Source organism: Papaver somniferum, chromosome 7, assembly GCF_003573695.1.
Source record: "Papaver somniferum cultivar HN1 chromosome 7, ASM357369v1, whole genome shotgun sequence".
Taxonomy (NCBI): domain Eukaryota; kingdom Viridiplantae; phylum Streptophyta; class Magnoliopsida; order Ranunculales; family Papaveraceae; genus Papaver; species Papaver somniferum.
In genome coordinates this window covers 102139749-102283927 of record NC_039364.1, presented here as the reverse complement: position 1 = coordinate 102283927, position 144179 = coordinate 102139749, and positions in this window count along the sequence as shown.

Below are 144179 nucleotides of genomic sequence, written 5' to 3'. Positions count from 1 at the left end.
ATGCATGATATATTGAAGATATGAATCCTCTTTTCCCTATCTGCAACAATCAAGAAGAATCAAGTACTCAACTTCTGTTGCAATGCAAATATTATCAAACTACATATCTCTTATCTTACATCACTCTTTATGGCAACACAACATCATTCAAGATTGGATTATTTCCTAGTTCAGCAGCAATAACAACAATAAGAACTTTTAACCTCTATCTAATGATCATATAAGTCTTGCAGTTATAACTGTTTGGCTCATCTGGAAATCTAGATGTGAAAACGTCTTTGAAAACAAAAACCAAACAGTTAGAGGAACAATCTGCAGGATACATCATTTTAGAAATAGTTTACCTGATATCATAATCCCTAATCAGATCCATAATAAACCCTTGATAGAAAAATGGTAAAAAAAACTCATGTAGATTGGTTAAAAACTAATGTTGATGCTTCAATTATACAGGATAATTCGATTTTTAGGTTTGCTCTAATAATTCAATATTTTTCAGGTGGCTTTGTGGGGACAATAACATACTTTACAAGATATAAGCCAAGTTGTTAGAGCATAGCTCGGTTGAACCCACCAAGCGTTATGTCAAGTTTGGTTGTCATATTTTAGTGAATTAAAACTCATTTAAAGAGTCGCTTGATTATGTACTAGAGTCAACTTCGTATAGGTTAGCTTGAATGTATTAGAATATGAGACATTACAAGTATTGCGAAGACTTGAAGAAGTAAAGAAGTAAGAAGCTACAACGACAACATCATCCTTCCACTTGATGTTAGTGATATTTGACTTGAACTGTTCCATTCCCTAACGTATCTTTCGAGTCGTACATATTGAAAAAAAACTGCGAAGCATGAACACTCTAGATAGATATAGTATTAAGGAATACAATACGATGTTTATTGATTAACTATTAAACTTTGTAAATAAGATATCAACATAATCGTTTAAATGCTATTGTGATTATGTATGAGTATGAGGTGAGGATTTCATCCTAGGAAACAATGTTTCACATGTGTTTTAAGGAAGTAAATTCATGAACTTGTTTTGTGAATCGAAAAGAAAATTGCCAGGCGTTATTGGTATTGTTATTCATTGCATATCTTGTGAACAACCAATATGTGTGATTAGTATAACCACTCATGACTTGTTTGTGTTCTTGGTAAAACTATTCACAAAGTCCTGACTTTTGTATTGGTATAACTTTTATTAGTGAAACCTATCTTAAGTAATCACCTGAGATGGTATGATCGAGTTTGTGATTTTGTAAGACCGACTCTGGGTAAAGGGGAACCGATCCTAGTAAGAGGTGCAACACATCACAAAGGGGAATCGATCCTTGTATGAGGTGCAACATGTTTTAGCAGAAAGGGGAACCGATCCTATGGACATGTGTAACACATTCAAGTTAGATACCATATATATGTGGGGAACCGATCCTATTACCTAGTCAACCGAATTTTGGAAAGCTAGTTTGACTATGAACAGTACTCACATGGAGGTAGAACCAAAACTTGTTTTGGTAGAACCGTTAAACCCATGATTGGTGATTGAGTGTTCTTGATCAATCACATAGTTCTTGAAAGTCAGATGAACCAATTCTAAACTTGTTTGGAAGTGTGGCAAATCGGTTTCAAGATTGTAAGTATGAAAGAGGACTTACAGAGTAAGGATGTCGACATACTTTGAACATGTGCAGTAACGCTTATCTTTAATTGTTCAAAGTTATTCCTTAATAGCTAAAGGAAGAGAATCCCAGTATTGAAACATAAATAAGTTAACAATCTTTTATTTAAGGTTTTTAATTTTATTTTAGGAAAATGAGAATTAGTATTGTGCATTTACTAGTTGAAGATTTTCCAAAGAGATTTTCGGTCATTATTTTGGACAGAGCATTTCCAGGAATTATGGAAACCGAATTTGGAATATATTGCATATCTTGAGAATATTTTTGGTTTTGGAAATTCCTTGGTGTCCAAAATTCCTTCTCTATAAATACTTGAATTTTGCATTTCTAGCAAACTAATCCTTCGTGACAGCAAACTTCCTCGTTTGTGTTGTTACTAGTGAAGCCGCCTATTCGGAGATGAGAGTAACCTAATTAGACGAAATCTCTTACGGCCGCGCAGTTTAAGGTCTTCTTTGGGATTGAGAAGCTCTATTAGTACCGTTGGTGGGAAACTAGATAATTGCGGTTTATCTTGAGTTTTCGATTGATTTGATTGACTAACGATAGTTGAACTTTGATTGCACCTAGTTTTTTTATGTTTGAGAATCTTCTCTTCTGATATAAGATTCACTCAAACTAGATCGAAGTTTCGACAGGGATCCGTAGACTGTTTGTAGATCTAAAGACGTCTTGTGATAATCCATCGTTAACATACTCCGTTCAGTGCGTGATTGATCACAAGAGATTCAAGTTGTTGTGTGCAGGCGTTTATTGAAGATCTAAGAAGATTTGAAGACAAATAAGATATTGAAGATTTCTTGTTAGAGCATTGCTCGGTTGAACCCACCAAGCGTTGGTATGTCAAGTTTGGTTCTCATATTTTAGTGAATCAAAACTGATGTTAAGAGTCGCTTGATTATGTACTAGAGTCAACTTCGTATAGGTTTGCTTGAAAGTATTACGATATGAGACATTACAAGTATTGCGAAGTCTTGAAGATGTGAAGAAGCAAGGAGCTACAACGACAACAATCATCCTTCCACTTGAGGTTAGTGATATTTGACTTGAACTGTTTCATTCCCTAACGTATCTTTCAAGTCGTGCATATTGAAAACAAAACTGCGAAGCATATTTGAACTCTAGATAGACATAGTATTAAGGAATACAATACGAGGTTTACTGCTTAACCATTAAACTTTGTAGATAAGACATCGCCTTAATCATTTGAATGCTATTGTGATTATGTATGGGTATGAGGTGAGGATTTTATCCTAGGGAACAATGTTTTACATGTGTTCTAAGGAAGTAAGTTCATAAACTTGTTTGTGAACCGAAAAGGAAATTGCCATGCGTTATTGGTTTTATTGTTCATTGCATATCTTATGAATAACCAATATGTGTGATTGAGTATAACCGTTCACGACTTGTTTGTGTTCTTGGTAGAACTATTCACAAAGGCCTGACTTATGTATCGGTATGACTTTTATTAGTGAAACCGATCTTAAGTAATCATCTGAGATGGTATGATCAGGTTTGTGATTTTATGTCTGACCAAATATGGGAGAGGGGAACCGATCCTAGTAAGAGATGCAGTGCATCACAAAGTGGAACCGATCCTTATATGAGATATAGCAGAAAGGAGAACCGATCCTATGAACATGTGCAACACGTTTTTAGGCAAAGGGGAACCGATCCTATGGACATGTGCAACACATATAAGTTAGATACCATATATATATGGGGAACCGATCCTAGTACCTAGTCAACCGAATTTTGGAAAGCTAGTGTGACTATGCACAATACTCATATGGAAGGTAGAACCGATCCTAGTAATGGTAGAACCGATAAACCCATGATTGTGATTGAATGTTATTTGATCAATCGCATAGTTCTTGAAAGTCGGATGAACCAATTCTAAACTTGTTTGGAAGTGTGGTAAATCGGTTTCAAGGTTCTGAGTGTGAAAGAAAACTTACAAAGTAAGTTAAGAATGTTAATTATTTAATTGTTCAAAATTATTCCTTCATAGCTAAGGGAAGAGAATCCAAGGATCGAAACATAAATAAGTTAAGAATCTTTTAATTAAGGTATTTAACTTCATTTTGTAGGGAAATAAGAATTAGCAATGTGCATTTACTAATTAGAGATTTTCCGAGAGATTTCGATCATTATTTTTGGACAAAGCATTTCCAGGAATTATGAAAACCGAATTTGTGCTTTAATGAATATCTTGAGAATATTTTCGGTTTTGGAAATTCCTTGGTGTCCAAACTTCCTTCTCTATAAATACTTGAAGTTTGCCTTTCTAGAAAACTAATCCTTCGTAACAACAAGCTTCCTCTTTGTTGTGTTGTTACTGGTGTAGCCGCCTATTCGGATAAGAGAGTAACCGAATTAGGCGAAATCTCTTACGACCGCTCAGTTTAAAGTCTTATTTGGGATTGAGAATCTCTAGCGTGTACCGTTGGTGGGAAACTAGATAATTGCGGTTTATCTTTTTTTTTTCATTGATTTTATTGACTAACGGTGGTTGAAATTTGATTGCACCTAGTTTGTTTATGCTTGAGAATCTTCTCTTCTGATATAAGATTCACTCAAACTAGTTCAGAGTTTCGACAGGGATCTTTAGATTGTTGTTAATTCTAAAGACGATCTTGTGATAATCCATTGTTAACAGACTCCGTTCTGTGCGTGATTTATCACAAGAGATTCAAGTGATTGTGTGCAGGTTATTATTGAAGATCTAAGAAGATTTGAAGACGAAGAAGATATTGAAGATTTTTGATTTGTGGGTTCATAATCTTTGATGTGCACAATACTTGTTTCGGTAAAAGAGGATCCAATTAATAATCGGTTTATCCTTGTGATATATTGGATTGATTAATTGAGTAGATCGGCATCAACACAATTCTTTGGATTAATAGTGTTGTTGGCTTAATCTTAAACGATTACTTCGGTAATTGAATATAAGATAGATCTAAGAACCTGACGAAGGATTTTATGTTAAAATAAACAAAAGAGCCTTTGTCCAACTCATATCACTTGGTTGAATAGAGTTGATACCAAACAGATTTGATGTTCCTTTACTGTTTGGAATAAGAACCAAGGGAATTTTTCCAAGTACGTGACTAAGGCCGGAGGCGTGGGAATACAGACAGAACTAGGTGAACTATAGGTTTAGTTGCTTGGTCTCAACTATGCGAAGTTAGGTGTAATTTTGTGTAGCGGCTTAATCCTGAGAGTATTCAATTATGGACAAGGTCTCGGGGTTTTTATGCATTTGCGGTTTCCTCGTTAACAAAATCTTGCTATGTCATTTACTTTATATTTCCGCATTATAATTGTTTTATTATAATTAAAGTAAATTACAAAAATGTTAATTCCTATTTACTTGATAAGTGAATCCTATTGTGTTTGGTTAAGTACGAACCTTTTTATCAAGTAACATACTTCGTTGTTGTATTGTCTCGATCTCGTATCCATAGACGATCACACGAAGTGTGAACCGATTAGTTGTATTGTATGACTAAGTCCATATACAATCACTTTCGTAGAAAGAACTTATAGGTAGGAAGTTTTAGCTTGAGGTATATTTGGGTACCCCTCGCCTTTTCAATTGGTATCAGAGCAGGCAAACACAAAAAGATCTAAAAATCTTTGTTTGGTGCGATCCAACCTATAAGAAATTGAATTCATGTTCGATTCGATTAACGTTTCAAGATCCTCATGAATATATATCAGGCCTTGTCAAAATGTTAGATAAATGGATTGGACAAAACCGGTTATTTACTGATGAAATCAGTAATATCATGAGTGATAGAAAGATGGAAAAATTTTTAGATGACTCGAAAGATTCTCTAAATTGTTCAATTCCGACATCTAGATGTTGTAAACAGACTAAGAAGACTCAGTCCAGGAATTTCTTTCAAGAAGGATGGAGACACTTATGTCAGAAAATTTGTTTTGCAAAACTTCTGATCAATCGTGTTAAGGATCTTTATAAAAACTTAACAATCTATCCTAAACCTGGTGAACAATGTCTAGGAGACTTTGCACTTAAAACAACTTCACCATTCCAGTGGTTCCTAGATAGTGGTTGTAGTAGACATATGACAGGTGATCTCTCTTGGTTTACAAGGACAGAAGACTATAAGGGAGGTTCAGTAACATTCGGAGATGGAAGAAGCTGTCTTATTAGCAAGAAAGGTACTATCAAACTTCCTGGTATTCCCCAAATTCATGATGTTGTGTATGTTAAAGGAATGAAAGCAAATCTTCTGTCTGTAAGTAAAATTTGTGATAAAGGTAACAAAGTTATCTTCAATATAAAAGGTTGTGATATTGAAGACAAGTCCGGAAAAATATTTTTTCGAGGACGAAGAAGTATGAATAATTGTTACCTTCTTGATATACAGTCCAATCTGTACTGTAACTTGACTAAGGTCGAGTCAACCCATTTGTGGCATGAACGGTTTGGTCATATCAACTATCAAATGCTTGGAAAGCTCATTAATTGTGAACTGATCAAAGGTGTTCCAAAAATTAACACTAAAATAGAAGGTGTTTGTGGGGCATGCCAAAAAGGTAAGCAAGGAAAAATTCCACACAAACTTTCTCGAGACATAGCCACTCGTGCTCCTCTCGATCTTATTCATATGGATCTTTTTGGTCCAATCCAACAAGCATCCGTTGGAGGAAATAAGTATGCTTTAGTGATGGTAGATGACTATACGCGTTTTACATGGGTTGCTTTTCTGAAGCACAAGAATGACACTCTTGATGAATTCAAGATTATCGTGAACAGAATACAAAATGAACAAGGTCGCAAACTTAAGAAGATAAGAAGCGATCGTGGTACAGAATTCAAGGATACAAAAGTATACGAATACTGTAATGATCTTGGGATTTACCATCAATTCTCTGCTCCTATTACACCTCAAACCAATGGTCTAGCTGAGAGAAAGAATAGAAATATTCAAGAAATGGCAAGAGTAATGTTTCATAATAAAAACCTACCTTTAAACTTCTGGGGGGAAGCTGTTTTTACATCCTGTTATCTAATAAACAAAGTTTATTTAAGATCCAAAACCCTGAATACTCCATATGAATTATGGTATGGAATAAAACCTAATCTGAGTTATTTAAGGGTTTTCGGAAGCAAATGCTATATTCTCAAAGATAGGGAACATAGAGGAAAATTCGATTCCAAAAGTGATGAAGGAATTTTTCTTAGCTATGCCTCTGATAGTCGTGCCTTCCGAATATACAATCACAGAACCAAGGTTATGATGGAATCAATTAACGTGGTTATTGATGACATTAGTGACTTTAGTCAAGACAACCACACTGCAGCAGAGCTTCCTCCCTCTGAAACTGTTGTTAAATAAAAACAGACTAAAGAAGAACCAACTGTGGTTCCTCTAATTAGTGACATTGATGACAAAGATGATACTGAAAGTATTGTTGAACAACCCAATGATACTGAAATTATTGTCCAAAAACCTGCCAAGTGGGTACATCAAAGACACTCTACTGAAGATATTATTGGAGATGCCAATGCCAGAGTGATGACTCGAAGAGAACTTCAGAATGTATGTCACTATACATGTTTTTTATCTTCAATAGAACCAAAAAACATTGAGGAAGCACTCAGTGAACCATCCTGGGTAAACTCTATGCATGATGAACTCAATCAGTTTAAAAGACAAGAAGTGTGGGAACTTGTTCCAAAACCAGCAGGAGTAAACATTGTTAGAACTAAGTAGATCTACAAGAACAAATAAGACGAATTTGGAACAATTGTCTGAAACAAAGCCAGGCTTGTTGCTCAAGGATATTCTCAAATTGAAGGTATTGATTTTGATGAAACTTTTTCTCTTGTTGCTCGTTTAGAATCAATTAGAATTTTACTTGCTTATGCCTGCTATCTTAAGATAAAACTGTTTCAAATGGATATCAAGTCTGCTTTTTTAAATGGGGATATAAAAGAAGAAGTTTTTGTAGCTCAACCAAAAGGATTTGAAGATCCACTGATCCCAGACTATGTCTTTAAACTTAAAAAGGCCTTGTATGGTCTAAAACAAGCTCCAAGAGCTTGGTATGACAAGTTGACATCCTTTCTACTTCGAAAGGGATTCTCTAGAGGTGGTGCTGATAAAACACTTTTCACCAAGTGGAGTGGTAAAAATGTTCTCATAGCACAAATATATGTAGATGACATCATATATGGATCCACCTCAAAATGCCTCTGATCCCAGCAGGATAATGCACACTTGATTCCCTTAGATGATCTCACCCACAACTAAGAGTTGCTACGACCCAAAATTGCAGGCTTTAACAATAAACAAATCTGTCTCACATAGACAAGTCTATCAAAGGATCAATCTGTCTCCCATAGAAAAACCCTAAAGTTTTTGTTCTGTCTTTTGATAATAATCAAGGTGAACAGGAACCAATTGATAATCCGGTCTTATATTCCCGAAGAACAGCGTAGATTAATCAGTCACCTCACAACAATCTTAATCGTATGGTAGCGAAACAAGATGTCGTGGAATCACAAAAAATGAGACGAAGGTGTTTGTGATTACTTTTTATATCTTTCCTATCGGAGAAATCAAACAATCTCTATCCAATCAATATGATTGTACTATTACGATAGAAGATGTAAGATCAGATCACACAACTACGATAAAAGTAGTATCGGTCTGGCTTCACAATCCCAATGAAGTCTTCAAGTCGTTAACCTGGTTTTAGAAGAAGAAAACCAAAGGTTAAAGGAGAACCGACTCTAGCACGCAAACTAGTAGCACACGTAAGGTGTGGGGATTAGTTTTGCAGAGTTGCTAGATGTCCCCTTATATAGTCTTTCAAATTAGGGTTTTACCTTAGTTACAAAGCAATCAATATCCACCGTTAGATGAAAACCTGATTTAGATTCAAGCTAATATTTCTCAACCGTTAGATCAAAAACTTAGCTTTTCATACACAAATGACTGTACGCTTCTAGGCTTGTTAACCGCACCCAAACGTGTACATCGTTGGTTCAACAATAGTCTAACCAAAAAGGTTAACCATAAGAGCATTCCATACCAACCATGTTCTTCTTCACCATAACTAGTTCAAATGACTCAAATGAACTAGTTAAGAGAGTTGTTCAATTGCAAGGAAACCTTATGTAACTACACAAGACACAGTTGAAGCAAAGATGATTTGATTCATAAGAATCGGTTCATGAACTTTAATAGCCACAATTTTCAAAAGCATTCCTTAGTCTTTTAAAATTAAGTTCATAGATCATCTTTAGATATATAACCTTCTCAAGTTCGCAGACTAGGTTCGCGGACTTAAGACACCGGACAAAGTTTACAAACTCCAGCAGAAATTCTCGGGTTTGAGAACTTCGCCTGTTCGCGAACTTGGCGACGCAATTAGTTTGTCAACTCCAGAAGAAATTCTCGGGTTTGAGAACTTCGACAGTTCACGGACTGAGTTCGCGGAGTTGGCACTTGCCATACTTCCGGTTCTCTTGATCAACAAAGTTCGAGAACTTCAGTTCAAGGAATATATTGGTTATGTAATCTAAACTCTCATTCCAATTATTGAAACATTCTTAGAGGACGTTATATAGTTGTTACACCATTTCTCGTCAAAGCAATTTTCAAAGTGATTGAAACATTCATGACATTTGTCACTAGGTAAAGATAAACTTGGTCAAAGCGAAAAACTTACAAACATATATTTCGAGATATAGATAGGCGAGGTATACTCGGCTCTAAATACCAAATGTGTATAATCTAGTCTATATATATAGCATACGAATTTTGTCTCAAAGAGTAAGAGATAGAATAGATAGACTTTTGAGTGACAGATAATTTCAAGTCTCCACATACCTTTTTGTCGAGAAGTTCCACCGGTTCCTTGAGTAGTCCTTCTACTTGTATGATGAATGGCCATGAAGTACTTGATCTCAACTATACTTACTATCCTAGTCCGAGACTTAGCTATAAGAGACTAGAAATCAAAACTTATAGTTTTGATCACTAACATTGACAAACATGTTTGAGATAGCAACGCATGCGAGTTTGACCGAGCAGTACTCTAACAGATGACAAGATGATGATATTTCGATATCAATTCTCCTTGGAAGAAGATGCAATCATATTGGAGAAGTGGATACGAAATTTGAGGTAACAATCTTGTTAGTTAATTGTCTTCATGTTTAAGAACAGCCTGAGTTTATATCATATATATTTATTGCTTTTGCTTAACAAAATTTCGGTTCAATTGATGTTTATTCCATGATGTGTGTGTGGATGTGTGTGATTCAATTGGTTCCGGATAAGAAAAATTATTGTTATCTTGCTTTGTTGTGTGGTATCAATTGTTTAGGCTTACAAAATTTCGGTGCAATTGTGGTGTTTTAATGCTTATGTTGTTTCCGTTAGAGCATAGCTCGGTCAACCTCGCATGCGTTGCTATCTCAAGCATGTTTGTCAATGTTAGTGATCAAAACTATAAGTCTTGATTTCTAGCCTACATAGCTAAGTCTCGGACTAGGATAGAAAAGTGTAGTTAAGCTCAAGGACTTCATGGCATTTCATCATACAACGACGAAGATCTATACAAGGAACCGCGAAACTTCATCAACAAAAAGGTATGTGGAGACTTGAAATTATCTATCACTCAAAAGTCTATCTTTTCTATCTCCTAATTCTTATGAGACAAAAGTCGTATGCTATATAGACTAGATCATACACATTTGACATTTCGAGTTGAGCATTCATTACTTTTATTTTATCTCGAAATCGTGTGTTGGTAAAGCATTTCGCTTTGATCAAGTTTATCTTCACCTAGTGACGAAAGTCATGAAAAGTTTCAATCACTTTGAGAATTGCTCTGACGTGAATCGGTCTGTGAATAACAGCTACATAGCGTCCTCTGAGAATGTCTCAATGATTGAAATAAGAGTTTAGATTACATAACCATGTATTCCTTGAACCGAAGTTTTCGAACTTTGTTGATCAAGAGAAATGGGGAGGATTGTGGAATTGGCTTGCCAAGTCCGCGAACTGTCGGAAGTTCTCGACCGAGAATTTCTGCTGGATTTTCCAAAACTCGTTTGTGTGCTAAGTCCGCGAACTGACGGAAGTTCTCTTTCCGAGAATTTCTGCTGAGTTTGGAAAACTCAACCGATTAACTTAAGTCCGCGAACTTGTTTGTGAACTTAAGAGGTTATGATCTAAAGATGTGCTCTGAACATGAAACATTAAATTACTAAGGAATGCTTTATGAAAACCGTGGCTATAATGTTCATGAGCCGATTCAATCGAATCGAATCATCTTTGTTTCAATTGTGTCTTGTGTAGTTACATAAGATCTCATAGCAATTGAACAACTCTTTAACTAGTTCATTTGAGTCAATTTAACTAGTTATGGTGAAGAAGAACAAGGTTAATATGAAATTCTCATATGGTTAACCTTTTGGGTTACTATGTTGAACCAACATACACGTACACGTTTGGGCATGGTTTTCACGAACCCAGTAAACGTCTACCCAAGTGTGTGTGACAAGATAATTTTTCGATCCAACGGTTGAGAAATATTAGCTTAAATCTAAATCAGGTTTTCATCTAACGGTGAATAAGGATTGCTTTGTAACTAAGGAAAAACCCTGATTTGAAGGCTATATAAAGGAGACATCTAGCATTATGCAAAATTAATCCCCACATGTCTGTGTGCTACTAGTGCGCTCGCTAGAGTCGATCTCCATTAACCTTTGATTTTCTTCTCTAAAATCAGGTTAACGACTTAAGGATTTCATTGAGATTGTGAAGCCAGACCGATACTACTTTATCGTAGTTGTGTGATCTGATCTTTCATCTTCTATCATACGAGTACAATCGATTGATTGGCTTGAGATCGTGAGAGTTATCCGATAGGCAAGACAAAGAAGTCACAAACATCTTCGTCTCACTGTTTGTGATTCCTCGACAATCCGCTTGTGTAGTCAGGAAGGATTGTAGAGAGGTGATTGATTAATCTAGGCTGTTCTTCGGGAATATAAGACCGGATTATCAATTGGTTGCTGTTCACCTTGATTTTATATCAAAAGACGGAACAAAACCTAGGATTTATCTATGGGAGACAAATATATCCGTTGATAGACTTTGCTGCGTGAGACAGATCTTTTTATTATCAAGTCTGTGATTTTGGGTTACAACAACTCTTGGTTGTGGGTGAGATCATCTAAGGGAATCAAGTGCGCAGTATCCTGCTGGGATCATAGGCGTAGGAGTACAACTGTACCTTGGATCGGTGGGAGACTGATTGGGGTTCAACTATAGTCCAGTCCGAAGTTAGTTTGCAGTAGGCTAGTGTTTGTAGCGGCTTAATACAGTGTGTATTCAATCAGGACTAGGTCCCGGGGTTTTTCTGCATTTGCGGTTTCCTCGTTAACAAAATTTCTGGTGTCTGTGTTATTTCTTTTCCGCATTATATTTTATATAATTGAAATAATACAGGTTGTGCGTTCGTGATCATCAATTGGAAATCCAACCTTTGGTTGTTGATTAATATTGATTGATCCTTGGACATTGGTCTTTGGTACCGTCCAAGTATTCCTTGTATTTGATAAAGACTCGTTGTTGTTTTTAGCTTGAGTAAAAATCAAATCAAGAGAGAGATATTAACTCCTTGAGATACTTTTATCTAGATTGAGTCTGACTGTCTAGTTGATTCTCTAGCAAAGTATTTCGGAGTTAGTCCATACAGATTGCTAAGCGAAATATTGGGTGGTGTTGTTAGCAGGCAAACACGTTCAAGACCTAACAAGTGTGCGTTTGTAGCGATCTGACTCTATGGACAGAAGTTCTATCTCTATTAACGTACCTCCAGTCCTCGATGGCTCAAACTATCTATGGTGTAAAGTTGGTATGCGCACTTTTCTTCAGTCGCGTGACTTCCAATCATGGATATGTGTTGTGAATGGCTATGAGACTCCCATTGTTATGGAAAGAGATGTTGTTGTACCAAAATATTTATGTATGTACAATACTGCCGAGTTAGTTGTTGCAAGGCAAAACTCTGACGGGTTGAACGCCATCCTACATGTTGTTTCCCCAAACCTTAGACATCATGTGATCTCATGCACTACGTTTAAAGAAGCTCGGGATACTTTAGAAAGCGTATTTGAAGGTAACCCCAGTGAAAAGGAAGCTAGGCTTCAAAACCTTAATTCCGAATGGGAAGACCTTTCTATGGCAGAAGAAGATTCGTTCGACGATTTTTATCACAAACTGTCTGAAATTGTTAATGCATCATGTGCATTGGGTAGGACAATTCCTGAAAAGGAAATTGTGATGAAAATCCTTCGATCGCTGCCATCCAGATACGAATCTAAAAGACATGCCATCGTTGAAGGAAATAACCTTAATACTCTTTCAAGAAACACACTGGTCGGAAAAATAAGAATTTTCGATCGCGAATATATGGCAAGAGACGATCATCATTTGCTTGGCAACCGTGTCACCTCTCCTGATCATAAATCTTGTCATCCAAAATTGAAGAAAGAGAAAAGTGATAATTGCTTTATTTCTACGTTGTCTTTGTTTATACAAAAACTTAAGAAGATCCTCAGACGTAGTAAAAGAAAGTCTCAAAAGGAAACTTCGTTAGTCAATATAAAGGATAAGAATACCAAGAAGAGCCGTACTAATGAAACTGGTCTTATGTGTGTTCAAGCCTCTTCGAAAAATCCTAGAACAAAGATAAGAGAGATAACTAAAGCATGGATGAATACTTTTGATTATTGTCCTGAGGAAATCTATGATTGCTCTCTCAGTCTTTTTGCTGAAAATCATTCTCATGATTCCTTCGTGACATGTCCGCCTGTGTTGGACCAGCAAACCTCTCCTGATTTTGTGTTGAACTCCAGGAGTTTATCAGAAAAGAGTCTATCAAATCACTCAGTTCAGTTGAGTTCACCTCAGGATCATCTTAGCACGTCAAATCAAAAACAGTCCTTCCTGGCTAACCGTAGTATGCTGAAAACAAAAAGGAAGTCTACCTTTCATCAAAAGGTGTTTTCAAAAACGGTGCAGAATTTGCAAAGATCTGCAGTCAAGTTTCTTAAAACTCTGATCACAATGGATAAGCGGAAACCTAGTGAAATGGGTGGTTTCTCTCTTTGAAAAGATTATCCCACTCCAATCTTGGATTGGAGGCCTTATGCTCAGTAATCTTGTTGAAAAATGATTCTTGTGTTCTCTTCCTCTTATACAAGAATCATAATATACAAGGGGACTGTAACATATTTTTTTTGTGCTTTTTCAGGTCTTGTTCGTGAACGGCTTCAGCTTTTTTGATAACCAACTTCTGTTAGGATTTGGTAAAAAGGGTGTTTCTGGGAATTCTACACCTGTATTCCTTTTAAAAGGCTCTACCTCTTCAACACTCTCATTTCATCCTCTCTATCATGTCCTCCTCTAGTCTTTCAAGTAAAGAAAGTGATGTATGGACAGTTCTATTTCCCTCAAAGAAGATTCGTTTCGATTCTTCTGACAATGAGATGTGCTATGACAAACATGTCTCTTCTTCTGATGAGAACCCTTCTGTCTCTCAGTTTGACAAGCTCTCTCTAACCATGATTCTCGTTTAGGAACAAGTTCGTGCTCTGAAAAATGAATTGAAGTGTCTTCCAAAAAATTTGAGGAGAAAATGGATAGCCTTGAATCAAGGATTGACTTAATCGAAGATGAGCTTGAAGAATATAGGGAATACGAGGAGAATATTCAAGGTAAGTGAAATGATTGATAAGAGGTATAGATACCTAGTATGTCTTCTTTTTGGATTAGTTGGAAGAATAATTAGTGCTTTGAATAGCAATTATTGTGACTACACATAGCTATTTTTGTTTTCATTTCTTATGTTATTTTTTTAGGTTTATTGGTATTAAATTCTAAAAAATTTTGGAGGGTGATGTTTATTGCAGTATTTTAATAGGTTTGTGATATTGCAATATTTTTATGGGATATGTATTGTTTACGTCCGTGAACTTGAAGGTCCCATATTGCAGTCAAAAGTAAAGTCGTTCATGAATCAGTATTCATATTGATGAAAGGACGAATGGACTTTTGACAGATACAAAAGTTATGCCTATGTAGTCATGTATTTGATGGAAAATAGGATAAAATCTTTTGTTCAACAAGGATAAAGTCTATTATGTCTTTATGATGGAAAATAGAATAGATCCTTGTATGTTATCCACGGTATTGATCTTCATTGATCCATTTTACTATGTTTTACCGTGAACGCTCCATTGTGTGTCTTATGTTGAGCACCTTACAACTAAGTCGATTTACCTTGGCTTTGTTGGTTGTTCCATAAGATGATATACGTCGAGCATTAGGAACTAAATTAATCAACTAGTTTGGTTATTTAGTTTGTACTCCATAAGTTTTCCTTCTTATGTTGAGTACATGTACGGTCAAGGTTGTCATATTCTATGATGAACTTAGTCGGGGTTCCATAAGTTCTTTTATGTTGAGCCCAAAATAATTAAATTGATTACTTCAGTGATTAGTTTGATTGTTTGTATTCCAGTTAGATTAATTATAGGTTCTCTTGTAATTAATCTAGTTGAGTTTTCATATATTCCACAATTTCTTGTGTTGAGTATATGAAAGGCTACACTATCGTGTTCTATTGGTTAATGTAGTCATATATTCCGTAAGGTTTTCCTTATGTTGAGTATTTGAACGGTCAAGTTAGTCATCCCCGTGTGATTGACTTAGTCATAGCTCCGTGAGTTTACTTATGTTGAGCACTTTCAATTAAATTGATCACTTTTGTGGTTTGATTTAGTTGCGTATTCCAATTGAATTAATCATGGGTTTACTTGTGGTTAATTTGGTTGAGCTTTGGATATAGAAAATCATTCTCATGGTTTTTGGTGTCCAATAAAAAATCCTTCTTTTCTTTCGAAATTAAGTTCGCTCTTGTTGTTCTTTCGGGAATGACATCAAATGGGGGAGATTTCTTTTGAGCTTGTGCTTAATGGTAATATCTTGAGGGGAGTGCGGCTATGGAATTTTATAGGGGTTATCTTGTATCTTAAAACTCCTTGATGAATGTTGTTAGCTTCGGCTATTAGATTGCATCTAAATTAAGTTGGTATGTATTTTTCTTTTGGTCATGAAATGTCTCTTGTGGAAATTTCATTATGATCCCATTCTTGTACCTTTGCATATTTTATTGAAAAAAAGGGGGAAAAATATTGTAGTTCACACTACAAATACATATGGTTTTCGGATCATTGTGTAAGGGGGAGTGGTTTCCATGATCGAGATGGAGTATTGACTAAGGGGGAGTGATACATATCACCGTAGTATTATTGTTAAAGTCGTGATACAATTGGACTTTGATGTTATATAATAATACTATGACACTGTATAATAATGATCGAGAATCTCGATTTCTCTCATTGTTATAGCTACGGATCTTCAACAACGATGGTGCTAAACTTACAACCTTTGGGATCATTGGAGTACTTGGAAGCACGAAGATTTCAAGGAACGTTGAAGATTAGACTATGGAATAGGAGCCAATAAAGTTTATCTTTTTTGTATTCCATATGTATTAATAGTTTTGTCACTAAAATTGACAAAGGGGGAGATTGTTAGAGCATAGCTCGGTCAACCTCGCATGCGTTGCTATCTCAAGCATGTTTGTCAATGTTAGTGATCAAAACTATAAGTCTTGATTTCTAGCCTACATAGCTAAGTCTCGGACTAGGATAGAAAAGTGTAGTTAAGCTCAAGGACTTCATGGCGATTCATCATACAACGACGAAGATCTATACAAGGAACCGCAGAACTTCATCAACAAAAAGGTATGTGGAGACTTGAACTTATTTATCACTCAAAAGTCTATCTCTTCTATCTCCTACTTCTTATGAGACAAAAGTCGTATGCTATATAGACTAGATCATACACATTTGACATTTCGATCTGAGCATTCATTGCTTATCTTTTATCTCGAAATCGTGTGTTGGTAAAGCGTTTCTCTTTGATCAAGTTTATCTTCACCTAGTGACGAAAGTCATGAAAAGTTTCAATCACTTTGAGAATTGCTCTGACGTGAATCGATCTGTGAATAACGGCTACATAACGTCCTCTGAGAATGTCTCAATGATTGAAATAAGAGTTTATATTACATAACCATGTATTCCTTGAACCGAAGCTTTAGAACTTTGTTGATCAAGAGAAATCGGGAGGATTGTGGAATTGGCTTGCCAAGTCCCCGAACGGTCGGAAGTTTTCGGCCGAGAATTTCTGCTGGATTTTCCAAAACTCGTTTGTGTGCTAAGCCCGCGAACCCAGTCCGAGAACTGGCGGAAGTTCTGTTTCCGAGAATTTCTGCTGAGTTTGGAAAACTCAACCGATTAACTTAAGTCCACGAACTTTTTTGTGAACTTAAGAGGTTATGATCTAAAGATGTGCTCTGAACATGAAACATTAAATTACTAAGGAATGCTTTATGAAAACCGTGGCTATAATGTTCATGAGACGATTCAATCCAACCGAATCATCTTTTTTTCAATTGTGGCTTGTGTAATTACACAAGATCTCATAGCAATTGAACAACTCTTTAACTAGTTCAATTGAGTCAATTGAATTAGTTATGGTGAATAAGAACAAGGTTAATATGAAATGCTCATATGGTTAACCTTTTGGGTTACTATGTTGAACCAACATACACGTACACGTTTGGGCATGGTTTTCACGAACCCAGTAAACGTCTACCCAAGTGTGTGTGACAAGATAATTTTTCGATCCAACGGTTGAGAAATATTAGCTTAAATCTAAATCAGGTTTTCATCTAACGGTGAATAAGGATTGCTTTGTAACTAAGGAAAAACCCTGATTTGAAGGCTATATAAAGGAGACATCTAGCATTATGCAAAATTAATCCCCACATGTCTGTGTGCTACTAGTGCGCCCGCTAGAGTCGATCTCCATTAACCTTTGATTTTCTTCTCTAAAATCAGGTTAACGACTTAAGGATTTCATTGAGATTGTGAAGCCAGACCGATACTACTTTATCGTAGTTGTGTGATCTGATCTTTCATCTTCTATCATACGAGTACAATCGATTGATTGGCTTGAGATCGTGAGAGTTATCCGATAGGCAAGACAAAGAAGTCACAAACATCTTCGTCTCACTGTTTGTGATTCCTCGACAATCCGCTTGTGTAGTCAGGAAGGATTGTAGAGAGGTGATTGATTAATCTAGGCTGTTCTTCGGGAATATAAGACCGGATTATCAATTGGTTCATGTTCACCTTGATTTTATATCAAAAGACGGGACAAAACCTAGGGTTTATCTGTGGGAGACAAATTTATCCTTTGATAGACTTTTCTGTGTGAGACATATATGTTTATTATCAAGTCTGTGATTTTGGGTTACAACAACTCTTGGTTGTGGGTGAGATCGGCTAAGGGAATCAAGTGCGCAGTATCCTGCTGGGATCAGAGGCGTATGAGTACAACTGTACCTTGGATCGGTGGGAGACTGATTGGGGTTCAAATATAGTCCAGTCCGAAGTTAGTTTACAATAGGCTAGTGTCTGTAGCGGCTTAATACAATGTGTATTCAATCTGGACTAGGTCCCGGGGTTTTTCTACATTTGCAGTTTCCTCGTTAACAAAATTTCTGGTGTCTGTGTTATTTGTTTTCTGTATTATATTTTATATAATTGAAATAATACAGGTTGTGCGTTCGTGATCATCAATTGGAAATCCAACCTTTGGTTGTTGATTGATATTGATTGCTCCTTGGATATTGGTCTTTGGTACCGTCCAAGTATTCCTTGTATTTGATAAAGACTCGCTATTGTTTTTAGCTTGAGTAAAAATCAAATCAAGAGAGAGATATTAACTCCTTGAGATACTTTTATCTAGATTGAGTCTGACTGTCTAGTTGATTCTCTAGCAAAGTATTTCGGAGTTAGTCCATACAGATTGCTAAGCGAAATATTGGGTGGTGTTGTTAGACTCCCGCTTTTTCAGTTTCAATTGCTTCCGGTTGAGGTGAACAATTATGCAAGTTGATTTATTTGGTTTGTATGAATTATTTATGGCTTAACGAAATAAAAGGATTACAGGATGAGTTGTTTAGTCCAATTCGATTCCAGATAAGAGAAACTAAGTTAATTTTGATCTTAGTTAGACTTATCGAAGTGAGGTTTCGGTTATTCAAGTCTAATCGAATGCCTTAACAAGAAATGCTAGTTAACTAACCTAGTACTTGTCTTGTTTAAAATTGAAAGGTCTAAGTTTATGGATAATTAGAACCTCATGAGAAAAATAGAGTTATCTTTATTTTGGTCTTATCGAATTAAGCGGTAGTTTTTGAACAATCGGTTTAGCAAATGGACTAAGGTGCTTAGTTGATTTTTGTTTTGCTAAACTAAATTGGAAAAATTGTTTCGGACAATTGTTTCCTTGGTAACATATCAAAATAAAACTACTTGTAGTTTCGGTTTTGATATTGGTTATTAGAACATGATGTCTGGAACCCTCGTGCCTAACTCTACAGATTGCAAGTGTATTTTGAGATTTGTAAGATTCTTTTCGTGTTGTCCTTTATTTTTTTCGTCTCTTTGTCATTTTGTGACAAAAATGGGGAGAAATATATGGAGTAAACAAGTGATATTGCCATTGATTTTATATTGATTGGTATCGCTAAGGAAAAGAACATTGGTGCTTAAGAGTTTCATCTAAACGAAAGAGTGAAAGAACATACTAAGGGGGAGTAACATGTCATATGAAAACAAAGACGCGCGGATTGAATATCTACATATCTTCCTTAGGGGGAGTATTTGCTTTGTTATTATAATGTCAACATCGACATTTTCAAGGATTGAATGTAAGCAGTTTACTGTGTTGTTGAATTCGGGAATCCAGCGTATGTGTAATGAATTCTTGTAATTTGTTTATCCGTATGATGTAAAAGTTTTTTCACTAAAATTGACAAAGGGGGGGTTTGTTAGAGCATTGCTCGGTTGAACCCACCAAGCGTTGGTATGTCAACTTTGGTTGTCGTATTTTAGTGAATCAAAAATCATGTTAAGAGTCGCTTGATTATGTACTAGAGTCAACTTCGTATAGGTTAGCTTGAAAGTATTACGATATGAGACATTGCAAGTATTGTGAAGTCTTTAAGATGTGAAGAAGCAAGGAGCTACAACGACAACAATCATCCTTCCACTTGAGGTTAGTGATATTTGACTTGAACTGTTTCATTCCCTAACGTATCTTTCAAGTCGTGCATATTGAAAACAAAACTGCGAAGCATATTTGAACTCTAGATAGACATAGTATTAAAGAATACATTACGAGGTTTATTGCTTAACCATTAAACTTTGTAGATAAGACACCTCCATAATCATTTGAATGCTATTGTGATTATGTATGGGTATGAGGTGAGGATTTCATCCTAGGGAAAAATGTTTTACATGTGTTCTAAGGAAGTAAGTTCATAAACTTGTTTGTGAACCGAAAAGGAAATTTCCAGGCGTTATTGGTTTTGTTATTCATTGCATATCTTATGAACAACCAATATGTGTAATTGAGTATAACCGTTCACGACTTGTTTGTGTTCTTGGTAGAACTATTCACAAAGACCTGACTTATGTATTGGTATGACTTTTATTAGTGAAACCGAACTTAAGTAATCATATGAGATGGTATGATTTAAGAAGATTTGAAGACGAAGATTTGAAGATCTAAGAAGACCCGATCATACCATCTCAGGTGATTACTTAAGATCGGTTTCACTAATAAAAGTCATACCAATACAAAAGTCAGGCCTTGTGAATAGTTTTACCAAGAACATAAGCAAGTCATGAGCGGTTATACTGAACACACATATTGGTAATTCAAAAAGATTTTCAATGAATAACAATACCAATAATCCTAACGATTTCCCTTTCGATTCATAAAACAAGTTTATGAATTGTACTTCCTTTAAACGAATGTAAACACATTGTTTCCTAGGAGAAATATTCACCTCATACCCGTACATAATCACAATAGCATTCATACGATTATGTCGATAACTTATATACGAAGTTCAAAAGATAAGCTTTATACTTCGTATTGTATTCCTTAATACTATTTCTAACTAGAGTATAATCATTCACATCTTCGCAGTTATTTTTTCAATATGCACGACTTGAAAGATACGTTAGGGAATGAAACAGTTCAAGTCAAATATTGCTAACCTCAAGTGGAAGGATGATGTCGTCGTTGTAGCTCCTTAATTCTTCGTTTTCTTCAAGTCTTCACGTAATAATTGTAATGTCTCATATGACGTGAAGTATAGATTCTCTGACAGAAACATGTGATAAAGTTGGTCAATTTCTGGCAGAAACTATGGCCAGAAATTCTCTATCAACAACCAAGCACATATGCTCTGACAGAAACTATTGTCCATTGCAAGCATGGCAGACCCCATATTGGTGGTGGCAAAAGGTATAAAAAATGGATTCATTTTCTTATACGACAACCTATAACTTTGTCCTCTTCTTTGCCATGTTAAGTAAATCTTTGTCAGTTCTTTGTGAAAACTCAACAACATACACCACTCCAGTCTATTAGAGATACTCAAAAGTCAGAACATATGGTTTCTGGAATTTACAATACTGAACTAGAAAAAATATCTCATTTACCTGTCCAACAAGGTCGGAGACATGAGAGACAGTAGTGCCTTAAGCTGCACCAAGATATAACCCTAGATCCTGGAACCTGTAAAATCAGTTTCAATATTAATAAAGGATAAAGCAAGGGAAAATCCAATCGACAACAAAAACTTGACCGAAAATCACAGAGAGAAGAAAACATGCACTCACAAATCCATGACTATTAAGAATAGCAGCAAGATTAGATCTGAAAGGATTCCAGACTTTGTTTTTAGTCTTCGTTCCATCTTCATTCTGAATTGTATACAATCAAAACTTAGAACAACAAATATTCATTTTTGAAACTTTTAACCCAAATATCAGTACATCTCATAGTTTGCGGTAATATTCTAACTAAAAAATCAATGAGCTTCAATAAACTATCATATGACCATATTTCAAATAACATTACATAGACAAATATTTATTTCATATTTCATATAAGTTCAAAGAGAGATAGTCACCTGAACTGAAACCCTCTTTTCACCATATACAACTTCCCCAGGAACCATATTCTTAGTAACAAGAGCATCTTCTTTACTCTTGGCAATAAAAACACCCTCATGTCTATGGGGTTCTACAATAACTTCACTTCGACCTTTTACCTCATCAACACCACGATATCCTCCTCTAACACGGTCACCACCCCTTCCTCTATCTCCACGGCGACCTCCATCACAAAAACTTCTTCCTATACCTCCTCCATCACTTCTACCTATAAATCCACCACCACCACCATCATCGAGAAAAACAACCACCACGCCAATCAGTAACTGCTGCATCAATGAATATGCTTGTCATAGCCGTTGCAGGTACATGCAGTAGTACTCTTTTTCATATGCAGAAACTTCCAACGATCTGCATACATTAACACCAATGTGGCAGTAACCATAAATACTTAAACAAGGGAAAACAAGATCAGGAACTTCATAAGAGGGTATAAGTCGAAACCTTCGTAGATATCTGCTCGCCCTGCAAGTGACTTTCAAGTTACAGCTTGCAGGCAACATCAGTCACAACCGATGTTCTTGTAGGATGGTGAGAGGGGACATCCCTGACGCATACCCTTTCTATTTTTGAAATGTCCGTATGGAGAACCATTCAGAAGAATCGAGAAAGTAGGGGTAGAGACACACTGCATGATTAATTTATGAGAATGATCACGTATACCCAACTGATGAAGCATGAATTCTATAAAAGACCAGGAGACACGATCATATGCTTTTGTCATGTCTAGTTTTAGAGAAAATATACGTTGTTTCGATTTCGACTTGTTCATGTCGAATCTTAACGAAACCATTTTGGCACCAGGATATGAATTTACTCATAAAAGGTCTAAGTCTGTTAGCAATTATTTTTGCTACAAACTTATACAACACGTTGCATAAAGCAATGGGTCTAAATTCCATGGCTGTAGTTGGGTTCTTAACCTTGGGATTTAGACTGACATGGGTATGATTTAACTTACCAGGTAATTCTCCCGAGTTGAAGACCTGCTAAACAAAATTAATCGTATCTTCACCCACAATGTTCCAACATTTCTTGTAGAATAATACAGGGAAACCGTCGAATCCTGGAGAAGTACACGATTTCATTTTCTGTATCACTTTCCAAATTTCATCACCTGTTGGTATAGCTGAAGTGGAGTTATTAGAAGCAGGATCCAAAGAGAAGGAAGTATGTTATAGATTACATGGTGACTAAATAGACATATCTTCTTGAAATAAATCATGTCTTCTCTGTTGAACTGAAAGGTGAAATTGTTTAGAATTTTTATCCTCAGTTTTCAACCAAATTTCAACCAATATGTGGCCTCCATAATGATATATTCATTGAGTTGAGAAGCAACATTTCTTTCTTTTCGAATGATGTCAACAAAATGGAACTCTAACTTGAAGTTGAGTTAACTTTTTATTCAATGTTTTTATTTTGTTCTTGATACACCCAATTTTGTTTTTACTCCAATCTTTAAGAAAAGTCCCCAGTAAAGAAAGTTTAGAAATCAGGTCACTGGACAGACTAATATTCCAACTTTCTAAAACAGCTTTAAGAAAGTCCGGGTGGTTACACCAAATAAGGTTCAAATCTATAACTTGGTGGCTTCCTCGGAATAGTTCTGCAGGAAAGCTTAGAAGAATCGGGGAATGATTACTAGAAATTCTTGGCAGATGAAGAACACCAGAATTCTCAAAATTTAAACACCAATCTGGAGAAGCCACTACCCTGTCTAATCTTTGTCTAATGAGACTTCGGAATTGCCTACCATTACACCAGGTGTAAGCAGGACCTGAAAACCCAAAGTCCAACAGATGATTTTCACGGATAAAGCTGTTAAAATGAGTGATTGTACTGTTAAGTGATTGATCACCTCCAAAAATTTCTCTGATTGAAGAAAGAGCATTAAAGTCACCAATAAAACATTTCGGACCATTTACGTGTTAAGAATAATTTTAGAGACTTTTCCAAAAGTTAGCTCTGTCGTTTCTTCCCGGAGGGCCATAGATACAGAATAATTCCCATTTTGGGCAAGGGCCTACCTTTTTCACTTGTAAATGAATTAGATTTTTTGAGAAAGAAACAACTTTCGCATCTATGTTACTTTGCTTGAGAAGCCAAAGACCACCATTACGGCCAACAACTGGAACCACACAATGATTTGACTACCAAAATTATTGATAATTGCATTCGAAGAAGCTTCTGATAGTTTTGTTTCCGACAGAAAAATAATATCTGGTTTGGAACTTCTTAGGAAAGATTTAAGAATTTGAATTGTTGGGTCATTCCCTAACCCCCAACAATTCCAAGCAAAGACTAACATAGACGGTGCGGCCTATTAGGGATAGCCACCACCTCCCGTTGATCACATGAATCCTTGTTGATTCTTGTAACCAGCTCTGATTGTAAGGTTCCAATATGTACGCATGATCCATCCTGCATTCGTTTAACACCTTTAGAATCACTTAAGGGAGTTGATTCTGGAATAATGGCATTGCCAGAACACAGAGCCATCGATTTCTATTCCCTCATGTTGGTAGGCTTGCTTGGTTGTTTGAAATTCCATAGAAGCCGTCCACTGTGATAATCCTGTGTTGAGTTGTGGGCCCTGGATAGAAGTTGATGAAGGTTCTCATTGACAAAAGTGTTTGAGAGTTGAGTGATTGAAGATTTTAACTTCTATGTGACAAACTTGAAAGATTCCAAGACTTGTAAGGATTGGAAGTCGTTGTACTGCAAATTTGTCGAGGTAGATTGCTGAGCAGAAGATACAAATTTTCCTTTATCCAATGGTGAAGTTAGATGCTCCGGATAAGGATAAGGATTTTGTTCAGTTACTTGTGAACCAAATTAGATATTTTCATTGGAAGTTGGAGATTGATTCTGATTTGAGTTTCTAACCGTGAAAATATTGTTTTCAGGGAGAGTCGCAGACTTTGGTAACGGTCTGTATAAGTTATCTACTTGGAAATTAATTGTGCCTGCCGATGATGTGGAACTAGTTACTCTATCTGACTCCGATCTGACATAATGATTCATCATCACTGTAGTTTCTGTCAGGTTTGTTCGTCGGTTACGGATAATTTCAACATCCTCTTCCTCCTGAAAATTTGACTCCTTAAACGTCTCCAAGTCATTGAAGTAATTCTTCACTGAAGTATTGATGGATTGATTTTATTTCGGAATAATGAGATCATATGCATGTTGTTGTAGTTCAGGTGGGAAATCCTGATGTACCTTATCTTTTAACTGATGAACTTTAGGACATATCTTCATTGAGTGGCCAAGAAAACCACAGAAGTAACAGAATCTTGGTAATCTTTCGTACCGTATCTCCGTCGTGATTGCAGTGTTATCCAACAGGGGAAATGTGATAGAATCTCTTAACGGTTTTTTATGTCCACAGGAATTTTAACTCTAGCAAATTTACCCCAATGTCTAGATTCTTTTAGAGTAATTGTTCTATGACTTCATGCGAAAGAAACCAGATGCTGGATAAATTTCTTGTCTAGATAATTAACCGTTAATCCATGAAGTTATACCCAAAACTCCACACTATCAAAAGTATATTCATGTGGTAATTTATTGAGAATAAAACGTTCTAAAGTCATAAGATCATCTCTGACCACCCATGGAGACAATTCCATAATGAACTCCGAGTCAGAGTGAGAATCGAATTTAATGAGAAAAGTGTCAGAAGTAAACTCAGAGACATGAAATTTATGATTAAAGGATTTCCATGTTTTGTATAGTAAATTCCTTACGGAGTTGAGTTGAAAATTTCTAGGAGAAACAATCAGAAGCACCAAGCAATTCTGATAATCCCTGAAGGTATTCAGTAATGGGGTATTTATGAAAATTTGTTTTTGGGGTGTAGCCTGATACAAAAGATTGGCAAACTGATTGAACATCTCCGAGTTTTGGTTAGATTGTAGTGTATATGATTTATTTGTTTGAGACATGATGATGAAATTTGTGAATATATTGAAAGTGCCAAAGGCTATAAAGAATAATCAATAAAGGAAAACTTCGTTGATGAAACGAAAAATTCCAAAAATTAATTGATTAACAGAAATTAGAGAGATTGAGGAGGCAAAGGTGATTGTGTTTGTGATGAAAAAATTGATAAAAAATTAAGTTGTTTTTGGAGAATTGATGATGATTTCAGAAAGGGAGTTGCAGAGAGGAGAGAGAAAAAAAAGGCTCAAAATTCAAGGTTTTTCTTTTCCCATTTGATATGGTATATTCTGGAAACTTTAAATCTAAGATCTATGCAAATATTATATGCGGTAATATCGAGGGGTGGATGGCTATTGTTAGCAATAAATCTAAGATCTATGCAACCCACCCACCCAATGCCAACAAGAGAGCATTATCCTTTATAACCGTTAGATCCTTTTATACTAATTCTTAGCCATTAGATTTATGAATATTCCAAAAAAACATTTCCGTTACAACAAAATTCTCAGTCGTTTGATCATTAGATTTCCATTTTCTATCACCCGTTATATTTTAAGGGAGTGGTATAAAGAATGTTTACAAGGACTTAAAGATAAAAATTGATTAAAAATTTGTATTTACGAAAATGTTATTTTTATAAAATAAAGATAAATATTTAGAAACTCCATATCTTCCAAACCGTATGTCGGATTTTTGTGGACTTTATATATTTGGAAAACCCTTTGAAATATCTACGCAACGAGCATAAATAACAATATCAATTTTTTGTTTTTCAAATTATTTTATGCTTCTCCAAATTTTTGTATGTTTTCCTTTTCAAAATTAGACATGGTTTAAAAATAAATTGAAAAAATTTATAAAGAAAATTGATCGATTCAAAAGTACACAAATAACAATCAATTTCAGATGAAAAATATAACATATGGTGTCAAAGAACCACCAAATTATTTGCAAAGTAGAAAAAAATAGTATTACCGACATACAACGCACGTGCTCACTATTTGTGGTAGTAATGGGTATTTTTGTATTTGGATGTTACAGGAAAGAAGGTGAGTTATTATTACTTACTCTTTTTTTTTGAAGCAATATTACTTACTCTTAGTTAGGTCTACAACTTACTCTTGGTTAGGGGTACAACTATTATATTTTTAGTTCTTGAGTGGTATTTAGGGAAAGTGTGATGCGGTATTTAGGTAAAACCAAATCTGGTTCAAATTTAATTTTGTGGTTAAGGGCAAGTACATAGCTAAATGAGAACATTCTACTAAATGAGAACATCTTATATATGGTCGATATAGCTACAGCCAGTAAACTACTAGCGGATATAATCAATAAAAAAAGTGATGAAACTCGGTGGAAAGCATAAAACACAATTTAAATAATAATTTTTGTTAAAGGGAGAGCAAAAACGGATTCGAGGAGAGCGAAAATCATAATTGACTCGCTGATTTGAACCTATTCAATATATATTTTTAACTTAGACCAAATTATCCTTAATACACACACCCGCTAACCACAGAAAATCTACACCCATTCCTAGAACAACTTCACTACGAACTATCTACTCGCCAGGACGACCAAAAAAGGAAGGAAAAAAAAACTTATGCTAATGATATCTAGATATTCCTGTAATTGAATGATGAAAATGATCCTAACTAAATCATCATCATACATCCGAAGCTTTTGCACTCTTGAAAAATAAAATAGACATCAAAGGAAGAATAAATAACAAACCCCACTTAATCGTTAGAGAAAAACAATAAAAGAAACACACAACAAAGAAGATCAACAATTTCAATAGGAAGACCGACTAACAAATCGATACCCTGTTTTGGTTTTATAAATAAAACATATCTCTAATAAGAAGACCAACCAACACATCCATACCATGTTTCATCGAGATATTCTTAACTTGTATGTCATAATTTTCTTGAATAGCAGTTGATTTATTATAATATTTTTGTATTTTTTCTTATAGATTTTTCCTGATTTTGATTTTGATGAAAATATAACTAAAATCGACTACTAATTAATTAGGCAAAAGTTATGGAAGAGGAGATTCTTTTAAATTTGGGGAAAGACCACTCTTTGTCGCATATCTTCACACGGATGTTCATGGTGGTGATGATATACATATGACGGTGGTGGGGTAAAGGATGGTAGATCGGTGGTAGAGTGATGATGGTGGACCTGTTTGGAAAAAGGGGTTGGGTTTTCCGTGGTGGGTGTATTTAGTAAGGGGTAGTTTTGGCCGAGCTAGAAAAATATATTGACTAGGTCCGAGTTAGCGAGTCGAGTACGATTTTTGCTCTCCTCAGATTTGTAGATAGGGAAAAACGATTCGCTGGTTTTTTTAGGCAAGTGAAGAGACGAGCGAGTTTCCGAGACTCCTCAACCAAGCAAACTGCTTAACCTCACACAGATGCACTGCAAAATGAGTGCTTAGATTCGATAGATCAATCTGTAGGACTCCGGCCTAAACCAAGTCAATGGTCGTTCCAGAGTCAATTCGTTCGTAAAGAGAGAGATAGGTTGATATGTAGGAGGGAAACTGAGAATTGTGTGGATCAGTGATGACTAAGGATTGCGGATGTGTTGAAGGTTTCTGCAATTTTTGGTGAACTGATGAGTTCGAATAAGTTATGATAGATTGATGAATTCATGAGAGTAGTTACTCGAGAAATTCGACAATTGTTGATAGCTAGTGATCCTTCGTTGTTTTCAATCATGGATTCAGAGACTTCTTTAGATTTTCAGAGTCGTGAACACCTTGATCCATGTAAGTGTGACGGTTTCTTGAGTGAAAGAGTGGGAAAGTGGGAGATCGTGTTAAAGTCAGTTCCATGTTGTGTGGAGACTTGACTGATCGTGCACCCACTACTTTGATAACTCCTTCAACCGTTTGCACGACTTACGCACATTTTTCATCGTGGATGAATCCACGTTCCTAGACCGCCAGACCAAAACCCTAAGTGATATCCCCCCATTTGTGACGTGATTGATGTCTCACGAATCGTGGAGTTTGTATGACAAACGTGTCTTAGTTAGTCAGTTGTTGACTGATTAGATTGTGAGTCCAGATTTTGTTGAATCGAGCATGATTGACAAATGCTCGGCGATTCATGAATATTAATATTGCTCATCTGAGCAAATATTGTAAATTCGACGAGTTGTTGAATATTGATGAGTTACTGAATACATGTGGATTATTCGAGCAAACTACTGAATATTGATAGTGGGATCAATATTCGAGCAACTGAGCAAGTATTGCTCAATTTGACGAATTACTGATAAGTTACTGAATATTGATAGTGAGATCAATATTCGAGCAACTGAGCAAGTATTGCTCAATTCGACGAATTATTTATTGGTGACGTGACCCAATAAAATATTAATTAAAATATTGGTAAATTACCGAATATTGTATAATTAATCTAGATGTTGCTCGCTGGATCAACATAATTTAGTGTTTGAACTTGCTCAGAATGGTGATTCGTGGAGCGTTTGTTCGAAACCCTAATTTTTTGATTATTCCTTCATCAATTGACGAATTGCTGAAAATTGGTCATGAGTGAATAAGAACCGACCACATGGGATGATGGACGACCGTGTGGTTCCTGAATGCTCAAGTGAGCGTGCACCAGGGTCTTGAGTTGACCAGTCGGTGAAGGAATGATGATTAATGCTGATTTCATCATTTACTGAAATATTGCTGGGTTCATCATTAGGTGATAAAACCTAGGTATGAAAGATGGGGACCGACCAAGAGAGCATGGGACCGGCTCTTGGTGGTCACAGGACCAGTTTTCGGCCGTTTGAGCAATCCCCGGGTTGGTTGGAGAGAGTTTGGCCCCAATATGAGCAATTGAGCAAATTAGGTCAGAATTATGAAAACGTGTGGGACCGGCTTTGTGCAAGCCCTACGAATGACTATGGTCGGTCATGAAGGCATGCACGTGTTTCCATGGTGTCCGTGTCTCCGTACTGAGAGTTTCAGTATTTTCTGATGTGCGTTCGAGAAACATTGTGAATTTTCAGAAGAGTTTCATCTTGACTGAAATTCTTGATTTTTGTTGGAATGAGCATGTATGCTCAATTGATCAATATTTTGTAAATATTAAAGTAAGAGTATTCTAACATTTAAAATTGCCATGAGAGGCTAGCCGGTCGTGTGACCATGTTGGCTTTTGGTTTTTCATGATTCGAGCAAAATTTGAGAAGTTATGACGAAATCATGATTTTTTCTCAAACCAAGGAGTTTCATGAATTGAGGAAAATAATAATTATAAAAGACTAGGGATTGCAAGGTATGGGACCGGCCACGGCTAGGGCATGGCCGGCTTGCTATGTTGCCCGGTCCCGCACACCTTTTCCTACTTTTTAATATTATTTTTCATGAACCCGTGAAGTTATGGAGAATCCATGAGTTTTTGTTGAAACAAAGGAGTTTCATGAGATTAGGGAATAATAATTATAAAAAGCTAGGGATTGTGAGGTGTGGGACCGGCCACGGCTCGGGCATGGCCGGCTAGGTTGCCTGGTCCCACACACCTTTTCCTATTTTATAATAATATTTTCATGAATCCACGAAGTTATAGGGAATTCATGAGTTTTGCACAAACAAGGAAAGTTGCTAAATTGTATGAGTTTTTCATGAGTTCATGAAAATAAAAAAAATAGGGAAAAATAATGGAAGAGGCATGGGACCGGCCCCATGGGCGCCTCTTATTATTTTATTATTATTTGTTGTTTTCTCCTGTTTTGCGTAGGATTCCTCATCTATCCATATATTTGGATGCTCGTTTGTGCACCCGGGTGCTCAGTCGTGCATCATTGTCGAGTACACTTGCACCATTTTTGTGGGGCTTACTCAGTGATGATCCAGATGCCTAGTTGTTGAGTATTTATTGCTAATTCATGAAATTCAGTGGAGAATAATTCATGAAACGGAACAATAAAAATGAGTAGTTATTTATTATCAATTCATAGGATCGGCTGCGGATTCGACCATGAATTCGGAATAATAAAACAAGCATTACCATCCCATGGAATCGTGGATTCGACCATAGAATCGGAGTAATAAAATTATCTATTACCATTCCATGAGATTAGTCGTGAATTCGATCATGAAATCAGAATAATGAGATAATATAGTAGTTTATTTCCATTCCGTAAGATCAAGTCGTGGATTCGATCATGGAATCGGAGCAATTGTTATTGCCATTCCATGGGATCGGACCGTGGATTCGACCATGGAATAGGAGCAATTTTTATTGCCATTCCATGGGATCAGGCCGTGGATTCGACCATGGAATAGGAGCAATAATAGATCATTCTGGGAATTCAGTGGTGAATGTCATGGAAGAATTAATCTATTGCAGAAAAGATATTAGCCAGTTAAAGCGTCACGTTCATTCTGAATGGTGCATAGTCAGGGAGTCACGGGTGTTGTTTACGACCTGAAGGCGTTATTGCTCTCAATATACGGAGAACCGCCTGAATATATACACGGTCTCTCCACATAGTCAGGGAACAATGAGTGTCACCGACGTCCTGAAGGCGTTAATGCTCTCAATCTACGGAGAACCGCCTAATCGTTCTTCTATGTGAAGGTGGGTCTCTCTCCTGCAGTCAGGGAACAGTGAGTGTTACCGACGTCCTGAAGGCGTTAAGCTCTCAATCTACGGAGAACCTCCCAATTATGTTATTCTGCATAGAGGTCATGATGAAATGCTAGGGATCGAATCGCTCAGCTAGTGGGGCTTTTCGAAAACATATTCATCATGGCTTTGTAAAATATGAATCGTTGCATGCCTGAAAGCCGTGTCAAAAACATGCCTCATGATTTTACGGTTTTGCCCTTTGTTGAAAATCCACCATCAACATTAATTATGACAATTTTGACAGTTTTGAGAAATCTTCCTCGGGATCAAGTTAGATTTATAAGCAGATAGCATAATACAGCCGCGGACAAATGACAAAAGAAGCGAGGATTAAAAATCTCCAACATAAGTCGACCCAATTACAACAAAAATTCCGAAATTTTATTATTTTATCTAATATTTTGTTAAATATTGTGAAATAGAGAAAGGGGAGAAGAAGACACAAAGTAGATAGAAGAAGAGTGGAGAAATTCTATTCATGTGTGTAGAATTACAATGGGTTAAGCCTCTATTTATATAGATAGAATACTTGGTTCCCAAGATATGTAAACCATACTCCTAGACAGGAAGGACATCTTAGTAAATAAACTTGGTTTATAACACTCCCCCTGATGACCACTGTGGCCAAGTCATTACAAAGATAGCAGCAAAACTCAAAAGAGAAAAACCTGAAATTGCATAAGCATGTAAAACTCAGACAGTATTGGACACGCATATGTAGCCTCGTTAAAACCTTGACAAGGAAAACCCAGTGCGACAAAACCTAGGTGAAGTAAAAATAGTACAACGCGATAAGTCCAGTAAATGCACCTTTGATGATGGCGCTCCCCTGATGAGTACTTCAATTAAATCTTGGCGTGTGAATCTTTGAGTTGTGACTTCCTATTTACTTAAATGCAGAAGATTCTTGTTCTTTCGTGGAGAAAATTGCTACTTGATGAAGTCTTCTTTTGTGTTAGTCTTTTAATGGTATTTTCTGGAGTCTCCATCTTCTTTAAATACATTGACGACTTGTGTCTTGGATTGCTAGATTCACAGAGATGATTTGAAGAAATAGTTGATGTAGTTTCTTCAACGAAGTGCCAAGATATAGATACATTAGTATAAATGAACAAAACTGTATTTATTAAAACACCGTGTGGGGTTCATAAGGACATCCAAATTTCTAGGATATGGTTATGTTGTTTTGGTATAACAAAATGACCTAGTTAATGGTGGGAATCCACCAAATACCAAAAATTTATACAACTCCCCCTTGGATGACCACCATGTTGAAATAAATTGCCTCACTAAAACCTTGCCAGTAAAACCCAATGGGAAAAAATATGGACGAAGGAAAAAGAGCACAATATCAACATTTTGAAAGAAAATTAAACGTCAATGAGATGTTGCCTCGTTAAAACCTTGTCAGGAAAACTACATGAGACAAAACCTGAGACGGATCAAAAAAAAAAGGTACAACTTTTGATGTAAATATGGATGCTAACTCAACTATATGAGTTTTACAGAAAACAAGCATCAAAATAATAACTCTAGTTTATCTCAAAGACGAGTTTAAGCTAGCATAATTCTAACTGCAGATTTAAGAAAGAACGAAAGAAAATAGAATCTATGTTGCTAAAGCGTGTTTTTAAGGACTCTTCTAGAGACCAATAAAGTTGATAACATCAAATAATCCGGATTTTTGTACTTTGCAAAACTTTTTAGAAAAACACTTAAAGGATTGTAAACCTGATATAATCGAGTCAGGTGGATGCCTGGATATAATTTGAATCCTACAAGGATTACAAATTAGAATATATTCTCTGAATGCAATACGAGTCATTGAAAGACTAGCACGCCAAATGCATTGTTCAGGGAGAAAAGAATATTATTGAATCAATCATGGGGTTTGAGTAAAAAAACAAAAACCCTTAAATTGTTTTAGAACGATAACATTTCTCGTAGAACACATTATGACAACACCAACCTGTAATTAACCGTGAAAAAGTGGGGGTACAACAACCACACCCAATATTTCGCTTAGCAATATGTATGGACAAACTCCAATATACTTTCTAGAGAATCAACAAGACAGTCAGACTCAATCTAGATAAAAAGTATATCAAAGAGTTTATATCTCAATCTCTCGATTTAATATATACTCAAGCAAATAGAAATCTGCGAGTCTTTATCAAATACTAGAGAGATAACTTGGATGGTACCAAAGACCAATATCCAAGTGTCAATCAATTTAAAACAACAACCAAAAGGTCGGAAATTCTAATTGGTTGAACAATGCACAACCTGTGATATTTCAATTATATAACAAAGCGGAAAAGAAATAACACAAAATTTTTTAACGAAGAAACCGCAAATGCAGAAAAACCCCGGGACCTAGTCCAGATTGAACACACACTGTACTAAGCCGCTACAGAAACTCGCCTACTCCAAATTAACTTCGGTCTGGACTTTAGTTGAACCCCAATCAATCTCACACTGATCCAAGGTACAGTTATGCTCCTACGCCTCTGATCCCAACAGGATGCTACGTACTTGATTCCCTTAGTTGATCTCACCCACAACTAAGAGTTGCTACGACCCAAAGTCGAAGACTTTAATAAACAAATCGGTATCACACAGAAAAGTCTATGGTAATAGATAAATCCGTCTCCCACGAATATACCTACGAGTTTTGTTCCGTCTTTTGATAAATCAAGGTGAACAGGAACCAATCAAGAAACCGGTCTTATATTCCAGAAGAATAGCATAGTATTATTGATCACCTCACAATAATCTTAATCGATGCAGCGAAAAAAGATATTGTGGAATCACAAACGATGAGACGAAGTGTTTGTGATTACTTTTTTATCTTTCCTATCGGAGATATAACATCTCAAGCAAATTATTTCAATTCTACTCGTACGATAGGAACAGTAAGATCAGATCACACAATTACAAGCAAAGTAGTATCGGTATGGCTTCACAATCCCAATGAAGTCTTTAAGTCGTTAACCTGGTTTAGAAGAAGAAACTAAAGGTTAAAGGAGAATCGACTCTAGCTATACAACTAGTATCACACGTAAGGTATGGGGATTAGTTTTCCCAGTTGCTAGAGTTCTCCCTTATATAGTTTTCAAATCAGGGTTTGCAATCAATGTTAGCTTGGTAACACAACATTCAATATTCACCGTTAGATGAAAACCTGATTAGATTGAAGCTAATATTTCTCAACCGTGGGATCAAAAACTTAGCTTGTTACACACAAATGAAACGTCCAATTTTGGGTTTACGAACCGTTCCCAAACACTAACATTTGTTGGTTCAACAATAGTTAACCAAATGGTTAGCCATATGATTACTTGCATATCAACCATATTCTTCTTCACCATAACTAGTTCAAATGACTCAAATGAACTAGTTAGAGAGTTGTTCAATTGCTTAGATCTTATGTAACTACACAAGACACAATCGAAGCAAAAACGGTTTGATTCACTCGAATCGGTTCATGAACTTTATAGCCACGGTTTGCAAAAGCATTCCTTAGTTTAAATAAACATGAGTTCAAGAACAACCGGTTTTAGATATAACCTGCTCAAGTTCGCGGACTGGGTTCGCGGACTTAAGCTCATGGAAGGAGTTCACAAACTCCAGCAGAAATTCTCGGGACGAGAACTTCCGCCAGTTCGCGGACTGAGTTCACGGACTTAGTTCGCGGACTTGGCTCACGCTACTTCCATTTCTCTTGATCAACAAAGTTCGCAAACTTTGGTTCAAGGAATAAGGACTTATAAATATATGTGTTTCCACAACAATGCTTATATCCTACCAATGGTTATGTAATCTAAACTTTCATTTCAATCATTGAAACATTCTCAGAGGACGGATATAGACGTTATTCACAGACCGTTTTTCGTCAGAGCAATTTTCAAAGTGATTGAAACATAACATGACTTTTGTCACTAGGTAAATATGCATTCGGCTAAAGCGAAAGCTTACCAACACATATTTCGAGAAATAGATAGGCGAGATAAACTCGGCTCGAAATAGCAAATGTGCATAATGAAAGTCTATGTATCAAAACGACTTTTGTCTTAAGAGTAGGAGATAAAATAGATAGACTTTTGAGTGACAGATAAGTTCAAGTCTCCACATACCTTTTAGTCGATGAAGATCCACCGGTTCCTTGAGTAGTCCTTCGTCTTGTATGATGATTGCCATGGAGTTCTTGAGCTCAACTACACTTTTTATCCTAGTCCGAGACCTTTAGCTATGTAGGCTAGAAATCAAGACTTATAGTTTTGATCACTAACATTGACAAACATGCTTGAGATAGCAACGCATGCGAGTTCGACCGAGCAATGCTCTAACAATCTCCCCCTTTGTCAATTTTAGTGGAAAAACTATTAATACATATGGAATACAAAAAATAAATTAATTAACTTTTGTAGCTCCTATTCCACATGCCTAATCTTCAACATTACTCGAAATCTTCGTCACTTCCAAGTACTCCAATGATCCCAAAGGTTGTAAGTTTAGCATCATCGTTGTTGAAAATCCGTAGTTATAACAATAAGAAAACAATAGTTCTCAATCAATGTTATACAGTGTCATAGTATCATTACACAGCGTCAAAGTTCAATTGTATCACAACTTCAACAAAAATACTGTGGTGATATGTATCACTCCCCCTAATCAATACTCCATCTCACATGGAAACCACTCCCCCTTACATAATGATCCGAAAACCATATGTATTTGTAGTGTGAACTACATATTAATTCTCCCCCTTTTTGTCAATAAAATTGGCAAAGGTACAAGAACGAGATCCTAATGAAATTTCCGAAAGAGACATTTCTTGACCAAAAGAAAGCAAAAATATCAACGTGTTCTTTAGATGCAATCATAAATCCGAAGCTAAATGCATTCATCGAGGAGTTTATAAAGATACAAGATAACCCCTATAATATTTCACAACCCCACTCCCCACAAAGATATGGCAATTAAGCGCAAGTTCAAAAGAACTCTCCCCCATTAAATTTCATTCCCGAAAGAACAACAAGAGCGACCTTAATTTCGAAAGAAAAGAAGGATTTCTTTGGACATAAAAAATCACATACAAGTATGAATTTGAATCCAAAAAGTTCAATTAAATTAACCACAAGAGAACCCATGATTAATTTAATCGACAAATGGTCAAACATAAGTGAACTTATGGAGACTTAAAAAATACAATTAGATTAATCACAAGAGAACCCATAATTAATCTAATTGAAATACACAACCAAATTAATCACAAAAGTAATCAATTTAATTGGTCAGGCTCGACATAAGAAAACTTACGGAGCAACAACTAAATAACCAAACAAGATGATTAACTTAGTTGAAAATGCTCGACATAAAGTACCTTACGGAACAACAACATAGCTAATCAAAAATAATCAACTTGGTTGTTTAATTCTCAACATAAGACACTTTACGGAGCCTCACAATAATACATAAAATATGGATCAGGGAAGATCAATTACTGCGGAATACACAAGGATTCATTCTATTTTCCATCACTATTTGCACAATGACATACAATAGACATAATCCTTGCAAACAAAAGATTTTAACCTATCTTCCATCGATAATTGACAATATAGGCTTAAATTTTTTATTTGTCAAAAGTCCATTCATTATTTTATCAATACATGCATATCGACGTACGAAAGACTTTACTTTTGACAAGATATGGGATGGTCAAGTTCACGGACGTAAACACACAAATCCCATAACAATATTGCAATATATAAAACCATAAAGATTAATACTGCAAAAATCATCTTCCAAACAAATTTAGAATTTAAACCAATAAATCTAAAAATATGAAGATGAAAACGTTGGAATACCTATGTGTAATCACAATAACGGCTATTCCAAACTCTAGTTATTCTTCTAATAAAAACAAGAAAAATAGAAGATTTACTAGGCAAACTCCTATAAAGCATTTCACTTACATTCAATACTCTTCTCAACCTCTCTGTATTCATCAATCTCATCTTCAATCAAATCAATCCTCGATTCCAGATGATCCATCTTTTCTTCGAGTTTCTTGGAAGAAGCTTCAAGTTCACTTTTAAGGGCACAAACTTGTTCTAAGACTAGATTCATGGTTAAAGAGAGCTTATCAAACTGAGAGACAGAGATGTTCCCATCCAGAGAGGAACCGCGAGTGTCAGGGATCATCACATTATCAGAAGAATCGAATCATATCTTCTTAGAAGGAAAGAGAACAGTACAAACATCATCTTGTTTACTAGAAAGACTTGAAGAAGACATGATAGAGAAGGTAGAAGAAATTTTTATGCTAAGGAGATAAACTTCATTTTAAAAGCAACTGAGGATGGGATATAAATATCCAAAATGACCTTTGACCAAAACCTTAAAAAAATATCCTTAGAAGAGATCCTTAACTGAAAACGTTTGAACAAAAATCTTGGCTAAGTAACAGAAAACTTTCATCACAACCCTCTTGAAGATTAAGATTTTTGTCTACGAGGGATAAACAAAAATCATCAATACAGTATTACAAACTGTAGTTGTTCCAATTCTCCAAAGAATCGGTTAGATTCTTTTGAGGGTATGCAGTATGCGATGTACCTTGTTTCTGTTTTACTTTTAAGAAAGAAGAGTTATCTTCATCATTCTTTCTTTATTTTAGCACAGATTTGAATACCTTGATTGCTGATTTTCGTAAACTGTGCATTCTGTTGGAAATCTCTTTTAGAATGGATGAGGGTTTTGTATGAGATTTCTTTTTGTTCTTCTGCAAACACCGTTTGACAGAGGAATGCTTTTCCTGTTTCATGGTGCCACATGTTTTAAGGTGAACCTGATTATCATGTAAGGAAATCGCAGGAATATATAAATTCTTGTGATTTTCTAAATTTTCCTTGTCGTCACGGTGACTCAAAGATCAGGTAGAATCAGGAGGAATTTGCTGACAATTCATAGTCGAAGAGGTTCGATATGTTTTGTACGAATCACGATTGATCAACTCCAATTTTAAAATAGTCAGTTGGTATTCCAGATTTTCAATCCTTTTTAAGACTTCCTTTACAGGATGAAGAATTTCAGAGGAAGTAAGATTGTTTATCATGGAATACTCAGAACTATTGGGAGGACAGGTGTGATTATCATCAAAAAGATTAATAGAACCATCATAGATATCGTCCTCAGGACAGTAGTCAAGAGTGGCCATCCATGCTTTAGTTATCTCACTCGTCTTCGTATCAGGACATTTAGAAGTAGAGTGAATACTCCTATAGCACTTGAAACTGGAATTGTTATCATAGTTTTTCTGAACCTTTTTATTGATTGACTAAGCTTTCTTTTGAGACTTTCTTTTCCCCTGTCTAAGAGATTTCTTAAGTTGTTGTATGAACAGTGACAAACTCGAATTAAAGCAATTCTCATCACTTTTATCAGTCAATTTAGAACGTCGAGACTTACGGTCAGATGCAGCAACATGATTGCTAAACTGATGACTTTTCTCTCTTCGTACAAGTTCAAGATCGAAAATTTTCAACTTTCCAGCAAGAGTATTTCTGGATAGTATATCAAGGTTATTTCCTTCAACGAGGGCATGCTTCTTAAAATCGTATCTAGATGGCAGCGATCTGAGAATTTTCATCACAATGTCCTTTTCAGGAATGGTCTTACCTTATGCAAAGGATGCATTAACAATTTCAAACACTTTGTGATTAAATTCATCAAATGTTTCTTCATATGCCATACGAAGGTTTTCCCAATCGGAATTAAGGTTTTGAAGCCTAGCTTCCTTTTCACTGGAGTTACCTTCGAATACGATTTCCAAGATATCTCAAGCTTCTTGCGACTTAGTGCAATTAGTCACATGGTGCTGAAGATTTGGGGTAATGGCATGTATAATGGCATTCAAACCGTCTGATTTTTGCTTTGCAGCATTTATCTCGGCAGGGGTATATTCACCAATAGGTTTGGGAACGTTTGCATCTCCAACTGCCACAACGGGAGGATTATAGCCATTAACAACATATACCCATGATTGAAAATCACGCGCTTGAAGAAAACTCGCATAACAATTTTTCACCATAAGTAATTTGAGCCATCGAAGACTGGTGGTACGTTAATAGAGATAACACCTCTGTCCATAGAGTCAGATCGCTACAAACACAGACTTGTTAGGTCTTAAACGTGTTTACCGGCTCTGATACCAATTGAAAAAGTGGGGGTACAACAAACACACCCAATATTTCGCTTAACAATCTGTATGGACAAACTCCAATATACTTTCTAGAGAATCAACTAGACAGATAGACTCAATCTAGATCTAAAGTATATCAAAGAGTTTATATCTCAATCTCTCGATTTGATATATACTCAAGCAAATATAAATCTACGAGTATTTATCAAATACTAGAGAGATAACTTGGATGGTACCAAAGACCAATATCCATGTCAATCAATTTAAATCAACAACCAAAAGGTCAGATATTCTAGTTGATTGAACAACGCGCAACCTGTGATATTTAAATTATATAACAAAATATAATGCGGAAAAGAAATAACACAGACACCAGAATTTTGTTAACGAGGAAACCACAAATGCAGAAAAACCCTGGGACCTAGTCCAGATTGAAAACACACTATATTAAGCCGCTATAGACACTAGCCTACTCCAAATTAACTTCGGTCTGGACTGTAGTTCAACCCCAATTAATCTCACACTGATCCAAGGTACAGTTATTCTCCTACGCCTCTGATCCCAACATGATGCTACGTACTTGATTCCCTTAGTTGATCTCACCCACAACTAAGAGTTTCTACGACACAAAGTCGAAGACTTTAATAAACAAATCTGTATCATACAGAAAAGTCTACGGTAATAGATAAATCCATCTCCCACGAATATACCTAAGAGTTTTGTTCCGTCTTTTGATAAATCAAGGTGAACAAGAACCAATCATTAAACTGGTCTTATATTCCAGAAGAACAACCTAGTATTATTGATCACCCCACAATAATATTAATCGACGCAGCGAAAAAAGATATTGTGGAATCACAAACGATGAGACGAAGTGTTTGTGATTACTTTTTTATCTTTCCTATCGGAGATATAACATCTCAAGCAAATTATTTCAATTCTACTCGTACGATAGGAACAGTAAGATCAGATCACATAATTACAAGCAAAGTAGTATCAGTATGGCTTCACAATCCCAATGAAGTCTTTAAGTCGTTAACCTGGTTTAGAAGAAGAAACTAAAGGTTAAAGGAGAATTGACTCTAGCTATACAACTAGTATCACACGTAAGGTATGGGGATTAGTTTTCCCAGTTGCTAGAGTTCTCCCTTATATAGTTTTCAAATCAGGGTTTGCAATCAATGTTAGCTTGGTAACACAACATTCAATATTCACCGTTAGATGAAAACCTGATTAGATTGAAGCTAATATTTCTCAACCGTGGGATCAAAAACTTAGCTTGTTACACACAAATGAAACGTCCAATTTTGGGTTTACGAACCGTTCCCAAACACTAACATTTGTTGGTTCAACAATAGTTAACCAAATGGTTAGCCATATGATTACTTGCATATCAACCATATTCTTCTTCACCATAACTAGTTCAAATGACTCAAATGAACTAGTTAGAGAGTTGTTCAATTGCTTTGATCTTATGTAACTACACAAGACACAATCAAAGCAAAAACGGTTTGATTCACTCGAATCGGTTCATGAACTTTATAGCCACGGTTTGCAAAAGCATTCCTTAGTTTAAATAAACATGAGTTCAAGAACAACCGGTTTTAGATATAACCTGCTCAAGTTCGCGGACTGGATTCGCGGACTTAAGCTCATGGAAGGAGTTCACAAACTCCAGCAGAAATTCTCGGGTCGAGAACTTCCGCCAGTTCGCGAACTGAGTTCACGGACTTGGATGACGCCACTTCCATTTCTCTTGATCAACAAAGTTCGCAAACTTTGGTTCAAGGAATAAGGACTTATACATATATGTGTTTCCACAATAATGCTTATATCCTACCCATGGTTATGTAACCTAAACTCTCATTTCAATCACTGAAACATTCTCAGAGGACGGATATAGTCGTTATTCACAGACCATTTTTCGTCAGAGCAATTTTCAAAGTGATTGAAACATAACATGACTTTCGTCACTAGGTAAAGATGAATTCGGCTAAAGTGAAAGCTTACCAACACATATTTCGAGAAATAGATAGGCGAGATAAACTCGGCTCGAAAAAGCAAATGTGCATAATGAAAGTCTATATATCAAAACGACTTTTGTCTCAAGAGTAGGAGATAGAATATATAGACTTTTGAGTGATAGATAAGTTCAAGTCTCCACATACCTTTTAGTCGATGAAGATCCACCAGTTCCTTGAATAGTCCTTCGTCTTGTATGATGATTGCCATGGAGTTCTTGAGCTCAACTACACTTTTTATCCTAATCCGAGACCTTTAGCTATGTAGGCTAGAAATCAAGACTTATAGTTTTGATCACTAACATTGACAAACATGCTTGAGATAGCAACGCATGCGAGTTCGACCGAGCAATTCTCTAACAAACCGGCTTGGCAATTTTAATGTGTTAAGTCTTGGATCCAAAATTGCGTCAATCGAGAAATTAACCAAACCTAATTTGGATTATATGCCAACCAATCACATATGTCGATATTTCCCTGTAGAGGGTTCAAAACCACCATCATTTATTTCAGTAGCTACTTTAAATGAATATTCGACAATATATTAACTAATTACTGTTAGAGCATTGCTCGGTCGAACTCGCATGCGTTGCTATCTCAAGCATGTTTGTCAATGTTAGTGATCAAAACTATAAGTCTTGATTTCTAGCCTATATAGCTAAAGGTCTCGGACTAGGATAGAAAGTGTAGTTGAGATCAAGACTCCATGGAAATCATCATACAAGACGAAGGACTACTCAATGAACTGGTGGATCTTCATCGACTAAAAGGTATGTAGAGACTTGAACTTATCTATCACTCAAAAGTCTATCTACTCTATCTCCTATTCTTGAGACAAAAGTCGTTTTGATATATAGACTTTCATTATACACATTTTCTATTTCGAGCCGAGTTTAATTCACCTATCTATTTCTCGAAATATTTGTTGGTAAGCTTTCGCTTTAGCCAAATTCATCTTTACCTAGTGACGAATATCATGTTTTCAATCACTTTGTAAATTGCTCTGACGAAAAATGGTCTGTGAATAACGGCTATATAACGTCCTCTGAGAATGTTTCAATGATTGAAATGAGAGTTTAGATTACATAACCATTGGTAGGATATAAGCATTGTTGTGGAAACATATATAAGCATAAGTCCTTATTCCTCGAACCAAAGTTTGCGAACTTTGTTGATCAAGAGAAACGGAATGTGGCGTGAGCCAAGTCCACGAACTAAGTCCTCGAACTCAGTCTGCGAACTGGCGGAAGTTCTCGACCCGAGAATTTCTGCTGGAGTTTGTGAACTCCTTCCATGAGCTTAAGTCCGCGAACCCAGTCCGCGAACTTTAGCAGGTTATATCTAAAACCGGTTGTTCTTGAACTCATGTATATTTAAACTAAGGAATGCTTTTGGAAACCGTGGATATAAAGTTCATATTTATTTGTTGGTTAACTATTGTTGAACCAACAAATGTTAATGTTTGGGAACGGCTACATAAACCCAAAATTGGACATTTCATTTGTGTGTAACAAGCTAAGTTTTCGATCCAACAGTTGAGAAATACTAGCTTGAATCTAATCAGGTTTTCATCTAACGGTGAATATTGAATGCTTTGTTACCAAGATAACATTGATTGCAAACCCTGATTTGAAAGACTATATAAAGGAGAACTCTAGCAACTGGGAAACCTAATCTCCACACCTTACGGTGATACTAGTTGCATAGCTAGAGTCGATTCTCCTTTAACCTTTGGTTTCTTCTTCTAAACCAGGTTAACGACTTAAAGACTTCATTGGGATTGTGAATCCAGACTGATACTACTTTTCTTGTAGTTGTGTGATCTGATCTTGCATCTTCTATCGTTACGAGTACAATTGTAATAATTGGCTTGAGAGTCATATCTCCGATAGGCAAGATAGAAAAGTAATCACAAACACTTTGTCTCATCGTTTGTGATTCCACAATATCTTTTTTCGCTGCGTCGATTAGGATTATTATGAGGTGATTGATAATACTCGGCTGTTCTTCGGGAATATAAGTCTGGTTTATCAATTAGTTCCTGTTCACCTTGATTTATCAAAAGAAGGAACAAAACTCGTACGTATATTCGTGGGAGACGAATTTATCTATTACCGTAGACTTTTCTGTGTGATACAGATTTGTTTATTAAAGTCTTCGACTTTGGGTCGTAGCAAATCTTAGTTGTGGGTGAGATCAGATAAGGGAATCAAGTACGTAGCATCCAGCTGGGATCATAGGCGTAGAGCATAACTGTACCTTGGATCAGTGTGAGATTGATTGGGGTTCAACTACAGTCCAGACCGAAGTTAGTTTGGAGTAGGCTAGTGTCGGTAGCGACTTAATACAGTGTGTGTTCAATCTGGACTAGGTCCCGGGGTTTTTCTGCATTTGCGGTGTCCTCGTTAACAAAATTCTGGTGTCTGTGTTATTTCTTTTCCACATTATATTTTTTTATATAATTAAAATATCACAGGTTGTGCGTTGTTCAATCAATTAGAATTCCGACCTTTTGGTTGTTGATTTAAATTGATTGACACTTGGATATTGGTCTTTGGTACCATCCAAGATATCTCTCTTTGATAAAGACTCGCAGATTTCTATTTGCTTGAGTAAAGATCAAATCAAGAGATTGAGATATAAACTCTTTGATATACTTTTTATCTAGATTAAGTCTGACTGTCTAGTTGATTCTCTAGAAAGTATATTGGAGTTTGTCCATATAGATTGCTAAGCGAAATATTGGGTGTGGTTGTTGTACCCCCACTTTTTCAATTGGTATCAGAGCAGGCAATCACGTTCAAGACCTCACAAGTCTGTGTTTGTAGCGATCTGACTCTATGGACAGAGGTGCTATCTCAATAAACGTACCACCAGTCTTTGATGGCTCAAACTACCCAGGGTGGAAAGTTGCTATGTGTGCTTATCTTCAAGCTCGTTATTTTCAAACCTGGGTACGTGTAGTTATAGGCTATGATCCTATGGTTAATACAAAAGTCGATGTATCTATACCTAAGGATGTTGGTAGTTATAGTCCTGAAGAATCTCTTGCTGCAATGCAAAACTATGACGGACTAAATGCTATCAGACAAGCCGTTACCCCAGACCTTCAGCACTATGTGTCTACTTGCACTAAGCTTAAAGATTCCTGGGATATCTTAGAAACTATATTTGAAGACAATAGATATGTTTCTAATAAGTATTCCATCGATGGAGGAAATAACCTCAACACCCTCTCCAAAAATACCTCTCTTGGAAAGGTAAAAATTCTTGATCCAAATTCTGTTCAAACCCTTGCATTCAATGTTTTTTCCAACACAAGTGAGTCCTCTAACTTGTCTTGGGCTGATGAATGTTGTTCAAATTGATATTGGTTTGATAAACCATTGATAACAGAAAGGATCAAGGATTTTGTAAAAAGAAGCATTAGATGTGACAAACATCTTCTGTCAGCTCTTGCTGCTAATGATTCTGTGAAAGAAAAATCTTTAAGTGTCGACATTTTGAATGCGTATGATGGATGTGATGAACCCGCAGCTCTTGCAGCAGAAACATCCACATACTCAAGGTCTGATTCAGAAATTGAGTCTGACACAGATATTTTTGATTTCTTGAACAGAGAGGTTCTTCAAGAAAATCTTCAATTAAAAGCTTCATTAAAGAAACTAGAATCATTAATCCAGGTGAAAGATCTTGAAATAGACTGTCTTAATGATAAACTCTCCAGAACCATTGCTCTAAAGGAAAAAGAGACTAATAGTCTCAAGGATGATCTACAAAGATTATCTGGAAGTTCTGACAAAATCTCAGCAATGTTATTTGGTCAGAAATCCTTTGGAAACACAAATAGTTTAGGATTTAAAAGCAAGACTGCATATATTTTCAACCCCATTGTTTCTATTCATGAAAAAATAAAGGTTGACGGTTGTGATAAACAAAAGGCACTTCAACAAGACAAAGGATCCTTGATTTGTTCGTTTGGTGGAAATGCGAATCATGTTCAAAGCACGTATTGGAGGTTCAAGAGGAACAACAAAAGAATTTCCAGACTGTAAAATAAAATGCAAAAGATGAATCTGGATAATCAACATGGGTCTCATAAAACCAATGCTTCCAGAATCAGAAGAGGTAGGAAATCTGTTTATACAACAAACCTTGGTAAACAAGGGGAGCGTCTGGCTTACAACGTCTCTGTCTAATTCCAGAGACGTTCGCATCCTCATCTTTAACTTGATAAAATGAGGTTTTGCGTCTTTGTGACTCAAGTAGTGTATTTATTTTTGTTAAAGAAAAATTCTCCTAACAATATAGATATTGAATCTTTAAACTATGGAAGACTTATTCTTCTAGGGTTTAGACATTTCACAAGTCTATTTAATATTTTTGTAGACTTCCTTTTTTTTTCTCCATAAAAAGATACAGTTTCATGGCTCCTGTAACTAGAGGCACCACAAGCAGAGATGCAGTCGAAGCAATTAATGTGTATCTGTGTAAAGGAATCTCTTCCTCAAGGGTAAAGAAAGTGAAGACTACAAAGTGTGGAGAAGGTTCTTCCTCTAACTGCCTCTTGTCTTTTTATCAGCTTGATAATAACTTCAGAGGTTTGGTGAAAAATTTCATCAACAAAAGAAACAATTTAAAATCTGAAATTGTTTCGTCTTTAGAATAGATAGCTCACTATGAACAAATGTTGTCTCTTTCAAAGAACACCTTGCGAGAACTAAAAAGAGAACTTAGTGAGTTAACTGATATTTCTGAAGATTTGGAGGAATTGAACGATCCCATAATCAATGGGTTTTTCAATAATGAGAAGGAATTCTCAGTAGAGGCTTTGAGAAAGATCTACAACGACTAGTAAGTCTTCGGATGAGAATTCTATTTCTTCTTGTATTGTTTAGAAGAATAACTAGAGTTTGGAATAGCCATTATTGTGATTACACATAGATATGTCCAACGTATTCATCTTCTTGCTTTTAGATTTATTTTTATTTTATTTTTTTTGAAGCATGAAATTTATTAGATTAGACTGAAATTATACGGGGGTACGTAATACCCATAGAGTCTGCTATTACAATAAAACCTATAGACTGCGGAATTGCGTGTTCCCATATGGTGTTTGTGAGCCTCCCTATGGAACAGTCATCCGCTGCTCGATTTGCTAAACCGTCCGCCGCTTGATTTCCTTCTCTATAGACGTGTCTAATGGTGTATTGCTGGATTTGGGTGAGCCTTTGTTTGATCTCTACAACCAGATTAGATATATACCATGGGGCGTCGGTATCCGAGGTTAGAAATCTCATTAAACTTTCCGAATCCGTTTCAAATTGAACCTTTGGCCATCCTCGTTCAGTCGACGTTTTAGAAGCGATGTGCATGGTTTAGATTTATTGGTTTAAATTCTAAATTTGTTTGGAAGATGGTTTTTGCAGTATTAATCTTTATGATTTTATATATTGCAATATTGTTATCGGATTTTTGTGTTTACATCCGTGAACTTGATTGTCCCATATCTTGTCAAAAGTAAAGTCTTTCGTATGTCGATATGCATATATTGATAAAAGAATGAATAGACTTTTGACAAATACAAAGGTTAAGCCTATATTGCTAATTATTGGTGGAAGATAGGTTAAAATATTTTGTTTTCAAGGATTATGTCTATTGTATGTCATTGTGCAAATGGTGATGGAAAAATAGAATGAATCCTTGTGTATTCCGCAGTATTGATCTCCCTGATCCATATTTTATGTATTACTGTGAGGCTCCGTAAAGTGTCTTATGTTGAGCATTGAACGACCAAGTTGATTATTCTTATGATTAGATATGTTGTTGTTCCGTAAGGTACTTTATGTCGAGCATTTTGAACTAAATTAATCATCTTGTTTGGTTATTTAGTTGTTGTTCCGTAAGTTTTCTTATGTCGAGCATGACCAATTAAATTGATTACTTTTGTGATTAGTTTGGTTGTGTATTTCGATTAGATTAATTATGGGTTCTCTTGTGATTAATCTAATTGTATATTTTGAGTCTCCATAAGTTCACTTATATTGAGCATTTGTCGATTAAATTAATCATGGGTTCTCTTGTGGTTAGTTTAATTGAATATTTTGGACTCAAATTCATACTTGTATGTGATTTGTTATGTCCAAAGAAATCCTTCTTTTCCTTCGAAATTAAGGTCGCTCTTGTTGTTCTTTCGGGAATGACATTTAATGGGGGAGAGTTCTTTTGAACTTGCGCTTAATTGCCAAATCTTTGTGGGGAGTGCGGCTGTGGAATATTCTAGGGGTTATCTTGTATATTTAAACTCCTTGATGAATGCATTTAGCTTCGGCTTTATGATTGCATCTAAATAAGATGATATATTTTTGCTTTCTTTTGGTCAAGAAATGTCTCTTTAGGAAATTTCATTAGGATCCCGTTCTTGTACCTTTGCCAATTTTATTGACAAAAAGGGGGAGAATTAATATGTAGTTCACACTACAAATACATATGATTTTCGGATCATTATGTAAGGGGGAGTGGTTTCCATGTGAGATGGAGTATTGACTAAGGGGGAGTGATACATATCACTATAGTATTGTTATTGAAGTTGTGATACAATCGAACTTTGACGTTGCGTAATGATACTATGACACTATATAACAATGATTGAGAACTATTGTTTTCTTGTTGTTATAGCTACGGATTTTCAACAACTATGATGCTAAACTTGCCACCTTTGGGATCATTGGAGTACTTGGAAGTGATGAAGATTTCGAGTAATGTTGAAGATTAGGCATGTGGAATAGGAGCTACAAAAGTTAATTTATTTATTTTTTTTGTTCCATATGTATTAATAGTTTTGTCACTAAAATTGATAAATGGGGGAGATTGTTAGATCATTGCTCGGTCGAACTCGCATGCGTTGCTATCTCAAACATGTTTGTCAATGTTAGTGATCAAAACTATAAGTGTTGATTTCTAGCCTATATAGCTAAAGGTATCAGACTAGGATAGAAAGTGTAGTTGAGCTCAAGACTCCATGGCAATCATCATACAAGACGAAGGACTACTCAAGGAACTGGTGGATCTTCATCGACTAAAAGGTATGTGGAGACTTGAACTTATCTGTCACTCAAAAGTCCATCTACTCTATCTCCTATTCTTGAGACAAAAGTCGTTTTGATATATAGACTTTCATTATACACAATGTCTATCTATTTCTCGAAATATGTGTTGGTAAGCTTTCGCTTTAGCCAAATTCATCTTTACCTAGTGACGAATGTCATGTTATGTTTCAATCACTTTGGAAATTGCTCTGACGAAAAATGGTCTGTGAATAACGGCTATATAACGTCCTCTGAGAATGTTTCAATGATTGAAATGAGAGTTTAGATTACATAACCATTGGTAGGATATAAGCATTGTTGTGGAAACATATATATGCATAAACCCTTATTCCTTCAACCAAATTTTGCGAACTTTGTTGATCAAGAGAAACGGAATGTGGCGTGAGCCAAGTCCGCGAACTGGCGGAAGTTCTTGACCCGAGAATTTCTGCTGGAGTTTGTGAAATCCTTCCGTGAGCTTAAGTCCGCGAACCCAGTCCGCGAACTTGAGCATGTTATATCTTAAATCGGTTGTTCTTGAACTCATGTTTATATAAACTAAGGAATGCTTTTGAAAACCGTGGATATAAAGTTCATGAACCGATTCGAGTGAATCAAACCGTTTTTGCTTCGATTGTGTCTTGTGTAGTTACATAAGATCAAAGCAATTGAACAACTCTCTAACTAGTTCATTTGAGTCATTTGAACTAGTTATGGTGAAGAAGAATATGGTGGATATGAAAGTGATCATATGGCTAACCATTTGGTTAACTATTGTTGAACCAACAAATTTTAATGTTTGGGAACGGCTACATAAACCCAAAATTGGACATTTCATTTGTGTGTAACAAGCTAAGTTTTCGATCCAACAGTTGAGAAATATTAGCTTGAATCTAATCAGGTTTTCATCTAACGGTGAATATTGAATGCTTTGTTACCAAGATAACATTGATTGCAAACCCTGATTTGAAAGACTATATAAAGGAGAACTCTAGCAACTGGGAAACCTAATCCCCACACCTTACAGTGATACTAGTTGCATAGCTAGAGTCGATTCTCCTTTAACCTTTGGTTTCTTCTTCTAAACCAGGTTAACGACTTAAAGACTTCATTGGGATTGTGAAGCCAGACTGATACTAATTTTCTTGTAGTTGTGTGATCTGATCTTGCATCTTCTATCGTTACGAGTACAATTGTAATAATTGGCTTGAGAGTTATATCTCCGATAGGCAAGATAGAAAAGTAATCACAAACTTCGTCGCATCGTTTGTGATTCTACAATATCTTTTTTCATTGCGTTGATTAAGATTATTGCGAGGTGATCAATAATACTAGGATGTTCTTCGGGAATATAAGACCGGTTTATTGATTGGTTCCTGTTCACATTGATTTATCAAAAGACGGAACAAAACTCGTAGGTATATTCGTGGGAGACGAATTTATCTATTACCTTAGACTTTTATGTGTGATACGGATTTGTTTATTAAAGTCTTCCACTTTGTGTCGTAGAAACTCTTAGTTGTGGGTGAGATCAGCTAAGGGAATCAAATACGTAGCATCCTGCTGGGATCAGAGACGTAGGAGCATAATTGTACCTTGGATCAGTGTGAGATTGATTGGGGTTCAACTACAGTCCAGACCGTAGTTAATTTGGAGTAGGCTAGTGTCTGTAGCGGCTTAATACAGTGTGTGTTCAATCTGGACTAGGTCCCGGGGTTTTTCTGCATATGTGGTTTCCTCGTTAACAAAAATATGGTGTCTGTGTTATTTCTTTTCCGCATTATATTTGTTTATATAATTGAAATATCACAGGTTGTGCGTTGTTCAATCAATTAGAATATCCGACCTTTTGGTTGTTGATTTAAATTGATTGACGCTTGAATATTGGTCTTTGGTATCATCCAAGTTATATCTCTTTGATAAAGACTAGTAGATTTCTATTTGCTTGAGTAAAGATCAAATCGAGAGATTTAGATATAAACTCTTTGATATACTTTTTATCTAGATTGAGTCTGACTGTCTAGTTGATTCTCTAGAAAGTATATTGGAGTTTTTCCATATAGATTGCTAAGCGAAATATTGGGTGTGGTTGTTGTTGTTAGAGCATAGCTCGATCGACCTCGCATGCGTTGCTATATCAAGCATGTTTGTCAATGTTAGTGATCAAAACTATGAGTCTTGATTTCTAGTCTATTATAGATAAGTCTCGGACTAGGATAGAAAAGTGTAGTTGAGCTCAAGGACTTCATGGCGATTCATCATACAATGACGAAGATCTACTCAAGGAACCGTGGAACTTCATCAAAAAAAAGGTATGTGAAGACTTGAACTTATCTATCACTCAAAAGTCTATCTATTCTATCTCCTACTTCTAATGAGACAAAAAGTCGTATATTATATAGACTGGATCATACACATTTGACATTTCGAGCTGAGTACTCACTACTTATCTTTTTCTCGAAATCGTGTGTTGGTTAAGCGTTTCGCTTTGATCAAGTTTATCTTCACCTAGTGACGAAAGTCATGAACAGTTTCAATTACTTTGAGAATTGCTCTGACGTGAAACGGTCTGTGAATAAGGGCTATATAACGTCCTCTGAGAATGTCTCAATGATTGGAATGAGAGTTTAGATTACATAACCATGTATTCCTTAATCCGAAGTTTTCGAATATTGTTGATTGAGAGAAACCGGAGGAATTGGCTTTGCCAAGTCCGCGAACTCAGTCTGCGAACTGACGGAAGTTCTCTTTCCAAGAATTTCTGCTGGGATTTTCCAAAAACTCGTTTGCGTGTTTAGTCCGCGAACTCAGTCCGCGAACTTGTTTGTGAGCTTAAGTGGTTATGATCTAAAGATATGCTCTGAACATGAAACTTAAATTATTAAGGAATGCTTTATGCAAACCGTGGCTATAAAGTTCATGAGCCGATTCATCGAGTCGAATCATCTTTGTTTCAATTGTGTCTTGTGTTGTTACATAAGATCTCGTAGCAATAGAACAACTCTCTAACTAGTTCATTTGAGTCAATTGAACTAGCTATGGTGAAGAAGAACTAGGTTAATATGAATTGCTCATATGGTTAACCTTTTGGGTTACTATGTTGAACCAACATACACATACACGTTTGGGCATGGTTTCACAAACCCAGTAAACGTCTACCCAAGTGTGTGTGACAAGCTAAGTTTTCGATCTAAGGGTTATGAAATATTAGCTTGAATCTAAATCAGGTTTTCATCTAACGGTGAATATGGATTGCTTTGTAACTAAGGAAAAACCCTAATTTGAAGGCTATATGAAGGAGACATCTAGCATTGTGCAAAACTAATCCCCACACGTCTGTGTGATACTAGTGCGCTCGCTAGAGTCGATTCTCCTTTAACCTTTGGTTTTCTTCTCTAAAACCAGGTTAACGACTTAAAGACTTCATTGGGATTGTGAAGCCAGACCGATACTACTTTTATTGTAGTTGTGTGATCTGATCTTGCATCTTCTATCGTCCGAGTACAATCTTTGATTGGATTGAGATCGTGAGAGTTCTCCGATAGGAAAGATAAAGAAGTCACAAACATCTTCGTCTCACTGTTTGTGATTCTTCGACAAACCGCTTGTGTAGTCAAGAAGGAATGTTGAGAGGTGATTGATTAATCTAGGTTGTTCTTCGGGAATATAAGACCGGATTATCCATTGGTTCTTGTTCACCTTGATTCTATATCTTAAGACGGAACAAAACCTAGGGTTTTTCTGTGGGAGACAGATTTATCCTTTAATAGACTTTTCTGTGTGAGACAGATTTGTTTATTATCAAGTTTGCGATTTAGGGTTGCAGCAACTCTTAGTTGTGGGTGAGATCAGCTAAGGGAATCAAGTGCGAAGTATCCTGCTGGGATCAGAGGCGTAGGAGTATAACTGTACCTTGAATTAGTGGGAGAATGATTGGGGTTCAACTATAGTCCAGTCCGAAGTTAGCTTGGAGTAGGCTAGTGTCTGTAGCGTCTTAATACAATGTGTATTCAATCTGGACTAGGTCCCGGGGTTTTTCTGCATTTGCGATTTCCTCGTTAACAAAACTTCTGGTGTCTATGTTATTTCTTTTCCGCATTATATTTTATATAATTTAAATAATACAGGTTGTGCGTTAAAGATCATCAATTGGAAATCCAACCTTGGTTTTTGATTGATATTGATTGATTCTTGGATATTGGTCTTTGGTACCGTCCAAGTTATTCCTTGTGTTTGATTAAAGACTCGCTATTGTTTTAGCTTGAGTAAATCAAAACAAGTGAGAGATATTGACTCCTTGAGATACTTTAATCTAGATTGATTCTGACTGTCTAGTTGATTCTGTAGCAAAGTATTTCGGAGTTTGTCCATACAGATTGCTAATCGAATTATTGGGTGGTGTTGTTAGATCCCCACTTTTTCAATTGGTATCAGAGTAGGCAAACACTTTTAAAGACCTCAAAAGTATGTGTTTGTGGCGATCTGACTATATGGACCATAAAGTCTCAACCGGCGCTTCATCAGGTTTAAAAAACAACCGTAGGAAAAGGTCTGATAAACTGGTTACTCTTCAAAAGAGATTGGAAGAACAAATCCGGATCTATTCTGGTCTTGTTGCAGAAATTGAAACTCTTAAGGATTTGATATCTAGTAAGAGTCTCTCATTAAATTTGAGAGAATCCAGTTGTTCCTTTCTAAAGATTTGTTACCATTCAGATAATGTTCAACAATCGCCTGTTGAGAAAACTGATGTGACTGGGAACCACTCAGATAAATGTCAGGAGTCTGGATTATATGGATGCTCATCTGATCATCCTCAACAAGCCTGTATGTTTTCTTTAAGGAGTCTGGAGGATGAAAGTAATCCTTACAAGAATACTTTGCAACCTTGTGTTACTCAAAAAGGACATACAATTCTGTCAGGAAATTCCAAACAGAAAAGTACTGATAATATGAGTAATCTTGCCTTGTGCTCTACCTCTTCCCTTCAATGGTATAGTGACAGTCGTTGTGGTCTTTTTCTACATGTGCTAGGTGATTCTCCACTGTGTGTGTGGTCTATCGTTTCTAAAAGAGGAGTAGACTCTACAATCAGAACAAGAGGAGAACTTCCGATTGGTTGTTATTCTTCTCAATTAGAACCAGAAAATATTGATACAATTCTAAAAAACCTCTCTTGGAAAAAGACAATGGATTATGAGTTAGATCAACTTCATAGACAAGTTGTGTGGAATCTTGTATCGAACAAGTCCAAAGTTTATAATATTGGTTGTAAATATGTTTCCAGGAATAAGGGAGATTATTTAGACAGCTTCAGAGATAATCTCAGGCTCATTCCTCAAGGACACTCACAATTTGAAGAATTTGAGTCTAAAGAGACGTTTGTTACTACAGAATGCTCCTTGTCCTTTCAACCTTCTTATATCGGTAGCAATTCCTATGTGACAAGCACTTCCAGGAACAAAAGAAGAAGAACCTATGCTCATGTGTCTTACCTTAGAAAGTCACTGTGGGATAAACAAGGGGAGCCTTTTGGTCCCATCGTTTCTACCTAACCTTAGACGTTCGCGTCCCCATGTTTGTCTTGAGAAAATGGGGATTTGCGTCTTTTTGGCTCAAGGAGTGTATTTTTGATTATTGTGTTGTTTTTATCTATATATATCTCTAAAAATACAAAAGCTTTTGTTTGTCCAGGGTTATAGTCGTTCGCAAACGGAGAATCTCAAAAATTTCTATTCCATGGCACCTGTTACTAGATGCAGCACAAGCAGGAACGTAACTTTGGCAGCTAACGTACGTAGGTGTACTGGGATTCCCTCCACAAGTTTGAAGAAAGTGAAGATTACAATTAATGGTAAAAATACTTCCTTAAACTGGTTCTTGTCTTCTTATCAAAGTGATGAAAATTTCAGGAATCTGGTAAAAGATTTCATCAGGAAAAGAAACAGCTTAAAATCTCGGATCGCTGCATCCTTAGATGATATAATTCACTATGAATGAATGTTGTCTCAATCTACAAACGTTGTACGAAAACTAGAAAATGAACTAAGTAAATTGACAGTGTTTTCAAAATATTTGGAGGAGTTGAATGATCCCTTTGTCAATGGACTTTTTAATAACAAGAAGGAGTTCTCTGAAGAAACTTTGGAAAAGTTCATTAATGCCTAGTACGTCTTCTTTTTAGTTTAGTTGGAAGAATAACTAGTGCTTTGAATAGCGAAGATTGTGACTACACATAGCCATTTTTGTTTTCATCTTCTTATGTTTATTTTTTAGGTTTATTGGTTTTTAAATTCTAAAGATATTTGAAGGATGATATTATTGCAGTATTAATCTATTTTGAAGTATTGCAATATTTTTATGGGATATGTATTGTTTGCGTCCGTGAGCTTGAAGGTCCCATATTGTGTCAAAAGTAAAGTCGTTCATAAATTAATATTCGTATTGATAAAAGGACGAATGGACTTTTAACAATTACAAAAGTTATGCCTATGCAGTCATTTATTTGATGGAAAATAGGATGGAATCTTTTGTTTGACAAGGATAAAGTCTATTATGTCGTTATGCAAATAGTGATGGAAAATAGAATAGATCCTTGTATGTTATCCACGGTATTGATCTTCATTGATCCATTTTGTTATGTTTTACCGTGAAGGCTCCATTGTGTATCTTATGTTGAGCACCTTACAATTATGTCGATTAATATTGGCCTTGTTGGTTGTTCCATGCAATGCTATATTTTGAGCATTCTTGAACTAAATTAATCATCTTGATTGATTATTTAGTTATTTGCTCTGAAAGTCTTCTTTTGTCGAGGAAAATCTTTTGACAATTAAATTGATTGCTTCAGTGATTAGTTTGGTTGTGTATTCCAATTAGATTAATTATAGGTTCTCTTGTAATTAATCTAGTTGAGTTTTTCATATATTCCACAAGTTCTTGTGTTGAGTATATGAACGGTTATACTAATCATGTTCTATTGGTTGATGTGTCTTATATTCCGTAAGGTTTTCCTTATGTTGAGTATTTGAACGTTTAAGGTAGTCATCTCCGTGTAATTATCTTAGTCGTAGGTCCGTGAGTTTTCTTATGTTGAGCACAATCAATTAAATTTATCACTTTTGTGGTTTGATTTAGTTGCGTATTCCGACTAAATTAATCATGGGTTTACTTATGATTAATTTGGTTGAGTTTTGGATATAAAAAATCATTTCCACGGTTTTTGGTATCCAATTAAAAAATCCTTCTTTTCTTTCGAAATTAAGGTCGCTCTTGTTGTTCTTTTGGGAATGGCATCAAATGGGGGAGAGTTCTTTTGAACTTGTGCTTAATGGTATTATCTTGCGGGGTGTGCGGCTGTGGAATTTTATAGGGGTTATCTTGTATATTAAAACTCCTTGATGAATGCATTTAGCTTCGGCTTTATGATTGCATCTAAATTAAGTTGGTATGTATTTTTCTTTTAGTCTATGAAATGTCTCTTGTGGAAATTTCATTATGATCCCGTTCTTTTACCTTTGCCAATTTTATTGACAAAAACGGGGAGAAATAATGTAGTTCACACTACAAATACATATGGTTTTCGGATCATTGTGTAAGGGGGAGTGGTTTCAATGATCGAGATGAAGTATTGACTAAGGGGGAGTGATACATATCACCATAGTATTGTTGTTAAAGTTGTGATGCAATTGGACTTTGATGTTACATAATGATACTATGACACTATATAATAATGATCGAGAATCTCGATTTCTCTCATTGTTATAGATACGGATCTTCAACAACGGTGGTGCTAAACTTACAACCTTTGGGATCATTGGAGTACTTGGAAGGACGAAGATTTCAAGGAACGTTGAAGATTAGACTATGGAATAGGAGCCACTAAAGTTTATCTTTTTTGTATTCCATATGTATTAATAATTTTATCACTAAAATTGACAAAGGGGGAGATTGTTAGGGCGTAGCTCGGTCGACCTCGCATGCGTTGCTATATCAAGCATGTTTGTCAATGTTAGTGATCAAAACTATGAGTCTTGATTTCTAGTCTATCATAGCTAAGTCTCGGACTAGGATAGAAAAGTGTAGTTGAGCTCAAGGACTTCATGGCGATTCATCATACAACGACGAAGATCTACTCAAGGAACCGTGAAACTTCATCAACAAAAAGGTATGTGGAGACTTGAACTTATCTATCACTCAAAAGTCTATCTATTCTATCCCCTACTTCTTATGAAACAAAAAGTCATATGTTATATAGGGTGGATCATACACATTTGACATTTCGAGCTGAGTATTCACTACTTATTTTTTTCTCGAAATCGTGTGTTGGTAAAGCGTTTCGCTTTGATCAAGTTTATCTTTACCTAGTGACGAAAGTCATGAAAAGTTTCAATTACTTTGAGAATTTCTCTGGCGTGAAACGGTCTGTGAATAACGGCTATATAACGTCCTCTGAGAATGTCTCAATGATTGGAATGAGAGTTTAGATTACATAACCATGTATTCCTTAATCCGAAGTTTTCGAACTTTGTTGATTGAGAGAAACCGGAGGAATTGGCTTATCCAAGTCCGCGAACTGACGGAAGTTCTCTTGCCGAGAATTTCTGCTGGGATTTTCCAAAAACTCGTTTGCGTGTTTAGTCCGAATTCAGTACGCGAACCTAGTCCGCGAACTGACGGAAGTCTCTTTGCCGAGATTTTCTGCTGAGTTTGGAAAACTTTGCCGGTTTCCTTAAGTCTGCGAACTTGTTTGTGAGCTTAAGTGGTTATGATCTAAAGATGTGCTCTGAACATGAAACTTAAATTATTAAGGAATGCTTTATGCAAACCGTGGCTATAAAGTTCATGAGCCGGTTCAACCGAACCGAATCATCTTTGTTTCAATTATGTCTTGTGTAGTTACACAAGATCTCATAGAAATTGAACAACTCTTTAACTAGTTCATTTGAGTCAATTGAATTAGTTATGGTGAAGAAGAACAAGGTTAATATGAAATGCTCATATGGTTAACCTTTTGGGTTACTATGTTGAACCAACATACACGTACATGTTTGGGCATGGTTTTCACGAACCCAGTAAACGTCTACCCAAGTGTGTGTGACAAGCTAAGTTTTCGATCTAACAGTTGAGAAATATTACCTTGACTAAATCAGGTTTTCATCTAACGGTGAACATGGATTGCTTTGTAACTGAGGCAAAACCCTAATTTGAAGGCTATATAAAGGAGACATCTAGCATTGTGCAAATCTAATCCCCACACGTCTGTGTGATACTAGTGCGCTCGCTAGAGTCGATTCTCCTTTAACCTTTGTTTTTCTTCTCTAAAACCAGGTTAACGACTTAAATACTTCATTGGGATTGTGAAGCCAGACCGATACTACTTTTATTGTAGTTGTGTGGTCTGATCTTGCATCTTCTATCGTACGAGTACAATATTTGATTGGCTTGAGATCTTGAGAGTTCTCCGATAGGAAAGATAAAGAAGTCACAAACATCTTCGTCTCACTGTTTGTGATTCCTCGACAAACCGCCTGTGTAGTCAAGAAGGATTGTTGAGTGGTGATTGATTAATCTAGGTTGTTCTTCGGGAATATAAGACCAGATTATCAACTGGTTCCTGTTCACCTTGATTCTATATCTTAAGACGGAACAAAACCTAGGGTTTTTCTGTGGGAGACATATTTATCCTTTGATAGACTTTTCTGTGTGAGACAGATTTTTTTATTATCAAGTCTGCGATTTTGGGTTGTAGCAACTCTTAGTTGTGGGTGAGATCAGCTAAGGGAATCAAGTGCGCAGTATCCTGCTGGGATTAGAGGTGTAGGAGTATAACTGTACCTTGAATTAGTGGGAGACTGATTGGGGTTCAACTATAGTCCAGTCCGAAGTTAGCTTGGAGTAGGCTAGTGTCTGTAGCGGCTTAATACAGTATGTATTCAATCTGGACTAGGTCCCGGGGTTTTTATGCATTTGCGGTTTCCTCGTTAACAAAACTTCTGGTGTCTGTGTTATTTCTTTTTCGCATTATATTTTATATAACTGAAATAATACAGGTTGTGCGTTAAATATCATCAATTGGAAATCCAACCTTTGGTTGTTGATTGATATTGATTGATCCTTGGATATTGGTCTTTGGTACCGTCCAAGTTATTCCTTGTGTTTGATTAAAGACTCGCTATTGTTAAACAAGTGAGAGATATTGACTCCTTGAGATACTTTAATCTAGATTGAGTCTGACTGTCTAGTTGATTCTCTAGCAAAGTATTTCGGAGTTTGTCCATACAGATTGCTAATCGAATTATTGAGTGGTGTTGTTAGACCCCTCTTTTTCAATTACGATTCCACACAATTCTCAAGTATATGCATATCTTGAAAAAAATCACAGTATTACTGGTACCAACGCCCACATGCATTATAATCTCCTTATCTTCCAGTAAGGATATATGAATTATGAGAATGTGGATCTTGTTTTGATAGACTCAATTGGAGCACTATCTGTAGCCTCTTATAAAATGCTACGAATTTTATAAATGTGACTAAATTTTCCTTACCAAGAACCATAAGCTTATTAAAAGAAAAATGAAATATTTCTACGCCTATTTGAGATGGCAACCTTTTTCAATTTGATCAAGATGGGAGAGAAACGTATAGTGTATAGTCTTCCCTTGTTTATGGCGGAAATATTATCATCTCATATACGAAATAAGTTTTGTATTATCCGATTAATTCGAGACATATAGTTATTATGAAATATGTCTTTCGACATAAAAAAATGTAGTCTTAATAGACATACATATATACCATCAATTATGGATTGCTTTTGGAACAAAAATAAAAATTATATGTCAAAACCTTATTGGAAATATGCAAACAAATTTCCGATAATTTCGTGATCTCAAGGGTCAATGAGATATTGAGAATGAAATTATGGACACTTTCTTTTTCAAAATAAAATAAATTCAAGATCAATTTATTCACTACAAGGACTAATAATATAGGCTAACAAACCGGGTGCGCACCCTTTGATCTTTTGTGTCCTATCAGATTCCAACTTCAAGTGGAACGATCAAGATTAATTAAATTATACCACGAGGAAAATAAAATAAAAATTTCTTAATATCCTTCAGGAATGCAGCAATTCCTCGTTTACTGGTATTTGCAATTAGTTTAAACCAAAATAACAATATCATATTTATGGGAACGATAGAAAAATCCAATTCTAATTCGGTTTAAATGATTCTTTTGAGAAAAATAAAGAATCTATTATCGTTATTCCTTGTAGAGAAAAATCTACTTTTTGGTTGATGAAGATTTCTTTAAAAGAATAGAAATTGATAACCATAAATGGCTAAGAGGTCTTAGAATGCTAATTCACATTCCGCAGAATTTACATAAGTAAAAGAAAAATAATCCATAGGTTCGATGATTTTCGAAATCTTACTGACAAATAGAATTTTTTTTTGTTGATCATCGTGTAAGGAAAAAAAATCCTCTTTAGTCTGGCTCTAATGGGGAGGTAAGATTCAACTTTCTTGGGTAGTACACGTCACTAAAAATCAATGTCCAAGCGTAGCGGTGGTTCAACATTCACATATAAAACGCCGTAAGGAAAAATGCCCGACGCCATAACAAATAGTGTCTCCCCGAATTAGACGTAGACGACATCCAGGAGGGCGTCTTAATATAGTCAAACGGTCCAAACGCCAACCATCATGGCGTCCGATACCAAGCCAATTTCTGATAGACGCATTTATGTGTCTAATTTGTCCTCAATGTTTCGTATTGTTAGTACTTGTTTTCGTCCTTATTATGGTGTTTTGTGTGTTTGTAGGTATTTTTTTGGAAATAAATATTGATGGAAAATTCAGCTCAAAAGGTTGTTAAAGGCACCCCGGAGGACATATGTTATTCGGACTCCAGCAACGGATAAGGGGCGACCACTGGATAAGGGGTGACCTTCTTTAACAAATTCAGAATTTCAGTTTTGGCGGGAAGACATGGAAGCAAGCTGAGAAATTTTGTTCAAGATTTTGGTGATGTTTTAGAGAGATTCAATGGCTGAAACTCTTTGGGATGACGTGATTGGGCTTATCAGGCTTGGTAAAGGTCTTTCGTTCGATCCAAATTGGCTGGATATTCCGCGAGAAGCAAAACAGGGAGCACGTCATTGAATGGAGATATTCACGGGATTTGCATTAGTTGGAATGAGTTTGCGTATGCTAGGATGACTCTAACAACCATCTGGAGTGTGAAGGAGATAAATATGTTAATTTGGCAGCTTCAGAACTCGTGGAGAAATCAAATATCTAAATTATTTCCTAAAACAGACAGTGAAGAATAATGCCGAGTAATGGAAGATTATATGAAGTTATGGCGAGATATTTTGGTCATGTTGAGTATATATAGGGTGCTGGGAACTCAGAGAGGGATTACGGAGAGTTTGGTATAGGAATAGAGCACCACATAGTCAAAAAATCAAGCTGCAGAAACTCCATTTTTGATGCTGCAAAAATGAAGAACACGAAGAAAAGACCAGCAAAGACAGTCGTTTTTCTACAGTGATAACGACTCACAGCCGAGGGTCGTACATCAGAGGCAGACTTATTTGCTACAGTATCAGTGACACATATTGTGGGTCGTTCTGGTTTGTAACACATATAACTGTTACAAACCCGGTTTTCATTATATTTCTCCCTTTTCATCATTTGTAAACCATTTTTGAGCAATAATAATGAATTTCGAGCGTGTTTCCAACATGATGATGTGCTAATTCTCTCACAACCAAGGCAATGAGGAAGCTCTTTACACATGAATAATTTGGTAACTATTATATTTTCTCTAATATTTAATTATAATTCACTCAATCACTTCCTTTGCAGAGTTTTTAATTGTTTGCATAATTTTCTTCATTAGTTGTGATTCAAGTAGATAGGTTATGCTTTGATTAGATAATCTATGCTTAGGGGATACAATTAATTTTTGAGAATTTGCCTGATTATTTGTGAGTTAAGAAAATAAGGGACTTAAAAGATAATTAGAGTTTTGGGTTATTTACCATCATTCATTCATGTGTAATAGTGGAATCAGTGTTTTGGTTATTTTCTCATATCTTGAAATCAAATTTTGAGTTAAGTTTTCTTTAATTTTTAAGTCTAAATTCTTTTGCTTTCACAAGTCTCAAAGAACCTTTTTACTACAACTCAATTGAAAATCACATCAATTTCCGCCCCATGTTTGCTTAAAAAGAAAACGCGAAGTAATCTTCCTTATTCCCTTTTCTATTTTCTTTCTTTTTTCTTCCACAGACGAACAACATGAACTTGTATGGCCAGATTGATGGGGTTTAAGGAAGTTTTGGTGGGAGATTTTTAAAGGGTTTGTACTAGTTGTTGTGGAGATTCTAACGGTGGTATTTTGGGAGATTTGCATCAACATACTAAGGCTAGGTATGAAAAAATAATTTTTGATTGATTTTATTGATGTTATGATTTCGATTTTTGTTTTAAAAGTTTGATTTCGATTTAATTGAATGTATTAAGTTGAATATGATGTCTTATAACAGTTGTTCAAGGTTTAAATTGAGTTGATTGAGTAGAAAATTTGTATTATGAAGTTAGGGTTTATGAAGTTAGGGTTTAATTTGGTCACTTGACTGCTAAATTAGTTATGAAACTTGATTGATGGTTATGCTATGACACCTAATTTTCGAAATTGGTATTAGTGATATGTGATTTGTAATGATTTATGTATTTGTAATCTGATGTATAAAACGTAATTTATTGGGCATTTTGGGTGTATTTTTTCATGAGTTTGAAGATTAACTCTATTTAAGTTGATGTGCTACTGATTATGTATGTGAAATTTATGTTGTTAATACTCCCTCCGTCCCACTATTAAGTGACCTAGTTCAAGTTTGCGCAATTTTTAAGGCAAGCAAGGGGGAAAGTATTTTTAAGCACTTTTTACAATTATACCCTTATGGATAATAAATAGTGAAATTTTGAAATGATTTATCTCTAAACTACACCATGGATGTTCGCAAACTTCGTATCATTTAAAAGCATTTTAAAACACCTACGTAACGAATATAAACATGACTATCAAATTATGCATATTTCTTATATTTCTTATAATCAATTAAAAGGATAATTTTAGAAATATCTCCTTGTTTAGTGATATAGGTCACTTAATGGTGGGACAAAATCTAAAAGTAACTAGGTCACTTATTAGTGGGACGGAGGGAGTATGATTTTGTTTGAGGGTTTTCAGAGGAGCATCGTGCAAAACTTATTGTGATCTTGTTTGTGGTTATTCATATTTTGATTGTGTATGCCTTAATGTAATTTTTTGAGTTGGTTTTTTCATATGTTTATTGTACTTCCATTAATGTTTTCTTGAATAGAAAATGGAGGAAATCGATTTGTCTAGGTTTGAGACGTTATCTCAAAGAAACGGGCCGATAGAACATAAATGTGAGAACCTAGGTTTAAGAAAGTTTAAATTTAGGAGTAGTTGGTCTATGGTGAATGAGTTATGCAAAATAGTGGTTAATAACAACCCTCAAGCAATGGTCCTTCTTTAGATTTGCGGTTTTTCTTCCGTATTACAATTTAATTTCAAGCATGGGGATCAAGGATTAATTGAAGCTATCTGTGAGGGGTAGTGGAAGAAAACTAAAACTTTTCATTTCCATGAGTTTGAGACAGGTTTGACCCCTCTATATTTCTTTAGATTGACTGGTATTCCCATCGGAGGAGGTAAGCGAATCCCAAAACTTCCCAATGACACATTCACGTCTTCAGATTATGTAGCTCTGGTTGATAGGTATTCCGGGGTGTGTTAGATCATTTGGAATTTGGAAAGAGAGAATGATTGGATCATGGAGTTTATGAATCAAAGACAAGTATCATATGTATCTCTTACCTGGATAATTACATACAAAGTAGGAAATCGTCTGAAGAAAATCCAATTGACAACACGGGGATTAGCGAGGAATTGACTAGAATGTTCTTGCTTTGGTGTGTCGGCACTTTTTTGTTTGCAGACCTTAGTGGAAAAGTTGATAAACGTTGGTGTATAGTGTTGGATAATTAGGATTTGGTTGGGACTTATGATTGGGGTACTTTGGGTAATTTCTACAAACGTCTGGATGAGTGCAGTTTGTGCGCGAAATCAGATATGGATGGGATGTGGATGATCTTAGAATTCTGGTATTATTTTTATTTCCGTAATTGTCAGCCGGTGTTGAGGGAGAAATTAAGAGATGATGAGATAGATTTTCATCCTGATATTTGTGTATTTGATGAGTCAAGCATTCGAGGTAGGGGGAAGATAGATCTTCACAAACATGCAGTAACTGATGATCGATTCCGTATTGACATGAGGATGGGAGGTGTAGTTATTTGGGACCCCTGGTTCAAAGACAGTGTACACCAACACACTGAAGAATTTCAGTTTGCACTTCAGCTTTCTAAAAGGAGAATTGTTTTCAAGGATGTAGTTAAGGGAACAAGAGTTTCTGATTATGTTGCTGATAGATGTATGTGAAAACGTAAGGGTATAACAACCACAACCAATATTTCGTTCGGAAATTTGCATGGACTAAACTCCAATATAATTCTGAGAGCACCAACTTAAAAGTGAGACTCAATCAAGAAAGACATCAAAGAGCTTTATCTTTTTCTCAATACAATCAGTAAATCAATTAGATACAAATCCATGAGACTGATTGATATGAGAATAACTCGGATAGTACCAAAGACCAATGGCCGATTGTCAATCAAGTTCTATCCAACAATCAAGGTCGGATTTATCAACTGATTGAACTACGCAAAACCTGTGATATTTCAATTATATAAACAAATATTATGCGAAAAAGAAATAACACATACACCAGAAATTTTGTTAATGAGGAAACCGCAAATGCAAAAAAACCTCGGGACCTAGTACAGATTTGAACACCACATTGTATTAAGACGCTACAGACACTAGCCTACTACAAGTTAACTTCAGACTGGAATGTAGTTGAGCCCTAACCAAGTCTCACACCGATTAAGGTACAGTCGCGTTCCTTACGCCTCTTGAATCCCAGCAGGACTCTGCGCACTTGATTCCCTTAGATGATCTCAACCACAACTAAGAGTTGCTACGACCCAGAGTCGAGGACTTATAAACAAATCTGTCTTCCACATATATTTTATCCTTTATTATTTTTGTTCTGTCTTTTGATACAAAGATCAAGGTGAACATGAACCAACTAATAATCCGGTCTTATACTCCCGAAGAGCAGCATAAAAATATTAGTCACCTCACAGTAACCTAACTGATTAACAGAAGAAGTTATTGCGAAATCACAAGAGTCTGAGACGAAAAACTGTTATGATTACTTTTTATATCTTACCTATCGAAGATAATTCTCGAGTAAATCTTAGAAAAGATAAAACTCAATACGACAGAACAAGTAAGATCAGTGAAAAAGCGGGGGTCTAACAACCACACCCAATATTTCTCTTAGCAATCTGTATGGACTAACTCCAATATACTTTCAAGAAAATCAACTACACAATCAGACTCAATCTTAAGAAAAGTATATTCAACAGTTATATCTCTATTCCTCAATTCAATCTGCAATCAAACAAATAGGAATTTGCGAGCTCGATTGAATATAAGAAATAACTTGGACGGTATCAAAAACCAATATCCAAGTGTCAATCAATATAATCAATAACCAAAGGTTGGATTCACAATTGATTGAACTTACGCACAACATGTGATATTTCAATTATATAAACAAATATAATGCGGAAAAGAAATAACACGGACACCAGAAATTTTGTAAACGAGGAAACCGCAAATGGAGAAAAACCCGGGACCTAGTCCAGATTTGAACACCACGTTGTATTAAGCCGCTACAGACACTAGCCTACTCCAAGTTAACTTCGGACTATAATGTAGTTGAGCCCTAACCAATCTAACACGGATCAAGGTACAGTCGTGTTCCTTACGCCTCTAGAACCACGCCGGATTATGCGCACTTGATTCCCTTAGCTGATGTCATCCACAACTAAGAGTTGCTATGACCCAAAGTCGAAGACTTGATAAACCAATCTGTCTCACACAGAAAAGTCTATTGAATAGATAAAACTGTCTCCCACAGATATACCTATGAGTTTTGTTCCGTCTTTTGATAAATCAAGGTGAACATGAACCAATTAATACACCAGACTTATATTCTAGAAGAACAACCTAGTAATATCAATCACCTCACAATAATCTTAATCGTATGGTAGCGAAACAAGATATTGTGGAATCACAAACGATGAGACGAAGATGTTTGTGACTACTTTTTAATCTTGCCTATCGGAAAATAAATCTCGAGCAAATCTTAGAGAAGATAGTACTAAACACGATAGAAAACAAAAAGATCAGAACAGGCAACTACAAAGAAAATAGTTGGGTCTGGCTTCACAATCCCAATGAAGTCTTCAAGTTATTAACCTACTGGGTTTTGGAAAAAACCTAATCGACTCTAGTTGCAACTAGTATCACACAGGAGGTGTGGGGATTAGGTTTCCCAGTTGCTAGAGTTCTCCCTTATATAGTCTTCAAATCAGGGTTTGAAATCAATGCTACCTTGGTAACAAAGCATTCAATATTCACCGTTAGATGAATACCTGATTAGACTCAAACTAATATCTTTCAACCGTTAGATCGAACTTAGCTTGTTACACACAAATGAAAAGTGACTTCATTTAGATGTGAGTAACCGTACTTGAAAAAGCGGGGGTCTAGCAACACCACCCAATATTTCTCTTAGCAATCTGTATGGACTAACTCCGAAGTACTTTCTAGAGAATCAGCTAGACAGTCAGACTCAATCTAGGTAAAAGTATCTCAAGGAGTTAATATATCTCTCTTGTTTTGATTTACTCAAGCTAATAGAAATCAGCGAGTCCTAATCAAACACAAGGAATAACTTGGACGGTACCAAAGACCAATGTCCAAGGATCAATCAATGACAATCAAACAACCAAAGGTTGATTATACCGATTGATGATCTACACGCACAACCTGTATTATTTCAATTATAAAGATAAACAATATAATGCGGAAACTGAAATAACACAGAGACCAGAAATTTTGTTAACGAGGAAACCGCAAATGCAGAAAAACCCCGGGACCTAGTCCAGATTGAATACACACTGTATAAAGCCGCTACAGACACTAGCCTACTCCAAGCTAACTTCGGACTGGACTATAGTTGAACCCCAATCAGTCTCTCACTGATCCAAGGTACAGTTGTGTAGATGGTTGATTTTCGACAAAGGCTAAAATCATAAACTCATAATTATACGAAGCTCTGATTCAACAATCAGACGTGAGTATCGAGACACGGATCTCTCATCGAATTCTCAACGGAGAGTACTTTCTCTCAGAGTACATGTAGATATGTAGTCTCACGACTGGACAACGGCATATCTCATGAATACTGAATACTTTCAGTGATTATTTCTATATAGTATCACGAGATGGACGGCTCCTAGACAACTTTCTCTGCTAGTATAGAGCGATAACGTCTTCAGGAACAAACAAAAAGTTTACCCTGACTATATAAAGGATATGACTTACCGACAAGCTCATATCGGGATAATTAATGCTCCTAGACAGCTTGCTCTGCTAGTGTAGAGCCACAAAGTTAATTATTCCTAATTAAGATTAATTCTGCCGTGACATTCACTACTGAATTCCCAGAATAATCTATTATCGCTCCTATTCCATGGTCGAATCCACGACTGGTCCCATGGAATGGCAATAAACAATTGTTCTGATTCTATGATCGAATCCACAACTTGATCTCATAGAATAGCAGTAACTATATTATCTCATTACTCCGATTTCATGATCGAATCCACAACTGGTCTCATAAATGGTAATAGATAAATCTTAATTAATCTTATTCTATGGTCGAATCTACGATCCCATGGAATGGTAATGCTCACTTTATTATTCTGAATTCGTAGTCGAATCCTCAGCTGATCTTACGAATTAATAATAAACATCTTATTGCTCAGTTTTGTGAATTTTCTCCACCGAATTCCACAATTAGTAATAAATAATCAACAACCGGGCGTCTGAGCTACCTCTAAGTAAGCCCCGATTCAAATGGTGAAGGTGTATTCAACGACGATACACTAACAGTCACCGCACGAACGAGTATTTCAAAAATACAACGAAACGATGAACCTATACAAAATAGAGAAGTAAATAATAAATAATTAAAAATATTGACTAGGGTGCTGGGAGCACGGACACACGACCGACCGACCGTGTCGTGGTCAATCCCACTCCAGTTTTATATTTTTAATGCATTTTTATTATTTTCCATGATTTGATGAAAATTCTCTCATTTTATCAAATCTCCTTCGTCTCGAGGAAACTCCTCGGTTTCATGGTACTTCCATAAATCCATAAAAAATAATATAAAATTAAGGAAAGGAGTGTGGGGCGTGACCATTGTCCAACCGGCCATGCCTTGGTCCCAACCGGCCCCACACCCCACGGTTCCTTATTATTTTATTATTATTATTATTATAACTTTAAACTTATTATTATTATTATTATTATTATTATAAAAGGGAGCCACTAAGGCATTTATTAATCAAAATCAATATTACAAGAGATGGTGGGTAGCCTAGCAACAAGTTGGGCACCAACACCTTTTTGAATAACGATTCCTAGCCTATGAAAAAGAGAATTGCCTATCTTAAAGTTGACATCATGTCCTAACATGCAATTCCTCAATCTCTTCAGGAAAGTTAATAAATCCGTACTAAGCTCGCCAAAAGTGGAGAAAGCCAAAACACCGAACCCATATCCGAGAGAAGTGCAAACATCTAAGTATTTATTGTTCTTGCGAGTAATTGCTGCAGAAATGGCATGACCTGGTATGAAGTGGCGTGTCTTAGCACTGGTAAACGGAGAGACCCCAGTGACGTCGAGACAAACATCCTTCCCATCTACCCAATTATAAACCATGATGTCCGCTGGCCGAAAAACCTTATTATTGATGACGCCCAAAGAAACCTCTTTTCTAGCCACAACCCCAGCTCTGTAACACATGTCTGCCAGAATATCTTTTACTAAATCATGTCTGAATTTAAGCCCGACCTCACTAGCACAATGGATAGCGTGGTCTCCAAAGATATCCATGAGTTTGCCATAACAGATACATTTATTACCTTCCTCAAAAAGGGGTATAGCTAAACGATATTGTAATACCGAGCTAAACTTCCTGGAACCAACTGCCTGGTTGAGCCCAGGAATAGGTATTGCCTTAAGGAAATCCATAGCATGATCAGATCTATTACATTGCCAAACAGTAGCTTCACGTGTAGAAAAACAAAAGTGAGTAAGTACCTTTTCCCTGATAGCTCCAAAGTAGATAGCTGCCAATGACTTCATGTAATGGGGGGCGGCATCATTAATGTTGAAATCAGGGAGGGGGATCTCACAAGCTTGTGTGAAACTCTGTAAAGTAGTATGGAAACCAAGGCATAAGTCGGTTGTTGCAGGCAGCCTCAAAATAGAATTCTGCAAATGCTGGGTCTGTGCCTGAGATGCAAGGTAATAGTACTGCATAGTATATGTCATAGTAAGAATACCCAGACCACCATCTTTGATGGGGAGAGTGGATAGTCGCTGTTGGACTAAGCCAAAACCATCCCCATCTCCGACTATAAGACGACGAAGATACTGCATAAGATAATCATCAAAGCGCGTGGCAACATTCTGAATCGCCTGGGGGCAAGTAGTGCGTAAGGCAAAATATAACCTCGAAACTCCAGTACAGTTGCGCAAAAGCAAAAGTTCACACTGAGGATCATGCATCTCTTGAATCTTGTCAATGATCTGAGAGGGTTTTGTCAACCCTGTTCAACACCACATTACTACAGAAGTTCATATATAGGCTGACTGGTCCACCAAGCAATTTAACACCATCTTTTGGCTTACCAATATTCGCAGGAAAGGCAGTATCGGAATCCCTTCTCGGGTCATAAGAGGTCCAAAATAATTCAGTCTTCGAAATATTCAGATGTAACTCGTAGACAGGTTCGTCCTCTTGGAGAATCTTCAATGCCTTAGACACTTCCAAAGTGTCACCTGCGATGGTGCCATCGTCTAAATACCAGGCATGGAAATCCAACATACAAGTGGATGCAATCTTCTTGATAAGAGGGTGCAAAGCTAAAGCAAAAAGAAGGGGACCAAGAGGGTCACCCTGCTGAACCCCTTGTGTCGAGGAGAGTAAGTGCTCTTGATAATATAGTCTGGCGGGTTGCATATAGCATAATTCAACCCAACGAGAGATGCTAGGGCAGTGTGTTCTTACCTCACGGATAATAGTGGATCGATCAACCATGTTGAAAGCATTCGAAAAATCTATTAATAACATAGATTTGGTGTTATCAGATCCATGCATTTCAAGCAATCTATTCGCCGCGTGTAGAATACTCTCTCCGCCGCAAGGGATGCCAACTCCATATTGGTGATTGCCAAGATAGTTGTTCAAGGTTTTGCAAACTGAAGTAGCTGCTAACTTAGAACACAGCCTTCGCCAGATGGTGCCTACCGCAATTGGTCTCAAATCACCACCAGGTTTAAGTAGTGGGGTTAAGGGAGCACTGGCCACAAATATACCAAGGGAAGGAGGATATTTACCTGCAATCCACAGGTTCACGACGCCAGTAATCGACAACAGCAACTCATCAGAAATCGCAGCACCAGCTCCACTCATGGCGTCCAACAAGTGCTGAGCACGGAGACCGTCTCTGCCACAAGATGTCCCCTTGGGGAAGCTCTTTAGGGCTGCAAGTACAGCCTTGGAATCAACAGTCAGGGAAGGTGTTGAAACAGCTTCAGTGGGTATAGTAGGATGTGGAGCATATGGATGTTTCTGCTGAAGTTCGAACAAGGTGTCTGCGGCAGGTTGAGCAACGCCACTAGAAGAAAGAATGCGAATTGCTGCTGTGTAGTGGCCATAACTCATATTTTTTCGACAGGCTTCTAGATGTCGCTTCGTCTTCTTTTTGAAAGGAGCACGCTGTGTAGAAGATCTTTTGGTCATGCCAAGCAATTGTTGTACCAAACTGATGTAGCCGGCAGGTTCCCTCCAAACCAACAAAGCTTTGTTTATAGCAGCAGTCTGCAACTTCTTTCTCGTACCGGAGCGTTCCTCACTGGAACTCTGAGGCTCATACAGGTTTAGTGTACAAATTGGCAGCAGTAACAATCGTATCCAGGCCGCAATGTTCATGGGATTAGCTAGAACAAAATCTAAAGCAGACTTGAGAGCACGCGAAAAATGTAACCTGCAGTGTGGAGGAATACTAAAAATCGTAGGTATTTGTCGTTGCAGCATCAGGTTTAGTATCTCCACATTAAGGCCTGCAAACTCTTCATCACCTGCAATCTCTTCACCCACTGAAACACCTGCACCAGCGTTATCCACTGCACCAGGCGAAGCATTACGTGGTTTCGCAACACCATGAATCAGGAAATCTGCACCAATTCCATTGAACAGCCCTGGAACGACATCTGCAGAATGCAACTTGTTTTTGCAGGCCTTTTTCCATATATGAGTAGTCATGCATTTGGTGCATAACCAGGATTCCAACTCCAACAGATTGCTTTCACATGCTGTGAAGCAGCTCTCGTTAGTCCGAATCCTTTCTATGCAAACCAATCTGGCATCCTTTGTTGGAAAGTAGTGGTCTTTCAGATGTCTTGTTAAACCACTCCTGGAGTAACCCAAACCACCAGGACCTCCTTGACAACCATCAAAAGTTGCGAAAGGACAAGGAAGCTTATCACTCTGCGAAGATGAGGCCATGGAGGATTGGGAATCAGGGATGCCATTCCTATGGATTCCTGATGAAGCTGAAGAACGTGTTTTGGGCATAGAAAAACTAGGGGAAAGCTAAGTAAGAGAAACAGAAAAACCCTAGAAGAACTATGCCTTGCATCCCTATATGCGATCAAACAATAAACACAGAGGAAACAGGGAGATGTATGCGTTGAATTCACGGACAAAGGCAGGGGAGATTTCTGGTTTTCAGTCGCCTGAAAATCCCCCACACAGTCGTCGGAGCTTCTCTTTCCTAGGGTTTTATTATTATTATTATTTCTGTAATTTCATGAAAAAACTCCTTGATTTCATGGTATTTTTGCACAAATCATCATATAATAATAAATAAAATAAAATTATGAAAACTTGTGGGATCGGGCCACTAGCCGGCCGGCCATGCCCTAGCCGGTCCCACACGCCCTTTGCTTTATTATTTTATTATTATTTATCCTATTTTTCCTTGAATTCATCAAATTCCTTGATTTTATGGTATTTCTCTCAAATTAGGAAAAATTCTCTCAAATCATCAAAAATACCTAAAAATATTAAAAAATTATGAAAAACTCGTGGGACCGGTCCATAGTCGGCCGTCCATGCCTCCATGGTCCCACACGCACGTGTTTTTTTATTATTTTAATATTTTGCTTCAATGAACTCATGAAAACTCCTTCAATTCATGGAAACTCCCTAAATTCATCAAATTTCTCAAAATTCATGAATTTTTCATAAAATCATCAAAATATTATAAAATTAAGGAAAAGGCACCACGGGACCGTGGTCACGACCGGACGACCATGCCTTGACCACGGTGGTCCCATGCCTCCTCATTCCTTATTTTATAATTATTTTTCATCATCTCATGGTGTTTTCCTCAGTTTCGTCGAAACCCTAATTTTGGCATATTTTCTCGAATGGACGCTCAATTGCACGCCAGAAAATATCAAAATTCTCAGGACTCAGACGCGGACGCCTTAGGGACACGAGCACGCTATCTTGACCGACCAAGATTGGCTCCTTGGCTCACGGAAGCCGGTCCCATCAATTTTCACAGTTTTGACCTAATTTGCACAATTGCTCGTATTAGGTCAAAAACTCTTCCAAACACTTTGGATTTTCATGAAGCGATCGTCAGCCGGTCACGTGATAACCCAGGGCCGGTTTCATGAACCATGGTCGGTCCCCCGCCTCGTCGTAATTAATTAGGTTTTCTCACCTAAGGCTCAGACGAGTATTTTGAATAAATGATTAAGCCAGCATTTAATCATTCTTCCACCAACAAATCGTCAACTCTTCAGGAGTTCTTTGTATTTGCTCACGTGAGCATATGGACACTACATGGTTGATCCACGGTCCCATGTAGTCGCTCCCTCCTTCGTCCCATGGTTAAACTTCTGACGAACCATGAATTGATCATCAATTGATCAAATTAGGGTTTCTGAATCCAAGGATCATCATTCCAGATTCCAACCTTAATAATTTTACGACGACCTCATGGTCATTAATTTTATTAATTATGCTCGGTTCAACGACCAGTATTCTAATTAATATTTTTGGTACGCTGCCAATAATCCATCAGATGAGCAACACATGCTCAGACGATCAAATATTCAACAATTCATCACATGAGCAACACTTGCTCAGATGATAAATATTTGCTCAAACCAAGGAATATTGGTTCAACAATCAATATTCAACGATCCATCGAATGAGCAATACTTGCTCACTTCATCGTAAGAACTATACCTCTGTCTCATGAAATGTTCAATTCATGAGTTTCAGAACATCATGTTAGACTCAGCAACTACATGGACTCATCGTCCCATCAAACCACGAAGTCATCAATTGACTAACATACCACGAGACGTCAATCGTGTCACTTGGGGGGATATCACTTAGGGTTTTGGTCTGGCGGTCTACGGCACGTGTGTTCAAACACACGATGGAATGTGAGCAAGTCGTGCAATCAGTTGAAGGAATTCACGAGGTAGTGGGTGGAAAATCGACCAAGTCTCCACACGTTGAGCATCTGGTTTCAAACACGATCTCCACTTCCCCACTCCTTGATTCCATCAACTGTCACACTTCATGGAATCATGGTGTCTAAAATTCCAGCAATATAAATAAGTCTCTGAATCATGATTGAATGATCGGCATCATCAGTATCATCAATCTCACGTCAAACTGACAACATGAGATCATCAACTCATCAATTGAGCAACTGCTCTCAATTGAGAAATTTCAATCATTCAGAGCTTATCATATTCAGAATTCACACACCCATAATCTTTGATTACCATTGATTCTACACATTTCTCATCTTTCCTCCTACAGATCAACCCATCTTCTCTTGTGACCGAATTTACTCTGGAACGGTCATTATCTTGATTTAGGCCGGAGTATTACATATTGATCTCTCGAATCTAAAGCACCCCCTTTGCAGCGGTGCATCTGTTACAGGTTTAACATTTCGCTCGGTTCGAGGAGTCTCCTCCGTACGGTCGTCTCCTCAATTCCTTAAAAACCAGCAAATCGTTTTTTCCCCATCTACAAGTTGTACTCCCTACGCCTCTGATCCCATCAAAATATTGCGCACTTGATTCCCTTAGCTGATCTCACCAAAACTAAGAGTTGCTACAAAACAAAATCGAAGGCTTTAACAATAAACAAATCTGTCTCACACAGACAAGTCTATCAAAGGATCAATCTGTCTCCCACAGAAAAACCCTAAAGTTTTTGTTCCGTATTTTGATAATAATCAAGGTGAACAAGAACCAATTGATAATCCAGTCTTATATTCCCGAAGAACAACCTAGATTAATCAATCACCTCACAACAATCTTAATCGTATGGTAGCGAAACAAGATGTCGTGGAATCACAAACAATGAGACGAAGGTGTTTGTGATTACTTTTTATATCTTGCCCATCGGAGAAATCAAACAATCTCTAGCCAATCAATATGATTGTACTATTACGATAGAAGATGCAAGATCAGATCACACAACTACGATAAAAGTAGTATCGGTCTGGCTTCACAATCCCAATGAAGTCTTCAAGTCGTTAACCTGGTTTTAGAAGAAGAAAACCAAAGGTTAAAGGAGAACCGACTCTAACACGCAAGGTGTGGGGATTAGTTTTGCAGAGTTGCTAGATGTCTCCTTATATAGTCTTTCAAATCAGGGTTTTGCCTTAGTTACAAAGCAATCAATATCCACTATTATATGAAAACCTGATTTAGATTCAAGCTAATATTTCTCAACCGTTATATCGAAAACTTAGCTTGTCATACACAAATGACTGTACGCTTCTAGGTTTGTTAACCGCACCCAAACGTGTACATTGTTGGTTCAATAATAGTCTAACCAAAAAGGTTAACCATAAGAGCATTTCATACCAACCATGTTCTTCTTCACCATAACTAGTTCAAATGACTCAAATGAACTAGTTAAGAGAGTTGTTCAATTGCAAGGAAATCTTATGTAACTACACAAGACACAATTGAAGCAAAGATGATTTGGTTCACATGAATCGTTTCATGAACTTTAATGGCCACGGTTTGCAAAAGCATTCCTTAGTATTTTAAGATTAAGTTCAGAGATCATCTTTAGATATATAACCTTTTCAAGTTCGCAGACTAGGTTCGCGGACTTAAGACACCGGACAGAGTTTACAAACTCCAGCAGAAATTCTCGGGTTTGAGAACTTCGCCGGTTCGCGGACTTGGATCACGCAAGTAGTTTGTCAACTCCAGCAGAAATTCTCGGGTTTGAGAACTTCGGCAGTTCGCGTACTTGGCACTTGCCATACTTCCGGTTCTTTTGATCAACAGAGTTCGAGAACTTCGGTTCAAGGAATACATTGGTTATGTAATATAAACTCTCATTCCAATCATTGAAACATTCTTATAGGACGTTATATAGTTGTTACACCATTTCTCGTCAAAGCAATTTTCAAAGTGATTGAAACATTCATGACTTTCGTCACTAGGTAAAGATAAACTTGGTCGGAGCGAAAAGCTTACCAACACATATTTAGAGATATAGATAGGCGATGTATACTCGGCTCGAAATACCAAATGTGTATAATCTAGTCTATATATATAGCATACAACTTTTGTCTCAAAGAGTAGGAGATAAAATAGATAGACTTTTGAGTAGGAGATAAGTTCAAGTCTCCACATACCTTTTTGTCGAGAAGTTCCACCGGTTCCTTGAGTAGTCCTTCTACTTGTATGATGAATCGCCATGAAGTCCTTGAGCTCAACTACACTTACTATCCTAGTCCGAGACTTAGCTATAAGAGACTAGAAATCAAGACTTATAGTTTTGATCACTAACATTGACAAACATGCTTGAGATAGCAACGCATGCGAGTTTGACCGAGCAGTGCTCTAACAATCTCCCCCTTTGTCAATTTTAGTGACAAAACTATCAATACATATGGAATACAAAAAGGATAATGAAACTTTAGTAGCTCCTATTCCACATGTCTAATATTCAACATTCCTCGAAATCTTCGTCACTTCCAAGTACTCAAATGATCCCAAAGGTTGTAAGTTTAACACCATCATTGTTGAAGATCCGTAGCTATAACAATGAGAAAGCATCGGTCTCGATCATTGTTATATACTGTCATAATATTATTACACAGTGTCAAAGTTCAATTGTATCACAACTTCAACAATAATACTATGGTGATATGTATCACTCCCCCTTAGTCAATACTCCATCTCACATGAAAACCACTCCCCCTTACACAATGATCCGAAAACCATATGTAGTTGTAGTGTGAACTACATATTAATTCTCCCCCTTTTTGTCAATAAAATTGGCAAAGGTACAAGAACGAGTTCATAATGAAATTTCCGTAAGAGACATTTCATGACTAAGAGAAAGAAACACACACCATCTTATTTAAATGCAATCATATAGCCGAAGCTAACAACATTCATCAAGGAGTTTAAAGATACAAGATAACCCCTCTAAAATTCAACAGCCGCACACCCCTCAAGATATGACCATTAAGCACAAGTTCAAAAGAACTCTCCCCTAATTGATGTCATTCCCGAAAGAATAGCAACGATCGACCTTAATTTCAAGAGAAAAGAAGGATTTTTATTGGACACCAAAACCATGAGAATGATTTTTATATCCAAAACTCAATCAAATTAATTATAAGTAAACCCATGACTAACTTAATCGGAATACATAATGAAATTAAACACAAAAGTGATCAATTTAATTCATTGTGATCAACATAAGCAAACTTACGGAGCAACGACTAAGTTAACCATACAAGAGAGTGATTGGCTTAATCATTCATATACTCAACACAAGAGAAACTTGTAGAGTAATAACTAAATAACCACCAAGATGATTAATTTAGTTCTAATATGCTCAACATAAAGTATCTTACCGAACGACCAACAAGGCTAATCAAAATAATCAACTTTGTCGTATCGTGCTTAACATAAGACACATTACGGAGCCTCACGGTAATACAAAAAGGATGGATCAATGAAGATCAATACCGTGGAATACACAAGGATTCATTCTTTTGCACACGCATATACAATAGCAATAATCCTTGGATACAAAAGATTTTAACATATCTTCCGCCAAAGATTGACAATATAGGCTTAACTTTTGTATATGTCAAAAGTCTATTCATTCTTGAACCAATAAACGAATACCGATCATGAACGACTTTACTTTTGACAAAATATGGGATAACATAGTTCACGGATGTAAACACCAATATCCCATAATAAATTGCAATATAAAAGATTAAATACCGCAAAACATCATCCTCCAAAAAGTTTTAGAATTTAAACCAAAAACCTAAAAACAAGAAGATGAAAAATAATAGCTATGTGTAGTCACAATCATCGCTATTCAAAGCACTAGTTATGCTTCCAACTAAGCCAAAAAGAAGACATACTAGGCAACATAAACACATGTTACACATCTTCTTCCTTATCGGAGATGCTCCAAGATGGTTTAATTGTGTTCAATTATTCCTCAAGCTCGGGAAACTTTGTTACAACCAACGACAATTATTCTTGAACACACTTCACTCTTGAATCAACCTTATACACACCTTTATAAATTTTTTGAAGAAGGCTCATGGTAGTAGGGTCACTAAAATCAAGAGAAGCAATTCTTTGTCGCTTGCAAACATTTTCCCTTATGCGTCTAAAGGTACATGGACGAACCAGTTTGGGGACCCCAAGAGAGTTGCCAATTGAATCACACCCACGATCACGACAAATTTGACTAATCAAGCAAGGGTAAACCAACATCTTGACGGGTGAAGTCATTTAAATCATTTGAGAGATAATGAAACCACAAATATCGAGACTTGAAATACCCGAATCAAGGAAATAGACCAATTCCGCAAACTCATGACTCCACCAAGAATTTTCAATTGTGGAGGGACAAAGGTTGGGGATACCCAGTTTTCCAAAAGCCATCGAAGCAATACTAAGATCATTAGTAGGGAACTTTCCTTGACTCCAAACGACCTTCTTACCATAAAGCCCAACCGAGATATCATCACAAGATGGACATTCATCACTTGGTCTAGGAATCCGTACGTTCCCCAACGGGATTTTGGTAATCCTTGAAATTAATTCTCTATCAACAAGAAACCTTTATCTACCAATCATGGATTTGAATTGCATCTTGTTGTAATCAACATCATGAATATTGGCATAGAAAATCCTTGTAAGAGAATCGAATCCTTGACCAAGACCTTCAAAGATATTTCCAAGTTTGAATTTTTTAAAGCATACCAAATCCTCTTCATGCCCATTAGAAAAATCCAATTTCTTTTCTAGGATGAAACCTTTTGAAGCAATCTTATCAAACACTCTAACACAAGAATCATCTACAAACTTAATTCTAAGAGAGTTTTGGTCACAAGAAGAATTTCAAGCTAGAGGTTTTTGGCTTTTTAGAGCTCCTTTTGGTGCTTCTAGAATTCATCACGGGACTAGAAATATGAAAGGATCAATAGAAAAACACTTACTTGGATTGAATCTTGAACACCTTTTCTTTCAATTTTTCCAATGAAGCTTCAAAGGTGGAAACACACAAAACCCTATATTCACTTACGCAGACGAGTAAAGAAGAAGACTAGGGTGCGCGAACTTCTTCTTTATAAAGACCACACTTGGGCTTGGACTCGTTCATGAACCGCGACCTATATAAGAAAGATAGGATTTTACTATCCAACTTCACGCTAAAGATTATGCACTCCGTGACAACACACAAGTGAATGACAACGGATGCAATAGAAAGCTAAAATTAATATTTAATCACAATAACAAAACTGTACACAACTCAAACCATTTTCTTTCCCCATTCCAAGATATATACAAATTGGGTAATGCCAGCATTGTTACCAAGAGGCATAATGCGTCGAGGAATTCTCATGCGACATTTCTGGTTGATATGTGTGAACAGTCCCTGTAGTATAATCAAAGTAATGATGATATTCAGGGCAGTTAGAGCTTTATAACCTTTGTTTGTTCTGGCTAGAAGGAAGATACTTCTGATTTCTGGGTTGCATAGTATCAACAAATTCAACACATACAGAACCCTTTTCGGAACGATTCTTAGACTTAACAGTTTTAAGTTTTTCTAAGAGTTTAAAAACGCCTTCGAAAGATTTGAATAGATCTCTATCAATTGATCCACCACGATGGTATTCCTCATAGAGATCAAGAGTTAATCTAGTGAGGTTCCATATCCTTGAGCGTGTCGAGCGTTTTCTCAATCTTTCCTTCTTTTTATTTTTTCCTTCTGATTGATTCTTAACATCTAAATCTTCCCTTTTAGATGAAGTAAGATTATCATGAGAACCAGAGGTTTTAACCATAATAATCTTTGAACAATCATTAATGAAATCTAGCGTGCGCTACAGATGCCAAGAGCAAGTTTCCCAAAGAAATTTCCCATGGGACAATTTTTAAGGGACGAACAAACACAAACTTATTAGGTTTAAGGTGTTTGCCTGCTCTGATACCAATTGAAAAAGCGTGGGTCTAACAACACCGCCCAATATTTCGCTTAGCAATCGGTATGGACTAACTCCGAAGTACTTTCTAAAGAATTAACTAGGCAGTCAGACTCAATCTAGGTAAAAGTATCTCAAGGAGTTAATATCTCTCTCTTGTTTTGATTTACTCAAGCTAAAGGAAATCAGCGAGTCCTAATCAAACACAAGGAATAACTTGGACGGTACCAAACATCAATGTCCAAGGATCAATCAATGAAAATCAAACAACCAAAGGTTGTATTATACCAATTGATGATCTACACGCACAACCTGTATTATTTCAATTATAAAGATAAACAATATAATGCGAAAACTGAAATAACACAGACACCAGAAATTTTGTTAACGAGGAAACCGCAAATGCAGAAAAACCCTGGGACCTAGTCCAGATTGAATACACACTATATTAAGCCGCTACAGACACTAGCCTACTCCAAGCTAACTTTGGACTGGACTATAGTTGAACCCCAATCAGTCTCTCACTGATCCAAGGTATAGTTGTACTCCCTATGCCTCTGATCCCAGCAGGATACTGCGCACTTGATTCCCTTAGCTGATCTCACCCACAACTAAGATTTGCTACAACCCAAAATCGCAGGCTTTAACAATAAACAAATCTGTCTCACACAGACAAGTCTATCAAAGGATCAATCTGTCTCCCACAGAAAAACCCTAAAGTTTTTGTTCCGTCTTTTGATAATAATCAAGGTGAACATGAACCAATTGATAATCCGGTCTTATATTCCCGAAGAACAGCCTAGATTAATCAATCGCCTCACAACAATCTTAATCGTATGGTAGCGAAACAAGATGTGGAATCACAAACAATGAGACGAAGGTGTTTGTGATTACTTTTTATATCTTTCCTATCGGAGAAATCAAACAATCTCTAGCCAATCAATATGATTGTCTATTATGATAGAAGATGCAAGATCAAATCACACAATTACGATAAAAGTAGTATCGGTCTGGCTTCACAATACCAATGAAGTCATCAAGTCGTTAACCTGGTGTTGATGGTGGTTTTTAGCTTAGGGTTAAAATCGTAAAACCCTAGTCAAACAGTGACGTCACAGAACTTGAGTAATAATGTCTCCACTAAACGCATTTATTGAACCTTTTAATATGTCTGCGAGAAAATTACCAGGGTACCTTTTTTTAATACTAATTAGGGTCTCGATAGGCCAAACCATAATTACCACACCACATGTGCCAATGGCATGGCGTGCCAGCCACACCTCCGCGCCAAGGCATGCCAACCATGCCAGCCGCACCACCGTGCCAATGGAAAACCATGCCAGCCACGTCACCGCGCCAAGGCATGCCAACCATGCCAGCCGCACCACCGTGCCGATGGCAAACCATGCCAGCCACGTCTCCGCGCCAAGGAATTCCAGCATGCCAGCCACGCCTCCATGCTAAAGCCAACGCCGGACCTAAACCATGTCGTTGGATGCCAAACAAAGGGTTGCAACAATCAACGGCCACCCTTCCATCTAATATGCAGATCTCAGCCGTCCAAGTTCACCACCAAACGCATGGCAACTTGCGGCCCAAGGCCAAACACCACGGTTTTACCAAAACCCTAATTTTGGTCGCGCCTACACTATGCCAAAGCCATGCCGACCCTAAACCATGCCGCTGGCTGCCAAACGAAGGGTTGCAACATTCAACGACCACCCTTCCATATGAGATGCAGATCTTAGCCATCCAAGTTCGCCACCAAACGCATGGCAACTTGCGGCCCAAGGCCAAACATCACGGTTTGCACCAAACCTTTAATTTTGGTCGCGCCTACACTGTGCCAAAGCCATGCCGGCCCTAAACCATGCCACCGGCTGCCAAACGAGGGGTTGCAACAATCAACGGCCACCCTTCCATCTGAGATGCGGTTTCAGCCGTCCAAGTTCACCACCCAAGGAATGCCAACCATGCCAGCCGCAACACATGTGCCAATGGCATGCCAACCATGCCGCATGTACCAATGGCATTCCATGCCAGCCACATCTCCGCGCCAAGGCATTCCAACCATGCCTCATGTGCCAATGGCATGCCATGCCAGCCACATCTCCGCGCCAAGGCATGCCAACCATGCCGCATGTGCCAATGGCATGTCGTGCCAGCCACATCTCCGCGTCAAGGCATTCCACCCATGCCACATGTGCCAATGGCATGCCGTGCCATCCACATCTCCACACCAAGGCATGCTAACCATGCCACTGTTGTGCCAAAACCATGCCAGCCTTTCCTTCGTGTCGCTGGCTGCCAAAACGAAGGGTTGCAACAATCAACGGTCATCCTTCCATCTGAGATACAGATCTTAGCCGTCCAAGGTCACCAGCTAACGCATGGAAACCTTTGGCCCAACACCAAGCCCTACTTTTGGCCGCGCCTAAACTATGCCAAAATCCTAGCTTGGCCACCGCTAAACTATGTCAAAGCCACACCGGCCATACTTTCATGCCGCTGGCTACCAAACGAAAGGTTGCAATAATCAACGTTTACCCTTCCTCTCAAGATGCAAAATCTCGACCGTCGAGGGCCACCACCGAGTCGGAAAGTCTCCCAAGCTCAACTTTCCAAACAACAGCAACATGCTACAAGTTTTCCACAAAAACACTCGAGACATCAACACATGTCACAAACTGGGGATGCTCATTGGGATATTGGTTTGGCGGTTTACAGCGTGCGGCGTACACTACCCCCGTTACAAGACAGTGTCATAAGAATGAGGTGGTTAGTAAATACAAGGAGTAATGATGAACCCTTTCCTTAATTATGGAACATCAATTCCAGGCGTTACCGGTTACCACCTCCTCCCATTTACTCATCCATTTCTATTTCTTACGAGACCAGAGTACGTTTCACTTCGACTTGTATAAATAGGTCTTACCTATTTCCACCAAAGAACAAGTTTTGGTCAGAAGCATACAACACTGAGAAATCACTTGTTAGTTTTCCCATCTGTTGGCTTTCACTTTCTGATACAAGTCAAACAACTACTCTTCCAGAATCAACTATTCTGGTCTCAACACTCTCTTTGCTTCCCTCCCCAAAACCAACCCTTCTCCTTCACTTTGTGACCGAAGCAAGTCTGGAACGGCCATTTCTTGGTTTAGGCCAGATTTGTACAGATTGATCTCTCGAATCTAAAGTACTCCCTTGCAGTACATTGTTTAGGGTTTAAGCTCGTTTCTCACCCACAACATACGAAATTACCGAAACCATCAGAAACTGTTTTCACCCACAAAAAATTGCCGACCACTGTGGGAGATTAATTTCTCGATTACAATATTAATTTCTAATTACCGATCTCATACTTCAACCCAGACATCAAGGTGGTGGAACCAAACGATCCGCTCATGGATCGGCGACTTATTTACCAGACAACTCAGTTACCAGTCATAACACGACAAGGGGTGACTGGGGACTTCCAAGATGGTAGAAGCAAACGATCCTCCCAGGGATCGACGACTCGATTATCAGATGACTCATGGAAGACTGGAGACTTTCCACGATCACGACAGCGCTTCCTACAAAACTCAGACTTGCACCCGGAAGATCCATTTTTCGTTAGTAGATTGATAAGTGCATAATTCATATGATTTTAGTGTCCATTCCATACTTGTTTTAGCTATTATTCTTGCATATTTTCGTATTATTACTCTTGTTTTCTCTTGTTTGCCTCTATTAGGTGAATCATCCAAAAAGGATCTACAAAGTGCTGAAAAGACCTAAGAAGAGAATTATTCCAAGTATCCAAGTGCCAAAGTCCAAGAGAAGTGGAAGAAAAGCAACGAAAAGGAGCAAAACACACATAATCAAGAGAAGGGACAAATACCGATCTTAACTCATTCAAATTACGGATTTATCATCACCATCTTGAATATAATTGAAATATAAAAATAATGCAAAAAGAATGAGGTCATTCCGAGTTCGGATGAAGAAGTTGTCGCAAAAACAGTTTTATTGAAAACCGAAGATAGTGCAGTCCGCGAACTGGGTTTGGGACGGGGTTCACAGACTTATTTCCGAAAATTTCTGCTGGATTTTGAAGTTTGCGGACTAGGTTCGCGCACTTAGCATAGGGTAAATGTGTATTTACTCCTTGGGAGGCCTAAGGGCACGTTTGGAAATGTTAATTCGTTATTTTGGGTCGGGTTCTTGAACCGAACCCAATACGTGAACGTCAAGCAATGTAAAACCTATAAAAAGGTATTAGGTTATGTGAAAATATATCATATCATTATGTCACGAAATTGTTAGAGTTTGGAGAGAAGAAACATCACACGGAGCGATTATCAATCGTAACGTTATCTCTTACTTTTCTCATATGTATATCATGGATGTTTCTACATCCATGAGTAGCTAAACACCTATTGATTGAAGATGAATTCTAAGTTGTAAACAAGATTTGAGTTATTATATTAATCTACTTTTAAGTTCTTCATATGATTATCATTTGTTTATACTAATTAATATTTATGATTGATTGATAGGTTGTTTAGGTGGTCAACTAAATTGATTTGTTGATTCAATCTATTGATAGTATTGAGTTAGGAGATAAGTAATCGTCGAATAACTTGTACACAAGTAGAGAACACAAAACCTTGCAGAGGGATTCTGTGGAGCGATTGTGTGTATAAACAACACTAAAAAGTGGACCTTGATCTAAGAGTCTAACTAGTAGAATCAACCTATAAATTCACAAAAGATAAAGCATTCGATTGAATTACACCTTGAGTGATCTACTACTTGGTGGTTCGTTGAATAGAATCTGGTAGGCGAGAACTTCCGTATCCAGTGATATAAGGAGTTTAGGGGATAGCAGTGATCTAGCTATTATTCTACGGTTGGTGATAATCTATGATTAACGACGAGTAGGCAATTATAATAACTCATTGACGGTTTATATACGAAGAAGGATTCCTCGATCATATCTCTCTCTATTGATTTCAATACAACTTTATTTGCTTTGATTATTTATTTTGTTCACAATCTAAAACAAAACCCCCCTTTGTGACACTTTGACAACTAAAACTCACTCCTCTTCGTGGGAACGATCCTTACTTCCATTATATTACCAGTTAATTGTGTGGAAATAAGATTATTAATTTGGTTGCACTTACGACACACATCAAATTTTGGCGCCGCTGCCGGGGAGCAGTCGGTAGCTTTAGTTGTTATTTATTTTAATTTTTATTTTGTTATTTCTTTTTAGTTTTTAATTTTTGTTTTCTAGATTTTTGTTTCAGGTATTATATCTTTGGTGAATGCTTAAAGAGGGCAGACCGAGTCCAATACGTCTTCGATCCGGCACTCAACTAAAAGACTTCATTCGAGCGGTTAATACTCCGCTTCCTCCTTCTTCATCAAGTGAGTTCGCAGATTCGGATATAGACAAAGAAGCAATGGGTGATCGTACACTCAAGGACCTAGCTTCTCACAAGCTCGATACGCAACAATGGTGTATCCAAACTAACTCAACCTTCGAGATCAAGTCGGGGTTGATTATAGAGTTACCAAAGTTTCATGGCATGGTGAACGAGGACCCAAACAAACATCTTATGGAATTTTATACCATAGTCATGGCCATGCTTCCACTGGAGACTAATGAGAATGGAGCAATGTTGAAAGCTTTTTCGTTCTCTTTGGCAGGCAATGCTAAGGAATAGTTATATTATTTGCCTTCTGGAAGTATCACAACATGGAATGGGTTGAAGAAACTTTTCCTCGGGAGATATTTTCCCGCATCAAAGGCTACTCAACTTCGCAAGGAAATTTGTGGGATAAAGCAAAATATGGGAGAGTCATTATATGAATGTTGGGACTGATACAATAGATTGGTGGAAAGCTGTCCACACCATCAATTCAGTTATGTTATGATACTCCAATACTTCTACGAAGGTCTTCAACCAAGTGATAGATCTCTTCTTGACGCCGCGGGTGGTGGTGCACTAGTGAACAAGACGGTAGCTCAAGCTACCGAGTTGATTGAAAGTATGGCAGCAAACTCACAACAATTCTACACAAGAGATGATCCAATAGTTAGGCGAGTGCATGAAGTTAGTGATTCATCATCATACCTTGAGCAAAGGATGGGGAGCATGGAAAGGGAAATTCAACGGATAGCTTCTGCAGTTATTCCTACAGATGATGCTGAGGTGAATGTTATATTTCCTAATCGAAGGCAAAGGTATGATCCGTACTCAAATACTTATAATCCTGGTTGGAAAGATCACCCAAATTTTAGTTATGCAAATAAGCAAGCTGCACCTCCTAATCCATATGCGAGACAAGGTGGTTTCCAACAACAATTCCAACCACAAAAAAAACTTCCAACTGAAGAATCAAAGATTGACATGCTCATCTCCATGTTTCAACAAAGTCAACAGAAATCTGATCAGAATCAGTTGAAAACTGATAACGCTATTAAAGATATACAAACTCAGATAGGGCAAATGGCGACAGATATGAATCAAATGAAGGCGCAAGCTTCAACAAAGTTGCCATCACAACCTTTTGTGAACCCAAAAGAGCATGTTAATGCAGTAACTCTAAGAAGTGGGAAACAGACTGAAGAGCCACATCAACAAAAAGAGGTTAGTAACGACATCGAAAAGGAAGTAGAGGAGGAAACCGTTCCAAAGGAAAGCCAACTTACAACGGCCAACCTAAGGACACGGTTCCCACTTTTACAATACCACCTCCTTTCCCTAGTCGTTTTGCCAAATCCAAGAAAGAAGCTCAAGACAAGGAGATCATGGATATTTTCAGCAAGATACACATCAACATTCCATTTATTGAGGCCATCAAAACCGTACCTAGGTATGCCAAGGTTTTGAAGGATTTGTGTACAAGGAAGGATAGGTTGATTACTAATGAGATCACTCAAGTGGGCGAAAGTGCTACAGATATGTTAATTAAGAAGATGCCTACAAAGTGTGAAGATCCTGGTGGTTTTACAGTTCCCGTTACCATTGGTAAGAGACGATTTGAGCGTGTTTTGCTTGATTTGGGAGCATCCATAAGTGTTATGTCAGCCGATGTTTATGATTCTTTGAATCTCGGACCTTTAAAAGAGGCAAAGATTACTATTCAATTGGCTAACAAGTCCAATATCTATCCTAAGGGAGTCGTGGAGGACGTGTTAGTTCAAGTGAATCAGTTAATCTTTCCGGTTGATTTCTACATTGTGGATATGCACAATGGAGATAATTTTTCATCTACTTCGTTACTTCTTGGGAGACCGTTTATGAAAACTGCAAAGACGAAGATTGATGTTGATAGTGGTGCACTCACTATGGAATTTGATAAGGAGATCATACAGTTCAATATCTTTAAAACCATGCGCTACTCTAGTGATGTTCACACAACTTTTTCCATTGATGCTATTGGTTCGTTAGCGCAACAAATGTTTGAATTGAATGCTGAAGATGAACTTGGAGTTGTGATACGGAATAGCATTAATTTGGACGTTCATGGAAATCCGAACATGGATATTGAGATATCCAAAGATCTAGTGGAGATTTGTGGTGCCTTAACAACACTACCAGAAGCAAAAACGGGTAATATTTCTTATGTTTCGTTACCCATAACTAATGAGGTTCCTTTACCTTTTATTGTGCAGGCACCGAAACTTGAATTGAAGCCGCTTCCAGACCACCTAAAGTACGCATACTTGGGTGATAAAGAAGAACTTCCGGTGATTATTGCAAAGAACCTCACACCAATACAAGAAGAACGCCCCCTTAGGGTTCTGAAAGAGCACAAAACGGCTATTGGTTGGACAATTGTTGATATTAAAGGAATTAGTCCATCCATGTGTATGCATAGAATCCTAATGGAAGATGATTTTAAGCCAGTACGTGATGCTCAACGTAGGCTCAAACCCCCAATGATGGAGGTCGTGAAGAAAGAGATCCTCAAATTACTAAGTGCGGGGGTGATTTACCCAATTTCTGACAGCAAATGGGTTAGCCCGGTTCAAGTGGTGCCTAAGAAATTAGGTGTCGCTGTTGTTAGAAATCAAGATGATGAACTTGTTCCTACAAGATTTCAAACAGGATGGAGAGTGTGCATAGACTATAGAAAGCTTAATACAGCAACCCGAAAGGATCACTTTCCTCTGCCTTTCATTGATCAGATGCTAGAGAGGTTAGCTGGACACTCACATTATTGCTTTTTAGACGATTATTCGGGCTACAATCAAATTGTTATTGCGCCGGAGGATCAGGACAAGACTACTTTTACTTGTCCTTTTGGTACGTTTGCCTATAGACGAATCCCGTTTGGTCTTTGCAATGCACCTTCAACTTTTCAGAGGTGTATGGTTAGTATATTTTCTGACTATGTGGAGCGCATTATTGAGGTATTTATGGATGATTTTAGTGTTTATGGTGATTCATTTGATTTTTGTTTACAAAATCTTGAACTTGTGCTTAAAAGATGCATAGACACTAATCTTGTTCTTAATTGGGAGAAATATCACTTTACGGTAAACCATGGCATAGTGCTTGGTCACGTTGTGTCCTCTCGAGGGCTGGAAGTTGACAAAGCAAAGATAGACTTAATAAGAAACTTACAATATCCCACTTCGATGAGGGAAATTCTTTATTTTCTTGGTCATGCAGGTTTTTACAGGCGGTTTATCAAGGATTTCTCCAAAATCTCATTGCCGATGTGCAGGTTTTTGCAAAAAGAGGTTATTTTTTACTTCAACAAGGAGTGCAAGGATGCCTTTGACAAATTGAAATAATTGTTGACAACTGCACCAATTATCAAGTCACCAGATTGGAGTTTACCATTTGAATTAATGTGTGATGCAAGTGACTATGCAGTTGGAGCTGTTTTGGGTCAAAGAGTAGACAAGCTGTCTCATGTGATTTATTATGCATCTAGGACCCTAAACGATGCACAAATCAACTATTCTACCACCGAGAAAGAATTTTTGGCTATAGTGTTTGCACTAGAAAAATTTAGATCCTATTTGGTGGGGTCAAAAGTGGTAGTATATTCTGATCATGCAGCACTTAGGTACCTACTAAAGAAGAAAGAAGCTAAGCCAAGACTGATACGGTGGATACTACTGTTGCAAGAATTTGATTATGAAATTAAGGATAAAATAGGTGTTGAAAATACTGTTGCGGATCATCTCAGCAGACTTGTTGTTTCCGAAGAAGAACTTCCTTTACAAGATCGTTTTCCAGAAGAACAACTTTTCTCAATTGAAGATTCAACACCTTGGTACGCAGATATAGTGAACTACTTGGTTACAAGACAAGTACCTAGTACAATGTCTAATTTTCAAAAGCTTAAGCTTAAGAAAATAGCCAAGCAGTATGTGTGGGATGAGCCCTACTTGTGGAAATACGGTTCTGATCAAATCATCCGCAGGTGCTACCTAATTATGAATTTCAATCTATTCTTACTTTTTGTCATACTTATGCATGTGGTGGTCACTTTGGTTCTAAACGTACCGCTTTCAAAGTACTTGAAAGTGGATTTTATTGGCCTACCTTATTTGAGGATGCATATATCTTTTGCAAATCTTGTGATAGATGTCAAAGAACGTGCAATCTAGGTGCTCGAAATCAAATGCCACTCACACCAATTCTTGTTGTTGAAGTATTTGATGTGTGGGGAATTGATTTTACGGGTCCTTTTGTCAATTCTAATGGAAAATTTTATATACTTCTTACTGTGGATTATGTTTCGAAATGGGTGGAAGCTAAAGCCACCCGTACTAATGATTCTCAAGTTGTTTATGAGTTTGTGAAGGAATATATTTTCTCTAGACATGGTACACCAAGAGTGGTTATCAGTGACAGAGGTTCGCATTTTTATAAATCCTTCCATTCTCTACTCAAGAAGTACAACATAACACACAAGGTTGGTACGCCATACCACCCACAGACTAGTGGGTAAGCCGAAATCTCAAACCGTGAGATTAAATCCATTCTTGAGAAAACCGTAAACACTACACGGAAAGATTGGAGTTATAGCTTAATGATGCATTATGGGCATATAGAACGACGTACAAAACACTGATTGGTATGTCTCCATATCAGTTGGTTTATGGAACATCTTGTCATCTTCCGGTTGAACTTGAACATAAGGCATATTGGGCGATAAAGATGTGCAACATGGATTATGACAATGCGGGGAAACAAAGGAAGTTACAACTCAATAAGCTAGAGGAGATACGTAATGATGCTTACGAGATTTCTCGTATATACAAGGAAAAGACGAAACTTTTCCATGACAAGATGATTTCTCGAAATAATTTTGTTGCGGGGCAAAAAGTTCATTTGTTTTATTCTCGTCTTAAACTATTTTCTGGTAAGCTAAGGTCCAGATGGATTGGACCATATGTTGTTACTAATGTTTATTCTCATGGCGCAGTTGAAATTTCTATTCTTAGAGATGGAACAAATTTAAAGGTGAACGTCCATAGATTGAAGCCATATTATGAAAGCATTGCTTATGTGGATATGGATGTGCAAGAATTTCATGATTATCTCCCTCTGGAGGAGTAATTAAAAGAATGACCAAGTCGGGATGGGGACATTAAACTAAGCACTAAATGGGAGGCAACCCATCGGTTTTGTATCTCTATCCCTTTTGTTTTTAATTTTCTTAGTTTTGCATATCAGATCTTGCATTCCCATCTTAGATTTTACAAGTCCTGTATGACTGCGCAGTTGTCACGAAAATAGCTCTCGAGACTTCATACAAAGTCTGATTTGAGTGGTTGACCCCAAATTTTAAATAAGACAGACTCACCTTTCTTTTACAAAAATAAAATCTGAATTCGGAGTCTGTTAAGTTGGACCGATTGTCCTGGACATTTGAGTTTCGGTATTTTTCCAGAACTTTTTCAGATTGCATGTCAGTCAGTCCGGAGGCCATCAAAGTCAGAACGTTTTTCGAAACACTGTTCCCTTGTGAAACGTTATAGAAAAGACGTAGGCGAACAACTTTCGTTTAGGATGTTTTTCCTAGTTCCCTAACCATTTGTACAATTTTTTAGTTTTTCAGGGCTGTTATGTCAGAAATCAGAATTTTCGGTTTTGAACATTGAGGACAATGTTGAGTTTAAGTGTGAGGGAGCATTTAGTATCTACTATTTTCATATACACATAATAATAATACTCTTTGATTTCTTGCATTCTTGAGACTTCATCTTTTGGAGTTAATTATGAGTTATTTAGGATGACACTCTAAACCTTTTTAAGGTTGAAATAGTTCTCACGGCTATAGATTGAGTTCCACTTTATCAATTCCACAATCCTTAAATATATACGTTCATAATTGAATGCGAAACTAAGCTATGATAGTCGTTTGAAAGAGTCATCCTCGCAATTAATCATTACTGAATCACTTTCTTTTTATTTTTTGCAGTTTATGTTTCTCTAAAGTGATTTGGTGGGATCCTAATACTTCTGTGGATGTTGTAGCAAGGTAATCATTGGTTGAGTATATAAAAGTCCCACAATACAATTGTCTTACACTCTTAAATAGTAAAGAGTGAGCCGAAAAAAAATAAAAAAAAAAGAAAAAAAAAAGAAAAAAAAAAAGAAAATTATAAGGGTCCTCTTCATTTATCGACACTAATAAATGATAGGTCCGGACTCGCGGATAATCATAGTCGATGAAAACAAAAAACATATCATCATTATATAGAAAGTTAAAAAAAAGTCTATTGATGAGGTTCTTGACACTTGGATAGCAGTATGTGTGAAATGTTATCCCTGTCTCCGTCGCCTAAGCAAGCGTGGAGTGCAGGATCCAAGGAAACTATCACATACTTGCTGAAAAGGAACATCCGCTTAGAATATCTAATCATGAGGTCGAGTTAAATGGGTGCTTCTCTCAACTAGTGCGCTATAAATATATATCCTTTGACGACATTCATACAAGTATTGTGGGTAAGATCTTTCACTTAAGTCAACATTTGCACACTTCACTTTTCTATTTTCATTTCTTATCTATCCATGTGATTTCAGTATGCGAGTGTTGTGATAATTACGTTTCAACAAGTATGATGACTATCTTAGTAGAGTTTTGCAAGCAGGTTGAATGTCACACGCAAGTAATTGCTTATGTGTGATTACTGGAATGTATGTGGGATGTTTGTAGCTAAAGAACATATGCAAGCTAATTATTTGGCTTTTTTCTTTGTGTCTATCCTTAGTGGTTCTTCCAAGGCGATAAATTGGAGTAGGTTTTGTGGGTATACCTCTTGTACGCCCTCACGAGACTATAACTCGTCCACTAGGGACACATAGGGGTTTAAATGCCTGTTATTCATGCTAAGAGTAACCGTATCCTCACGACATGGAGTTATTGTATTTAGGATTAGTTTTATTTAGTTTGCTCGAGGACTAGCAAAATATAAGTGTGGGGGAATTTGATAAGTGCATAATTCATATGATTTTAGTGTCCATTCCATTCTTGTTTTAGATATTATTCTTGCATATTATCGTATTATTACTCTTGTTTTCTCTTGTTTCCCTCTATTAGGTGAATCATCCAAAAAGGAGCTACAAAGTTCTTAAAAGAGCTAATAAGAGAAGTGTTCCAAGCATCCAATTTCCAAAGTCCAAGAGAAGTGGAAGAAAAGCAACGAAAAGGAGCAAAACACACATAATCAAGAGAAGGGCCAAATACCGATCTTAACTCATTAAAATTAAGTATTTATAATCACCATATTGAAGAGAATTGAAAGATAAAAATAATACAAAAAGAATGAGGTCATTCCGAGTTAGGATGAAGAAGTTGTGGCCAAAACAGTTTTATTGAAAACCGAAGATAGTGCAGTCCGCGAACTGGGTTTGCGGACGGGGTTCGCAGACTTATTTCCGAAAATTTCTGCTGGATTTTGAAGTTTGCGGACTAGGTTCACGCACTTAGCAAAGGGTAAACGTGTATTTACTCCTTGGAAGGCCAAAGGGTACGTTTGGGAACGTTAATTCGTTATTTTGGGTCGGGTTCTTGAACCGAACCCAATACGTGAACGCCAAGCAATGTAAAACCTATAAAAAGGTATTAGGTTATGTGAAAATATATCATATCATTAGGTCACGAAATTTTTAGTGTTTGGAGAGAAGAAACATCACACGGAGCGATTATCAATCGTAACGTTATCTCTTACTTTTCTCATATGTATATCATGGATGTTTCTACATTCATGAGTAGCTAAACACCTACTGATTGAGGATAAATTCTAAGTTGTAAACAATATTTGAGTTATTATATTAATCTACTTTGAAGTTATTCATATGATTATCATTTGTTTATACTAATTAATATTTATGATTGATTGATAGGTTGTTTAGGTGGCCAACTAAATTGATTTGTTGATTCAAGCTATTGCTAGTATTGAGTTAGGAGATAAGTAATCGTCGAATAACTTGTACACAAGTAGAGAACACAAAACCTTGCAGAGGGATTCTGTGGAGCGATTGTGTGTATAAACAACACAATAAAAAGTGGACCTTGATCTAAGTGTCTAACTAGTAGGATCAACCTATAAATTCACAAAAGATAAAGCATTCGATTGGATTACACCTTGAGTGATCTACTACTTGGTGGTTCGTTGAATAAAATCTGGTAGGAGAGAACTTCCGTATCCAGTGATATAAGGAGTTTAGGGGATAGCACTGATCTAGCTGTTATTCTACGGTTGGTGATAATCTATGATTAACTACGAGTAGGCAATTATAATAACTCATTGACGATTTATATACGAATAAGGATTCCTCGATCATATCGCTCTCTATTGATTACAATACAACTTTATTTGCTTTGATTATTTATTTTGTTCACAATCTAAAACAACCCCCCCCTTTGTGACACTTTGACAACTAAAACTCACTGCTCTTCGTGGGAACGATCCTTACTTCGATTATATTACCAGTTAATTGTGTGGAAATAAGATTATTAATTTTATTGCACTTACGACATGCATCAGAGATCCGAAAAACCGAGTAAGTCTTGCTAGACAAAGTACATGGTCTACTACTTTAAATCTTCACAGAGATGATAAAAAACGATAGCCATATTGTTCCCATGTTTCATTTCATGCTTTCTACTGTCGCACAACATTCACAATTCCATGGCTTTCCTGGGATACTTATGCTACTTATAGTCATAACCAAAACAACATTATTCTAAAATAATTCATTCCAAAAGAATAATCCAAAACCCTCATAGATAACAGTTATCTATCAATTCAAATCAAACCATAAACCAGGCGCTTTGTTTGCCTTTCAAAAAAAAAAAAAATTCACCTACCCATACGTGCCTACTTTGCATAATAATGACTATCCGTCACTATTCATGAGGTAGTCGACGTTACTACGGTGATATTCGAAGAGGAATTGCATATGGTGAAGTATTTCTACAAGTTTATGAAAGGCATACCCATGGCTAGGGTTCACACTAGTTCAGAAGAAAAATATTTCTACAGATTTATGGAATGCATACCTATGGCTAGGGTTTGCACCAACACAAGAAAACAAGAGAACAAATTGAAAGAGAAACGCTGGAGTACATAGCTGGAATATGCTTGCCCACTTTATTGCTACCACGCTACAACTAACACCAGGACGTGATAACAAAGATACGAGATAAAAAGGAGAGCCAACCCCTTTCATAAGCATAACACTTTTGGAATTTGAATAAGGAAAGGATTTCCTGTTTGAGCTACGTATGGAAAGAGGCAACTAGGGCCCTCAAGAACAAGTCAACGCCAAGCCAAGCCAGCGTCGTGCCAAGCCAGCGCCGTGCCAAGCCAACAGTCCGCGCCATACCAAATCCAAGCCAGCGTCCATGCCAAGCCAGCGTCCACACCAAGACAGCGCCAAAAACTTGCATCCTTTCCAGCACTAACAACTTGCATCCTTCCAGCGCTAACAGCTTGCATCTTTACAGCAGCTTGTATCTTTCCAGCGCTAACAACTTGTATCTTCACAGCGCCAGCAGCTTGCATCCTTCTAGCGCCATCTTCTCCGCTCCACAACCAGCCAAAGCAGCGCCATCCTCACCCTTCGAAACAACGCCATGGCTCCAGCACTCCGTGATCAAAACCGTGTCATCTCTGCACGATACACCAACGATCACCAGAACCAGAGCCGCTTCCACCACCCCAACGTTTCTTCCAGTATGACAGCTACAACCGTCACCAGAGACGCTGCTACTCCACCTGGAAGAGCCGGAAGAAGCCGACCTCCTTTTACCACTGTTGATTTGATGAAAAGACAAAAGGTTCTCGTAAGGCTCAGACATACGTGTTTATAACTCAGGAAGAGATACCTATTTCCTAAAGACACTGACGGAGCGGCCACCATACGAGTCACGACAACCCAAGAGGGAGCTGAAAAAGAATACTTTTAACATCCGGCGCAGGCACTTCAGCAGGACGTGCGTTTATAGATGAAGAGGCTCGCGTTGCTCTTGAATGCCCAATAGAAGGGAATCAGTAATCCAATTTCATCACACGTTAAGATCAGGAACGACTTCTCCAAAATCGAGGCAAAGGAAATCAGCAACCCTCCTGAGTTTACAGAGACTTTCTTCCCGTCAGGAGCTGCACGATTTCTGGGGACTTCGCCCACAAAGTCGTGCAGTCTATGATGAAACAGTTATATGAGATTCTATATTTCTCCAAGGCGTAGCCTCAAGACATATTTGCATCCCTCAACCGCACTGCATCAGGAAAGCAGGTGTTTCCATCCAGGGAAGTCGTTCCCAAACCCCAACCTCTCCTGGAAAGCACGATCGATAGATGGAACTGGGGACTCCTAACCTCTGTTCACTTAAGGGATGTCGAGTTTGACAGAACGCGGTCTCCGACTTCAACATGGTAACCGTCAAGGCTCTGAGAGTTGCAAGGCGCCGTTTCAACGTTCTCTCCAGAAGTGTCTCTGCTTCAACGTTCTCCAGCAGCGGTTCCGCTTCAACGTTCGCTTCAACAGCCGCTCCGCTTCGACGTTCGCTCCAGTAGCCGCTCCGACCCAGCGTTCTCTATATACGATGCTCCAGAATCCGAAGCCGAAGCTTCGGCGCTTGGATCCTTGAGTTTCAACATCCTCTCCAAGAGCCGAAGCCGCTTCAACATCACTCCTTCCTACAAAGGGTCGTGCCACCACACTCCCCATGTCAAGGATCATGATCGCATCCAGCCAATCTTCGTAGTCATAGCCACCTTCTGATCCATCCCGCCAAAACTCGTGACCATGGACAGTTTGCTCGCTTACATATCCATCCAATCATTTTACTTCCATGGATTCCCATACAATTCTAGCCAACCTACATTGTTCCCACGACAATGTAGTCTCTTCTGATTACATCTGCTACCAAGAACTGTTGTCGCTCATTTGTTGATACCAGACAGAGTTTCATCGCAGCAGCAATCACTACAAAGATCTACACGGAATCCCTTCACTGTAAAAACTCAGAAGACACAGTCAACCAAAAGGCCATAGCCACAACAAGGTCATCCACTCTTCAAGGGTGTAGCGTAAGAATATCATCACCTCTCTGTCTAGAAGACGCCTGCAACACTTTACAAGTACGCGGTAGATCCCAAGCCTGCTCAGAAGAAACAACTTCAGAAACTAAAGAAAAGTGTGACTGGGGACTGCTCATCGCAGTCCATCCCGATGACCATCAAAGATTCATGAGATAACCCCAGAGACACGGCTGAAACATTTTCCTGAAGAAGCAGAGGGATCCACGATAAACAACATAACTCTCTCATTTTTACCACTTTACTATCCAGAGTATTTCATCCATGTGATATTATGAGCATCCCAGCGTCACATCCAGAAGAGTACAATAAGCTTGTATAAAATCCCATGGACGTGGATTCAAGACGATGCAATGAAAGTAGACTACACATGGGGACTACCAGCACGGGGCGCTTTCACCCCCCTTAACCAGGCTATTTCTGATTTTAACATCATTACTGTCGAGGTTTTACGAGACGCAGGAATTTCTCAACACAAAGCCGTACATGTGAATCGAAGACTCCAAAAGCACGCCACAGAGATACATTCACATGTTCTGTCGTGTCATCGGATCTAACAGAAATATAACTGGGGACTGCTCACCGCATCTCATTCCATATGATAGTCCAAGATTCAGAAGATGGTTCAAAAGATGTCTCTTGGAACAAAGTCCTTGAAGACTTGATAGCATCACGTCGGCAACGAAACGTCTCCAACTCATCTATTTCATCCAGTGGCTCCGGAAGATTTCGACCATACAAGCATCCACAACATACTGTCGTCGCGATCAGAAGGTCCAGGCACTGAACAACCTAAAATCAAGGATGGACCGACAACGCAACCACATCCATCCGTCTCAAGAATGCAATGGAGTTTGGTAAATTTTGGAATCCACTGGAGAGATACTGCAGACGAAAGCACGGATCCGGACGAGCAACAGAAAATAGAAGAAGGTCAATACCTCTTTTCACACAGACGGAGTTTCTAGAGTTTGCACAGAATAAAGTTTCCTTCTTGCTCCATGAACGGGAATAGATGACTCGGCGGGACTATGCTACCCCGGGCCCGCAACATCCCTCCTGAATTCTTCCTGAGTTTCACTGTCGGGCCGTTTTCACCTCCTAAACGAGCTCAAAACCTAAATATTCCCGCGTGGGAAGATAGGAAATTCTTTTCCAATTAAAATGGAGGGGCTTACCATCAAAATCCGAGTTTGTACAAGAATTCTACAACGATTATAGTAAGGGGCGCTAATTAGGGTTTCGGCATGCTAAACCCTAATTTAGACAAAGTTGTCATTATCCCACGGAACTGAAGCAAGTTGTTATCTTCCCGAAGTCATTCGTCACCTTCCCACGGGACTGAAGCAAGTTGTTATCTTCCCGAAGCCAGTCGTCACCTTCCCACGGAACTGAAGCAAGTTGTTATCTTCCCGAAGCCGTCGTCACTTTCCCATGGAACTGAAGAAAGTTGTTATCTTCCCGAAGCCAACGCTCACGCCATGCCAGGCCAACAGATCAGCGCCCGTGCCAAATTTATGCTAGCGGCTCCCATTCCAAGTCGACCAATGCTGACGGCTCGTTCCAAGCCAATCCAACGCTCACGGCTCCTTTCCAAGCCGCACGATACCTGCGGCTCCCATTCCAAGCCGACTAATGCTGACGGCTCGTTCCAAGCCAATCCAACGCTCACGACTCCTTTCCAAGCCGCACGATACCTGCGGCTTCCATTCCAAGCCGACTAATGCTGACGGCTCGTTCCAAGCCAATCCAACGCTCACGACTCCTTTCCAAGCCGCACGATACCTGTGGCTCCCATTCCAAGCCAATCTAGTGCTAACGGCTCCAAGTCCAAGCCGACCAGTGCTAGCAGCTTCCCTTCACACCAAATCTACACTAGCGGCTCCGTTCCAACCTAACCTGCAGTACCACGAGAAGAATTTACGCAAATCCGCCAAATACGAGGATCACAGATTCTCCTTACTTCCCGAAAAAGGTTAGACGGATCGTCCTGACCATCTTGCATGGTTTACGTTTCGATTCTGTCCTTGTCTGTCACCATCTTATGCTTACCTCGCAACAATGCCCCTGTTCCGAGCTCAGCAGGGGACTTAATGTTGATGGTGGTTTTTAGCTTAGGGTTAAAATCGTAAAACCCTAGTCAGACAGTGACATCACAGAACTTGAGTAATAATGTCTCCACTAAGCGCATTTATTGAACCTTTTAATATGTGTGAGAAAAATTACCAGGGTACCTTCTTTTAATACTAATTAAGGTTTCGATAGGCCAAACCCTAATTCCCACACCACATGTGCCAATGGTATGTCGTGCCAGCCACACCTCCGCGCCAAGGCATGCCAACCATGCCAGCCGCACCGCATGTGCCAATGGCATGCCGTTCCAGCCACATCTCCGCGCCAAGGCATGCCAACCATGCCAGCCACACCACCGTGCCAATGGAAAACCATGCCAGCCACGTCACCCCGCCAAGGCATGCCAACCATGCCATCCGCACCACCGTGCCGATGGAAAACCATGCCAGCCGCACCACCGTGCCAATGGTAAACCATGCCAGCCGCGCCTCCGCGCCAAGGCATGCCAGCATGCCAGCCGCACCACCGTGCCGATGGAAAACCATGCCAGTTGCGTCTTCGTGCCAAGGCATGCCAGCCGCACCACCGTGCCAATGGAAAACCATGCCATCCACGTCTCCGTGCCAAAGCATGCCAGCCGCACCACCGTTCCTATGGCAAACCATGCCAGCCACGCCTCCATGCCAAAGCCAACGCCGGACCTAAACCATGCCGCTGGCTTCCAAACGAAGGGTTGCAACAATCAACGACCACCCTTCCATCTGAGATGCAGATCTCAGCCGTCCAAGTTCGCCACCAAGCGCATGGAAACTTGCGGCCCAAGGCCAAACACCACGGTTTTACCAAAGCCCTAATTTTTGCCGCGCCTACACTATGCCAAAGCCATGCAGGCCCTAAACCATGCCGCTGGCTGCCAAACGAAGGGTTGCAACAATCAAAGGCCGCCCTTCCATCTGAGATGCAGATCTCAGTCGTCCAAGTTCGCCACCAAACACATGGCAACTTGCGGGCCAAGGCCAAACATCACGGTTTGCACCAAACCCTAATTTTGGCCGTGCCTACACTATGCCAAAGCCATGTCGGACCTAAACCATGTCGACGGCTGCCAAACGAGGGGTTGCAACAATCAACGGCCACCCTTCCATCTAAGATGCGGATCTCAGCAGTCCAAGTTCGCCACCCAAGCCGCACCACATGTTCCAATGGCATGTCGTGCAACCTTCCACGCCAAGGCATGCCAACCATGCCGCATGTGCCAATGGCATGCCATACCAGCCACATCTCTGCGCCAAGGCATGCCAACCATGTCGCATGTTCCAATGGCATGCCATGGCATGCCATGTCAGCCACATCTCCGCACCACATGTGCCAATGGAATGCCGTGCAACCTTCCACTCCAAGGAATTCCAACCATGCCGCATGTGCCAATGGCATGCCATTCCAGCCACATCTCCGCGCCAAGGCATGCCAACCATGCCGCATGTGCCAATGGCATGCCATGCCAGCCATATCTCCGCGCCAAGGCATGCCAACCATGCCGCATGTGCCAATGGCATGTCGTGCCATCCACATCTCCGTGTCAAGGCATGCCAACCATGCCTCATGTTCCAATGGAATTCCGTGCCATCCACATCTCCACGCCAAGGCATGCCAACCATGCCAGCCGCACTGTTGTGCCAAAACCATGCCAACCTTTCCTTCGTGTCGCTGGCTGCCAAAACGAAGGGTTGCAATAGTCAACGACCATCCTTCCATCTGAGATACAGATCTTAGCCGTCCAAGGTCACCAGCTAACGCGTGGCAACCTTTGGCCCAACGCCAAGGCCTACTTTTGTCCGCGCCTAAACTATGCCAAAATCCTATCTTGGACACGCCTAAACTATGTCAAAGCCACGCCGGTCATACTTTCATGCCGTTGGCTACCAAACGAAAGGTTGCAATAATCAACGGCTACCCTTTCTCTCAAGATGCAAAATCTCGACCGTCGAGGGCCACCACCGAGTCGGCAAGTCTCCCAAGCTCAACTTGCCAAACAACAACAACATGCTACACGTTTTTCACGAAAACACTCGAGACATCAACACATGTCACAAACTGGGGGATGCTCATTGGGGTATTGGTTTGGCGGTTTACATCGTGCGGCGTACACTACGACCGTTACAAGAGAGTGTCATAAGAATGAGGCGGTTAGTAAATACATGGAGTAATGATGAAACGCTTTCCTTCATTATGGAACATCAATTCCAGGCGTTACCGGTTACCACCTCCTCCCATTTACTCATCCAATTTTATTTCTTACGAGACCAGAGTACGTTTCACTTCGACTTGTATAAATAGGTCTTACCTATTTCCACCAAAGAACAAGTTTTCGTCAGGAGCATACAACACTCAGAAATCACTTGTTAGCTTTCCTATCTGTTGGCTTTCACTTTCTGATACAAGTCAAACAAGTACTCTTCCAGAATCAACTATTCTGGTCTCAACACTCTCTTCGCTTCCCTCCCCAAAACCAAACGTTCTCCTTCACTTTGTGACCGAAGCAAGTCTGGAACGGCCATTTCTTGGTTTCGGCCGGATTTGTACAAATTGATCTCTCGAATCTAAAGTACTCCCTTGCAGTACATTGTTTAGGGTTTAAGCTCGTTTCTCACTCACAACATACGAAATTACCGAAACCAGCAGAAACTGTTTTCACCCACAAACACATGGTTTTAGAAGAAGAAAACCAAAGGTTAAAGGAGAACCGACTCTAGCACGCAAACTAGTAGCACACATAAGGTGTGGGGATTAGTTTTGCAGAGTTTCTAGATGTCCCCTTATACAGTCTTTCAAATCAGGGTTTTGCCTTAGTTACAAGGCAATCAATATCCACCGTTAGATGAAAACTTGATTTAGATTCAAGCTAATATTTCTCAACCGTTAGATCAAAAACTTAGCTTGTCATACACAAATGACTGTACGCTTATAGGCTTGTTAACCGCACCCAAACATGTACATTGTTGGTTCAACAATAGTCTAACCAAAAAGGTTAACCATAAGAGCATTTCATACCAACCATGTTCTTCTTCACCATAACCAGTTCAAATGACTCAAATGAACTAGTTAAGAGAGTTTTTCAATTGCAAGGAAACCTTATGTAACTACACAAGACACAATTGAAGCAAAGATGATTTGATTCATAAGAATCGGTTCATGAACTTTAATAGCCACAGTTTTCAAAAGAATTCCTTAGTCTTTTAAAATTAAGTTCATAGATCATCTTTAGATATATAACCTTCTCAAGTTCGCAGACTAGGTTCGCGGACTTAAGACACTGAACAAAGTTTACAAACTCCAGCAAAAATTCTCGGGTTTGAGAACTTCGCCGGTTCGCGGACTGGGTTTGCGGACTTGGCTCACGCAAGTAGTTTGTCAACTCCAGCAGAAATTCTCGGGTTTGAGAACTTCGGCAGTTCGCGGACTGAGTTAGCGGACTTGGCACTTGCCATACTTCTGGTTCTCTTGATCAAAAAAGTTCGAGAACTTTGGTTAAAGGAATACATTGGTTACGTAATCTAAACTCTCATTCCAATCATTGAAACATTCTTAGAGGACGTTATATAGTTGTTACACCATTTCTCGTCAAAGCAATTTTCAAAGTGATTGAAACATTCATGAGTTTCGTTACTAGGTAAAGATAAACTTGGTCGAAGCGAAAATCTTACCAACACATATTTCGAGATATAGATAGGCGAGGTATACTCGTCTCGAAATACCAAATGTGTGTAATCTAGTCTATATATATAGCATACGACTTTTGTCTCAAAGAGTAGGAGATAGAATAGATAGACTTTTGAGTGACAAATAAGTTCAAGTTTCCACATACCTTTTTGTAGAGAAGTTCCACCGGTTCCTTGAGTAGTCCTTCTACTTGTATGATAAATCACCATGAAGTCCTTGAGCTCAACTACACTTACTATCCTAGTCCGAAACTTAGCTATAAGAGACTAGAAATCAAGACTTATAGTTTTGATCACTAACATTGACAAACATGCTTGAGATAGCAACGCATGCGATTTTGACTGAGCAGTGCTCTAACAGTACCTAAATGTGTACACCTTTGTTGGCTCAACAATAGTTAACCGAAGTTAGCCATATGAACACTTTCATATCAACCATATTCATCTTAACCATAACTAGTTCAAATTACTCAAATGAAACTAGTTCTAGAGTTGTTCAATTGTTTATATTCCCATAGAAGTATACAAGACACAATTGAAGCAAAATCGATTTTGATTCACTAGAATCAATTCATGAACATTATAGCCACAGTTTGCAAAAGATTGCATTCCTTATTATATAAATGTATTAGTTCATGAACAAACCGATTTTTGAACATAACCTACTCAAGTATGCAAACGGGTACGCATACGTAAGTGGTCGGACTAAGTTTGGGTTCTCCAGTATGCGAACGGGTACGCATACCTTCCAAACTCAGTTAAATTTCCGAAACTTGAAACTCACGCCAATACGCATACCTGTATGCATAATAAGTTCCCGGACTTTCATTAACCAACCAGAGCGCGTATGGGTATGCATACTATGGTTTCCGGACTTGGAATATCATGCAAAAGTTTAGCATACAAGTACGCATACTGTGTTATATCCAATCATGGTTAATTGTTCTAAACTCACATTTTCAATCATTGAAACATCCTTAAAAGACGACAATAGATGTCTTACACAAACTATTAGCTTCAAAGCAATTTTCAAGTGATCGAATGATCAATACGAAACATTCCGAGTTTACATCAAATGACTGTCTCACACAAATCATGTAAGATGAGGCGATTTTCACATGATCATCTATTGACTTTCGTCAAGAATATAAGATGAACTTGGTTAAAGCGAAAGCTTACCAACACATATTTCGAGAAATATGTAAGCGAGTTAAACTCAACTCGAAATATCAAATGTGTATAATCGAAGTCTATATATCTATACAAATTTTGTCTTAAATAGGAGATAGAGTGGATAGACTTTTGAGTGATAGATGAGTTCAAGTATCCACATACCTTTTGTTGATGAAGTTCCACAAGCTCCCCTTAGTAGTTCTTCGTCTTCAATCGATGAACACCGTGAAGTCTAATGCTCAACTACACTTACTATCCTAATTTGAGACTTAGTTATAAGTAGAATAGAAATCAATACTTATAGTGTTGGCAACTAAACTTGACAAACAAGCTTGAGATAGCAACGCCTGCGAGTTCGACCGAGAAGTGCTCTAACAATCAGAATACGCAACTACAAAGAAAATAATTGGATATGGCTTCACGAATCCCAAACAAAGTCTTCAAGTCGTTAACCTAATAATGGTTTTGAAAAAACCTAGGTTAAAGGAGAATCAACTCTAGTTTACAACTAGGACACACGAGCGTGTCGGGATTAGGTTTCCCAGCTGCTAGAGTTCTCCCTTATTTATTCTTTCAAATCAGGGTTGCTTACAATCAAAGCTAAGAAATCTTAGTAATAAAACAATTGATATTCACTGTTAGATGAACTCCTGATTTAAGATTCAAGCTAAGTCTCCTTAGAAACTAAGCAATCAATCTCCACCGTTAGATGGTATTAGCTGATATACATAAATGAAATATACCTATATTTAGATATGGATGAACCCTACCCAAATGTGTTTACCTTGTTGGCTCAATAACAGTTAACCGAAGTTAGACATATTAACACTTATAACTTAGCCATATTCATCTAACACTTCTAGATAAAATATGATGATCAATCAATCATGATAGATAATCAATTGAATCTAAATGTGTTTGAAGAGAGTTGTTCAAATGTTCATCATCTCATAGGAATATGTATATGAACCATTTGAATCAAAATCGGTTTGGTTTGTAAATGTACAAAAGTACTTATACAAGAACCAAATCATGAAAATAATGCCACGGTTTGTAAAACTAGTTCACGTACCTTAATCATTAAAGTTCCAGGGACTTAAGTTTGCAAATGAACCTGATTTTATGGGCATGAAAATCACACTTTACCAATTTTAGAACCTGGCCACTGTGTTCGCGAACTGAGTACGCGAACAACAGTTCCGGACTTGGGCTTTGTCTAGCCGTTCGCCAAACAGGGTACGCGAACAACAGTTCCGGACCTTTTCACAGGTAAACCAGTTCGCAAACAAGGTTCGCAAACTATAGTTCTGGACCTGAACTAGACTTCCACAATGTACATACAAAGTATACATACTCTGATATATCCAGGTATTGGTAGTGGTTCTAAACTCTCATTTAATCGTTGAAACATTCTTAGAAGACAACAATGGTAATCTTACACATACCACTAGCTTCAAGCAATTTTCAAGTGATTAATCGATCAATACGAAACTTCCTAAGTTAAAATCCAATGACTGTCTCACACAAATCATTTAAGATGTTCAAGGTAATTTTCGCATGATCACCTATGACTTAAAATTTAGTTTCCAACAAATAAATTGTTTCCAACTAAACTCTTCAAGTATACGATGAACTTAGCTAAAGATAAAAGCTTCCAACAAATATTTCGAGAAAAAGATAAGCGAGATAAACTCGGCTCGAAATATCAAATGTGTATAATGTAAAAGTCTATATAGTTATACTACTTAGTCTCTTTAGAAGATAGCATAGAATAGACTTCTGAGTGATAGATAAGTTTTAGTCTCCACACACCTTTTGTTGATGAAGTTCCTCCAAGATCTTCAGTAGATCTTTTTCTTCAATTGGTGAATGCAGTGAAGTCCAAAGCTCAACTACACACTTCTATCGTAGTCTGAGACATAGCTATAAGTAGACTAGAATTCGAGTATATAGTTTTGATCAACTAAACTTGACAAACAAGCTTGAGATAGCAACGCTTGCAAGATCGACCGAGCAACGCTCTAAAAATCTCCCTCTTTGTCAATTTTAGTGACAAAACTATCAATACATATGGATTACAAAATAAATAAACTTTGTAGCTTCTGATCCATCATGCTTGATTTCCTTGGCTCTTCAACTTCCTTGAATTCTTCGTTACTTCAAGTTCTCCATCGATTCTGAATGTGTTCAACTCAGCATCATTGTTGTTGAAGATCCGTAGCCATAACAACACGAAAACAAAAGTTCTCAAACGTTGTTATACAGTGTCATAGTATTATTATATAGAACCAAAGTCTAATTGTATCACAACTTTGAAATAATACTATGGTGATATGTATCACTCCCCCTTAGTCAATACTTCCATCTTATAATGAAAACCACTCCCCCTTACATAATGATCTGTAAACCATATGTATGTAGTGTGAACTACTAAATCATTCTCCCCCTTTTTGTCGATATAAATTGGCAAAGGTACGAAAATTATGGGATCATAATGAAATTTTAAAAATATAATTCATGACTAAAAGAGAACATATCAACTTTGTTTCGATGATTTCACATAGTCGAAACTTGGTGTATTCATCAAAGAGTTGATTAAGATACAAGTTAACTCCTACAAAGTTCCACAACCGCTCTCCCACAAAGATATGGCAATTAAGCAAAAGTTCATTTAAGAACTCTCTCCCATTATATGTCATTCCCAAGAAAACAACATGAGCGACCTTGTTTTTACGAGAAAAGAAGGATTTCTTTAGATGCGATTTGTTATTGTCTAAAATATCATCGATTGAACTAATCACAAGAGAACCTTTATTATTTATTTAACCGGAAATCAATTAACATAAGAAAACTTGCGCAGTCAATTAATACAATACTTTCACGTAAGAGTGGATCAGGGAAAGATCAATACTGTAGAATTTTCTCAAAAAGTTCATTCTATCTTTTATCTAAATTTATTATGACTTTATGCATATATTTTGATAAAATATAGAATGAAGTTTTTGAGATATTCCGCAGTATTGATCTCTCCTTGATCCACATTTGTGAAAGTACTACATATTACTCCGTAAGTTTTCTTATGTTGAGTAATACCATTTAAATTAATCAAAAAGATTTTCTTATGGTTAATTTATTCGATGTTTACTGGATACAAATCCATGTGATTTGTTAATGTCCAAAGAAATCCTTATTTTCTCGTAAAAGTAAGGTTGCTCATGTTGTTCTTTTGGGAATAACATCAAATGGGGAGAGTTCTTAAATGAACTTGTGCTTAATTGCTATATTTTTGTGGGGAGAGCAGTTGTGGAATATGTAGGGTGAACTTGTATTAATAAAATCCTTGATGAAGACACTAAGTTTCGACTATGTGATATCATCTAAAGAAAAGTTGATATGCTTCTTTAGTCATGAATTATCTTTTGAGAATTCATAACGATCATGTAGTTTTCGTACCTTTGCCAATTTATATTGAAAAAAATGGGGAGAATTATTTAGTAGTTCACACTACATACATATGGTTTACGGATCATTATGTAAAGGGGAGTGGATTCCAATCTATAGGTTCTACCTATTATGCAAAAGATGGAAGTACTGACTAAGGGAGAGTAAAATATATCACCATAGTATTATTTCAAAGTTATGATACAATTGGACTTTGATTGACATAATAATACTATGATACTGAATAACAATGATTGAGAACATTTGTTTTCTTATTGTTATGGATACGGATCTTCAACGACAATGATGCTGAGTTGAACAAGTTCAGAATCGATGGAGAACTTGAAGTTATGAAGAATTCAAGAAGTTGAAGAGCCAAGGAAATCAAGCATGATGGATCAGAAGCTAGAAATTTTTATTTATTTTGTCATCCGTATTTATTGATAGTTTTGTCACTAAAATTGACAAAGGGGGAGATTGTTAGAGCATTGCTCGGTCTAACTCGCAAGCGTTGCTATCTCAAGTTTGTTGTCAAATTTAGTTGATCAAAACTATATCTTGATTTTTAATCTACTTATAGCTATGTCTCGGATTAGGATAAAAGTGTGTAGTTGAGCATTAGACTTCACGACGTTCACCATTTAAAGAAGAAGATCTACTGAAGACTTTGGAGGAGCTTCGACGATAAAAGGTATGTGGAGAGTAAAACTTATCTATCACTCAGAAGTCTATTCAATTCTATCTACTAATGAGACTAAGTCTTATAGTTATATAGACTTTATATTATACACATTGAAATTTCGAGTCGAGTTTATCTCGTTAATATAATTCTTGAAATATGAGTTTAAAGCTTAGAATGTTTCATCATCTACTTGAAAACTTTGATTATGAACAATTCATTTGTTGGAAACTAAATATTAAGTCAAGTTGATCATGTAAAAATTTCCTTGAATATCTTACATGATTTGTGTGAAACAATCATTTGATGTTAACTTGGGATGCTTCGTATTGATCAAATAATTATTTGAAAATTACTTGAAGCTAGTGGTATGTGTAAGATTACTATTTTCGTTCTTCTAAGGATGTTTCAAATCGATTATCGAGAGTTTTAGAACTACTATCAAAGTCTGGATATAGCACAGTATGTGTACCCAGTATGTGAACTGTGAAAGACTAGATAGGTCTAGAACTCTTGTTTGCGAACTATGTTTGCCAACGAGTTTATATGTACGGGTCCGGAACTGTAGTTTGTGAATTGTGTTTGCGAATGGCAAAACTAGTAAGATCCAGAATGGTAGTTCGCGAACTCAGTGGTTAGGTTCTAAAATCGGCAGTTATGACAACTTGTTCACATATTCTGTATGCAAACTAATTGTCTATTCTGATGAACTCAGTTTCGTTTGCGAACTCTGTTTGCGAGCTAAAGTCCCTGAATTTTCAATGCCTTTAAGGTATGCGAACTCGATTTGAAAACCGTGGCATTGCGTTCATGAATTGGTTCTAGTATACGTACTTTGTACACATACATACCAAGGAGAATTTGTTTCAAATGCTTTACATATACTTCTATGATATTGAGCATTTGAATAACTCTCTTAAAAACACATTTAGATACATTTCATTATTTATCAAATTGGTTGATTATCAGATTGAATCTAGAAGTGTTTTATGAAAATAGCTGAGCCAAAAGTGTCCATATGGCTAACTTCTGTTAACTGTTATTGAGTCAACTCATTATAAAGGTTTAGGTACGGTTCATCCATATCTTAAAATAAGTATATTTCATTTGTGTGTATCAAGCTAAACCATCTAATAGTGGAGATTGATTGCTTATTTTCTAAGAAAACGTAGCTTGAATTTTAAGTCAGGTTTTCATCTAATGGTGAATATTGATTGCTTTGTTAATAAGCTATCTTAACTTTGATTGTAAGCAACCCCAATTTGAAAGACTATATAAGGAGAAGCTCTAGCAGCTAGGAAACCCAATCTCGATACTTCCGTGTGTCCTAGTTGCAAACTAGAGTTGATTCACTCTTAACCTAGGTTTCCAATTCTTATGAAAACCATTACTAGGTTTAACGACTTAAATACTTCGCTTGGGATTCGTGAAGCCAGATCCAACTATTTTCTCTGTATTTGTGTATCCTGATCTTATTGTTCTATCGTGTTGAGTTTAATCTTCTCTAAGATTATCTCGAGATTTATCTCCGATAGGTAAGATATAAAAAGTAATCACAACAGTTCTTCGTCTCGGGCTCTTGTGATTCCGCAATAACTTCTTTTGTTAATCAGTTAGTTTATTATGAGGTGACTAATATTCTAGGATGCTCTTCGGGAGACATAATACCGGATTATTAGTTGTGTTTCCTGTTCACCTTGATCTTTATCTAAAGACGGAAACCAAAAATAAGAATAGACTTATCTGTGGGAAGTCTTCGACTTTGGGTCGTAGCAACTCCTAGGATATAAAGGACGTTAGCTAAGGGAATCAAGTGTGTAGGGTCTTGCGAGGCTCAAGAGGCGTAAGGAAGCGACTGTACCTTAATCAATGTGATACTGGGTTAGGGATCAACTACATTCCAGTCCGAAGTTATCTTATCAGTAGGCTAGAGTCTGTAGCGGCTTAATACAGTATGGTGTTCAAGTCTGGACTAGGTCCCGGGGTTTTTCCTGCATTTGCGGTTTCCTCGTTAATAAAATTTCTAGTGTCTGTGTTATTTTTTTCCGCATTATATTTTCTTTATGTAATTGAAATATCACAGGTTGTACGTTGATCAATCACATTTGATAAATCCAACCTTGTTTGTTGGATAGAACTTCAGCGATACTTGGATATTGGTCTTTGGTACCATCCAAGTTATTCTCACACCAATCAGGTTCACAGACTCATATCTGTTTGATTACTGATTATGTTGAGAAATAGATAAAGCTCTTTGATATCTTTCTTGATTGAGTTTCAGTAAGTTGTTACTCTCGGAATTATGTTGGACTTTAGTACATACATATTGTCGAATGAAAAGGTTGGGTGTGGTTGTGTTAGAGCATTTCTCGGTCGAACTCGCATGCGTTGCTATCTCAAGCATGTTTGTTAAGTTTAGTTGTCAAAACTATATGTCTTGATTTTTAGACTACTTATAACTAAGTCTCGGTTTAGGACTGTTTAGTGTAGTTGAGCTCCAGACTCCATGGCGATCATCTTACGAAGACGAAGAACTACTCAAGGAACCAGTGGAACTTCATCCGACTAAAAGGTATGTGGAGACTTGAACTTATCTATCACTCATAAGTCTATCTACTCTATCTCCTACTCTTGAGACAAAGTCGTATAAGTATGATAGTTTTCATACATACACATTTGCTATTTCGAGCCGAATTTACTCGCCTATATTTTTCTCAAAATATGTGTTGGTAAGCTTTCGCTTTAACCACTTTTCATCTTAACCCGTAACGAAATTCATGATGACGTTTCAATCTTGAAAATAGCTTTGATGACGATAGTTGTGAATAGCAACTATTATAACATTATAGAAGAATGTTTCAATGATTGAAATGTAGAGTTGGGATTACGTAACCAACTATGCATATAAGCATATATAGTGTGTTCGCACATTAGTGTATAAGTCATGTGTCGTAAACCAAGTGTGTGCATATGTGTGCATACGGTATTGGTGAAGGAGACAGGTTTGGTACGTGTACCAGCGGAAGTTTTCGAACCGAAAATTTCTGCTGAGTTTGTAAGTTTGCAAACTGTTAAACCGGTCACCTTAGGTACTCATATCTGTATGCGTACCCACGGAAGTTTTCGACCGAAAATTTATGCTGAGTTTCTAAACTCAAATCCGGTAGCTACGGTACACGTACCCGTATGCGTACCCAAGCTGGTTATATTTCTCATATCGGAAGTTCATGAACTCAAACAATAAATCAATAAGGAATGCAATCTTTGCAAACCGTGGCTATATTGTTCATGAATTGATTCAAGTGAATCAAACCGATTTTGTTTCAATTGTGTATATTCATAAAGACCTAAGCAATTGAATAGCTCTTCAACTAGTTCTTATGAGTCATTTGAACTAGTTATGTGAAGAAGATGAATACGGTTAATATGGAAGTGCTCATATGGCTAACCATTGGTTAACTATTTGTGAACCAACTAAGTGTACATGTTTAGGTACAGTTACTCAAACCTAAATGAAATACATTTCATTTGTGTGTGGCAAGCTAAGTTTCGATCTAACGGTTGAAAGATATTAGCTTGGTTAAATCAGGTTTTTCATCTAACGGTGAATATTAAATGCTTTGTTACCAAGGTAACTTGGATTGCAAACCCTGATTTGAAAACTATATAAAGGAGACATCTAGCAACTGGAAAAACTAATCCCCACACCTCCTGTGTGATACTAGTTGGTTTTGCTAGAGTCAATTCTCCTTTAACCTTAGGTTTCTTCTTGAGACCCTGTAGGTTAACGACTGAAAGACTTAATTGGGATTGTGAAGCTAGACGAAACTACTTCTCTTGTACTTGAGTGATCTGATCTTGCCATTTTCTATCGTACGAGTTCAATTGAATAATTGACTTGAGATTATATCTCCGATAAGGCAAGATAAAAAGAAATCACAAATATCTTCGTCTCATCGTTTGTGATTCCGCAATATCTAGTTTCGCTACCATACGATTTAGATTGTTGTGAGGTGATTGATAATTCTAGGATGTTCTTCGGGAATATAAGTCCAGGTTATCAATTGGTTACTATTCACCTTGATTTTATCAAAAGACGGAACAAAACTCTTAGGTTTATCTGTGGGAGACAGATTTATCTATCATCATAGACTTTTCTGTGTGATACAGATTTGTTTATTAAAGTCTTCGATTTTGGGTCGTAGCAACTCTTGGTTGTGGGTGAGATCAGCTAAGTGAATCAAGTGCGTAGTATCCTGCTGGGATCAGAGACGTAAGGAGCGCAATGTACCTTGAATCAGTGTGATATTGATTAGGGTTCAACTACAGTCCAGACCGAAGTTAGTTTGTAGTAGGCTAGTGTCTGTAGCGTCTTAATACAGTATGGTGTTCAATCTGGACTTAGGTCCCGGGGTTTTTCTGCATTTGCGGTTTCCTCGTTAACAAAATTTCTGGTGTCTGTGTTATTTCTATTCAGCATTATATTTTTTTATATAATTGAAACATCACAGGTTGTGCGTTAAGATCAATCAATTAGAATACCCAACCTTTGGTTGTTGATTTAAATTGATTAACACTTGGATATTGGTCTTTGGTACCATCCAAGTTTATCTCTCTAGTATTTGATAAAGACTCGCAGATTTCCATTTGCTTGAGTATAAATCAAGTCGAGAGATTGAGATATTAACTCTTTGATATACTTTTATCTAGATTGAGTCTGTCTGTCTAGTTGATTCTCTAGAAAGTATATTGGAGTTAGTCCATACAGATTTCTAATCGAAATATTGGGTGAGGTTGTTAGACCCCCGCTTTTTCAATTGGTATCAGAGCAGGCAAACACGTTCAAGACCTCAAAAGTCTGTGTTTGTAGCGATCTGACTCTATGGACAGAGATACTATCTCTGATAAACACGTCACCAGAAACAAAGACATTTTTTCTAATAGGTCTATTAAAGAGAAAGATTCTTCAATCTCTGGTATAGGCGAACCTAGTGTTCAAAAGAAACAGACCAACACTGACACGTGTTATCTTGATGAATCCAACTCTTTTATTCAAGAGGCAACAGCTAGTGAGAGTAAACTAATTCTAAATCTTGTTAGAATTAAAGATGATAGATTCAAACAGTTGAAAAAACATGTCAATGTATTTCTTGGTGTAGTAAAAGACTGTAGCTCCTGTGAAAAGGCTTCTTATAAGCAAAATCTTGAAGTTAGATCAACTCGTATCTTACTTGAGGCAAAACTTGAAAAGGATGCTTTAGAAATTGAACATCTCTTGAGTAATCTCTTCATTCAAGGATGTTGAGAAAAGTCTGTTATACCATCTACTTCTATTCAAACTGAAAGATCTCTAGTTTCAGAAGTAATTTCATATTCTCTTCCCACTCAAACTGGTGTGCAGGGGATGCACACATCAGCTGGAAGAAATAAATATCCAAACGATAGTGTTAGGTCTGAAATCTCTAATCACTCCCGTGATTAAAAAGTGTGTCTCTTTTGTGATTCAAAAGGACATATAGTGCAAAAGAGAAATTCCAAGTTGAAAAACAAATCGTTGGTTCAACTACAACACACCTTAGATTTGATTCTTAAAGGTGTAACTGACATTCGTATGTCTAAACCAATTGGTTTTAGTACACATCCTATGTTTCTTACCAGGAAGGTCAGCTCAATGAGTTCCTCAAATGCACAAAAGCATAATAGACCTTTTGACAAATATCGTCCAAGAAGAACTCTTGTTCTCTCTCCTATCAGAAATGGAGATAATGATAACTTTGATGTGAATCATTTATCAAGTGAAGAATGAAATATGAGCAGATGGATGACAACCTAAAATTGATTATTGAGGGATATAAGGAAATCATCAACAAACTGTGTACTCCATCTAGACAACACTCTTCAGGTAAAAATCCTTACTGTGTGTCATATTATGATGATAACAAATTTTATGATAATTTTTCACATCATAACAGTCTTCCTCCCAAGTACAGAAGGAAGAAATCTAACCAAAAACAATATTCATTTGATGAGCTAAAAGCTCATACTTGTGCTACTTAATCACAAGGTTGAAATCTCTCACACAAAAATCCTGTTTGAGAGATATACTCAGGTATACTTGTTGGCAATAGTATTTTCGACTCTCAAGCTATTTTCTTATCGTCTTTAGCATGAGTATCTTTGTGTAAATGCTTGCACAAGTATTTGTTTTTGCGGTGATCAGTTTTTGGTTAAACTTTGTGTTACTCTTGTACTCTGAAATTGCTTCTCTCATGAGACTTTTTTTTGAGTCTTTATGATTTCCTCTTGTGCAAAGAGTTTTCTGCAAGGTCGTGTGCAAGCGACTCTTGCCATTCGTTTGGGTCAAGATTGATCTCGTACGGGTTACCCGTGTGTCTGGAACGAATCAATTAAGGAAACCCTAAAAAAACTCATTCCCTAAGAAACCTTTAAGTACTCAACCTATTGAGTTACGTAAGTCACGTACGCATACTCTAGGTTTGGGTTGTCAAGAATGCCTTCTTCTTCATCTCACTATGGTGATTTTGCAAAGGGATTTCTTGAGAAAGGTTTCGGTTTCAAATCAAAAGGGAGGAAGAAAAGAACTCTGGTAGAAGATGGTGCACCCAATGGCTCATGCTACTATGCATACTCACATCAAGATGTTGAGACTGAGGATATGGTTTCTGCTGAAGTGGTTCATGATTTTCTTAAATATTTTGAGAAAGCAAAGCTGTAACTTGTTGATATTATGAAGGATCTTGATGTGATTAGAACTGAGTTGAAAAAGGTTACTACTGAGTACACATAGCTATGTCCAACGTTTTCATCTTGCAATGTTTTTAGATTTATTTATTTAAATTCTAAAGTGATTTGGAAGATGATGGTTGCAGTATTAATATTTATGGTTTTATATATTGCAATATGTTATGGGATATGTATGTTTGCGTCCGTGAACTATTATTGTCCCATACGATGTCAAAAGTTATCTCTTTCATATGTCGATATGCATGTATTGATACAAGATCGATGAACTTTTGACAAACAAAAGTTAAGCCTATTATGTCAATTCTTTGATGGAAGATAGGTTAAAATATTTTGTTTACAAAGATTATGTCTATTATATGTCGTTATGCAAATAGTGATGAAGATAGAATGAATCTTTGTATATTCCGCAGTATTGATCTTCCCTAATCCATATTTTATGTATATAACTGTGCGGCTCCATAAGTTTTCTTATGTGAGCATTTCCAACTAAACAAATCATAGATTCGTTTGTGATTAATTTGGTTGTGTATTCCGATTAAATTAATCATGGGTTCTCTTGTGATTAGTTTAATTGAGAATTTTTGGATACAAAATCATTTTGTGGTTTTTGGTGTCCAAAGAAATCCTTATTTTCTTGTAAAAGTAAGGTCGCTCTTGTTGTTATTTCGGGAATGACATCAAATGGGGGAGAGTTCTTTTGAACTTGCTTAATTTCCATATCTTTGTGGGGAGTGCGGATGTGGAATATTTTAGGGGTTATCATGTATCTTTATAAACTCCTTGATGAATGCATTTAGCTTAGGCTTTATGATTGCATCTAAACAAGTTGATATATACTTTTCTTTGGTCTTGAAGCATCTCCGTGGAAATTTCATTAGGATCCCGTTTTCGTACCTTTGCCAATTTTATTGACAAAAGGGGGAGAATTAATATGTAGTTCATACTACAAATACATATAGTTTACGTGTTTTATGGATCATTATGTAAGGGGGAGTGGTTTACATGTTGAGACGAAAGTATTGACTAAGGGGGAGTGATACATATCGCCATAGTATTGTTGTCGAAGTTGTGATATAAGAACTTTGATACTATGTAATAATATTATGACACTGTATAACAATGATCGAGAGCTTTTGTTTTCTCATTGTTATGGCTACGGATCTTCAACAACTATGATGATAAATTGAACATCTATGGAATCATGGGAGTACTTGGAAAAGATGAAGTTTTCGAGTAATGTTGAAGCACCAAGGAGATCAAGCATGTGGACGAGAATATACAAAGTTTTATTTATTTTGTAATCCATATGTATTGATAGTTTTGCCACTAAAATTGACAAAGAGGGAGATTGTTAGAGCATTTCTCGGTCGAACTCCCATGCGTTTCTATCTCAAGCATGTTTGTCAAGTTTAGTTGTCAAAACTATATGTCTTGATTTCTAGACTACTTATAGCTAAGTCTCGGTTTAGGACAGTTTAATGTAGTCGAGCTCCAGACTCCATGGCGATCATCTTACGAAGACGAAGAACTACTCAAGGAACCAGTGGAACTTCATCCGACTAAAAGGTACGTGGAGACTTGAACTTATCTATCACTCAAAAGTCTATCTACTCTATCTCCTACTCTTGAGACAAAGTCGTATAAGTATGATAGTTTTCATACATACACATTTGTTATTTCGAGCCGAGTTTACTCGCCTATCTTTTTCTCGAAATATGTGTTGGTAAGCTTTCGCTTTAGCCACTTTTCATCTTAACCCGTGACGAAAGTCATGATGACGTTTCAATCTTGAAAATAGCTTTGATAACGATAGTTGTGAATAACGACTATTATAACATTATAGAAGAATGTTTCAATGATTGAAATGTAGAGTTGAGATTACATAACCAACTATGGATATAAGCATATATAGTGTGTTCGCACATTAGTGTATAAATCCATGTGTCGGAAACCAAGTGTGTGCATATGTGTGCATACGGTATTGGTGAAGGAGACAGGTTGGGTACGCGTACCAGCGGAAGTTTTCGAACCGAAAATTTCTGCTGATTTTTTAAGTTTGCAAACTGTTAAACCAGTTACCTTAGGTACGCATACCCGTACGCGTACCCACGGAAGTTTTCGACCGAAAATTTCTGCTAAGTTTCTAAACTCAAATTCGGTAGCTATGGTACACGTACACGTACCCGTACGCGTACCCAAGCTGGTTATATTTCTCAGATCGGAAGTTCATGAACTTAAACAATAAATCAATAAGGAATGCAATCTTTGCAAACCGTGGATATATTTTTCATGAATTGATTCAAGTGAATCAAACCGATTTTGTTTCAATGGTGTCTATTCATAAAGACCTAAGCAATTGAAAAACTCTTCAACTAGTTCTTATGAGTCATTTGAACTAGTTATGTGAAGAAGATGAATACGTTTAATATGGAAGTTCTCATATGGGTAACCATTCGTTAACTATTTATGAACCAACTAAGTGTACACGTTTAGGTACGGTTACTCAAACCTAAATGAAATACATTTCATTTGTGTGTGACAAGCTAAGTTTCGATCTAACGGTTGAAAGATATTAGCTTGGTTAAATCAGGTTTTTCATCTAACGGTGAATATTAAATGCTTTGTTACCAAGGTAACTTGGATTGCAAACCCTGATTTGAAAACTATATAAAGGAGACATCTAGCAACTGGAAAAACTAATCCCCACACCTCATGTGTGATACTAGTTGTTTTTGCTAGAGTCGATTCTTCTTTAACCTTAGGTTTCTTCTCGAGACCCTGTAGGTTAACGACTGAAAGATTTCATTGGGATTGTGAAGCCAGACGAAACTACTTCTCTTGTAGTTGAGCGATCTGATCTTGCCATTTTCTATCGTACGAGTTCAATTGAATAATTGACTTGAGATTATATCTCCGATATGGCAAGATAAAAATAAATCACAAACATCTTCGTCTTATCGTTTGTGATCCGTAATATCTAGTTTCACTACCATACGATTTAGATTATTGTAAGGTGATTGATAATTATAGGTTGTTCCTCGAGAATATAAGTCCGGGTTATCAATTGGTTCATGTTCACCTTGATTTTATCAAAAGACGGAACAAAACTCTTAGATTTATCTGTGGGAGACAGATTTATCGATCATCATAGACTTTTCTATGTGGTACAGATTTGTTTATTAAAGTCTTCGACTTTGGGTAATAGCAACTCTTGGTTGTGGGTGAGATCAACTAAGGGAATCAAGTGCGTAGTATCCTGCTGGGATCAGAGACGTAAGGAGCACAACTGTACCTTGAATCAGTGTGATATTTATTAGGGTTCAACTACAGTTCAGACCGAAGTTAGTTTGTAGTAGGCTAGTGTCTGTAGCGTCTTAATACAATGTGGTGTTCAATCTGGACTAGGTCCCAGGGTTTTTCTGCATTTGCAGTTTCCTCGTTAACAAAATTTCTGGTGTCTGTGTTATTTCTATGCTGCATTATATTTTGTTATATAATTGAAATATCACAGGTTGTGCGTTAAGATCAATCAATTAGAATATCCAACCTTTGGTTGTTGATTTAAATTGATTGACACCTGGATATTGGTCTTTGTTACCATCCAAGTTTATCTCTCTAGTATTTGATAAAGACTCGCAGATTTCCATTTGCTTGAGTATAGATCAAATCGAGAGATTGAGATTATAGCGCCCCAAAAATTAAGTTACTTATTAATCTAAGAGATCAACTATATAATGAGGCATTAAGGCTCTAAATCCTATAATTAAATTCCAAATTAGAAATCTGATACAAAACTTAACCCAAAACTAAACCCATCACTCGAATAAATGTAAATGAAGAATCTCTCAAGTTTTATCAATAAAATAATGTATTTGTGAGTTACAACAGAGTGTACAGACCTAAAGATTCATATGAATCGCATCAACGTTAAATCTTTAAGTTAAGAAAACGAACATCTTCATGAGCACCAACTCTTTTGATAACTGAAAAACTGAAGTGGGAACGAGTGAGCACATCATCCCAAAAAGGGGCTCAGTGGATACCTTTATAACATTCAAGTAATCACTAACATACTTCACAATTCTACTGGAGAAAATATTTGTATATCACTTACACACAACACAAAGCAGAACATTACTGCAACTCACCTCCCCAGATATTGTGTCCATTTACAATATCTATAAAAGATCCACCACCGGACGGATCTACGGAGATGAAATAAAGTAACCTAAACATGTGTCATCCCAACCTCGTCTCACTTAATGAAGGAGAAGATGATAGAATAACTCCAGTCTCAAATGATAGCACGAATCGAGGTCCATATGATATTTTCGTGGAATGCGTACTCCACATAAATTTTGATGCCACCAGCTAAGTCTAGAATATATAAGAAGGTTTGATTACTATGACTCGACCCCACACAGCAGGTTCCCAATAGGTCCCATCCTACCAGGAACCTAGAATTTCTTACTGAGTCGAGATCATAGTAATCCAGTCGAACTACTAAGACTGAACAATCAAGCATGATATGCAAACGTCCAATCTCCCCATATATATTCGATAGCTGGGGGCTTATTATTCTCCGCTACCCAGTGATACCCTGATGTGTCCCGCAGGTACCCTCAAGGCAGAGAGTCATTCCCCCTATATTAAAATAGGTATAAAATAGTAATATCAACCCACAGCTGTCATCGGACAACTTCTAGGGTCTATGTAATCTATAGGTTGTTTTGACCTATTGTAATATTGGGTACCGATCTTCACCTATGTACTAGTGTGTGTCCATCCCCACCTATAAACGCTTAGAGAGAATCCGTGGAGAACACAGACAATCCTCGCGAGAAGACTAACCAATGCATATATGCAACATACTCATTCAATTGCACTCAAACATGTATTGCATAAGAACATATAGTTATATTCAAACATGTTCAAAAATAATAAGACACATCATGCTCGCCGTTTAAAGTAACTTAATGATTACAAGAGAGTTACAAGAGTTCCCGCCTGTTCTGAAGACAAGCCTCGCCTACCTCAAGATTCTCAATCCACTGGTTCATCCTTTGAATCAATTGTTGTTAATAAAGACTAACTTTTAATCACACAAGCACTCCAAGAATTAGCCAAAAGGCTCATACAAGGCTCATATCATAATCTCATACAATTCTATAGTTATAGGCTAAGTGAACTATCTAATAGTTCTAAGTTCATTTATGGTTTTCCATCTCTTCCATTCCCTACTTTTAGCATATCTAAGATTTACTAATCCAATTAGGTTGATTCTATAGTCCAATAAATATGTCATAAGGAGATCTACAACTTTATAGAAGGAATCAAAGGTCAATTCGGACCATAAGAGTCCATTTCGTGTACAAAGGGAAAACTGGCTCTAATTCCAAGCCCAACAAGCCAACCCGTTAGACTAAGGTCCAGTCCACCTGAATCAACTCACGGTATCTAACAGCCATACTAACTATCAACGTCCAAAGTCAGGTCAACAGTCAAGGTCAAGTCAAAAGGGTTAACTCGGTCAAGATCCACTAAGTCAAGTCGGGTCAAGACAGGTAACTCGGTGAGTCAAAACAACTCAGTCAACAAGACTGATTCAGGTTATACAAACCAAGGCCCTTGCACAGGCAACTATTCAAAATGCACAATCATAATGCAACAGTAACATAAAACACAAGCCAAAACTCAAATACAACTTCATAAAGAATTTAACCTAAACTATACACAACCATCACTACAATCTAGCAATACAACCTAATTGCCCTCATATCTCTATTCACTGAACCATTGCTTCTGCAATTATAACTTCAAAACAACATTCTCTTCATTGTCCTAGTCAGTACAGCACCAACAGCTCCACTTGTATCACCATCTCAAAATCCAGTCATTCTTCATATCTTCATATCAGCAACAACAACATCACCAATTATCTTTCCATATCCAAACCCTGAAATCACTACCCCTTGCAATTCTAGTTGTGATACTTCATTCATAACTTAGACAACACCCATCCACCAGCATACGTCGAAGCCATATCAATACAACTCCATCTTTTCTTATTTTCTTATTATCTACACCCTCAGTACAACACCTTCATTTGTACCTCAACTTATAACTCTAATTCCATTAACTTGAGTTCCACCAACAGTTGAACAACATCAACATCAGTTACACCATATTACTACCAGGATCGCAGCTTCATTTTCATTCTTCTGAAGTCAGCATCCTTGTGATTCAAATCCAGCAACTAACAACTTCCCCTGCCATCTGTAACTGTAACACAGACAACACAACCAACACAACCCATCCATCTGCTACTTCCAGTTTCCATCCAACTACCCTTCAACACTAGATCAATCCATTTATCTAAACCTTAGCTGCAACTCACACAATATGACTCAACACTTCAGTTAATTACCATTTTCTCTATAACTTTATCAACTTCAGATTCATTCTTTACACAAACACTACCTACAACATCAACTGAGGTTATATTCAGTTCTCCTCCTTCCATTGGCAGCACCACCACTAAAGTATCATTACCAAATTCAACTCACCTCTAACCAATTCATCTTCTCCATCTGCTGATTCCGATTCAAACACCCTAATTCACAAGAACCCTAACTTCTGGTTGATTTAGGGAAGAACAGAAACCCTAATTTTCTAATGAAATCAAAATTAAACATCATATTATAATTTATGCCTCAATTAACAACAAACCCATGAATTAAAACACCAAAATACTCTCAATTTCATAAACATATCAATTAAAACAGAAACCCCAAATTACCTTTCTCTTTGATTCATTAACAAAACAACTTCAATCATCAATTCAACAGCAACCCTATTGATCTTATTCTATCTTCAACTCAATAACATCATCAACAGCTCTTCAAAGAACCATCAAAACCAGAAACCCTAACTTCGATCAACAGCAACAACCTTATTCTCATCTACCTGTGCTCAAACAACCACAACACCATCACCTTCGTATCCAATCAATCAAGCTAACAAGCTTTCTACGAACTGCTGACAAGATTTAGCTCAATTCTTTTGAATTGAGATCGACAGAGAGAAGGAAAGAAGAAGAACAGAAGAAGAAGAGAAAGAAGAAAGGAAAGAGAAGAGAAAAGAGAAACGATTTCTCTTCGACACGTTTAGGTGATATAAGGCAACTAAAATTATAAAGACACCCATTGAACTAATAAGGGCAGCCATGCGGTTTAGATGTAAAATTATTATTTTTTTCCCTCGTACAACTCTGATGTTATCTTCTTCGCCTGGTATCCGAATGACACATTCGAGTATCCCAATTCGTACAACTTTTCGAGACCTATTCCATGATACCAGTTTTATATCTAAATCGTTGTTAGATTAATTTCTATTAATTAATGTTCGTCTCTAATTAATCGAGTCATTAGCGACTTAGTCGTCTCTTAATCATCGCTAGACCAGTCAAACACCGTTGACGAGCTTGAGGGTCCTTATATTTTCCCCACCTTATACATTTTTGTTCTCGAAAATCGAACCATTCTTCTAGACGTTCAAAACTCCCCACCTTATAGAGAATTAGTATTTCTCAACTAAGTGCAAGTACTGCTCATACTTACAAACACAAGGAAGAAAACAACTCATTTTAAATGAGTTCGAAACAACAAGAAATGAAACACATATCTATATAGTTTTCTATAACTAGAATCTATAGTTTGTAGTTTTAAGTTCAAAAGACTAATCCCTATCTCATAATATGATTGTCTCTAAGCTCACTATGGTGAATTTTATTCTAACAGATAAGTATGTCTAAGTTCTCCGCACTAAAATTTATAGTCTAATATTTAATATAATTTATTAATTTGATACGGTTCCATATTTGTTATCCATATATCCATATAACTAATCTAAATTTGATTTTACGTAAATCTATAATGTCTGATAATTTAACCTTACTGTTATATAATATATAAATTTTCTAAATATTGTCTACTTTAAATTTGCTATTAACATAATTATTGAAATACTATTATCAGATGTGCTACTATTCTTACTATCTTTATTATTATCGTTATTGATTTGTTGAATAGTCAAGTTCGTACACTAAGTCTTAGTTTTCTAAGTATGATTGTAATTGATTTTACCTAATCATATCGAGTCTGTATACTATATCTATCTTATTAAATATTAGCATTGGTAACTTAATATTATTTCAATTTGAGTCTGCATAAAATTATAATGCATTCTAATAGTCTTTAATATAAAGTATCTTATTAATAAACGAATTTATTTCCTTTCAAATCTATTTTTTGCACTAAGCATTCGAATACTATTATTGTTTCTTCACATATATTTGTTTAATTTCTAATGATTTACTAAATCAGTTATTGAACTAAAGATAAGTATAGCATTACAAACAAGTTTAGTCTTTTAATTCTACACTATAATACCCCACGTTCTTAAGTTCAACTTAATAAGTATTATATTATATATCTAGTAGTTATTCCAAATGCAAAAGAATGTATTTCTAACTTTATTTAATTTACAAAATCAGATCGTAGATAATTTACTAATAATTGTGTAGTTGCAGGAAATCCTAAGGCACACCCCTTGTATTATCATGACTATGATTTCTAGATCTAAACTTATTTGATATGAAAATAAAGATGAAGATAATGAAAATATAAAATAAGACACAAGATTTACGTGGTTCGATCAATGTAATCTACATCCACGGGGTTAGGGATCTTCACTATGATTGTTTGTAATTATATATGGATTACAATTGAGACTCCATTAATGAGTATTTGGAGCTCTTGGTTGAAGAAGGAAGAAGAAGATAGTAATACAAATTCTGCTCTCTCTCTCTACAAATGTGTCTTCCCTAAAGTGTCTCTCTCCTTTTTCTTTTTGATTATCCTCCTTTCTCTCTCTTGCCTTTCTTTTTATATAGGATATTACATAGTGGATGACATCTCATATGTAGTGGAGTACAGCTCATATTCCCCCATTTTCGGATCTCGTGCTACGTTCTCTCAGGCTCTCATTACAATTTCGCAGGCTCTGCTACATTCTCGCAAGCTTTACTATTGTGCGATATTTGGATCCTACAAATTTCGTGTAGCTACTTGATCCTAACTATTACTTTAATCGCTATATATATTTTCTAATAAAATTTTAATTAGATAAAATTCAATACAATACTATTTGATAAGTGTTAATATTACTTTTATTATGATTATTAGTGATCTTATTACCATTTATTATTATTAACACTAATGGTTGCACGCAGGTTTGTTGATTAAACAAAGCTATTGGTTGGTAACCTAGCAACAAGCTGGGCTCCAACACCTCTTTGAATAGCAACTCCTAATCTGTGAAAAATAAAATTGCCAAAACCACTACTAGCGTCATTGCTAACTAAACAATTTTTTAGACGCTTGAAAAAACACAAAGTATCGTCACCAAGTTCCCCTAAAGTAGTAAAAGCTAGGACACCCAAACCATAGCCATGTGAAACACACTTGTCCAAATATTTAGTGTGTTTACGTGAAACAGCACTAGATATAGCCTTTCCTGGGACAAAAGATCTAGCCCCTTCATCGGTAAAGGGTGATACTCCTGTGACATCCATACAAACATCTTGTCTATTCTCCCAGTTGAGCACGAGGATATCAGCAGGCTTCAAACCTTTTTCTTCATCTGTCAAGAAACCAAGAGGAACCTCCTTGCGCAGGCACACTCGCCTTGTAACAAATGTCAGCAACAACATCACGAACAATATCGTGTCAAAACTTAGGACTAATATCTTTCGCACAGTGAAGTGCGTGATCCCCAAAGATGTCCATGGATTTGTTGTAGCATGGGCATAAGCCATTCTCAACAAACAGAGGGATACCCAGGCGATAGCAAAGCACATCTCTGAATTGTCTAGGACCAAGGCACTGATTAAGCCCACTAATGGGTACATCCAATAAATAATCTTGTGCATGCTTGATACGATTGCACTGCCACAAAATAGAATCTCTTGCAGACATAGTGAACCGGTGGGGGATTTGCTTCTTAACTGCATCAAAGTAAGTAACTGCCAGGGAGTGCATGGAAGGGGGGGCATCAACATCGACACAGTAAGAAGAAGGTAATCCACATACCTGGATAAAATTCCGAAGACCGAAATGATAGGCAGGTCCCTTGTCTGTTGAGAATGAATCACCAAGAATCACCTTTTGCACCGAAGTAGTCTGACTCTGAGAAGCGAGAAAAAAATAGGTGTTGGTATCAGCCATGGTGTAAATGCCAAGTCCACCATCTTTGATAGGCAAGGTAGATAAACGTTACTGTAAAGGACCAAACCCCGCACCATCGCCAGTAATAAGAAGTCTCAAATACTTAAGTAAATGATCATCGAAAAGGACAGTGGCTGCTTGCAGGGCTGAAGGATTGGTAGTACGCATTGCAAAATATAGTCCAAAGACGCCAGTGCAATTGCGAAGTAATAGCATCTCACTTTGGGGGTCTTTGAGTTTCTTGATTGCAGTCATTAGTTGAACAGTCTTATTCACCCTGCTCGACACCATATCGCTAATAAAGTTCATATCCAAACTCACTGGTCCACCCAAAAGTTTAACACCATTAGAAGGTCTACCAATATCAGTAGGGAAAACACCCTCAGCTGAACTTCGGGGATCCAAAGAAGGCCAAAAGATTTCTATCTTCTTTATATTCAGATGTAAACCCCAGCGCGGTCCTTCTGTTTCGATTATTTTCAAGGCCTTAGCTACCTCCAAAGTATCACCAACAATTGTACCATCATCAAGGTACCAAGCGTGCAAGTCAAGTTTGCATTAAGAAGCAATAGTCTTCACCAGGGGGTGAAGTGTCAAAGCAAATAACAGGGGACCAAGCAGGTCACCCTGTTGAACTCCAAGTGCAAAAGAAATAGTATAATGATCGTAATAAAGTTTAGCAGGCCTCAAGTAACAAAATTCTACCCAGCGAGAAATACCTTGACAATGAAGACGAACATCTTTGATGAGTTGAGATCTGCTCACCATGTTGAAAGCATTGGAGAAATCAATGAGTAACATTGACATTTTGTCCGAATGACCTTTCAATTGCAGAAGGCGGTTTACAGCATGTAAAATACCTTCTCCACCAGTAGGCACACCAACACCGAATTGGTAGTCACCTAGATAACACGACATATCATTGCCGACAGAAAAAGAAGCCACCTTCGACACCAACCTACGCCAAACCGTACCAACTGCGATGGGCCTAATACCACCACCCGGTTTAAGTAACGGAGTAAGAGGCGCACTAGCAATAAACTCACCCAAATCCACAGGACATTTACCAGCCAACCAAAGATTGACAACTCCCGTAATCGAAGCGAGCAAATCATCCGCTACAGCTGCCTCTGTGCCACTCATCACATCAACTAGGTGTTGCGCGCGTAAACCATCTCGGCCACATGAAGTACCTTTTGGAAAGCTCTTAATAGCTCCCAGAACTGCCCGAGTGTCCACTATAATAGGGTCAAACATATCTCCACCATCAGGAACCTATGGAGGAGGTGCTGGTGGGTGCTTGTACTGCAGATCACGGTATCTAGCCTCACTGCACGGTGCCAATCCTGAAGAGGAAAGCACGCGAATAGCCGCTGCAAAGCACGCAAATATCCTACGTTCCGAAATTATTTTTCTATAGTTTATATTAAAAATAAAAAATTATATATACATGATAAAATAGAGTAGCATTCTAAACTTTCATGCTTAAAAAAATGGTTGAACTATTATCTTAACTATTCTTACAACTTAACTTCATTTCTACTTTAATAGATTAATGATTCTAATTACGAGAAAGTGTACTCTATTAATTTCTAAGTAAAATATAGGATCTATCGATTAACTGATAGAAGTAAGTTTCCTTCTATGTCTAGTAATACAAGGATGCAGTTATCCTGTCTAGGTTCGTGACTCCTGACAGTGCCTTCCTACGTAACAAGTATCACAAAAATACACCAGTACTGCAAGCCTCACTATTCCCCAGTGTTGGATTATCTAGATGTTGAATAATTGAGACTAATTAATCTATAATTCTCTATTGAAATTTCTAAACTATCATGTAACTGGTTTCAACCTACAATTTTTTTACTTTAAAATTATATAGTAACATACATACGCAACACAATAAACAAACAAACCAACATGTTAAACAAAACAATCAAACAATACAATTTATCTTTTAGTTATTGATTGTTTTTAGTGATTTAAGATATATCTCACAAACCCAACCCAGTTCTAAACTAATCTCATTTACTAACTGAAAAAGTGGGGGTACAACAACCACACCCAATATTTCGCTTAGCAATCTGTATGGACAAACTCCAATATACTTTCTATAGAATCAATTAGACAGTCAGACTCAATCTAGATAAAAAAAAGTATATCAAAGAGTTTATATCTCAATCTCTCGATTTGATATATACTCAAGCAAATAGAAATATGCGAGTCTTTATCAAATACTAGAGAGATAACTTGGATGGTACCAAAGACCAATATCCAAGTGTCAATCAATTTAAATCAATAACCAAAAGGTCGGATATTCTAATTGATTGAACAACGCACAACCTGTGATATTTCAATTATATAACAAAATATAATGCGGAAAATAAATAACACAGACACCAGAATTTTGTTAACGAGGAAACCGCAAATGCAGAAAAACCCCGGGACCTAGTCCAGATTGAACACACACTGTATTAAGCCGCTACTGACACTAGCCTACTCCAAATTAACTTCGGTCTGGACTGTAGTTGAACCCCAATCAATCTCACACTGATCTAAGGTACAGTTATGCTCCTACGCCTATGATCCCAACAGGATGCTACGGACTTGATTCCCTTAGCTGTTCTCACCCACAACTAAGAGTTGCTACGACCCAAAGTCGAAGACTTTAATAAACAAATCTGTATCACACAGAAAAGTTTACGGTAATAGATAAATCCGTCTCCCACGAATATACCTACGAGTTTTGTTCCGTCTTTTGATAAATAAAGGTGAACAGGAACCAATCAATAAACCGGTTTTATATTCCCGAAGAACAACCTAGTATTATTGATCACCTCACAATAATCTAAATCGACGCAGCGAAAAAAGATTTTGTGGAATCACAAACGATGAGACGAAGTGTTTGTGATTACTTTTCTATCTTGCCTATCGGATATATAAAATCTCAAGCCAATTATTTCAATTGTACTCGTACGATAGAAACATCAAGATCAGATCACACAACTACAAGAAAAATAGTATCGGCCTGGCTTCACAATCCCAATGAAGTCTTTAAGTCGTTAACCTGGTTTATAAGAAGAAACAAAAGGTTAAAGGAGAATCGACTCTAGTTATGCAACTAGTATCACACGTAAGGTGTGGGGATTAGGTTTCCCAGTTGCTAGAGTTCTCCCTTATATAGTTTTCAAATCAGGGTTTGCAATCGATGTTAGCTCGGTAACAAAGCATTCAATATTCACCGTTAGATGAAAACCTGATTAGATTCAAGCTAATATTTCTCAACCATTGGATCGAAAACTTAGCTTGTTACACACAAATGAAATGTCCAATTTTGGGTTTACGAACCGTTCCCAAACATTAACATTTGTTGGTTCAACAATAGTTAACCAAATGGTTAGCCATATGATTACTTTCATATCAACCATATTCTTCTTCACCATAACTAGTTCAAATGACTCAAATGAACTAGTTAGAGAGTTGTTCAATTGATTAGATCTTACGTGACTACACAAGACATAATCGAAGCAAAAACGGTTTGATTCACTTGAATCGGTTCATGAACTTTATAGCCACAGTTTGCAAAAGCATTCCTTAGTTTTAAATAAACATGAGTTCAAGAACAACCGGTTTTAGATATAACCTGCTCAAGTTCGCGGACTGGATTCGCGGACTTAAGCTCATGGAAAGAGTTCACAAACTCTAGCAGAAATTCTCGGGGGTCGAGAACTTCGGCCAGTTCGCGGACTTAGTTCGCGGACTTGGCTCACGCCACTTCCATTTCTCTTGATCAACAAAGTTCGCAAACTTTGGTTCAAGGAATAAGGACTTATACATATATGTGTTTCCACAACAATGCTTATATCCTACCAATAGTTATGTAATCTAAACTCTCATTTCAATCATTGAAACATTCTCAGAGGACAGATATAGCCGTTATTCACATACCATTTTTCGTCAGAGCAATTTTCAAAGTGATTGAAACATAACATGACTTTCGTCACTAGGTAAAGATGAATTCGGCTAAAGAGAAAGCTTACCAACATATATTTCGAGAAATAGATAGGCGAGATAAACTCGGCTCGAAATAGCAAATGTGTATAATGAAAGTCTATATATCAAAACGACTTTTGTCTCAAGAGTAGGAGATAGAATAGATAGACTTTTGAGTGACAGATAAGTTCAAGTCTCCACATACCTTTTAGTCGATGAAGATCCACCAGTTCCTTGAGTAGTCCTTCGTCTTGTATGATGATTGTCATGGAGTTCTTGAGCTCAACTACACTTTCTATCCTAGTCCGAGACCTTTAACTATGTAGGCTAGAAATCAAGACTTATAGTTTTGATCACTAACATTGACAAACATGCTTGAGATAGCAACGCATACGAGTTCGACCGAGCAATGCTCTGAAAATCTCCCCCTTTGTCAATTTTAGTGGCAAAACTATTAATACATATGGAATACAAAAAGTAAATAAATTAACTTTTGTAGCTCCTATTCCACATGCATAATCTTCAATATTACTCGAAATCTTCGTCACTTCCAAGTAATCCAATGATCCCAAAGGTTGTAAGTTTAGCATCATCGTTGTTGAAAATCTGTAGCTATAACAATAAGAAAACAATAGTTCTCAATCATTGTTATACAGTGTCATAGTATCATTACACAACGTCAACGTTCAATTGTATCACAACTTCAACAACAATACTATGGTGATATGTATCACTCCCCCTTAGTCAACACTCCATCTCACATGGAAACCACTCCCCTTACATAATGATCTGAAAACCATATGTATTTGTAGTGTGAGCTACATATTAATTCTCCCCCTTTTTGTCAATAAAATTGGCAAAGGTACAAGAACGGGATCCTAATGAAATTTCCGAAAGAGACATTTCTTGACCAAAAGAAAGCAAAAATATCAACTTGTTCTTTAGATGCAATCATAAATCCGAAGCTAAATGCATTCATCAAGGAGTTTATAAAGATACAAGATAACCCCTATAATATTCCACAGCCGCACTCCCCACAAAGATATGGCAATTAAGCGCAAGTTCAAAAGAACTCTCCCCCATTTAAATGTCATTCCTGAAAGAACAACAAGAGCGACCTTAATTTCGAAAGAAAATAAGGATTTCTTTGGACATAACAAATCACATACAAGTATGAATTTGAATCCAAAAAGTTCAATTAAATTAACCACAAGAGAAACCATGATTAATTTAATTGATAAATGCTCAAACATAAGTGAACTTATGGAGACTTAAAAAATACAATTAGATTAATCACAAGAGAACCCATAATTAATCTAATTGAAATACACAACCAAATCAATCACAAAAGTAATCAATTCAATTTGTCATGCTCGATATAAGAAACTTACGGAGCAACAACTAACTAACCAAACAAGATGATTAACTTAGTTGAAAATGCTCGACATAAAGTACCTTACGGAACAACAACATAGCTAATCAAAAATAATCAACTTGGTTGTTTAATGCCCAACATAAGACACTTTACGGAGCCTCACAGTAATACATAAAATATGGATCAGGGAAGATCAATTACTGCGGAATACACAAGGATTCATTCTATTTTCCATCACTATTTGCACAATGACATACAATAGACATAATCCTTGCAAACAAAAGATTTTAACCTATCTTCCATCAATAATTGACAATATATGCTTAACTTCTGTATTTGTCAAAAGTTCATTCATTCTTTTATCAATACATGAATATCGACATTCGAAAGACTTTACTTTTGACAAGATATGGGACGGTCAAGTTCACGGACGTAAACACACAAATCCCATAACAATATTGCAATATATAAAACCATAAAGATTAATACTGCAAAAATCATCTTCCAAACAAGTTTAGAATTTAAACCAATAAATCTAAAAAACATGAAGATGAAAACGTTGGACATAGCTATGTGTAATCACAATAATGGCTATTCTAAACTCTAGTTATTCTTCTAATAAAAACAAGAAAAAAGAAGATTTACTAGAAATCAACAAACTAAGGAACAAAAGCAGACTCCAGTGCCATGTCCGAATACGAACTAAGGTCAAATAGACGGTTCAGGATCCTCACGAGTCTTGGCGTCTTTGAGATTGTGATTAGCAGCATCTGTTGCATCTTCAGAGAAGAGATTCTCTTTATGAAGATCATTGATGTGAGATTTTATGAGACCAAGGTCAGTTGAAACCTTTTTCAACTCAGTTTTCAACACATCAAGATTTTTCAAAGTATCAACGAGCTGCAGTTTTGCTTCCTCAAAATACTTAAGAAAGTCATGGACCACTTCAGCAGAAATCATATCATCCTTCTCAATATTCTCATGAGTATATGCATAGTAACACGAGGCATTAGGATGATCTTAATCTACAAGGGTTCTTTTCTTCATCCATTCGGATTCAAAACCAATACCTTTATCAAGAAAGCCTTTAGCAAAACCATACGTTTGTGAAGAGGACGACGTTCTTGATAAACCAAAATAACCTAGAGTATGCAAACATGACTCATAGGTTTGGTATTTATATGGTTTCTTAGGGAAGAAGACCTTTAGGGTTTTCAAACCGTTTACTCGTGATGGTAACCCGTGTATACATACGAATACAACATGGCCCATAAAGACTAAAACAACAAAAGAACTTTTGCTACATGAGAAATGGCTCAACAAATTCCTTACCATAGGAGAAATTTAGAGCACACTTGTAGCATCTCACAAAGATGCAAAAGAAATGCAAAGAGAGAAACAATAAAACAAAAATACATCTTAGGCAATATTGTCTGCAGGCACTAGTTTGGCTATAAACGATAAGAGGATAGCTCAACTAAGCAGAACACCAAATTGCCATAATATACCTGATTTTTACACATCTTGCTCAACAGGATTTTTATGAGAAAGTTCTTAACCCTTGTGATTAATTATCACAAGTATGATCTCTAAGCTCATTAAAAGAACTGTGTTTATGATCGAGTCTCTTTTTCCTTCTGAATCTAAAGAGAGATTCCCTTTTATGTGAGAAATTATCATAAAACTTACTGCCATCAAAATACGAGACATAGTTAGAGTTCTTACCAGAAGAATTTTGACTTGCGGAGGATGACAACCTGTCGACAATTTCTTTATATCCTTCGATTATCTCCATCAGGTTATCATCAATTTTTCTTCTTTCTCCTGAAATTTCGTTCACATTAAGGGAAATGTTATTTCCATAGGAAACGACTTGATCCTTCCTTGGACGATTCTTGCTAAGACTACTATTCTACTTTAGAGCATTTGAGGAACTCATTGAACTGACCTACCTGGTAACATACACAGGGTAAGTACGAAAACCAACTGGTTTAGACATACGAATGTCAGTTACACTTTGAGAATTAAGTCTAAGGTGTGTTGAAGTTGAACCAAGGAGGTTTTATTCAACCTAGAGTTTCTCTTTTGTTTAGCATAGCCTTTTGCATTGCAAAAGAGGCATACTTTTTGATCACAAAAGTGATTAGACAAAGCATTCTTAACAACCTCGTTAGGAGATTTCTTCCTTCCATGTGATGTGGAACATCCTTGATCAATAGGTAATTCAGACACATTCTTTGCAACAGGAAGGGATTCCAATTTTACTTCTGGAGATGGAACGTTTTTAGGCTTATCAGAAGTACTTGGTGAAAAAGCGGGAGTCTAACAACACCACCCAATATTTCACTTAGCAATCTGTATGGACTAATTCTGAAATACTTTGCTAGAGAATCAACTAGACAGTCAGATTCAATCTAGATAAAAGTATCTCAAGGAGTTAATATCTCTCTCTTGATTTGATTTTTACTCAAGCTAAAATCAATAGCGAGTCTTTATCAAATACAAGGAATAACTTGGACGGTACCAAAGACCAATGTCCAAGGATCAATCAATATCAATCAACAACCAAAGGTTGGATTTTCAATTGATGATCACAAACGCACAACCTGTATTATTTCAATTGTATAAAATATAATGCGGAAAAGAAATAACACAGACACCAGAAGTTTTGTTAACGAGGAAACTGCAAATGCAGAAAAACCCCGGGACCTAGTCCAGATTGAATACACATTGTATTAAGCCGCTACAGACACTAACCTACTACAAGCTAACTTCGGAGTGGACTATAGTTGAACCCCAATCAGTCCCCCACCGATCCAAGGTACAGTTGTACTCCTACGCCTCTGATCCCAGCAGGATACTATGCACTTGATTCCCTTAGCTGATCTCACCCACAACCAAGAGTTGCTGCAACCCAAAATCGCAGACTTGATAATAAACAAATTTGTCTCACACAGAAAAGTCTATCAAAGGATAAATCTGTCTCCCACAGATAAACCCTAGGTTTTGTTCCGTCTTAAGATATGAAATCAAGGTGAACATGAACCAATTGATAATCCGGTCTTATATTCCCGAAGAACATCTTAGATTAATCAATCACCTCTCTACAATCCTTCCTGACTACACAGGCGGTTTGTCGAGGAATCACAAACAGTGAGACGAAGATGTTTGTGACTTCTTTATCTTGCCTATCGGAGAACTCTCACGATCTCAAGCCAATCAAAGATTGTACTCGTACGATAGAAGATGCAAGATCATATCACACAACAACGATAAAAGTAGTATCGGTCTGGCTTCACATTCCCAATGAAGTCTTTAAGTCGTTAACCTGGTTTTAGAGAAGAAAACCAAAGTTTAAAGGAGAATCGACTCTAGCGAGCGCACTAGTATCACATAGACGTGTGGGGATTAGTTTTGCACAATGCTAGATGTCTCCTTTATATAGCCTTCAAATCAGGGTTTTTCCTTAGTTACAAAGCAATCCATATTCACTGTTAGATGAAAACCTGATTTAGATTCAAGCTAATATTTCTCAACCGTTAGATCGAAAACTTAGCTTGTCACACATACTTGGGTATACGTTTACTGGGTTTGTGAAAACCATGCCCAAACGTGTACGTGTATGTTGGTTCAACATAGTAACCCAAAAGGTTAACCATATGAGCATTTTATATTAACCTTGTTCTTCTTCACCATAACTAGTTCAATTGACTCAAATGAACTACTTAAAGAGTTGTTCAATTGTTATGAGATCTTATGTAACTACACAAGACACAATTGAAACAAAGATAATTCGATTCGATTGAATCGGCTCATGAACTTTATAGCCACGGTTTGCATAAAGCATTCCTTAGTAATTTAAGTTTCATGTTCAGAGCACATCTTTAGATAAAAACCTCTTAAGCTCATAAACAAGTTCGCGGACTTAAGACAACCGGTGGAGTTTTCCAAACTCAGCAGAAAATCTCGGCAAAGAGACTTTCGCCAGTTCGCGGACTTACATGCAAACGAGTTTTTGGAAAATCCCAGCAGAAATTCTCGGTACAAGAACTTCCGTCAGTTCGCGGACTGAGTTCGCGGACTGGGTTCGCGGACTTGGCAAAGCCAATTCTTCCGGTTTATCTCAATCAATAAAGTTCTAAAACTTCGGATTAAGGAATACATGGTTATGTAATCTAAACTCTCATTCCAATCATTGAGACATTCTCAGAGGACGTTATATAGCCGTTATTCACAGACCGTTTCGCGTCAGAGCAATTTTCAAAGTAATTGAAACTTTTCATGACTTTCGTCATTAGGTGAAGATAAACTTGATCAAAGCGAAACGCTTTACCAACACAGGATTTCGAGATATAGATAGGCGAGATATACTCGGCTCGAAATATCAAATGTATATGATCCAGTCTATATAGCATACGACTTTTGTATCATAAGAAGTAGGAGATAGAAGAGATAGACTTTTGAGTGATAGATAAGTTCAAGTCTCCACATACCTTTTTGTTGATGAAGTTCCTGTTGATGGTGGATTTTAGTTTAAGGCTAAAATTATAAAAAAGCCAAAAAATTATGCGCTGACATCCTGCAAAGGATAGAGCCACTGATAAGTGATGAATACTTCTCCACTTTACTAATTCATCCAGGTTGGAGCATGTGGAAACAATCTCTTGTACCCTGTGAATTTATAGCGTTATAAATTAATGCATGACCAGCCTTGTATTTCCTGTTCCACTCTCCTTATTGGTGCGGCATGACGACTGAGTGTTGCTCTCAACAGAGCAACACGAATCTCCAAGCGTTAATAATGAAGCATATACGAACTACCCGTATAGGCTGCAGTTCTCGCAGTGTTATACTAACTCGATCGAGCATCTGGACTGTCTACGTCAGTCTTGGAAATAATCACGACCACGCAAGTCGGCCACATAGGTGCAAAGTCACGCCTGACAAAATAATCACCAAACGCCAGCCCAGAATGGGATATCCACACTGGTGTGGAGCAGCTTGGAAAGCTCGTGCGCACAAGAACTCCTACGACAGTTTCAAATTCATCACGACCGTCCAACTTCACCAGCATGGTTGGACGGCGTAGATTATCCCATGACCGGTTGGACAAAGCTTGTCCTGTACACCGGCGAACCTTCTTCCTACCTGCATGACCGATTCTTCCCTAACCTGACCAGATTGCAATATGCAATTGTCCGAAGTTGGGTCAGCGTAGAGAATTGAGGGTCGCAGAAAAGTCCACTAAAAACCTAAAATTGATCACGACCATCCATATTTACCACCATGGTTGGATAGCTTAGATCAAGCCTGAGATGGTCGGACACATACCATCGCACTCAGCACCGGCCTAATAAGTGCCCCACACAATCGGCCTCTCCAGATGAGGTATATAACACGTATTTTCGGTTAGCCAAACTAGCTAACACGCGGCCGGCCAAAAACCCTAATTAGGGTTTTGCGTCGCAAATCGATCACGAGCGTCCATTTTCTCCTGCTCGAATGGAGGGTCCAGGAATAGACTAAGCAGGTCCGGTGAGTATCAACACGCTCACTGTGGGCCCATCTATCTCCACACCCGATCGTCCAAGGCATACCATAGCTGGTTGCCTCGATTCGCACGTCCAAACTAGGCGTGGTCACACTTCCCAATCGCAAACCAATCTAGACCACTCAACTTCGCCGGACAAATTGAGTGGCTTAGATCAAGTTTCTATGGGACAATGAGGTACGGAGGTGTACACCAGCCCGCCATCTGCATGCCTGACTGATAGGCCAAGACCGACCAGGCTTGATCGTCTCGAAACGCGCGCCCGAATTAGGCATGACGCGCGGCCTTTGCGGCATGAGATTTCTCTGGAAAATCAATCTCAGCCATTCCTATTTGCCTTTCAGTGGTCTAGATTGCACCTTCATGAGACAGTGAGGTATAGGCGCCTACACCAGCATGCCGTCTACATGCATGCCCGATCGGCCCTGCCAAATATGTCTCACATGCTTGGATTCGACCAAGCTAAAGGTTGGTGTTTGAGCACCTCCTAAACCCTAATCCAACGGTCGCAGATGTGGGTCGCAATCCATCTCGTCCGTCCAACTTCACCAGCTTGGACGGACAAGCTAAGACAGGAGTTAGGCGACCAGTGAGGCATCACCACGATCACCGTCCACCACTCTTCCACACAAAGTGATCGGCCAAGTCAGAACTTACCTGTACAGCCTCCAAATGATCACTCAAAGATAGCTAGACATGCATCTATTTTAAGACACTTAATCGTGACTTACTCTGTTAAGCTTTAAAAACAGCGATGCTTCACACATGTTGATTATATTCGATGCATTACCTGCATAGAATACACACGATATTTCAAAAATATCGACTTCCTAAATAACTTAGCATCACATGCTACCTTTTGTGGGTCCCATGATCCACACACTCGAGACATTAATCATGTCACAAACTGGGGGATACATACTGGGGTATTGGTCTGGCGCTTTACAACGTGCAGCGCACAACGCGCCATCACAAGAACGTGTCAGGAAGACACGTACGGTTAGTGATGATGGGAGAAGTGGGCAAGACTAATCGTGTGACACTAACACACGCAACTCCACTAATCCATCACTCCACTTCCCATGAGAGACGCGGGTAAGGCTCAATGACTTGTATAAATAGGTTCTCCTCCCTATTTCAAAACAACACAAGACAACAAGACAGAAACCAAGTGTTGATACAATCGTATTCCAACACCAGAACTGATAGCTTTCATTCTGCAAGCCAGTTCAGCTTTCTGATACAAGTCATACACAGCCAACACCTTCACAATCTCAACACCTTCTTCGCTTCCCTCCCTAAAATCAACCCCATCTCCTTCACTTTGTGGCCGGAGCAAGTCTGGAACGGCCATTTCTTGGTTTAGGCCGGAGTTGCACATATTGATTTATCGAATCACAAGCACTCCCGTGCAATGCATTTGTTTAGGGTTTAGATTCATTTCTCATCCACACACCCCAAATTACCAAAACCAGCAGAAATAATTTTCACCCATAAGCAATTGGAGACCACAGTGGGAGATTAATCTCTCGGTTGTGAAGTCAATTTCTTCAATACCAATTCAATTTTACTGATTTCGAAAATGGTGGATCTTAGGTCTGGATCAGCGACCAATCCTGACGGGACTAGCGTTGGCAACACTCTCGGTGTTGATATCCCAGGTGCCACCGTGCAGCCAGTTAATACCATCAATGTATCTCGTGGAATTGCTTCCTCTACTATCAGCACCAGCGGAGCAGGAGATGTTCCAGTAAGTGTAACACCTCCCATCACCAGAGCCAGAGCAGCCGCAAAACCCGGCATCTCCTCAAGTGTAACGCCTCCGGTGGTCACCAGAGCAACAACTTCCACCCCTTCATCAGAACGAGGAGATGTAGGAGCAAGAGGAGGACCATCTCCCAATACCATCGCATGGAGAGGCAGGAAGTCCTTTCTAAGACTCGAACGGATATGGATGCAACTCAGAAAGAGGTACTCACTTTTCTTAAGACATTAACTGATCGATTGCAACAAGAGCCGCGACATCCCCTGGAGCCAACAAGTAACGCATTCAACGCACCCGGAAAAGGTACTTCAGCGGCGCGACCTACATGGACCTGATCAAAGAAGCGACATCAGATATGAACGGTCCTGTCATGGAGATTTCTACACTGGGGATTGATCCTCACAACGATCCTCCTCAAGTCAATAGTCTCACTATGAGCCAGAGGCCGGTGCATCAGGAAGCAGTTTCTCTAGTGGAAAGTTTATGCGAACTTTTACACCTCTCGAAGAATCAACGGGCAGAGAAGTTTTGCTGCAATCAACCAAAAGAAGGTCACAACCGGGTCCTACACGTTACTGCACGCATCAAGGATTCATAGATCAAGGGGGCCCTCATTGACACGGGAGCGTCTTCGAATGTGATTATTCTCAAGACTCTCAGGACGGCCAAGGTTCGCTCAGGAAAGATCGTACGACATCCTACCACAATGACAGACTTTGTAGGAAACCAGACCAGCACATATGGTATCGTCCCTTCAACTTATCACCAATGCCTGAAGATTATGTTGAATAAAGAAGTTATTCGTATTCCTGCATCATTGTTTCCTTACGCACGAATATGCGGAGTGGAACTGTTCAAACCGAGAGAAGCTCCGCGGGAAGGATCAGACAAAGTCCATTGCATCCCACTCCCCACGTGAGCGTCAATCCAGGAGGAGGACCGACCTGCATCATCGAAGGCTAGGCCCCATGATGCATCCTTGATGACGAGGCATCTTAATTCTTTTCTCCACCCAACGGAATGCTACAACAACGATCAGCCACAAGAAGAAGTGTTGGACGCTCCACGAAAGCTGCAAGATGGTACCAACTCCACAACTGATGAGCTCGACGATGAGGAATCTCCTAGGCCTATCTCCATCAGCTCGACCTTGTGTAAGCATTCATACAATCTCCGATCCAAGCCGGTCAAACAATCTCCGAGGCAATTCAGGCGCGAGATCAGGTGTTGCATGGATTCCAGAGACTTGAACGAATACTTCCCCGATGACGATTTCCTCTACCCAACATCGACATGTTGGTAGATGCTACCAGCGAACACGGCATGTTCTCCTGGATGGATGTAGCATCTACAACCAGATAAGGATGTATGAGCATGGTGCAAGTAAGACATCTTTTCAAACCCTATTGGAAACTTTTGTTATACCGTAATGCGATTCGGTTTGAAAAGTGTCGGTGCGACGTATCAACGCACTATGACGATAGTCTTCCATGACATGATGCATAAGCAAGTTGAAGACTACGTGAACGATATGGTAGTCAAATCCAAGACTTAAGCTATCCTCACAATGCCGCTGCCGCGAACCGTTAAGGGGTTCCACAGCTTCATGGGAAAGGTGAATTCGACGTTTTATACCTGGCTTAGCCCAGCTCGTTGCTTCATTCACTCCCTTGCTGAAGAGAGGAGAAAGTTTCGTCTGGACCGCACTACAACAGGAAGCGTTTCGGAAGATTCAACGAATATTGTCATCTCCAAATCATCACAAAGGTTCACGTATCATGTCAGCCCGGACAAAGAGCGAGCCAGGGACATCTTCGGATCTACTGGAGCGTCCCGAATTCAGGACACTTGAGGGTCACGATCCAAATGTGACTGAACAACAAGTGGTGTAATTGTGCATCAATATGACGAAACCTGTTTATCGTTCTTTTTCGAAGAACCTGCACTTTCAGACATCTTCTGAACTTCGTGAAGCTGCTAAACGCTTAGTTGCGACAACACCTGCCCTGCTAGAAGAACAAGCCTGCCAGTAATGAAGAGCCTCATGATATTCACGGAAGCATACATCTCACCAATAGGCAATACAACCTTCATCCTTCTGTAAGCAGTTTCACTAAAGCAGCAAGAGGAAAGCCACCGAGATACAACATCCTGCGCGTCCAAAATTGCCAACTTCAACTCTAGCACCACGTGCACGACTGCTGCAATAATGAAACAACGTCCAAGATATTTCATATCTGGATCGACGGTAATTACATCAATGAGAGGGCTTTCAGAATTTGTCTCCCGTGGAAAAAGTAGTTCCGTTACCAAAGGAGATTGCACCCGGGACTTAAGAGGGTGCCAAGTTCGTGCAAGTTGCCACCACGCCTCTCCCTGCCAGTCTCTTCTGATCACAGCTGCTGCCAAGAACTGTTGTTGCTCGTCAATTGATACCATCCAGAGCTTCATCATATCAACAACCATTACGTACAAAAGACCCATCGGGCATACAAGATGGAGCCACGTAGACCACGCTTGGGGACTGAGGCTCAGCATGAAATTCCTTCGCCGTCAGTCAAGAACTTCTTCAACATAAGAGAGGTATTCAATCAAAAAGCATGTAATTCGCAAAGGGAAACCAAGCTGAAGAAGAGGCTGCTTCAACACTCTCTCCAGCAGAAGCCGCTTCAACACTCTCTCCAGCAGAAGCTACTTCAACGCTCTCCGATTCCTGCTCGCTCCAGAAGCTTCTTCAACGCTGTCAGCGGGACCCACACCACGTTCGAGCATACAAGGTTCACGTTTGGGCAAAGCAAGCAGACTGGGTCCCACGATCAAAGGGAAGACCGATGTTGGTTAGCAAGACCGGTGTTAGTCAGCAAGATGTCACAGCAGCAAGGACAGTGTCGGTCGAGGCAACGATGTCTGTCAGCAAGGATGGTGTTGGTCAAGGAGCAAGTCTGGTGTTGGGTGAGGCAACAGGTTTGGTGTCTGGTCAAAGCAGGCACGCGGCGGGTCCCACTTGATCAGGCACAGCTAGCCCCAGATTGGTCAAAGCAGGCACAGCCGGCCCCAAGCAAAACAGGCACGCGGCGGGTCCCACGTTCGGGAAAAGCAAGCAAGGCTGGTATTGGACCACATCAGCAAACAAGGCCGGTGTTGGTCGAATCCACGAAGCCGGAGTTGATCAAGGTCATATGACTGGTATTCGAATGAAATAGGCGCACACAACAGGCTCTTGACCGAAGCAGGCATAGCAATGTCCACTTTCTCCACTTCCCATGAGAGACGTGGGTAAGACTCAATTACTTGTATAAATAGGTTCTCCTCCCTATTTCAAAACAACACAAGACAACAAGACAGAAGCCAAGTGTTGATACAATCGTATTCTAATACCAGAACTGATAGCTTTCATTCTGCAAGCCAGTTCAGCTTTTTGATACAAGTAATACACAGCCAACACCTTTACAATCTCAACACCTTCTTCGCTTTCCTCCCTAAGATCAACCCCATCTCCTTCACTTTGTGACCGAAGCAAGTTTGGAACGACCATTTGTTGGTTTAGGCCAGAGTTGTACAGATTGATTTCTCGAATCACAAGCACTCCTGTGCAGTGCATTTGTTTAGGGTTTAGATTCATTTCTCATCCACACACCCCAAATTACCAAAACCAGCAGAAATAGTTTTCACCCATAAACAGTTCCACGGTTCCTTGAGTAGATCTTCGTCGTTGTATGATGAATCGCCATGAAGTCCTTCAGCTCAACTACACTTTTATATCCTAGTCCGAGACTTAGCTATGTAGGCTAGAAATCAAGACTTATAGTTTTGATCACTATCATTGACAAACATGCTTGAGATAGCAACGCATGCGAGGTCTGCCGAGCTATACTCCAGCACTTGGTATATTAGACTGCTTAGATCATCCTTGAATAGAGAGTTTACTCAACCGATGTTCAATTTCCAAAGCATCCTTTTTGAGGCTAGCCTCAAGAGTCATACGTGAAGAATGATCTTCAGTATTTTCTATGAAATTGCAGTCTCTAATTACACCAAGTAGAACATAGACATGATGTTTTAACCGATTAAATCTATCAGCTTGGATTCTAGCAAGATTTAGAATCAAGGCACTCTCTTCAGCTGTTTCCCGTTCATTTAGAGAAATAGACTCTTTTGAAAGGTAATCGGAAATACTCATGTCGGAGCCTGTTTGTCTTGTTGGAACACATGGTTCGTCTATATTCGAGATTGAGGAATATTTTTCTTTAATAGAATTAGACAAGACAAAGCCTTTATTTCTGGTGACTCGTTTATCAGAGATACTATCGTCCATCCTCAGATCGCTACAAACACAGACTTGTAAGGTCTTAAACGTGTTTGCCTGCTTTGATACCAATTGAAAAAATGGGGGTACAACAACCACACCCAATATTTCGCTTAGCAATCTGTATGGACAAACTCCAATATACTTTCTAGAGAATCAACTAGACAGTCATACTCAATCTAGATAAAAATAGTATATCAAAGAGTTAATATCTCAATCTCTCGATTTGATATATACTCAAGCAAATAGAAATCTGCGAGTCTTTATCAAATACTAGAGAGATAACTTGGATGGTACCAAAGACCAATATCCAAGTGTCAACCAATTTAAATCAACAACCAAAAGGTTGGATATTCTAATCGATTGAACAACGCACAACCTGTGATATTTCAATTATATAACAAAACATAATGCGGAAAAGAAATAACACAGACACTAGAATTTTGTTAACGAGGAAACCGCAAATGCAGAAAATCCCAGGGACCTAGTCCAGATTGAACACACACTGTATTAAGCCGCTAAAGACACTAGCCTACTCCAAATTAACTTCGGTCTGGACTGTAGTTGAACCTCAATCAATCTCACACTGATCCAAGGTACAATTATGCTCCTACGCCTATGATCCCAGCAGGATGCTACGTACTTGATTCCCTTAGCTAATCTCACCCAAAACTAAGAGTTGTTACGACCCAAAGTCGAAGACTTTAATACACAAATCTGTATCACACAAAAAAGTCTACAGTAATAGATAAATCCGTCTCCCACGAATATACCTACGAGTTTTGTTCCGTCTTTTGATAAATCAAGGTGAACATGAACCAATCAATAAACCGGTCTTATATTCCCGAAGAACAGCCTAGTATTATTGATCACCTCACAATAATCTTAATCGACGCAGCGAAAAAAGATATTGTGGAATCACAAACGATGAGACGAAGTGTTTGTGATTACTTTTCTATCTTGCCTATCGGAGATATAAAATCTCAAGCCAATTATTTCAATTGTACTCGTACGATAGAAACAACAAGATCAGATCACACAACTACAAGAAAAGTAGTATCGGTCTGGCTTCACAATCCCAATGAAGTCTTTAAGTCGTTAACCTGGTTTAGAAGAAAAAACCAAAGGTTAAAGGAGAATCAAATCTAGCTATGCAACTAGTATCACATGTAAGGTGTGGGGATTAGGTTTCCCAGTTGCTAGAGTTCTCCCTTATATAGTTTTCAAATCAGGGTTTGCAATCAATGTTAGCTTGGTAACAAGCTAATATATTCACCATAGATGAAAACCTGATTAGATTCAAGCTAATATTTCTCAACCGTTGGATCGAAAACTTAGCTTGTTATACACAAATGAAATGTCCAATTTTGGGTTTACGAACCGTTCCCAAACATTAACATTTGTTGGTTCAACAATAGTTAACCAAATGGTTAGCCATATGATTACTTTCATATCAACCATATTCTTCTTCACCATAACTAGTTCAAATGAACTAGTTAGAGAGTTGTTCAATTGCTTAGATCTTATGTAACTACACAAGACACAATCGAAGCAAAAACGGTTTGATTCACTCGAATCGATTCATGAACTTTATAGCCACGGTTTGCAAAAGCATTCCTTAGTTTAAATAAACATGAGTTCAAGAACAACCGGTTTTAGATATAACCTGCTCAAGTTCACGGACTGGGTTCGCGGACTTAAGCTCATGGAAGGAGTTCACAAACTCCATCAGAAATTCTTGGGTCGAGAACTTCCGCCAGTTCGCGGACTTGGCTCACGCCACTTCCATTTCTCTTGATCAACAAAGTTTGGAAACTTTGGTTCAAGGAATAAGGACTTATACATATATGTGTTTGCACAACAATGTTTATATCCTGCCAATGGTTATGTAATCTAAACTCTCATTTCAATTATTGAAACATTCTCAGAGGACGGATATAGCCGTTATTCACAGACCATATTTTGTCAGAGCAATTTTCAAAGTGATTGAAACATAACATGACTTTCATCACTAGGTAAAGATGAATTCGGCTAAAGCGAAAGCTTACCAACACATATTTTGAGAAATAGATAGGCGAGATAAAATCGGCTCGAAATAGAAAATGTGCATAATGAAAGTCTATATATCAAAACGACTTTTGTCTCAAGAGTAGGAGATATAATAGATAGACTTTTGAGTGACAGATAAGTTCAAGTCTCCACATACCTTTTAGTCGATGAAGATCCACCAGTTCCTTGAGTAGTCCTTCGTCTTGTATGATGATTGTCATGGAGTTCTTGAGCTCAACTACACTTTCAATCCTAGTCCGAGACTTTTAGCTATGTAGGCTAGAAATCAAGACTTATAGTTTTGATCACTAACATTGACAAACATGCTTGAGATAGCAACGCATGCGAGTTCGACCGAGCAATGCTCTAACACTAACTGACACTGGCTATTCCTATTGTTCCCATGTAAGATCTAATAGTGAGATCTGATACCAAGTCTTTAGCGCCCCAAAAATTAAGCTACTTATTAATCTAAGAGATCAACTATATAATGAGGCATTAAGGCTCTAAATCCTATAATTAAATTCCAAATTATAAATCTGATACAAAACTTAACCCAAAACTAAACCCATCACTCGAACAAATGTAAATGAAGAATCTCTCAAGTTTATCAATAAAATAATGTATTTTTGAGTTACAACAGAGTTTACAGACCTAAAGATTCATAG